The sequence below is a fragment of the Hibiscus syriacus genome, unplaced genomic scaffold (assembly GCF_006381635.1).
Source record: "Hibiscus syriacus cultivar Baekdansim isolate YM2019G1 unplaced genomic scaffold, ASM638163v2 tig00110580_pilon, whole genome shotgun sequence".
Taxonomy (NCBI): Eukaryota; Viridiplantae; Streptophyta; class Magnoliopsida; order Malvales; family Malvaceae; genus Hibiscus; species Hibiscus syriacus.
The window spans coordinates 224,803-368,981 of NW_024062791.1; the positions used below are offsets into that span (position 1 = coordinate 224,803).

Sequence of the window (144,179 nt, forward strand, 5' to 3'; positions counted from 1 at the left end):
TCGTTGAGCTTTCGACTTTCGTAAGTAACCGGATGTCCTTCTTGTATTAGAACCCCACCAATAGCAACGTCGGATGCATCGGTGAATACTTCGAAGAGCTTGGTGTGATCTGGCAACACCAAGACTGGCTCGCTTATCATAGCAAGCTTGAGTTCTTCAAAGGCACTTTGACACTTTGGGCTCCAATCCCACCCCTTGTCTTTCTTCAATAACTCGGTCAAGGGGGTGGCGATTTTAGAGTAACCTTTGACAAAACGTCGGTAATAGTTGGCCAAACCTAGGAATAACCTCAGCTCCGTCACCTTGGTTGGCATCTTCCATTCTTCAATGGCTTGAATCTTATCCCAATCCATCCAGATCTTGCCACCTCCAACAATGTGGCCAAGGAAAGGAACTTTCGTCTGGGAAAATGAGCACTTCTCTTCTTTAACATAGAGCTCATTGTCTCGCAATACTAAGAACGATTGCCTCAAGTGTTCGACATGTTCCTCCAACGTCTTGCTATAGATGACGATGTCGTCGAGGTAGACTACAACGAATCGATCCAAAAATGGTTGCAACACCTTGTTCATCAAGGTGCAGAAAGTGGCTGGAGCATTCGTGAGGCCAAAGGTCATCACAAGGTATTCATAAGAACTGTACCTGGTCACACAGACTGTCTTCCGTTCATCTCCCTCGGCTATCCTTACTTGGTAATAGCCTGATCGCAAGTCCAACTTGGTGAACCACCTTACACCACCAAGCTTATCGAACAAATCCGCAATGAGAGGGATCGGGTACTTGTTCTTCACCGTGAGCTTATTCAAAGCCAGGTAGTCGATGCACATCCGTAAAGAACCATCGTGTTTCTTTTGAAACAACACTGGGCACCATAGGGGGGCTTCGATGGTCGGATGTAACCAGCATCGAGGAGATCCTTCAATTGTCTGTGCATCTCCTCTAACTCGGGCAGAGCCATTCGGTAAGGGGCTCGAGCGGGTGGCTCCGTATTTGGCACAAGCTCAATCTTGTGATCAATATCCCTCTTTGGAGGCAACTCGGTAGGCATCACGTCTTTGAATTCTGCCAAAATGTGGCTCACCACGTCGGGAACATCCTTGGTTGTGGCTGGCTCGTCACACACCAAGACAGCAAGGAAGGTCAATTCCTCCTTGCGCACCGCCTTCGAAAATTGAATCGCGGACAAAACTTTGGCCCCGACTCCTGACCCTCAGCTTACTGGAACTATGCATTGTTGCTTTGGATCCATGATGCACAAGCAATCGGCAAAGGGTACCGGGAAAGCATTGATCCTGTCCAAGAAACTTAAGCCAAGAACAAAATCAAAATCATCAAGAGGAATTACCTTAATAGTTTCTCTTCCGGACCATCCCCCAACGGTTAGCTCAATTTCTTTTGCAACCCCCGCAATCGGAACTTCCTCGGCATTCACGGTCTTGATGGAACCATTCGCCTTCTCCACATGAAGGCCAAGTTTCTTGGCAATTGGTTCGGACATCTGAGGCATCGGTATCCACTAGTGCACCCAATTTTTGGCCAACAACGTTGACGTCCACGAACATCAACCCCTTCTTCTTTCGACCCTTCTTGACCTCCATGGTGCTTAGAATGGAGCCAAGCTTAAGAGTCTCACTCTCCTCCCCATCTTTCTCCTTGATGGCCGAGAGTTTGTTCTTCTGCGGACAGTCCCTCGCCAAGTGTCCTTGGCCCTTGCAGTTGTAACATTGGATAATCAGCTTATCTTTCTTATCCAAGTGCTTGCTATTCGATGGCCTTCCACTACCACTCGAATCTCTGTCGGATCTGGATGCCCTGTCCCTATCGCCACTGTTGCCTCAGAACTTTGGCTTTGGTTTGGAGTCCACACTCTTAACGCCAAGCTCAATGACTGACTCGGTTGTCATCAAGGAAGTCGAGAGATCCTTGACCCCTCGTCGCCTTAGCTCGTTCTTCGCCCATGGTTTTAGCCCATCAATGAAGGTGAAAACCCCGTCCTCTTCACTTAAACTTGGGACTTGGAGACTTACTTCGACGAACTTTCGAACATGCTCCATCAATGACCCTTCTCAGAATCGGAACCCTCGCTCTTGAGTTCCTCGACTTCCTTCCTTAAAGCCACGACCATGGCTTCTAAGGAATCACCACGATCGGTTGTTCTTGCATCCAACTCGTTGAGTGAATCCTGAACCTCCTCCTTGATAGAATCCAAGAAATCTAGCTTGTCGAGATTTATTGATCCCAACCTTTCAAGGTCTACGGACTACAGCATATCCAGCACTACCCTGGCTTCCGTCATGGAACCTTTGAGCTTGATAACCTTCTCCTGGAGGGATGCAAGAACATCTCTGGACTCATTCCCCTCGGAACCTCCCACATCACCATGTTGTGGTGCCATCTCAGTTAGCAAATTAAATTGAACAAGTTGTGAGTAAATAGAACTTACCCGGTTTTGTACCTTCCACCAAACTCGGTCGAAACGATCGTTGATTACCCACAACGACACGCTCTGATACCACTTATCACGGGGCTAGACTGCTACTAGTAAGCTCGTGCAGCCTTAGACGTTTTCAAGGTCGAAAATTGACTAAATGACCTGAACCTTCACTAAGCTAGAATGCTTAGAACGTTGGAAATCCCAAAGGAAATGGGGAAGCAAAGAGATAGGTGCACAAAGGAAGAAGAGAGATTTGGGAGTGAATACTAGTTTGTATTTCTCAACTTGAGGTATGTAAATGAAGGGGGTAAGCCTCCTTTTATAGTTGGAGTCCCCTATAATGAACGGTTGGGATTAAAATACATCAATGGATAAAATGAGAGCTCTACACTATTTACAACAAGTGGGGAATGAGTTGGCATCATTATCTTCTAAAATAATGCTAAACAATTATCATGTCTCCAAGATGGATTGGGTCAGCTCACTTGGGTCTTCTAGAAGGCCCAGAATATGGCAAAGATAGTCCCTGGCAGCCTGGAATGAGTTTAGCTCGGTCATGGGCTGGCGGTCCGTGACAATTACATGATAATATTATTAAGAAAGATGTTGGTTCACGAAGTGGTCATTAGAGTAGAAGGCGGTCATAAAATGGACAAGAGTTTTCATAACAAGGAAATAAAGAATGAAGGAGTGAGATTATGGTCTGAAGAAATTTAGAGAAATAAGGGGGATAGTTTGATTGAAGACTACATATTTGTGCTACCAGAGGTCGCTCCAGTCAGTCTTAAGCAAAATGATCTGCAAGGGCTACGTGAAATCTAAGAGAGTTGGGTACCTGATACGAAGCATGCATTCTGGCAAAAGTATGATGACATAGCTCTCTTGTTGTACTTGGAGGTAAACGAGTCATTTATCAAGGCTCTAATCCAGATTTGGAATCCAACATATAATTGTTTCACTTTCAATAAAGAGGACATGGCTCTCACTCTGGAAGAGTACACCTCCCTATTTCATTTCGAAACGATACACTTGGATAAAATCCATTCAAGAGCGACAAGAGTACAACCCTTCAAAAGCAAGCTCGCAAATATCACTGGAATGGGAGAAAAATGGGTAACTAACTGCATTCAAAAGAATGGGGAGTCCGACTGCTTTCCTTGGCTATGTATTAAAGGATTGACTGTCAAACACAGTGATATTGAGGAGAGCATGGAAATGTTCGCTTTGGGAATTTATGACTTAGTGATTTTCCCAAAAGTTCTTTGCCATATAAACTCTGTCGTGGTTGATCTATTTGAGCGGTTGGAAAAGAAGGTAAATCTCGTCCCTGCAGTCTTAGCTGAGACATTCAGGTCTCTTAACAGTTGTAAAAGAGCAAAAAGTAGTCGTTTCACTGGATGTGTTCAGTTGCTTACTGTGTGGATCCATAACCACTTCTAGAAGATTGAACGTGAGTACAATCGTCGATTCTCAAGTGCTTACTCATCATTAAAGGATTTCCTCACCAAAGAATGGCCAGAGCATTTGACGAGAAAATATTGGGTTTCGCTTTTTAGGAATTTACAAGATCAATATTTTTTTAGGTATTCGACCTACTTAACACAAAGGTCGATGGCGACTTTAAGTTTATTTATTTAAAAAAACTAATTTTTTCCAAAATTAAGTTGAATTGCTCCCCGCCATAGCCCAAAAAGCTTAAGGACCATTCAGACAATGACACTTGTAGAATCAGAAACAGATAGGGCACCTTGGGTCATTGAATATGATCTGGAAGTGGCACTTAATTGGGTACTGAGTTATAAGGAACATCCATAGTTAATCTGAGACATTGTTGATCCAATGGATGCTATATTTCAAGAATTTCAAAGTGTCTTTGTCCATTAAAAAATATTTTATATATTTTAAATTTTTATATTATAATTTTGATTTTCTTTATTTATATATATGTATTAAAATAAAAGATGTGGCGAAGAGGAACATACTAAACCTACTTCCGACCCACTCTAGCTTGTTCATGTTCATTCGTTAAAATGATAAATGAACACAAACGAACGAATGTAAACAAACATAAACGAACGAACATAGAATTAATTTTGATTTATATTTGAGATGAAGTTTTTAAAGTAATTTTAGGGTTTATATTTTCTTTAATTGATTTAGATATTTGTTTATTTGGTTTTAAAATTACTGAATTTTAAAATATTAATGAGTTTATGGTTTAAATTTATTAGGTCTTAATATTTTAAACGAGTCTGGAAATTGGGTTGAATATAAATGAATGGACATAAACAAACGAAATACCGAACGTTCATGAACGTAGATGAATGAACGAACCCTCTATTCATATTATTTTATTTAATTAAATGAATATAAAATATTTTTCATGTCCGTTCGTTTAATAAATAACGAACAAACTTTTGATTCATTTACGGGCCTACTCAAGTTCATCCCCAAAGCAGAAAGTGTTATTTTTATTTTGGAGTTCATCCCCAAAACAGAAAGTGTTATTTTGGTGATGCAGACTCTGATTAATTAATCATATTATCATTTGATCTTAATTGACTTAATAATAATGGAATATGCTATAATTGTAAAGTTTGAGAAATAAGTTGAATCCCTCCGCTTTTTCTTTCTTCCTTCTCACGAGGCCAACATCCTTTCTAGACCCAGAATATTGCTTCATTGAATCTCTACATTCAATACCCTAACCGTGTATGAAAATATTTTAATTCATAATGAATTAAATATAAGAGTTAGGTGAAACATATTTGTACGAAAATTATAAAGATTCACCATTTTTCACTATTAAAATAATATCCATAGTCTCCGGTGTTTTAATAATGAAATGACGGGTTGTTTTCCTTCTACCGTTATTCAGTACTACGGTACTATATACAAAAATGATTGGTCAATTGTGAAAAAGAAGGAAGAAATAGTGTATTTATACGTATTAATTTGAAGTTATTTACGTGAGCACAACTGATTAATGTATTTATTTATCCAGCAGAGTGGGAAAAAATTGTAAACTTTTGATGCAATACCTGAAGACTTTAAATAGTGTCTAATATTTTATTATTTTTTTTATAAAATTAATATAATCTTTACACTACTTGTAAAACATGTTATCATAAATTATTAAACATCTCCCAACTTCCCTTAAGGATGAATCATTTGACTTGAAATAGATAAGTAAGAACTATATATTGCCCGTTTTCCTCTCTTTCATGAGAAAGGACAGTGACGGGAAAAGATTAACTACTGTCCGCATCACGGAAATTAATTCCCAATCAAGCTCATTAGCTAAATTTACGAACATGACCAACAAAATAATAAATAAAAACATTCAATTTACCCTATAGTATAAATATATTTTAAAAAAATTAACATTCAAAATTTGAAATAGAAAGGAATTAAAAAAAATCTTATTTCAATTTTAGATTAGGTTGAATTGCGATTAAGTTTCATCCTTTTAGGTTGTTTTATTCAACAGCAACATTAAATATACATTGCTTTCAGTATCTGAATATGTTTAAATAATTTAAGGAGCAAGTAAAGAGAGAGCGCACTTTTCTTTCTTGTGTAGGCCTCATCTGCCTACACAACTGCAGGTAAATTAATGATAGACCCTAACTAGCTAGGGTAAATATGATTATCTAAGGGTGCGTTTGGTTCACGTAAGATTACCAGGGAATAGGATTACTGGGAATGTTGTATTTTGTGTTTGGTTGACTTAACAGGAATGTAAAATTACCGTGTTTGGTTAAAAGAATAAAATATTATTGGAATGTATATTTTACCAAATTATCCTTATTATATATTTGTATAATATTACAAGTTGGAAAATATTTATATATTTTCTTTAAAAATTTAAATTCATAATATTTATATATATATATATATTTTTATAAAATTAAAAATATAAAAAAATGTTTAATGAAAGGGTAAAATTTTATTTTAACTCTTGAACTTCATATAAAATTTTAATTATAGACTTTTTTTTGTAAATCTATAATAATTTAAGGATAAATTTATAATTTAACCTTCGTAGAATTTTTATTATTCAATGACAGAAGAATGATATTTTTGAAAAAAAATAAAAATTTAAGGGCATTTCAGTCCAAAACACCGGTAATCCAATAATACTTAAGGAAAGGGAGGTAATGACATTCCCGGTAATATACCCCAAAAAATTTACTATTGGTAATCTTACATTACCAGGAATGGAATTCCCCGACTAACCAAACGTGAGAATGTGGATTCCATTCCCATGGAAATCCAACATTCTCCCATCCAAACACGTCCTAAAAACAATTAAACTTACAATAGAATAAACAAATTAACAACCCTAAATCTTTAGAAGCATGCATACGTGAGATAAGTACAATCTTTGATTTTAAACATTTGTTTCCCTTCAGGTTCTTTACTATGTTGGGTATAGTGTTTATATTAGTACAATTTAGTTACTGTTTAAGGATCCTATAATAGTAGGTAAATAACTTGTTACTTATAAAGCTCGAGTCAAATTCAATTAACATTCAGAGTTAAAGGGGATAGTGCAAGTTATATGTAGGTCTTTTACTGATTTATATCAATTTAAAATATTTCAAATTATTTTGATTTATATTTAAGTAAGTTTAAATTATCAATTTCATCACACTTTTAAATTATCGATTGTTTGTTGTTGTCTTATTTTAACTAATTATAATAATTATATAAACTTAAATCATGATTAACTTGATTTAATTTTTTAACCAAACTTCAACTATTTCTTGACCATGAATAATGGGAATATTATTTTATTAAAAGCGTAAGTGGCAGATGTAAGTAGAGTTTAAGGTGAGTATTGAAATCTAATTTTTTTTTAGTTAATTATGTATTTTATTAATTGTGCTCGCCTTAAAAATTTATTAGTGTACATACACAAACTAAAATATTAAGTTGTTGATATATGAACGTCTACTTTAAAAAATTATTTCGAATCCATTGTAAAAAAATAATCACAAAGAAACAAAAGAATCTATATTTAATTAAAGACATTGTTAATATACGTTTCAAATATCTTAGATAATATAATAAAATAATGATTAAGGTTTGCACCCAAAAAATGCCATTGTCATTGTCAATATGTGCATAGGCATGGTGTACAAGTGGAACAAAAAGCTAATATTTATATAAGAGATTAGGGTCCAGTAAGACACATCAATACAACGTTGGATCTGTCAAGACCACGTGCCAAAAAGCATGTTATTTTTCCTTAAAAACATAATAAAGTACACAAACAGTCACTGAACTATGTCAAATAGTTATTTGGTCATTGAATTTTCAAAAGTTACAAGGTGATCATTATATGTCAAATTATTACAAAATAATCACTGAAATGTTATAATAATTTAAAATTTGATAAAGTTTAATTATCATTTTTATGATAATTTAATAAAATTTAATGATCATCTTGTGATTATTCTAAAAATTCAATGAACATCTTGTAAATTTAAAAGTTTAGTGACTAAAAGGATTATTTAAGTATAATTCAGTAATTAGTGTACTTTACCCTTTGTATTTGACAGGGAAAAGAAATAGAGGATGGAAACCGAAGATATGATATCATTGGTTAAGAGTGTGGCTCAAAAACCCCTAATATTATTACTTTGTTTGGGCTTGGGTTTTGCGTTGTCTAAATCATATTGGACCCCAAACCTCCTGTATTTGGTTAATCTTATCTGCAAATTGAAATGGGGATCCTTGTAAATACTTCGTGAAGCAAACAATATACAGCATGAGAGATGCGATATCTCATCTTTATTTCACTTGTTCCCATATCAAACTCTAATATACACTTTGACTATACTGTTGTGCAAATATATGATTGATACATGCATAAGAGTTATATCCAGAAGCCAATGTGTGAACATAATTATGAAACTGAGTATTGACCCCTTCCGTAATCTGCAAATTACCTCCTGAAGCTCCTCAAATTTGATGGCTTTTCACCATCTTCCTCGGGCAGCTTGACTGCAGTATAGGTTCCTGCACCGCAAAGGGCTCCCAGTATGGGTGCACTGAAGTACACCCATATACCTTTGTAGTTTTTTGCTGTTATGGCTGGTCCTAGTGTTCTTACTGGATTCATCGAAGCACCTGTAAATGGCCTGTTTCCACACCACAAAAACAAAAGAGTGATTGCATTGACTACAAAATCATGACCATCTTAAAAACCAGTATAAAGCTGATCTGATCTTAAAAAATGGGTCTAAAATATCTTTAAAAAATACTTGCCTCTGTTATATATTTTAATTTCTTGATCTATGAAGCTGGCGGTCTTGAATAACCAAACATGTGATCATTGTCTCCTTCCACTTCCACTACTTATGGATGACTCGGATACTTTTTTATATTTCTAAATGGCGGCCTTCTTTCATGACTTTGCTTGTTTTACAACTTATCTCTGTGTTATGTCTTTGCTTTTCTGTTTATAAAGTAATCTTGTCGACTAATAATAAAATATAAAAACAATAATAATATTAGAAAAATGTTAACATACCCGGCTATGAGTATATTAAGCATGACTGTGGCTCCAACCGCGATTCCCGCCAACTCACCCACCTGCACACATTTCATCTCTCAGTAACTCACTCACACTACAATATTCCCACAACATCAATTTTAGTGTTCTAAATCTCTACTTATATTAGCTTATGGACCGATCACTTGAGCGAATATATGATCTGATGTAGTATTTTATTGGTAAAACTTTCGAGATAATGTTCTGGAAAAAATTAATTCACGGGATAAAACACTCTCAAGATTAATTGCTTAAATAAGGTGAAATCCACAGTGTTGGTCGTAGCTCGCCATGCCTTCCGAGCGACCTACTAGGTCGCCATGTCTTCCCGGCGAGCTACAAGAGATTGCATGTGCCATGCACGTCCCAACACGCTGGGCATCCGAGGTCATCCGACCGAGGCCATCCGAGAGCATCCGAGATCATCCGAATGAGCTATGCGAGGGCATCCGAAGGCAACCGAGCGAGCTATGCGAGAGAATCCGAGGGAAGCCGAGCGAGGGTAGGTCATCCGGAGTGCATGGCGACCTACAAGGTCGCCCGGAGGGCATGGCGACCTATGTGTTGGGACGTGCATGTGCCATACAACACGTTCATTCTCTCTGTTTGAGCAAGGGTAGGTCGCCCGGAGTGCATGGCGACCTACGACCAACACTGTGAATTTCACCGTATTTAAGCAATTAATCTTGAGAGTGCATTAACTCGTGAATTAATTTATTTCAGAACATTATTTCGAAAATTTTACCGTCTTTTATCATTATCATTTAGCTTTATTTTTATTTTATTTCCATGCATTGGAGATTGTGCTTGCCATTTGCCAATCATTTTCATTGACTCTTGATTCTAGAAAATTTGATTTTTTAATTGAATTGTCTTTTTTTAAGGCTGAAAAAGATGAAGAAGGGGGCTTACAGCTCTGGTGTCGGTGGCGACAGCAGTGATGACAAACATGAGATTGAAGCTAATAATAAACTCCATAGCAAAAGCTTGAACGAATCCCCCTGAAGGAACTGTCACTCCCCCTCCCATTATCGGATGAAACACTCCTTTCAGTGCAAATGCAGCACACAGTGACGCCATTACTTGTGCTCCAATGTACACCGGTACCTTCCCAGAAATATGTTATTTTAAAAGACATACACAAAAAGGGAAACTGGAAAGGTGTAGGTTTTAACCGTGTACATGTTTCCAAGGAAAGTGTTTGAGTGCAGAAAATGCAATGGTGACGGCTGGATTGAGATGTGCTCCCGAGATGTGACCGGTGGAGAGTATAACAATCATGACAGCAAGGCCAGTGGAGGCGGCGAGGCCGATCAGAGTTTCCGATCCTTGCGTCTTTTGGTTCACAATGGCAGGCTGTACCTGCAAAGATCAGTATGAAAGTGCCTATGAACTCAGCTCCCACCTGCAGGTTTTTTTTTTCAAACAAAAACGACAACCGGTGTCAGTTGAATTCTCAAATCATCTCTCGTGTGTTATTGATGTCTACCTTTCTTGCGAGTGAGACCGGAGGAGGTGTCAATGAGCAAGAGACGGGGGGTAATCTCCTCTTTGATCTCCCCTAACACCCCCAAAGAGTGGAGCACCAGGAGTCCCTGGTGTTGCAGGGGTTGAAGGAGATGACGGAACATCCTCATTCTCCATTTTTTTTTTATCACTTATATTCAAAACAAACTATAAAGAACAAACAACTTTAGAGTAATAATAAATGTACTATTGCTGAGGAGAGGAGGGTAAAGCTTCTGTACTCGTTTGTCCCAAATGATTTGGATGTTACCGATGAGCTTAACGAGTGGTATTTATAATACAAAGAAAGAGTTGACTTGGAGAATCCCAAGAGATAAAGAGAGGACAAAGAATAGCTAGCGGTTGAAACGAAGGAAATAATGGAGAGGAAGGACATTGAAGGAGTCTGGCTGAAATAGTTGAAAAAAGGGGTTTTATTTTTGAGAAAATAATCTCAGTGATCAAAAATGCCTTATAATGTACGATTTTAATCAATTTTTTTTGGATTTGTAAAAATGACCAACAAAATCGCAATGCGAAATAAAAATCGCAACGCGATCTCCAGAATCGCAAATCAGTTCCCAGAATCGCAACGCGATTATGAAGAATCGCAATGCGATAGTATAAATTAGCATTGCGATTTTCTAGAATCGCAACGCAAATATGAAAATCGCAACGCGAACATATAAATCGCAACGCGATTCTGACTATCGCAACGAGTATCCGTAAAATCGCAACGCGTATCCGTAAATCGCAATGCGAATACGTATTCGCATTGCGATTTACGTAATCGCGTTGCGATTTAGTAAATCGCAACGAGATTCTGACTATTGCAATACTGAATTTCAAATTCGCAACTCGATTTCTGAATTCGCAACAGGTTTTAATTTTGCAACACAAATATTTTGGGTATATAACTACGCAGCAGCAACAACTCATAACCTAAATCCCTAAATCGCAACTCATTCCATCTCCATCTACCACTCTCTCTGGCGACATCCGTTCCTATATCCAACGACATCCTTCCCCATCCGGCAACAGGTTTTAGTTTCGCAGCTTGTTTGTTTAGTAAATTAATTTACAATAATGAAATCATCTAATGTTGATCATGTTTGGATAGATTTGTGTTTTGGAGGGTCATGGGAGAATGTTCATGGTGTTTTACAATATATGCCTTTACCCATGAATCTTCAACTAAAACTGTCATTAAAAAAGTTAACTTATGAAACTCTAATGTTACGTGTTGCAAATAAATTGAATTTAGAGTCCCTAAGTGGATTTAAGTTATCTTATAAGAGAAATGGTAAAGTTTATTTGTTAACCGACAATGAAGATGTTGAACGATTCATTGCTTACATTAGTGTTTCAAGTGATGATGTTACATTGTATGTTGTTAAACCTAGAAGTAGTGAAGTTGGGTCAGTAGCGGGTAGTAATCAACTAAGTTTTTCAACCCCAGTTTATGGTGCTCAAAATTTAATGGTTCCACCACAATTTCATCACCAAGCAAATATTGTTTCACCACATTTCCAATACCAAACACAATCTCAAAACCCACAACCTTTCCCTAATCCAAATCCCAATCAACTTTCAACACCAAATTCCGGTTTTCGTATTGACCAGTTAGACGATGATGAGCCAACAGAAAAAATTATGAGTACTAGTCAGTATTCGAAATTTGATCTTGGTCAATACCCGGACTTTGATCTTGGTTAATACTCGGATTTTGATGATTTTTCAGAAGAAGAAACAGACCCTGCGTGTAATGATTTGATATTGGTCAATACCCGAATTTTGATGATGAAACAGCCGTTGCCGAGGAAGATGTTGTTGATGATAATGAAGAGGAAGTTACGACTGTAAATGAACATGTTGAACATCCATTCTGTAATTCATATAACACTGAAGAAGAAAAAGAAGAAGAAGAAATCCCCAAAGAAAAGTCCCCGAAGAAAATGCCACCGGAGTATAACTGGAATATGCCAGAATTACTTCAGATACTAGAAGAAGAGTTGGTAAAGATAGCAGTTGATTGTTACACAAAAATTATTCGTATCAAGAAAGATGATTGTTTTGATTCAAAGGAAGACTTGAAGATAACTTTGTATACGAAATGTGTGGAAGATGGCTATCAACTAAAAGTTAACAAATCAAGCAAAGATCGTTTCGAAACAAGGTGTATGATTGACAAAAACTGTATGTGGCGTATGATTGCAAAGAGGATAAAAGATTGCGAAATGTTTCAAGTTAGGACTTTTATTGATAAACATACATGTTCAAGAACCCAAGTTTTTCCTCACCATAGACAGGCAAACAAAAAGGTGTTGGGTGGTTTTCTGGCTGAGTTAATGTTTTTGAATGGTATGGTATATCGGGGACATGAAATTATGACTGACATGAATGCTCGGTTCAAGATTAGTATCTCATATTCTCAAGCTTGGAGAGCCAAATGTTATGCATTGGAATTGTTGAGGGGGTCGCCAGAAGCATCGTTTGCCCAACTGCCGGCTTATTGTCACAATTTAAAGTTGAAAAATCCTGGGTCGGTAACTCATATCAAAACAGATAGAGATGGACGCTTTGAGTTGCTGTTTATCGCCATTGGTGCTGCGGTTAGTAAATCAATATAATTGTGTTGACTCATTTTTGTTAGTTACATGCATTTCACATTTAAATGATTATATTTCTTGTGTATATGTTTTTGTAGATTCGTTCGTTTATTAATTGCATGCGCCCAGTTATTATAGTTGACGGAGCACATTTAAAAGGTCGATACCTTGGAGTAAACTTATTAGCAGTAGCCATGGATGCTAACAATGGGATACTGTCAATAGCTTACGGGGTTGGCAAATCTGAAACCTCTGATTCATGACATGGTTTATGGGGCATCTTAGGGATTGCATAGGTCCTATTAGCAATCTGACAATCATATCCGATAGGGCAAACTCAATTGACAACGCTGTTAGAATGTGTTTCCCAGATGTTTTTCATGGACTTTGTGGTGTTCATTTGTATAGAAATCTAAAATCAAGGTCTGCTGGTATAAAAAATCACAAATGGACATACTGGAAGGCTGTAAAAGCTTATCGGGAAGTGGATTTTAATAAGCATATAAACTGTTTAAGACGTGTTTTGCCTCAGTGTGCTCAAACACTAGAAGATGTCGGGTTTGAAAGATGGTCAAGAGTACATCAACTTGGAGCAAGATATGGTTTCATGACGTCTAATAGTGCAGAATCAATCAACGCTCTAAGTCGTCATTCCCAGAAATTACCCATTACTATGTTAATGGAGTTTTTTCGAGCCTCTATTCAACAGTGGTACTACAAGAAAAGAAACCATGCAGGTATTATTTCTTTAAATTCGTAACTTATCATATATTTTACTAAGTATTATTTATTTAAATTTACAGGAATATTGGAACATCGTGTTACACCATGGACAGAAAAAAAGATAACGAAACGTGTTGTGAAGTCAACGTCATGGAGAGTTGAACCATGTTCAAACACTTTGTTTGAAGTACTGGATAATAACTTAAATGGGCTTGTCGATCTAAATGCAAAGACGTGTAGTTGTATGAAATGGCAAACATCTGGTTATCCGTGTGGCCATGTTATAAAAGTTTCTCTTCATCTAAACCAAGATGATTCAAGCGCATACGCTATGGATTGCTACACTACAGAAGTATATCGACAGACTTATGGCGAGATTGTCTACCCTATTCCACATCCTTCTGAGTGGGACATATCAGATGACTTACAAACAGTTTTGCCACCAACCATGGACAGAAGGCTACCTGGCCGACCAAAAAGTCACGATCGTATACCGTCTAAGGGTGAAGAGAAAAAGAGATCGACATATAGTCGGTGCAAGGAAAGTGGTCATACAAGGTTGACATGTGGATCACCAGTGCCATCACAATCATCTTTTCCTCTACCAAAATATGGATCCTCATCAAAACCCAAAGCTCATATGGTGTCAAGCAAAAGGCAATCAAAATCGCAATCATCTTTAAAATCCCAATCACAATCAGCTTCACCTTTTGGGACTGTTAACTTAGGTGATTTTTAAATGCAAACGTTGTATTATGTAGATTTTATGTGTGAACTTTTAACATTTTCAGTTAGGCATGTATTAGTAACTTGAGTTTGAAAATTACTATGATCTGTTCAGTTCTTATCACTTATTAGGCATTCATTTGACTATCGCAACACGGAAATGACGTTCGCAATCATCTTAATGTCTATCGCAATGCGAAATGAAAATCGCAATGCGAAATGAAAATCGCAACGTGAAAATCGCAACGCGAATATGAATATCGCAATGCGGAAATGACTATCGCAATGCGAAATGAAAATCGCAACGAGAGAATCGCAAAGCGAAATGAAAATCGCAACGCGAATTTAGTTTCGCGTTGCGATTTTAGTTTCGCGTTACGATTTTGTCATTGCGATTTTCATTTCGCATTGCGATTCTCTCGTTGTGATTTTCATTTCGTATTGCGATAGTCATTTTTGCCTTCAACATAATGCAGATTGAAATCAACAAAATCAACCATTACATTTCAATCAATTAAACAAGCACAAATAAGAATTATGTTCACATCAATTAAACAAATCAACATTTACAAATCATCTTTTACAAATCAATTAAACAATCAAAAAATAAGCAATAATTCTTATTTCCTCATCTACTATTGAATCAACTTTTGCAGCCATACATCTTTTTCACGCAGGTCACTTCTGAGATTAACCTGCAGAAACCAAACATTTGCTTAAACAACACTTTCTACACATCTAAAACCTACAAACAGCAAATTATTGAATTCTAGGTACTTAACCAAACATTTTCAAACCAAAAGCCTATAAACTTACCAATTGTTTATGGATATTTTTATAACGTGGATGCAGGTAGGCAGCGTCTCGTATATATCGATCTAGCCATATAATACCGAAACCACAAGCCTACTGCAGCTCTATCTCTATCGGTGGGACGTAGATACTTTATACTTCCTGTGATCAAACGCTCCAACGCCAAGCATACGAGAGGACCGCAATCCCCTCTGGCTCCTTCCGTTTGTTGTGGTGCGGTCTCGTCTCTGCTAACTGTAATATTGAGCTTCTTTGGCTTCTTGTTTCCAGAACGAGTCCAATAATTTATCGCATCCAAGAATTTAGCCAAATGAGAGCTCCATACCTTAATAATATCTCTTAAATCAGCCAATGATATGTAATTTATCATGCTGTCATATATTATTGCCTTAAGGGATGGGAGCTGAAGCTCGACGAGAAGCTAATGTTTACATTCCAAAACAGGGATAAACACCTGCAATCATAAGTAATAATTCATTCATTTGCGCACTTATTTATGAATACCTTTAAACTCAATCTAAAATAAATACTAACCTTATCGACCTCCCACCATGCAGGATAAAGTTTAGCTTGTCCATTGCCCAACGCAAATGATTCATCTCGTTGATTCTTCAAGTGAACGACGTTAAAAGACGTCGGCATAATTGTATATCGTGTATTTCTTTTATTTTTCTTAAGTTTCCTAATTATTAGAAGACGTGACACCCACGCATCAATATACTGTTTTACAAAAAAAGACATATATTAGTGACTTACATAAATTTAAAAAAAAAATAATCAAATTGAAATATAAGAAAATATAAGACTTACCCCTCCATCGAAATAGCCATTGTCTTCGACCCCTAATAATACGCCCCACCAAGACCGATCAAGCAACAAATAGATATCATCGTTGAGCTTGCATATGTCAGTGAAACACCCTTGGCTCCGCTCATGTAGATAAAAATCAACTGCGATCTTAGCCCAAAGGGTGTTATCCAAAATTGTGTCCGGTAGTTGTCTCCTCTCCACTTCAGATATCGGAATGGTACTGGTCGGTAACTCATATGAGAGCCAACTCTCATCCATCATGTCCGGCACGTCAGAGGGTTTCTCAAGAATCTTACATATGACGCCATCATGTCCGGCACGATAGGAGTGGACTCTTGAGGGATGACAGACGAGTCGGGCTTCTTCTTGCGGTGTCTTCGCACTATTGGGGTGTACGGAGACTTAATAGCACGTGCATGCCATCTGATGCGTGAACTCCGTCGTGCAAGAAAAACCCGACGTAAAGCATCCGCCTTATCGGGCCGCTAAATAATTAAATACAAAAATCAGTAAATAAACATACATGATATTTAAACAGTGAAAACAAAGACAAATATGTTTCAAACTTGCATTGTATTCACCCAAGTCATTATTCTATCATAGTTCACAAAATGCATCAGATAACAAAGACAAATATGTTTCAAACTTGCAACACTGTCAAGTTAGTATTTGTCTTTGTCTATTGGTTGAAGTAATGCAATTCATTCAAGTTTCAATTTGCAGAAGAAGAATAGTTTCTGGAACTTAAAATCGCAACGTGAAAAATGATTATCGCAACGCGAAATGAAAATCGTAACGAGAGAATCGCAAAGCGAAATGAAAATCGCAATGCGAAATGAAAATCGCAACGAGAGAATCGTAATGCGAAATGAAAATCGCAACGCGATTATAGTTTCGCGTTGCGATTCTCTCGTTGCGATTTTCATTTCGTGTTGCGATAGTCATTTTTCACGTTGCGATTTTAAGTTTTGTGTTGCGAAAGTAAACTATTTTTCTTCTGCAAATTGAAACTTGAATGGATTGCATTACTTCAACCAAAAGACAAAACAAAGACAAATACTAACTTCAGAGTATTAAAGAATACACAGTTTAGCAGAATTGGCAGCAACCGAACAAATTTAATTTCAACCAAAAGACAAAACAAAGACAAATACTAACTTCACAGTGTTAAAGAATACACAGTTTAGCAGAATTGGCAACAACCGAACAAATTTACTTTCAACCAAAAGACAAAATAAAGACAAATACTAACTTCACAGTGTTAAAAAATACACAGTTTAGCAGAATTGGCAGCAACCGAATAAATTTACTTCAACAAAAAGACAAAACAAAAGACAAATACTAACTTCACAGTGTTAAAGAATAAACAGTTTAGCAGTATTGGCAGCAACCGAATAAATTTACTAAGCAATCTAAGTGAAATGGTTAATCTAAGTGAAATTACGAGTAAATTTATCATCAAATTAAATATGGAAAATCTTAAACTTACCTCGTTGCGTAGAGTATGAACCTCATTCTACAACGATACTACCATCTCACGTAGAGCGGCAACCTCAACACATAAAGTAGACACCTCCACACGCCATGCACCATCGTTATCGCGTAGAGTACCGATCTCCTCACGCAAGGCATTGACCTCATCACGTAACTCCCTTGACTCATCCCGTGGAGGTGGAGGTGGAGAACAGGGAGATAGAAGTCGTGGCATCTTTGCCGGTCGCCTATCATGAGGTGATGGTGGAGAAGAGGCTCGATAATATGACGGGATAGGTGATGGCTCTCATTGTAGAGGTGTATAGTCGGGTCGATCAGGTAATGGCACTGGGTGAGGTGATGACTCTCGAAGTGAAGGAAGTGGAGGCTGCTCATCATTCGTGCCATCAAAAAAACGCTGACTAGCTTGCCACCAATCAGTGGCAAGCTCAGCCTCCGTGGGTGTCAGTCTCTGTAATGGAGTGTTGGCCTCCTAAAAATATAAAAACTCAAACAAAGTTAAACGTCTACTATTAATAACTTGTTTATATATGATAGTATTTGTATTAACTTACATTATTTATTGTCACATATGGTATTAAGTCTTCCCATTCCAACAGACGTTTCCTCTTCCAGGAAATAGCCCTAGGAATATCATTTGAAGTTTTTAATGCATATGTCCGCATGCTGGGGAAAGCCTCGAATATCCAAATCTACAAACAATATAATAACAAACATTAGTAATTGTTAAATAATTAATTATAAATTTTGAAAACATTATATAAAAATTCTTACCTTAAAGGCCCAAACAAAGCCTGACAAAGTGTATTTCGACCCATCGCCACGCAAACTTTTGCGGTCATCAAAGGCACACGACAACTTAGTCCAGGTAGCTTTCCATATATACGAACCCCACGGAAACAGATTCCATGCATTTAGGTCCTCTACCAATAATATTAGCTCATGAGGAATAGGTTGTTTGGCCTCTCTGTCTAAAAAGTCGGCATACAAAAGTACTAGAAGGCATACTCGGACAACATCAATGTCATTCATCCGAGTAAAACCATCTTTCTTATTAAACAATTTCTTCAGGTCGTCGACGAGTAAGTTCGGCTTCTCTATTGAATCATTAGGAAAAACCCGGGATAACCATGATGGGCGGGTGATATGACGAGTGTACCGGCCTACATCATCGTGTCCGAATCGTAGACCAGTGATTAAGCAGAACTCCTTCCGCCCAAAACAAGTATACGCCGGTGGAAAATGAAACCATATCTCTTCCTCACCACGTTGTATATTGTCGGGTAGATCGCTAGTCATGGTCTGAAGCCACAAATGGGTCAAATTAACATCTCCACCCGGATGCTGTACTCTCAGCCATGGCCCGAAGCAGGTTTCCTCAAACAATTTTCTTTGTGCAGGTGAAAGCTTTGAAGCAATTGTAGTGGCTAGGCTAACTATATTCCTTAATGTCAATGAAGCCGAAAAAAATTTCTACAAAAACAATAAACATACCAAGTTAGATATACCAAAAACTACACTGTGAAGATATACCAAAAACAATAAACATAAAGAGTAGTAGTTTATTCTTGAAACTAAAATTTGCAACACTGTTTTGTCTTTTGGTTGAAATGAAAATCGCAACGAGAGAATGACTATCGCAACACGGAAATGACTATCGCAACGCGAAATTAAAATCTCTACGAGAGAATCGCAACGTGAAATGAAAATCGCAATGCGATTTTGGTTTCAATGCGATTTTGGTTTCGCGTTGCGATTTTCATTTCGCGTTGCGATTTTCATTTCGCGTTGCGATTTTCATTTCTCTCGTTGCGATAGTCATTTTCGTGTTGCGATTTTCATTTTCATGTTGCGATTTTCATTTTCATGTTGCGATTTTAAGTTTAGAAACTATTCTTCTTCTGCAAACACTTTAATGGATTGCATTACTTCAACCAAAAGACAAAACAAAGACAAATACTAACTTCACATGGTTAAAGACTAAACAGTTTAGCAGTATTGGCAGCAATCGAATGAATTTAATAAGAAATCTAAGTGAAATGGTTAATCTATTATTGAAATTACCAGTAAACTTATCATCAATTTCAATATGAAAAACCTAAAATAATGCAAAAATTTCAAAATAAAAATAATTAAAAAAACTAACCCTCGGAGGTTGATTTTCCATTTCTGAATGATTGTGAGGGATTTCTGATCGTGAATGGTTGTGAGGGATTTCGCCGGAGATGGAGACGGAAATCTTCGGAGATGGGGACGGATTTCGCCGTAGAGAGTGAGAGATGGAGATGGGACTGAGTTGTGATTTTAGGTTTTAGTTTATGAGTTGCGATTACGGGATATACTGTGGACGGTTCAGTGTTCCGATAATTAATATTCGTGTTTGGAATTTGAAAATAAAATACGCGTAGCGATTCTAATGGCGCTTTAAAAATCGCGTTGTGATTTTACGTATTGTCGTTGCGATTTACGGATACGCGTTGCGATTTACGGATACGCATTGCGATTTACGTATTCTCGTTGCGATTTATAGATACGCGTTGCGATTTACGTATTCTCGTTGCGATTTACGGATACGCGTTACGATTTTACGTATTGTCGTATCGATTTACGGATACGCGTTGCGATTTTACGGATACTCGTTGCGATAGTCAGAATCGCGTTGCAATTTATATGTTCGTGTTGCGATTTTCATATTCGCGTTGCGATTCTGGAAAATAGCAATGCTAATTTGTACTATCGCATTGCGATTCTTCATAATCGCGTTGCGATTATGGGAACTGATTTGCGATTCTGGAGATCGCGTTGCGATTTTTATTTCGCATTGCGATTTTGTTGGTCATTTTGGCAAATCCAAAAAAAAATTGGTTAAAATCGTATATTATAAGACATTTTTTGTCACTGAGGTTATTTTCTCTTTATTTTTTAGATACACTCATCCGTACGTAATTTATTGATAGATTAATTTTAATTGAATTTTACAGAAATTCATTATAAAAATAATATTTTTAATTTAATTTGTTTTGTTCACAAATACAGATCCTTAACATAAATGAAAAAGAGCCTTTTTAACATAGACATGAATAATGAACTGTGCGTCTGCTTTTTTCACCTTTAATGTGATCAAAAATATCTTATAATATACGATTTTAACTAATTTTTTTTGAATTTGTAAAAATAACCAACGAATTCGCAACGCGATTTCAAATTCGTAACACAAAAGTAAAATTCGCAACTCGAATTTGACAATTTCGCAACACGAATTTCTTTTTCGAAACGCGATTTTTAAATTCGCAACACAAGAGTCCTTTTCGCAACAAGATTTTATAATTCCCAAAGCGCGTTTCAATTTTGCAACGCATTTTCGAATTCGAAACACGAATATTAATTTCGTAACACAAATGTAAATAGTATATCCCGTAAATCGTAACTCATAACCTAAACCCCTAAATAGCAACTCAGTTTCATCCTCATCTCTCACTTTATGCGACGAAATCCATCCCCATCTCCGACGACATCCGTCCCCATATCCGGCGACCCCCCTCCATCTCCATCTCTCACAGCTACCTCTCACAACCATTCACGACCACAAATGAAAAATCAATCACCGAGGGATTTAAGTTATGAGTTAGTGCTGCTGTGTAGTTTATATACCCAAAACATTTATGCTGAGAAAATAAAAGCTGTTTTACGAAATTAAAATTCGTGTTGCGAATTCAGAAATCGAGTTGCGAAAATAAAATTCGCGTTACGAATTAGAAAATCTTGTTGCGAAAAGGAAATTTATGTTGCGAATTTAAAAATCGTGTTACGAAAAAGAAATTCGTCTTGCGAAATCGTCAAATTCGAGTTGTGAATTTTACTTATGTGTTGCGAATTCCAAATTCGTGTTGAGAATTTGAAAACTGTGTTGCGAAATTGGAGTTTGTGTTACGAATTAATTGGTTATTTTTGCAAATCCAAAAAAAAGTTGGTTAAAATCGTATATTATAAGTCATTTTCGGTCACTCAAGTTATTTTCTCTTTCAATTATGGTATGGGAATTAGGGATGGCAACGGGCCGAGTATTGGTCCCCCATCCTCGTTTAAAAAATCCGTACACGTCCCCGCTTAAAAAACCGCGGGAATTTAAACGGGGATCCCCATCGGGTAATTGGAAAAAACCGCGGTGAAACGAGTATCCCCGTTTAGCATAAACGGTTATTTAAATGGGTATCGGGCCGGGTATATATATATTTAAATTAAATATATAAATATTATATATATTTTTAATTTAAATTAAATTTATTAATATTATATATATAATAATTATTTTTTAATATTTATCGGGCCGAGTATCGGGTCGGGTAATCGGGGCGGGGATTACTAAACCCGTCCCCGTCCCCATTTAGCATAAACAATTTGTTCCCGTCCCTGTTTATCATCCCTAAACCCGACCCGTTTAATTCGGTTCTCGATTTTTCCCGTCGGATTCAGATTTTTTTGCCATCCTAATGGGAATGGAGTAGGCAACTATAGTTAACCACTCACTTTGGCATTAGAACCAGATTTAGAACCCAACGCCTCTCTAGATCTTCCCCCCAATAGAACTTGGGTTTTAATCATTAACAACATAATAGTGGGGACTATTATAGTATTATAGGTAAAATGCATCCTAGGCCAGTCAATTATATGTTTGATAACAAATGAATTACATTATTAAAAAAGTACATTTTAATCACTCTATTAAAAGATTATTAAAACTGAAACACATGTTTATATGACTTGGTATTATAATAGTTTGTCTAAAAAAGTATAAATTTTTTATCAACTTGGTCCAAATTCAAAACTTTGAATTTAACTCTTCATATTTAAAAATTCAATCAATTCAATTGTTTTTTATGATACTTTCCAACCAAATAAATTCGTCATATCAAAGCAGCAGTTGAATAACTGTATGCTGCCATAAAACAACAAATTATTGTTAAACTGTTATTATACCATGACAGAAACATGAAATTAATACAACATTTCGGGGAGAAGTGTAATGACTAAATTGATATAATTTTTAAATATAAAGAATTAAATCATGAAATTATTTTTGAATTAGAATCAAATTATTTGCGTGTACAAGTTTTTGGACTAAAATGGGTAATATACTAGGCCATGTCACTATTCCGCCTAATTTGTTTGTAACATTATCTTAATTGACTAAATGTTTAAAATAAAAGTGATTTTATGTTACCAAATACATAATTGAGTGACTTATGATGTATTTTTATACTAATATTTTTAAGTCAATAATATTCAACACCGTTTGGATTCATTGGTGGACTACTTTATATTTCTTTAATTACATGACCGTCACCATCAAAACTATATCAAATTATGAAGCATGGGCAATACTTCCAGGTCGGTTTCGAAGATAAATATGTATAGACAATAACCAATTTTAGATCAAGATGCATGCATTTTGATAAAAACAAAGGAGCAATCTCCTACTGTTGTTTATTATTAATATTTTTGTTGGATTGTTCTGATGGATACCGTGCATGGCAGCTTTGAGAAATGTAAAAGGCTGTTTTTTGTTTCTTCTTTTCAGAAAATAAGAAGAATAAAATGCAGAGAATTGAAAGGCGGTTTTAAGCATATTCATGATAATATGGTATTGGAATATGTTCTTCGCTGTAAAGGATAAGCCTCAGGCTCTGAGCTGACCAGCCGAAATGCATATATATATGTCTGGGTGCGCTGATATTTATACCGATTTTTATTTCTAAGAATGAGAAGAAAATGTTTGGAAATGCAATGAAAAGGAAGAAGCATTAGCACCATTCTTTTGGCACGCCATTGTGTTCCAGTTTGGATGCGGATGTGACCGTAATCCGTTTTTATTCTCTTTCACTTGTTATGGACGCTTCATACTTCATTGATCTGAAACAAAGCGCGTCGAAACACAAGTGGTGGATGAGGGGGTGGCAAAAACAACAATTATGGTTTAATATTATAATAGAGAAAGCGGAACATCAAATCTTAGGTGGAACCATAAGAAAAGACCCTAAAAACTAGAGAGTTTCAAGGAAGAATAATAGTTGGTGGCATAAATTATTTCTTCTTGTGGATGTCAATGGCTGTCTTAGCCCGGCCTTTAATTTCAGATTTGTTCTCCGCAGGGATGGACCAAGGGAGAAACGAATGGAATGATCACTCCAAACCATGGTTTTCATAACCGGACCGGTTAGCGAACCGGCCATGTTACCGTTTTACTGGTTCAATCGGACGACGTCATAATTATTTAAAAATTAAATAAAAATACTAAAAATATTTAATAAAAAATATTTTTTTTATATCACAATTAATATTCAAAGCAATTCATAACATATATATAAGTTAAAAACCATAAAATCAAGTGAAACAAAATTATTCAAATTAACTGCAACATAATATTTAAGGTAAAACATATTAAATAATAAATATAATTATATAACTATAATTAAAAAATAAATTTGGGGCTAAAAAAATCATAACAAAATGATATTGTTTGGTTTAATTTTTTTTAAACAATCCCACATGGCTAAGAAACATAGAAGATCAACCCAACAAACTTCTATAAATAATAGAGGTAATTTGACATTCAAAATCATGGAGCATTTTGGTGAGCATTGAATGAACTACTCTTTCACTTCAATCAAGCTCAAATTTTAGGCTTCAATCGAGCTTCTAAATTTTTTTTGAGTTCAAGTTTTAATATTATATTTCGAGTTTGAGTTGAACTTAATAATTTTTAGCTCGTGAGTTTGAGTCGAGTTGAGCTTACTTTTAAATTTTTCAAGTTCGAGTCGAGCTCAACAATACTCGAGTTCGACTTGGCTCGTTTAACAAACGACGTCGTTTGATTTAATTTTTAAAAAAAAAAAACAAAATTGGTGGTTTTTCTGTTTTTTTTTGTTTTCAGCCGGTCTGGTTTGAACGGTTCAGTGGTTCCGACCGGTTCACTAGTAGCGGTTCAACCGGTCTAGATTGAACCAGACTAGGCAACGGTTCCTGATTGAACCGGCCGATCCGGTCCGATTTTTAAAACACTGCTACAAACACTTTTAAATTCTCTCATGTTTTAATTTTTTTTCTTCATATTTTCTATCGACAATCTTTTTAAATTTCCTAAAATTTTATAAATTTAGTCACTTTCATGTCTGATTACATTTACTTGCCTCAGAGGTTTTGCATCTTTATTTATAAAACTTGTTTGTACATAAGATAGAATAAAAAAGGGAAAGCCCTTTAGCTTCATTTTCATTTTATTTGTAAAGCCAATATGTGTATATAGTTAGCAAAAGCAATGTGGGAACTTAATTGACGAAGATGAATGCCGGAGATTCTATTATGAAAATGAGGGAAACAAAAGCCAAAATGTTCAAACCATTGCCTATAAAGAAATCTCTATTTTTAGAAAGGCCCATAGTGATTCAATCAAAGTGATCGTGTACTAAAAGGGGTTTTTTAGTTTGTCATTTTCAGATATTGACATTTAACAATTTACAGTTTGATTTTTTTTCTCTTCAGAATTATATGTTTATAAACAAAATAAATAATTACACACTACTAATTAAGTATAGATTAAAGAATAGTTAGATATATATATGATAAGGTGTATTTTTCTTATTTTTATAAAAATAATAAAAATATATATTTTTTGAAAAATTTTATAGTCCATATTTATATAATATAAGAAGTTTTTATTGAACTAGTGGAAGGTTGTGGTGGGTGACAAGAAACTAATCAATTTAGTGGGCAATGTTCATCATTTTGTTTCGCACGCTCTGAAAATATATATAGTGATGCTTGGGCACAACACGCGAAGGGTCAACTTCATGGTGACCCTTTGATGAAAATTTTGCCATTTTATTTAATAAAAAACAAATTATATAAATGATCAAATGTGCTTTATTTTCTAAGTTGGTTGTGTAAAATATGGACATACAATAAATGATAAAACGTTTTAAAATTTTAAATATAAATATCATATTTGTATAACCATTTTGTATTAATCATGTTAATGTATTTAAAAATATTGAATTTATTAAATCATCTTTGTGTTTATGAAGTGTATGTTTGTGTTGTGCCAAAACTTATTAAATGTAATTTATTTTTGTATAAAATTGTATTTAATATGAAAGTATTTTTAAGGGTTATGTATGAGTTAAAGCATGATAAGCCCACTTAACAACAAATAAAGTGCATTTGTATAATCCTTTTTATAAAATAAGATCCATTGAAACACGTATTTGCTTTGTAAGTTAAGTGAATGGGTGTAGGTGGGAGGCATCACCAAAATCTAAGCATTGCCTCTTTATATAGGCTATTACTACACATGGGAAAAGAAGAAGAGTAAGGAAGAAGAAGAACAAAGGGGAACTTCTGTTGTGCGGCGCCTAAAAAAACGGTTAAAAAACGACGTGATCGGTTAAACAAGTGACCAGTTAAAATTTAGACCGGTTATGTTATATCATTTAACCAGAAATATTATCAAGCACAATAACATATTAGGTAGCGCTTAGATAATGTAATAGGTAGCGCTTATATAATAAAATAGGCATTTAACCGGAAATATTATCAAGTACAATAACAAATTAGGTAGCGCTTATATAATGTAATAGGTAGCGCTTATATTGACCTATTTTCTCATAAAAACGGTAAATTTAAACCGGTTACATTATAAATTGACCTATTACATTATAAATATCGGTTTCGATGTTTTCAGGATCGATACAATTTTAAATGTATCGACACTTTATGCGTGCAACTCGTTTGTGTTTTATTTTGGAAAAAAGTATCGACACATATTTAAAGAGTGTCGATACATAATGTAGACATATTTACTAATTAACCGGTATATTTTAAGCGGTTACATTGTAAATTTACCTGTTAAATAATAATTATCGATTTCGATGTTTCGAGGATCGATACTTTTTAAAAAATGTATCGACACTTTATGCGTAGACCTCATTTGCCATTCATTTTGAAAAAATGTATCGACACAAATTAAACAAAGTGTCGATACTTTATGTTGACCTATTCTCTCATGATCCCGATATATTTCTACCGGTTACATTGAAAATTTACCTATTACATTATATTTATCGACACAAAATCTAATAGTGTCGATACTTTATGTTAACCTGCTTTATAATTAAACGGTATATGTGTACTGGTTACATTGTCAATTTAACTATTACATTATATCATTTGTCATTAAAATAGTCTAATTTTACCACATACATTGTAATTTTACCTATTACTTTAAAGTTATTGAATTATGTAGTTATTGTATATACATGAATATGTCCTGCAAATTTAATGTTGTACCCACCCTTCAACTACCACCACTACCAATACCATATCCTATTGAAAGCACCACTGAAACATGTTGTTCAATGAACCTTTACTTACATACATCTCCATCAACTCCTGTTGGGACCATTGAAATTGCACAACAAAATTTTTGCCATGGATCATACTGATGCAGACAATGTTAAGCCAACCGAGGAATGCAATAAAGTACATAATGTTGATGAATCTGACATATTGGTTGGTAAGCTCTTCTCTTCATGTGATCAAGCTTGGTACTTTTACAAGGAATTCGCACGGGAACATGGGTTTAGTGCACGTCGGGGAACAACACGGCTTGACATGGAAGGGAATGTGAAGACATAAGAATTTTGTTGTTCCAAAGAAGGGTTTCGAGTATCAAAAGTCAATATCGTTGATCATCAACGTGCTCATACGCCAATCACAAGAACAGGATGCAAGGCTAGAATCGTAGTTACAGCAACAAATACAAACGATCAGTGGGTTATAAGTAAGTCTTATCAGAAACATAATCATGCATTGTGCACACCTGCTATGACACCATTTATGCGTTCTGATAGAGCTGTAAGTAAGGCTGATATCGATGAGGCAAAAACATTGAAAGAGGTCGGTGTTGGCATGTCACAAGTAATGAACTATTTAACGCAGCATGCATGGAGCTATCATAATGTTGGATTTACACATAAAGACCTCTACAATGCACTTTAAAGAAGCAAAGCAAAGGAAATCGTCAATGGGGATGTGAATGCGCTTATTGCTTACTTTGATTATAAGAAACATGATGATCCCGGGTTTTTTGTGACATACTCGGTAGACGAATCAGTGGCGTTGCATAATCTTATTTGGTCGGATTCTACATCGAGATCAGATTACATATGCTTCGGTGATGTAATTGCGTTCGACACAACGTACAAAGATAATTTGTATGGTCGACCAATTATGCCTATTGTCGGTGTCAATTATCACCATAACACAATTGTGTTTGCTACTTCCATAATCGCTGACGAGACATCCCAATCTTTCGAGTGGGTGCTACAGAATTTTTTAGAAGCCATGATGAACAAATCGCCTATTTCAGTTGTCACCGATGGGGATAGGGCAATGCAGAGGGCTATCAAATCTGTTATCCCTAATGCTAAGCACATATTATGTTCTTGGCATATTTCTCGCAATGCACAAGCTAACATTGGTGACCCAAAATTTACAGCATCATTCTCAAAATGCATGGTTTCTTGGTGGACAACCGACGAATTTGATATTCAATGGCGTTCAGTTATTTCAGAGTTCAACGTTGAAAAGCATCCATGGGTGATTGAGAAGGGAAATACTCGGCACTTATGGGCACAAGCATATCTAACCGATCATTTCTTTGCTAATATTCGCTCAACACAAAGGTGCGAGTCTATGAATGCTTCACTCGCAATTGCATTGAAACACAAGAAGACATATTTAGATGTTGTTCATGCAATTGAAGATGGAATTAGTAGAATGCGTCTGAACGAGTTGAAAGCGGATTACTTAAGTTCCCAGACGAAGCCCTTCCTGATCACAAAACTGGTTGAATTTGAAAGTCATGCTTCTGAGATTTATACGCGCGAATCTTTTCGTGTGTTCCAAGAAGAACTTCAACGGGAGACATTGTACCGGATTCATGAAGAGATTGAGTCATTATCAGATGAATGTCAATATTTTTATTTGAAAAAGTACAAAGAAAAAAATAGGACATTTGAAATTAGTTTTGATTCTCGTACGAAAACCCTAAATTGCTCATGCAAAAAATTTGAGACAGTTGGACTTCCATGTCGCCATCAACTTCACGTTTTGAAGAACTTGGATTACACATATTTGCCAGGGTCTTTGATTCAAATTAGGTAGACTAAGGATGCGAAGGCTTCTGCACCCAGTTTTGTTGATTTTAATGTGCCTCCAGAAATAATGCAAATGGCAAGGTTTGCTTCTCTACGTGCAACAACAAGTATGTTATGCTATGTTGCATCAAAGACAGACGCGTCTTTCAAAACCGCAAGAGATGAGATGAAAAGATTAACAGAAGAATTTGAGAACTCATTTGGTTTGAATGATTCAGTCAATCGGAGCAGTGTATTAAACAACGTTCGCGACCCTCAACGAAAACAACGCAAGCGAAAATAAGTAACAAAGAACAAGGTCGAGAAGAAAATTAGGCGATGCGGGTTCTGCAACGGTGAGGGACATAACAAACTAACATGTCCTCAAGTCAAGTTGGGTTTGAATACAAGCACGCAACCTACTTCAACTGATGTTTTTGAAGACGAAATAGACTGGTCATTCAGTCCCGCACATAATGTTAGAGACATTTGGAATAATGCAGACAACGATCTCCATATATCCTAAGTATCAACATGACTCCTACTGTGTATAGGAAACATGTACAACAACCTATTGTTATTGCAAATTAACCACATCATTCAATCATGTTTGAACATTACAACTATATTCGTATAAAATTAAAAACAATTCTTCAACAACTGAATACAACTATTATATGTAATGTTCAATCATATACTCCTTATGTTGTATGGATTCAGTCCCTAAACCCTCAAAAGAAAGCTTGTCTTACCAATTCATAGCTTACCATTTGGACCCTGAAAGGGTGTTTTATTGGCTATACAGTCAACATGATTATGAGCTTCCTTTATCATTTTGCATTCAGTCAGACTGTAGAGATTTGAAATTTGTAATGAATTAAAAGATCTTAAACACTTGAATCCAATTACCATTTCAAGAACAATTACATGAATACATTGATACTTACTGGTCGCTTTCGATTTTCTTCAATGTTGATACGCTGGGGCTCCATTTGAAGGTCATCACCGTCGGAGTGGAAGAGTTCTCTGCCTTTAGGGTTTTTCGTTTTGGGTTTTGTATATATAAGAAAAAAACACGCGTAATTTTCAAAAGTATCGACACTAATTTAAAAAGTGTCGATACATTCTGTAGACCTATTTTCTCATAAAACCGGTAAATTTAAATTGGTTACATTGTAAAGTGACCTATTACATTATAATTACGGGTTTCGATGTTTTTGTGATCGACACTTGATATAAATGTGTCGACACTTATTTGTGAACTTGTTTTGTTTGGAAAACACATTATGGACATTTTTGCCTTTGTTTTGTACCCCCAAGACTGCTGCAGCAGTCGATACCCCCAGAGGGAATGAATAATCGCCATATTTAGCAATACATTGTTTGACATCAAATTGCTCCATCAAGGATCGATACAATTCCCTCCGAATTGGTCGATCCTTTACTCCTATCAATGATCCAAACCTCATTTCACTCAGCACATTCAACTGATCATTCTTTTTAAGGTGTTCAATTAATGAATACACCCTTTTTATGCTGCACCTTGTCGACACATCCTACATTTTTTAACAATATATAATGTTATTGTTCTTATATATCTTGTATCAACGTATTTACAAGTTTAATGAATACCTTCTTTTCATGTGCTTTCCTCTGTTCTTTGTATTCTTTACTATCATTCCTTGACAGTTTGATGTAAGGTTCCTTTTGAGCATCACTCATCGAATTTCATTTCGACCTCACATCTTTTTTCACCTAATATTAAGCATAAACGTTTCTTAATCAATACATTAACGCTAAATAATACTCAATGTCAATTTCATTTTACATACCGAACCGCTGTGTGTGTCATCTTCCTTCATCCTTTTGCATTCGTCCATACTGTCAACATTTAAAATTTGTAATCAATTTAAAGTTCCTAAATACTTTAATACAATTACCATTTCAACAATAATAACAAAAAGAAATTGATACTTACTACAAGTACATATATCCACACTTTGGTTGCTTTCCACCCATTGACTTTATTTTTCCTTCATATATCAGTTTACGCAAATCAAATCAAATACTTGTATACAAAAATCGATAACCACTATTGTGGTAAAACGGTTGGTCTTCAATAAAATTTGAATGGACACTACAACAAGTGTCGGCACATTTATACAAACCTCAAATATCATTTTCTACCTATAATATTATATACAGGTATCCATATTTATTTTCTACCTATAATATTATATAATAATCGGTCCCAAAACCTCCCTATTTCCTTCAAACGAATGTGAACACTCAATACTCAAAGTATCGGCACATTTATACAACATATAATATCATTTTCTACCTATAATATTAAATAAAAGTATCGATATTTATCATCTACCTAGAAGATCACTTTCTACATGTAATCGGTCCCAAATACTTATTTACTGTAATAATAAAAAACTAAGGTTTCAACAACGTACCTTTCGATTTGAAATGCAGCAACAAACAAAACAAACTTCAACATAGAAATGCCTTCTGAAATACAACAACAATCACACTTCAATTTCAAAAACTCTATATATTTTCAGAGGAAATTTAGCTATGCCTTTATATTTACACCGGATATGTTATTTATATTTAATCGATACAATTACATAAGTGTCGATACTTTTATGTGAAGTGTCGATACTTTCGAGAGGATATTTACCTATTTCTCTTAAAGTGTCGATACTTGTTTACGCGTACTTATTAAAGTACCGACACTTTCAACATAACTGGTAGCGCTTTACCGGTTTTGTCGTTTCGATACCGGTTTTATCATATTTTTACCTATTATATTGTTATGGATCGATACATTTTCTTAAAGTATCGACACTTTTTAGGCGCTATAATTTATTCTCTTTTAAATTACGAAAGTGTCGATACTTATATTAATTTATCGACACTTTCAATATATCCGGTATCTTTTTACCGGTTTTATCATTTCGAGACCTCTTTTGTCATATTATTACCGGATATATTACTATGGATCGATACATTTGTATAAAGTATCGACACTTTTCAGGCGCTATAACTTCTTCTCTTTTAAATTACAAAAGTGTCGATACTTATATTAATTTATCGACACTTTCAATATATCTGATAGCTTTTTACCGGTTTTATCATTTCGAGATCTGTTTTGTCATATTATTATCTGTTATATTGCTATAGATCGACACATTTTTATAAAGTATCGACACCTTTTAGACGCTATAACTTCTTCTCTTTTAAATTACAAAAGTGTCGACACTTATATTAATTTATCGACACTTTCAATATATCTGGTAGCGCTTTACCGGTTTTATCATATTTTTACCTGTTATATTGCTATGGATCGATACATTTTTAATTTGTATCGACACAAACCGATAAGCTAAGTTTGCTGGTTGCCAAAATTTTTAATATTTTCTTCATGATTTCCACCTACAACATTGTTATTACTTGATATTTCAGGTAGCGCTAAACCAAATTTATTAAATATATTATAATGTATCCGATAACATCGTATATTAATTGTATATTAGTCCACCTTTCCTGACAATCCCAGAACAAAGAGTCAGCTTTGTTGTACGCAAATGAAAATATTAGCTGTACCTGCTTTACTTTAATTTTAATTTCTTTGGGATAATTTCTACGGGGGAGAGAGAATAAAAATTTTGGTCCTAATAGATGTTTGATCACAACCTATAACTAAGAGAAATAAGATGTATCAACTAAGAGCTTTTAACCACTTGTTCTATAGATTGTTGACTATTTTATTTTTAATTATAACTTTAGATTATCAAATGTTAAATTTTTATTTTTATTTTGTTAAATTGACTCGATAAAAAAATAACATACATTAAAGTTCGAAGAAAATATATCATTAAGACTGTATTAATTTATAATTAATCTATCATTAATTTAAAATTAGTTACTATGATATCTATGATAAAAAAAGTAACATACATTATTCTATTTTCATGCCACTTTTTTCATTTATATAAATTAAGATCATTATTTTAATACAATTAAGTCCAAATATTGAATGATGGGCTGTCTTGTATATCTTCACTTATAGAAGTATGAAAGAATGGATCGTAACAATTCTTTCAGATACTCAATTAAAATATCAAAAAAACATTAAGGTAAATATTTGTTTGGGTCCATTCGTTTTTTCCCCATAAAAGTTCTTTAATTTATTTATTTTATTTATAACTTTTTAAACAAAGTGTAAGTATTTGGGGGTATTTTTCCTTTTCTATTATTTTTAGTTCAATTTTACTGACTTTTTAGTTTAATTAAATTAATTAATAGTATAAATTTAAGTTGGTTGGGTTGAGTATGGTCATGAGATATTTGGGTTTTGATCTAGTTTAAATGATTTGGGCTTATGTTGGGATATTTGAGTTTAGCATCCTTTCTAACAAGGGTACATTACAAGTTTAGTATCATAACTATCATTTTTATTTTGTTTTGCTCACTCAGTTATTTTCTTTTTAAAATCACATTTAACATTTAATTTTAGTTTTTATTTTAGCCACCCACTATTAAAAGATTAACGACGATGCTCATGTGTCATCATAAGATAATGTCACTTCATCGTTGAAAAAAATAAAAATATTACGTCAATAGTTCTATTAGTTTTAACGATTAGTAACCAATATAAAATCAAAACATAACGTTATGTATGATTTAAAAAAAATAGTTGAGTGACCAAAATAAAATAAAAGTGATAATTGAGGCATTAAACGTGTAGTTTACCCCTCTAACAATTTAATGGAATCACTTAGAGTGCGTTTGGTTCATGGAATATAGCATTACCTCCGGGAATAAGATTACTAGAATGTAACTTTACCTAACACATTACTGGGAATGTTGTTGTAACATCCCAAACTATGGGTTAGTGACTAAATTGTAAAACTTCAGAATGTGGTGATTAAAGTAAGATATTTGAATAGTTCAATGAGTTATTCAGAAATATTTCCTGAAGGTTTTGGTAATTATTAAAGGAATCAAAGGGCAAAATTGGTCATTTAGCATGAAAGATATTTTTCCCTCTTATAAGATAAGGGAACCACGTGGGGAAAGGAGAGATTTCTCCAGAATTTTCTTCTTACTTCTCTCAGCCGTGGACTCCAACTTGCAAAGGTAAGATTTCTTAATAGTTGATTATTAGCTGAAACTTAAGTTGGGTTTCGATCATTAGATGATAACTAAACTTAAGGAAAGCTTAAGTTATCTTAAAATCAAAAGATGATGGAATTAGGAGAGATTAAAGATTATGAGTTCTTGAATGAAATCTTGATATAGAGTTGAAAATTATAATTGGAAGTTGCATTTGACTTGTCATCAATCTAAATAAGGAATATGAAGTGTTAGAATGAGATTTGGAATATGTTGATATTTGTGTATGATTCTTGAATGCCATATAAATGATATGATTGAGAGGTTAAAGAAGTGATTATTGAGTAGAAATAAGTGTATGAAAGTTAGGAATATTAAAGAATGTGAAATATGAAATGTTGAGAGGAAAATGAAGGGATTTTCGTGTTCAAAATGACATTTATGGGTTGTGTGCATCGGTACATCTTCAATGGGTATCGATGCACTCTCAAATAAATAAACATCAAATGCAATTAGTGCATCGATGCATAATGAGTGCATCGATGCACCCCCTTTAAGAAGAAAACATCGAATGTAACTGGTGTACCGATGCACATATAGTGCATCGATGCACGCGTTAAGGAATGCATCGATACACTGTAGAGTGCATCGATGCATACCTTCATTAAAAGATGAAAATAATATTTCTTTTAGCCCAAGAAGTGATAGTTTAAAATATATTAATTAGTATAATGATACGTATCAATGTATTACTATATAGGTTTAGAGCGTAATCATATTCCAGAACAATCGAAGAATTAGGATCGAACCAAAGCAAGGCTAAAGTGAGTGCATAGTGTATTGTATATGGTGATTCATGGAAATAAAACTTGTGTTAAGTTTATTTCCTATATTAAAATGCATGAATTAATGAATATAAGCATATAGTTTGTATAAGTGTAGACATCCGTTTTTGTCCTGGTCAAAAAATATTATTAAATATTATTATTATAAATATTAAATAAATATTTTACATTTTGTTGCAGGCTTTGGAGCCCAATTACAAGCCCAAATATTCCCCCAAGACCAATTACAAATCAAATACAGTCTCAGCAGATTACAACCCCATCTGTAACCCGGTTCAAGCACATGGTCGGATCTAGTAACCAAACCCAATCATGCCTATTTGATTCATAACCCATTAGGGTTTCCAGGCACCACCGCTTCTTGAGCCACACGATCTGGACCCATCCAATGGTCCAGATCAGTGGCCATTTAGGGTTTAACCCTAATTATCGAGCCAGCCGCCGAACGTTCCAGCTTCCAGCCACGCTAGCCGTCGCCGAACCATTCCAAAGCCATCCAGAAGCCATTATCGAGACATCGAGCCGAGACATCCCGGGCCACCACCATCGACAAGCATGCAAAATCAACACCCAACGTCAAAAACATGTTAACCTAATCCCAAAAATCACGGGAATCTAAACCTAATCCACCACCGATTTTCAACATTCAACAGACCCATATGCAATGATAAATGGAGGATTCGATGAAAAATGAGAAGGGGATTCGAACTAAAATAAAGAAAAAAAGAGATTCGGTGTAGGGGCTTTCGAATAAAAGAACGAAGAGAAAACACCGAACAAATAAGAAAAATAACAAGAGAAGAGAGAGTGCATACCTTGAGGAACTCCGGTGAAGGCTTAGGTCGCCGGAGATGAAGAAACCGAGAGGTTTCTTCTTAGATTTGCGACGGTCGGGCTACTTTTAGGCCAAAAGGACCTCAAATCCTTACTCTAGGCCACGAGAGGCTTCGAGTGATACCCACTTCTCTCCCCCGACGACGGCGTACGGCGGTGGCCGCTGGTCAGTGGCGGCCGGCACGGAGGAGGCTCGTCGGCCTTCGAGAGTTCTTTGGAACTCTCTCAAATTCTCTCTCACTCACGCTGAAGGAAAGAAAAATGAGAGTTGGGGTTAATTTTGAGGTGTTTAACAGCTCTTATAGTAGACCCCAAACGGCATCGTTTCGAAGGGGACCAGTGCAACATTTTCGTGCGTGGGTAAAATCCTTTAGGGGCCCTTATGTTTTTGTATTATGCTATTTTAGTCATCAATGAAATTTTTAATTTATGTTGTTTTGGTTTCCTATGTTGTTTATATTGCAATCTCTTCCATATTTGCTTTTAAACACTTGTATGTCTAAATTTTGACTGGGGTCATTATACTTACTTATTTTTACTTATTCAATACAAGTTTATACTAGTACATTTTAGTCCTTTTGCTTAGTTTATACTAGTACATTTTAGTCCTTTTTATTATATTTTATTTTCTTTAAATCCAGTCCTTGTATGTTTTCTTAATATATTAGGTTTAATATCTGTCCTATGCCATTAGTTTTGAATAATATTTATTTTAACCCCTCGTATATACTAATATATATAAAATTGTGGATTTTATGATTTGGTTCTTATGTTTGACTTAGTATTCATTTTATTTACTGTATTTAAAACTTTAGTGTTTGGGGTTTATTTCCCATTAGGTCCTTACCTGTCATGTAAATATATTTGCTTGGTATTTCATAATTCTTGAATATTTGTATATCGATTATCCTCATGTATTATGCTCATATTAATTAATCTTATTTTGGTCTTTTAAATATTATTGATCTGCTTTTATTTCTTATGAACTTGCATATTTAACATGTTGCATATTTGTCATTTTACATCATTTTATAAATATATTTGTAGAATGGGCGTAGAAAGCACCACATGATCAAAGTGATGTAATCCAATATGACATTCAAATCAAATACAAACTTGAAATAAATTAATTATATTTTGCTAATTATTAATTCATTTCATTTTAAGTACGAACAATACCATGAATATTTCTATATAACTATCTATTTTATTTTGTACAAATTATTGATTTTTATTTATATTCAATTCGTATATTTATTAATGAGAAAATATTCTTTTACTGATAAGAAGTAGTCGAATTAGCTTTCCCGATGAAGGATTGTTAATTTCGAGATTTCCTTTCGAGTTAAAGAATTTTATGTAATGAATTAATTCGAAGCAAATTAAACAATGTCCAGTAAACGAATCATATTTTAATTTCTTATTCGATTTATAAATTTCACTATTACGACAACATGTAAGCAACACAGTACCCATTTTGGGTGTTATGGGGTGTTAATCCTTCCCCACACGTAACCAACTCCCGAACCCGTTTTAATCAAATATTCGGTAAACGCATACCAGTTTTTGTCTTAAAAACGATTTTTCTTAAAATTGTTTTTAAAAAGACATTTTTAGGTATTCGACCTACCTAACCCAAAGGTCGATGGCGACTCCTATTTATTTTCATCCAAATTAATTCCAATTCAGCAAATTTTCTAAATTAAAGTCGTAACCGTTTTGAAAACAATAAATTATTGTTCTACCCTAAAAAAATGGTTATGACAGCTTAGCGACTCCGTTGGGGACCTTTTTTAGAGAGTTAAGCTGTAGGACACTTACACATTGTCGTTTTAGTAGAAATTATGAGTTCGAGTCTTTAGTTAACTTATGATCAGTTTATGGAAGTTTTTAATTGCTTCATTTTAATTGTCATACTAACATAAGAAGCAGAAAAGGATAATGAATTCAAAATAATTCTATCATGCATTAATTACATTTTTTCATGTGAATAAAATTAATCTTGAAAATCTATCCCCTGGGGATACCTCTTTTCAAGGACTTCTGTGTATGAGATGATGAACGGCTTTGTTTCATTTATCCATATATGTATATATATATATATATATATATATATATATATCCATTATTGTCCCCTTTTGATCCTATAATATTTTTTTCTTCTGATTCAACTCTAACCAAATATCACCCTCCACATTAGGGGACAAGGTGAAAGAAATCTGCTCACATGAGTTAAGACATCAATTTAGAGTAAATACCGAAAGGTGAAACAAATATCAAGTTCGAATGTGTGTAGACTATTGCAATATCTTCCATATTTGCTTTTAAACACTTGTATGTCTAAATTTTGACTGGGGTCATTATACTTACTTATTTTTACTTAAGCAATACAAGTTTATACTAGTACATTTTAGTCCTTTTGCTTAGTTATTGTATTGTTGGTTATGTTTCTATTATTGTTATTATATTTTATTTTCTTTAAATCCAGTCCTTGTATGTTTTCTTAATATATTAGGTTTAATATCTGTCCTAGGCCATTAGTTTTGAATAATATTTATTTTAACCCCTCGTATATACTAATATATATAAAATTGTGGATTTTATGCTTTGGTTCTTATGTTTGACTTAGTATTCATTTTATTTACTGTATTTAAAACTTTAGTGTTTGGGGTTTATTTCCCATTAGGTCCTTACCTGTCATGTAAATATATTTGCTTGGTATTTCATAATTCTTGAATATTTGTATATCGATCATCCTCATGTATTATGCTCATATTAATTAATCTTATTTTGGTCTTTTAAATATTATTGATCTGCTTTAATTTCTTATGAACTTACATATTTAACATGTTGCATATTTTTAGGTATAACATTAAATAAATTTATTATTATTTTATGTTATAAATATTTTATTTTTCATTTTACATCATATTTGTTCTATTATATTTCCTTAAATATTAATATTATTCGAATAGTTTCGAGAATGATATTTGTAGAATGGGCGTGGAAAGCACCACTTGATCGAAGTGATGTAATCCAATATGACATTCGAATCAAATACGAACTTGAAATAAATTAATTATATTTTGCTAATTATTAATTCATTTCATTTTAAGTATGAACAATACCATGAATGTTTCTAAATAACTATCTATTTTATTTTGTACAAATTATTGATTTTCATTTATATTCGATTCGTATATTTATTAATGAGGAAATATTCTTTTACTGATAAGAAGTAGTCGAATTAGCTTTCCCGATGGAGGATTGTTAATTTCGAGATTTCCTTTCGAGTTAAAGAATTTTCTGTAATGATTTAATTCGAAGCAAATTAAACAATGTCCAGTAAACTAATCATATTTTAATTTCTTATTCGATTTATAAATTTCACTATTACGACAACGTGTAAGCAACACAGTACCCATTTTGGGCGTTGTGGGGGTGCTAATCATTCCCCACACGTAACCGACTCCCGAACCCGTTTTAATCAAATCTTCGGTAAACGCATACCAACTTTTGTCTTAAAAATGATTTTTCTTAAAATTATTTTTAAAAATATATTTTTAGGTATTCGACCTACCTAATTCAAAGGTCGATGGCGAATCCTATCTATTTCCATCCAAATTAATTCCAATTCACCAAATTTTCTAAATTAAAGTCATAACCGTTTTGAAAACAATAAATTATTGTTCCACCCTAAAAAAATGGTTATGGCAATAAGTATATGGGTTATATGTTATGATATGTATGGATATATGTTAGAGTAATAAATCATACGAATATATATAAATATATATCTAATTCATGTGATTAGATAAGAAGATGATATAGGTTATATGATCATGAACTATGTAGATAATAAAGATTTAAGTAATAACAAGAGAAAGTGGTATACACATGGTGGTATAAATACCCAGAATTATATGGACATGTAATATAGGTTAGGTAATGAGGAATTATGGGTCTATATGACTAGGAGAAGATATAAGAACCATGGGTGAAATATATAATAAGTGTACACAAACTCTAGGGAATGTTATAAGTGGAAGGGAACTATATGACATATAGTATATTGTAAGGCAATGATTTATGTGAAATATGCTAACCAAGTATAAGTTATGTAAGTTTGATTCTATGTAACTAATATGATGGACTCATGTGATTAAATGGAGACTGAAATAAGTTGAGTAACATTGTGTATATATATGATAGAAAATGAGAATCAGATGTAACTAAGAAACACTGGCATAAGTTATTATACTAACATTTAATAGTAGTTATATAAGAATTATATAGGAAATCATAAGTGAATATAGGTTTAGATAATAAAATATGTGAGGTTGAATTAATTAAATATATGGAATTAGTATAAATTTTTTATGTTGTAAGAGATTATGCAAATCGGTAAGATAAGTTATATGGTATTGATATAAGGGTATATGTATAAAATTATATGAGATGAGTTGTGAAACTATGTGATATGCTATGAGAAATGACCCATGTGAATACATGAGCTTATTTGAATTAGTGATGTGAATGTATATGTGAATATAAGTAATATGAGCTACGTGCTTATGAGATATGAATATGGAACATGAGCTATGTGAAAATAAGTTAAGTAATTACATGGGCAAATGGAAATGTTATGTGAAAAGCTATGTGGCTATGTGAAGATGTGTAATGGTATAAAAGATAATGTCCATGTTATGTGATATGAGAGCTAGGGGTATAGTTGGCATGCCAAGAGTCGAGGGATAAACAATGGTCCTTCGGGACATAGTGGTTCTTCGGAACAATCAGTGGTCCTTCGGGACAAATATTCAGTGCCCCTTGAGGGAATTATACGAGCTGTGGTGATAGCATAGTGTACAACCTCTATGTACTCACATATATTTAGTTCTCACATGTGTACGTGAGCTAATAAAGAGATAATGTAAATAAACTTGATATGATGATATGTTTGTTTCCTTGTGAAATGTTATGTGTGATATATGATTGTACAAATGGTAATTATAAGATCATATGATAAAAGGAATCTATGATAGTGATAAAAATGAAGATGATGATATAGTTGCTTGATTGTATATGTTACATGATATAAGTGAGTACATGTTAAGATATATGATATGAACATGAGAGATTATATGAACAAGAGAATAAGAGATATGAATGATAATGACGTGTATGTATGTATGTATGTATGTATGTATGTATGTATGTATGTATGTATGTATGTATGTATGTATGTATGTATGTATGTATGTATGTATGTATGTATGTATGTATGTATGTATGTATGTATGTATGTATGTATGTATGTATGTATGTATGTATGTATGTGTATGTATGTATGTATGTATGTATGTATGTGTATGTATGTATGTGTATGTATGTATGTATGTATGTATGTATGTATGTATGTATGTATGTATGTATGTATGTATGTATGTATGTATGTATGTATGTATGTATGTATGTATGTATGTATATGTATGTATGTATGTATGTATGTATGTATGTATGTATGTATGTATGTATGTATGTATGTATGTATGTATGTATGTATGTATGTATGTATGTATGTATGTATGTATGTATGTATGTGTATGTATGTATGTGTATGTATGTATGTATGTATGTATGTATGTATGTATGTATGTATGTATGTATGTATGTATGTATGTATGTATGTATGTATGTATGTATGTATGTATGTATGTATGTATGTATGTATGTATGTATGTATGTATGTATGTATGTATGTATGTATGTATGTATGTATGTATGTATGTATATATGTAGTGTATTTGTTGCATGAATAAGGATATGAGTGGTATGATATAATAGTAGTAATTATTCATGCATGATTACAAGTTATAGTTTACATTATATTTTATTTGCCTCACTAAGTCATTGAATTAGCGTGTGAGTGTTTCACATGTAGGTTCTGAAAAGCGAGAGGAGAAGTGAAGAGGAGCAAGACAGGTCAGACTCTCATTTCCACAGATCAGATCAGAATTGTAGTTAAGTGTAGATATTTGGTTGTATATAGTGTGTTGGCATGTAACGAAATTGTGAATTATTAATGCTCTGATTGATTTTATTTATTTTGGTCCAACTTGTGTGAATTAACATCTTTTATTTAAATGAAAGTTTTAAATTTTCATGATTTTCTTTAAGAGTCAAAGTTTGAAAAGTTAATGTGACATCTCGGACTCGGATCCGGGTCGGATACGGGTTGGGGGTGTTACAGTTGCATTGTTGTGTTTGGTTTGTCTAGCAGGAATGTATATTTTACCAAATTGTCTTTGTTATATATTTGTTTTTTAAAACAAGTTGAATTCTAAATATTCAAATAAAAATATTTGTATAAAAGATCATAGAAAATATATTATTTGTATTATTTTTAATTTATATATTTTCTTTAAAAAAATTAAATTCATAAAATTTATATATATATATATATATATATTTACAAAATTTAGAAGATAAATTAGTTTAATGAAAGGGTTTAATTTTATTTTAACCCTTGAACTTCATATAAACTTATAATTTACCCTTCATAGAATTTTTTTATTTAATGGTTAGGATAAGGATATTTTTGAAAAAAAATTGTTTTAAGGGCAATTTAGTCCAAAGTCATGGGAAAATATTAATACCTAAGGGATTGGGAGAATGACTTCCTAGTAATAAGCCCCCAAAATACCAATGTTGAGAATGACTTATTACTCTTATTGGGAATCTTTGCAATCCAAACATGGATATCACATTCCGAAAAAAACTTTTTCCCCGATAATCTTCTTTTGCCCCCTTCCAAACGCACCCTTATATATTAAAATGTCCAAGAAAAAGATAGTCGAAATGATTTTATTTCATTGTTTAATTTTTTTTTTAAAAAATCGCAATGATTTAATGTTGCTTAACGAGTAGAGTTGGCTGTTAAAAGAAGACTTGAGAGATATTACTTTCTTTTAAGTCCAAGTTTATTTTTAATCTAACTTTTGATTGCTACTCTTCCAATTATTATATCCTCAAGTTTGATTCCGTATTGTGGACATAAGATGGTTCCTGAAAACTTTAATCCTGTCATTGACCTTTTGTCTATTACACAATAAAGAGTTCAACTCAAAAAAATTTAAACATGCGTTTCAAATCAAGACCTAGAGATAACAATTATTTTTTAACCATTCAGATTGTTTGACTCATATATGATAATTGATTTATTAAAACAGAACTTTCCAAGTTGAAACAGTCCAAAATTCTGAACCACACACATTCCTTCAGATATCGCTCTAATTTATCGTCGTTGTTGTTTCAAGAGTTTGCATCTTACAAAACTTCAAACAATTCAATTAACTTTATTTCTATGGCAATTTCAAGATTAATTTCATTTTCCATAAAGAGATTACAAGTTTTTCAATTATATTTGGCCACTCAATTTTTTTTTTCAAAATTAAATCTAACATTACATTTTGATTTCATTTTAGACATCTACCTTTAAAAAAATAAATAGTGATACTGACGTATCATCAGAAGGAAATGACACATCATCATTGAAAAATAAAAAATGTCACATTAATAATTCTGTTAATTTTCTAACGACGGGTGATTAAAATGAAACCGAAACTAACGTTAGGTATGCTTTTGAAGAAAAAATAGTTATATGACTAAAACAAGACCACAATAATAATTGAGTAACTAAATACATAGTTTATCCTAAATAATAATATGTTTATATGATTATAACTAAAATCAATTATTAAAGTACATAAACAGATGAACCAATAATCAATATATATTGAAACTTAACCAAAATAACATATTATTTTCATGTGATAAATTAAAATGTGAATGCTTATTGATCCAAGACTCCAGTCTTTACCAATTCTACCAAATCTCATTATCATTTATGCACTTATCTCTATACTTAAACAATATTAAAATAGTCAAATGATTCCTATTATATAAAATAATTTTAAAAATAATATAACCACTTCTTATTTCGGCTGGAGAAAAGAATAATCCCTTTTAAGATGTTGGTTCATTAAATTGAAGCAATAAATTTAGTTTAAATTTCCCCATTTGAGTAATTTGCAAGAAAATTAGAAATGATATTGAAAAATATATACCTATTTTATACCTTAAAAATAATACCTACCTCCCAAGTTAGAAGTTAGGATTTGTGGTGCCAATTGTGGCACTTTAAATGGATCAACAAATAAATATGATAATGAAATTTCAACTTATTTGGAAAAAAAATTAATGTCTTGGTTATATAAGTCGTTATTTCCTTTGATTTTATTATGAGTAAACTATAATATTTTTAAGAATGATAATATTTGATGTATCGTCAATAAACTATAATACATCACTTCATTAAAAATGAACAAAAAATTGTAAAAAAATATATTAAAATATTTGTACATCTATATTATTATTAATTTTTAATTGAGTAAATTAATGCTACATGATGATATTTTTATCTTTTAATAATTTTATAGTCTTTAAATAAAACAATTAAAAATCGATTCATCAAAAGATTAAGTTTATATTTAATATGGTTATATTAATAATTTTTTAATATTTAATTTATGAGATTGGTTGGAAAGATTGACTTCGTAATGAACCTATACAATACTTAATATGAATTAATTAATTCATAAATTTAAAACCAATAATTATAAAAAAAGTCTAATCATCTAATTTTTGCAAAAAATATATTAATTATAAACAAAATAGCCGAAATAATGTATGTGGAGTTTAGGGTTTAGGGACTTGTAGAAATTTATAAGTATATTTTTTTTTAGTTTTAACTTTTACCTTTGGTAGGTGAGAAGTTACAAAATATTTTTGGGTTATAAATACCAACCCCATTGCCATTTGGCATCCCAGACAAAACCCAACAAAGCAAAGCACCAAAATCCCACAGCACAAGGGCCAAGCTGCGCCTACAAATTCCCAGACAAAAATCAAACATGCCAACTGACAGCTCTTCTTCTAATGGCACCACCGTCTGTGTCACCGGTGCCGGTGGCTTCATCGCTTCTTGGATTGTCAAGCTTCTTCTTCAAAAAGGTTACACCGTCAAAGGCACTGTAAGGAATCCAGGTTGGTTGCATTCCATTCTCTCTCTTTTTAATGCAGTTTAAAGTCGTTAATATTTGATTATGTTATATGCGTTTTTATTTATCTTTTTGGACGTTGGCTTTTTTTGTTTTAGATGATCACAAGAATTCTCATTTGAGAGAGCTTGAAGGTGCAAATGAGAGGCTATCTCTTCACAAAGCTGATCTTCTTGATTACCAGTCTCTTAAGGAAACCATTAATGGTTGTGATGGAGTTTTCCATACTGCTTCACCTGTGACTGATGATCCTGTAAGTTGGTTTTTCCTTTCATCTCTCTCTCTCTCTTTTTTTTGGGTTGAATGTTGAAATTCGTGTTTGGTTGCAGAGGAAGTTTGGTGAGAAAAATATAAAGATGAACCAACTTTACTTCCTTTTATAAAAAAAAAAAATTTGAAAGACGCTGCTCAACTAAGACAACGTTGAAAATGTACAATGATATTGCTTTCTTAACCAACTATTTTCGCCAACTTTATCCGCGAACGCGGTGGGCCACCATCCTCATAGCTAAAATTACTTAGATTCTTCAACGGAGAATTCCATTTACTTAAATATGTTTCTGATTATTTTCCTCAGATCCTTTTGTTCATAAATTTCCCGTCAGATTGTTTAAAGAGAGTTTTGAAATCTGAATAATGTTTTCCAGGAAAGAATAATTAATTGACTAGTATTAACACCTAAGGATTTTGAAGATCGGTAGTTGAGGTATCTATCTTTTTCGTATTAATTGAAAGGAACAAATGGTGGAGCCGGCCGTGATCGGCACAAAGAATGTGATAATGGCAGCGGCGGAGGCCAAAGTTCGACGTGTGGTGTTCACGTCGTCAATTGGAGCAGTGCACATGGACCCCAACAGGGGCCCTGATGTAGTTGTGGATGAGTCTTGCTGGAGTGATCTCGAGTTCTGCAAAAATACTAAGGTGATTTTTCTTTCCTACCAAACACATTTACAATTTATTTTGTTTCTATTTTTCCATCCAATCAAACAAAATCAAGGCACATGTTAAATTCTCCCCATATATAACAACCTGATTAATGGTCCATTTGGATTATTGATACTCTCGATTTCAAAAAGGAAAACAACATTGAAAATTGGGTTATTTTTGCTAATCTAATTTGGGATTGATTTGGATTACTTTTTTTGGGAGATTTTTTTTATAATTGGCATTCCAGAGGAGTTAAACATTTCGGATTAGTTCATTAAAAGATTTAGGTTCAATGGTCATAAAATGTAGAAAAGGAAATTTTGGAGATGAACTAAATGATTGGTTCATGCAATTGCAGAATTGGTATTGTTATGGGAAGGCAGTGGCGGAAAAGGCAGCCTGGGAAACAGCCAAGGAAAAAGGGGTGGACATTGTGGTGGTAATCCCAGTTTTGGTGCTGGGTCCATTGCTGCAATCAACTGTGAATGCCAGCACCGTTCACATCCTCAAGTACTTAACCGGCTCCGCAAAGACCTATGTCAATTCGGTCCAAGCCTATGTTCACGTCAGAGATGTTGCGTTAGCACACATTCTTGTCTTTGAGAATGCCTCTGCCTCCGGCCGATACCTGTGCGCCGAGAGCGTCCTCCACCGTGGAGAGGTGGTGGAGACTCTAGCCAAGTTCTTCCCCGAGTATCCCATCCCTACCAAGTATGTCTTTGACTGTTAATTACTCACCCAAATTATTCCTTTTTTCTTCATATAAACTTTGACAAAATTTTGGTTGTTAAGAAACTTTATTTAAAAAAGGAGTTTAAATTTAGGAAGTGGGGCAACCCCTCTCTGATGTTTGAGAATCGGCAAATTGGGACACAATCAAGAGTTGTTTTTCTAATATAAAGAGGGTCATATTTTAAAATCCAATGAATTATGTCAAAGATTATGTTCATAAAGCAGTGAAATTATAAGGCTCACCTTTAGATGTTTTAGTTTAACTAATGTTTTAGTCAGAGATGTTTTAGTTGTTAATTTCCTGTCAGTTTGTGCCACTTTATATCTAGAATTATGGATATTGTCTATTTCCACATTCTCCAACCTACTGAACTACTCCTAGGTGTTTTATTTGTACTTGCCTTCAACAAATCCGCATAGCAGAATTTGAATGCTATATGGGTAGGAGGATTATTATTATTTGATACATTAATTTTTACAAGTGATCTTATAATATATCTTATTTAAATATTAGTTGTGATAAGTTTTGGAAATTAGATAGCATATATTTTAATCATTGTTTAATTGGCTAATTGAAAAATGTCAAATCTTACCTAACATTGGAGAATTGAAGAAAAAACACGAGCTTAACCCTAGCCCGCGCTTCAAAGAGAGCTTTATCCACAACTTGTTGACTGGTAAACTTGGATAGTGACAGTAAGAAATTCATGCCTCCTTCAAAAGATTAATCATATTCCAGGAAAATTGGAAGGGATTCAGATTTTAAATTAAAAGGTTGAAGATTATGTTATTCAAACATATGAATGAAAACAGTCGAAATACGAATATGTGTCTAATATATATCTATTGAGAAAAATAAAGAGTTGGATCAGTAGATATATGCATGGATTAGGTAAACCATGATTCATTCTCAAGTGCAAGAGGGTGGGAGTGGTGTGGGGTAATCGGTGCACGAGCTTTGTCAAAATGACAAATCTTGCCTAATTCTCCTAGAAAAAGTGAATGGTGTTTTTTTTATTAAAAAAAAATAGGTAAATGGAAATGGTAGTTGAAAAGGATCTTCACCAACTGCAAAATGTCCTTGTCAGCTTATCACAAGAAAATGAATATTTTATTGTACCCACTACCTACTCAACTTCAATCATGGACAGGGAGGTTTCCCATTCAAAGGAAATTGATTTATTTATTCTCATTCTTTTGAATATTCAATATCTTCTCCTGCAGGTGGGAATCCAGGGGACCTTTCAATTTTGGTTAAATGAAGAAAAAAAGTTGCAATTTTTGTGTCCCTTACCAATTAATTATTCGCAGATGCTCAGATGAGAGTAATCCGAGGAAAAAGCCGTACAAATTCTCGAACCAGAAGCTGAGGGAGTCGGGACTGGAGTTCACCTCGGTGAAGCAATGCTTATACGAAACGGTGAAGAGCTTGCAAGAGAAAGGACACGTGACAATACCACCTCAATCCCAGGAAGATTCAGTGCTTCGTATCCAATCTTGAAAGGTTTTGATCACACAATGAGTACTTGTGCTTAAGCTAGAGACGTGCAATTTGCATTACTGGATGTATGGACCAACTGTCCTTTCTACCTATTTTTATGGGGTGCTTATTATATCATTGCTGCTTCTAAATCCTCTCTTCATCGATAAACCACATTTGATTTGGGCACGCAATGTAAAGGTTATAATAATAACAATAATATTCCTACATATTATGCTTTCCAATCTTACCCTGTGGACTGGATACGATTGTTCGGCTTAAATAAAAAAAATTATATATTCTTGTGTCTAAATCAATAATCAAGTTGATCAGATGATTATCATTTTTATTTAGTTAATTTGATCTATTGACTCATAGATTCAACAACAATTAAAAAATAAATTCAAAAAATAATTAGAAAAATATAAAAGAGAGCATAGCTCAATTCAACCCAAGGATTTTGGTAAAAATGCCCAGGCCCAAGAGCAAAAAAAAAAAAAAACTCAGTTGACAGTCTCGGGGCACAGATCAGCCCACAGACCGTGATACAAACACCACCTCGTCAAAGGTCAAACAAATGATTCTTGCATTGCTAGTTTCTTACCTTAAAAAATTGTAAATTTCTTCTCGGTGATCAGCACAGTCCTAACAGCGTCTTAACATTGTGCTAAGTAGTTATCCTTTTCTAGGTCAATTGCACCACAATTTAATGGTGTTAAAACTACGGGTGTGCAAAATAGTCTGATCCGTTGTTTGATTTGAAAATTTGAAAATCTGATTTTTATTTTTAGATATTTGAAAAAAAATCAGATAATCGGATCAGATACATATTGATTAAATTTTAATTTCGAATTATCAATAAAAATAAGCTTTTAATATATATATATATATAACCTCTAATCTCAATAAATAATTAACCCACTAGCCTAACAGGCGAACCCTAACATAACTAAAATACCTTAACCTTAAATTTGAATTTCTCCAAAATCTGAAAGTTTTGCAGACCAACCTCACGTACGACAGGAAATAGGAAGATGGATACTCATCTCTCTATTACGGTTCATAAATAATTAATAATAATTAAAAAGAAAAAGAAGAAAGAGATGTTGATTTTGTATGTAGCAGATTTTGATTAAATAAGAAAAAAATTAAAATTTATTGTTTACTCATTGTTTACAGATTTACAGTATTTTATTTCTCCAATGGTATTAAGTAACAACAAAGTATTTTAAAAGTAAAATAAAAAATAAATGGCAGTGGGGCATCCAATAGCATAATTTATGTTAAATAAACAGTATGCAATTGGAAAACAAGAACATATCAATATATTTATTTTTTGATAAATTAATTTTAATGTGCGGATTCGGATATTCGATCCGAAAACTTAAGATATCCCAATTAAATAAATATTTAAAATGAATAAAAATTTAAGTCATCTAGGGATAGTCGACCAACACACAACTCATTAACACTTGATTTTGATACAAAATTTCTTTTTATCTTATTTCTCATATTTTTATTTTGTTCAATTTGATCTTACATGTTTTCTTTAATTCTCTTTTGATCTTACATAATTTTATTTTAATCTAAATTATCAATAATTAGTAACAACTTTTAAAAATAAAAACTCGAATTCGTACAAAATTGTTATCGGTTATTAACAATTTTATGGGTATTAAAAAATTCAATGTTATCAAAACCGGACAGGACCAGTAGGTTCGACCGGTTGAACCGGGAACCAATTGCCTGTCTGGTCCAGTCAGCCTCCAAAACCAATTTTGCAATGAACCGATTGGAAACCGGTAAAACCGGATTTTTTTTTAAATTAAATCAAACGACGTCATTTGTTATGATTTTTTCAGCCCCAAATTTATTTTAATTATATAATTATCATGAAAAAAATGAAGGTTAATCTTTGCTTGTTTATTTTAGTTATATACTTATATTTATTATTTAATATGTTTTACACTTTTACTTTTAATTGTTAAGTATTTTTTGGGAATTTAAATTTAACTTTGTATTTATTTATCATATTGCTAGGTGAGTGATGTTGTGGACTTTCAAGTTCAAAGTGATGTTATGGAGTTTCAAGTTCAAAGTGGTGATGGCGGTGATAGTTCAACTAATGAAAAAGTTTTTCCTAATATTTTGAAATTTGAGGGAATCAATTTCAATGAATATTATGATGATTGATACTTGTATCAATTATGTACTTTTTTTATTATTTAGTTGTTGATGAATTTCATTAGGTATTGACCTTAAATATTATGTTGTAGTTGATTTAAATCATTTTGTTTCACTTGATATTATTGTATTTAACTTATATATGTTATGACTTTGATATTTTTATACATTTTAATATTGTAAACTTAAAAAGAGTATTATATATATATATATATATATATATTAATATTGCTTTGAATATTATGTAAAATTTTAAAAAATATTATTTTTTATAAACCGATTCAACCGCGGTTTAACCCCATTGAACCAGTATCTTCATCGGTTTAAGGTCCAGTCCGATTTTAAAAATATTGAAAAAATTAATTAATTTATTAAATATTTATAATTTAAAATAAATCACTTTTTACACAGTTTTCTTGTTGAAATATTATAGGTCCATTGAAATGATCAAACGCGAAATATACACTCTTTTCAAACTAGGAAAAGTCGATTGCTTTTTGGGTGAGAAACAAGTTCAATGGTTCACGGTTGAGTCTTTTGGTGTACGTTCTTTTTCTTCTTAAGTAGTAGAAGAAAGGTTCTTTTTAGTAAATTACACGAGTAATACTAAATTATTATTATTTATTTTGATCATGAAATTGAATGAATTTAAAGTACACGAGTAATACTAAATTACTATTATTTATTTTGATCATGAAATTGAATGAGTTTAAAGTGTACGCTGCATACCGAAATACATTATTAATGTGATACACCGATGTACACTACTAGTTAAATTATTCTTATTAAATAAATATTTAAAAATATAATGATGTATCCACAATTAATCATTTATTATTATTTAATTTAAATTTTAATAAGAATATAATTAATTTATAGTTTTTTTATTAAAAGTTATAATTATTTTAGAATTTTTTATTTGTTTAGGATTGGAACACTTAATTTATATAAGTTTGCATATTCATCCCAATAACAACCATCAAACTAATCGTCGACGATCCAATTCATCGCTAAAAGATTGTGTTACTTACAGGTGGTTGTGTAATGTCATCCTCACTAGGCTCTTCCCAAGATAATGTAAATCTTTTCATAGCAGCATATTAGTTTATTCAGTCTCTTAAGGAATTATTGATAATTTTCGATTATATGTAATTGGAGCTCATGTTTTAAACAATGTTACATACTTATAGATTCATCTTATACAAAGACACAGTCTTCAGCTCCTTTCATTGGTACTAGTTTCGGAAGTGATTTTGTGCATTCACCAGCAATGATGGCAGAACCCAGCGGTTAAGGTAATTTGAGTTATTGTTTACATATGAAGAATTAATCGAGACTAAGAAATTTTTTAGACCGTAATCTTTCGGGTGAAGATGAATTTGGAGTTGTTTATAAAGGTTGCTTACAAGACGGAAGAGGGGTCGTTGTAAAGCAGCTAAAAATCAGTGGGGATTGGGTGAATGAGAATTTAAAGTTGAGGCTGAACATGATCTCCCGGCGATGAAGAAGATCGTCGACGGTTGATTCTGATAATTGTTGTTGGGATGAATATGCAAATTTATATAAATTAAGTGTTCCAGTCATAAACAAATAAAATTTTCAAAATAATTATATTTTTTTAATAAAAAATGCAATTTAATTATATTCATATTAAAATTTAAACTAAATAATAATAAAAGATTAATTATGGATAAATCATTATATATATTTTTATATTTATGTAATAAAGACAGTTTAATTAGTAGTGTGTATCAGTATATTACATTAGTAATGTGTTTTGGTGTACGATGTGCATTCTAGAATTTTTCCATGAAATTAGTTTCTTAATGAAATCATTATTATCGTAAACTTTTATTTTTTTTAAAAAATTTAATAGTTTTTGAATTATAATTTTTTTATTTTTTAATATCACGTTTGCTTTTACCATAAATAGAATAAATATTATTTTTAATAATTTTATTTAATTAATCAGATAATGATATATTTCATTATCTAGTTGATTAAATAAAATAAAAATTATTTTATTTGATGTTAGAAAGAAGAGAAGAATTGAAACTTGAATCCCTGTATAATGTTGAGCCACTAAGTTAGACAATAAGCTTATTATAATTTTATCAAAATTTACATTCAAATTTGTTTTGTTAAAATCAAGAAAAGAAGTTGGCATTACAAGTAGCGGGCATTTTCAATCTATTGCTGATAATGAAATAAAAATGATATATATATATATATATATGTATCCGTATTACTAATAGATTTTTAATGGTCAATAATTAAAATAAAAAAAATACTTTTTAATAATACAGTTTACTTTTTCTTTGCCTATAGGAGTCAGAGGTTAGGTGATTGACTCTTGAAATCCTTTTTATTTATTTATTTTTGTCTCCACCGTCCTCTATTAAGTACAAACAGTTAACAACATGTGTTTGTCAACTAAACTACCTTATGCGTGTTAATACAAATTTTATTTTTTATTATGTTAATATTAGATAATAATTTAACTGATCAAATTGAAAATTGAAAGTTAGATCGATTTAATTGTCGGTCTAATTTTTATATCATGTACAAAATGATCTAAAACAATATTTTTAATTTATCTAGAATAATTCAAAAATAATATTTGAGTTATTCCTTTATGATATAAAAATAATGGATTGTTTAGATATAAAATTATTGAAGATAAGATTTATATATATATGTATTATTATTATCGTTCAGCTTCTGCTCCTATTTATACAAAACACATATTATATACGTTTTTTTCTTTTCACACAAAACTCCTATATTTTCTCATATTTTATTACTCTATTTTTTTTATTTTGGCTCAAAATAAACATAAACGACAAGCTATATAATATAAAAGAATATTGATTTAAAAATAATTTAAATTTTTTTATTTAAAAATAATTTAAAATAATTTTTAATTAAATAATATTTTTAAAAATTTTAATGATTATAAGATAATATATATTAAAATAATTAATTACTTTAAGTATACAAAAAGTACTTTATAAGTACAACTGCTAAAATTTAAAGCAGGTAAAGAGATCAATATTTAGGGTAAACTATACACACTAATATTTGAGTATGTTTTTATTTTTCCTCTTGAAGTTTCAAAAGAAAAAAATGTTAACTAATATTATCAATTTGTAACAAAATGATCGCTTCACCGTCATTTCTATTAAATTGATGATGTGACAACATTAATAAAAAGACTAATATATAGTTTTACTCTTAAACTACTGTTGAAACATCAAATAAGTTATTAAACACAGATTTTATATCGAATTTACTCTAAAAGCTTTCTAATTTTAAGTTTTTCCCAAACACCCAACCACCCAAAAGCAATAATTTAGACATTGAAAAATTGCAGAACTATTGTAGGCAAAACCCTTTTATGTTTTTCATCTTTAGGAGACAACATTGGTATATAGAAAGAAGTTGGAATCATTTTGCCCAAGGGTTGCAGATCAGCTCTACATTTAAAGACTTTTAATTTTTCAATTTGATGGAAAAGGAAACTTGATATTCTCTATGTGATGCAGTTTCCAAATCCACTGCTAGTTGTCTTTTGACGATTTACTGGATTGAAAAGATTCTAATAGATTAAATATTTTGAATTCTTCAACAACAAATTCTCTAAGCGAATACCCATTTCAATCATTGGGTTACAGTTATCGTTGAAGTGTTTGCTGTTCTTTCGAAGTAACTAGCAGTAATGTCTGTCCCATGTTTGCTAGTTATTGTGTTTATATTCATCTTGGGTTTACAGAAGCGGTTCAAACCTGGCGTCACGAGAAACTGAAAGAAGCCGAAAAGTTGGTGATGGAGGAAAGAGATATTTTTAGATAATTAAATATTTTATTACCCAAATGAACAGTATTCTACTACAAACAATCATCAATGGAAAATCAACCTAAAATCATCAATAACCTATTCACAAAACAGAGTAGGTTATTCAATACTTCAATTCTTACAAAGAGTAATATTAACACTATCAAGCCTATTAATATTCCGACCTCTTATGTAACACCCTCAACCCGTACTCGACCCGGATACGAGTCCGAGGTGTCACATTGACTTTTCAAACTTTGACTATTGACGAAAAATCAAGGAAATTTAAAATTTTCATTAAAATAACATTGTTACTTTACACAAGTTAACCAAAACAAGACAAAACTTATCAGAACATTTGTAACAGACACTTTTCTTACATGCCAACCATATACACGACAAAAGATATACTTTATCCGTTACTTCTGATCTGATCTGATCCTCTAGCAGTGCTGCTGTTCTTGCAACCCTATTTCCACTCTTCCTGATTCTTGATACCTACGTGTAAATCACTTATCTCTTTCAATTGATTTTTAATTTGAAAACTAATGCGATTTAAAAACCTCTCGTTTCGAAAATTTTGAAATTCTCTTTACGTTAAAAACATATTGTTCAAAGAGTCGCCATCAATCTTTGATTAGGGTGTGATTGGGCACCCAGAAATGTTTTGTTATTTTAAATAAAAATTAATTTTAATTAAAACAACAAATTAAGGTCTGCATTACCAAAATCCAAGTTCGGGAGTCGGTTACGTGCGGGGAAGGATTAGCGCCCCCACAACGCCCTAAAACGGTACCTAATAGATTAATTAATGTCTTTGCATTGAACTTTTCAAATTCGAACTTAATTTGATTTTTGATCCCATAAAACAAAGATGTAAATTTAAAAACATTCAAAAGCACTCAAATAAATTAAATTAAAATTACCAAGTCGTTTTAGAAAGTTAAAGAATGTTCGATTATTTATAAATATCGAGATCAGATCTTAAAAGCTATAACAACCTTTTCTCGATAAATTTAAATAAACGAACATTTCCTTTTCTTTCGTTCCCAAATTTTAGGTGACGAATCAATTTTTTTGGTTTCACTTTCGAGATACACTTTTATTTTAAAATCATTAAAAGCATACCTCAAATCAGTTATGACTGCCCACTTAAAATAATTTTAAATTAAAAGTATATTACCCTTAATCCAATTATGTAATATGTCGAGTTATGCAAATGAGGCTATCATGCAAATTATGCAAAAATGATGTCATGTAAAAATTAATTAAACATGTGATTAAAATAAATGAGTAAATAAATCTAAAGCTAAAATTACTATTAAACAAAGACCACAAAAAAACCTATCAATGCATTACATATACCAAGATCAACATAAAACTGAGACCACCTGTAAAACTAAAATGAAAACCGAGAAAATGTTATGCCAAATATGCAACATCACATAAACTTAAAATAACATACCCACATGACTAAAATGTGACATGCAAAAACCTTAAAGTCTAATATCTAAACAACATAAATTAAACAAATCAATATTTAGGACGAAAATTAAATGAACATAAAATAAATAGACATAATTAGATACATGCAAACTTCTACCTAGGGACTAAAATGTAACATGCAAAAATTAACAGTTTAATGTCTAAAACAGCAAAGATTAAATACAAGAATACTTAGGGCTAAAATTAGATGCGGGTAAAATAAAGAGACAAAACTATAAACATGCAAATGTTGATTTATGGACTAAAACGAACATGCAACAATTCAGAAGTTAAATGTCTAAAATAACAAAAACTAAATAACATAATATTTGGGACTGAAAATTAAAACGCATAAAATAAAGATGCAAAATTGGAAACATGAAAACATTCAGTTTGGGGACCAAAATGAAAATAAACACAAAAACTATAGGTATTAAACGACAGTTTTACTCTAAGGACTCGATGGCTAAAAGCTAATTAACCCTAAATTTTTAATATATATCCAACCTAAATAACAAACCTAACCTAACTCTAAACTAAACAACCCAACCGTTCATCTCATCTTCTCTACCCTTCCTCTATATTCTCTTTTTCATCTCCCCCATTCACAAGTCACGACCGAGACTCCAAATCCCAAATCCGGCCACCATGCACAACGCCTCGATGACTCAACGTAAAGGTAAACGATCTTCACCCTACCTCCCTTTATTCTCACTCTATTTTGAAATCACGATCTAAAAGCTAAACCTCATACCCATGTGCCAGGTCTCTCGGACAAACCTCAACGCTCGAACACCAACCCCTGTTACGCACGACTCGGGTAAACAATCTTCTCCTGATTCTATTTCATATTTACCTTGGTTTGAAAACAATACCAGTACACACAAAGAAAACGGGAAAATGGAAACAAACCAAAAGAGAGTACCTCAAACCCAAAAAGTGTTTTCTATTGCTTTCCCGATTTTTGAATACAATGATAGATTGCACTTTATTTTCTCTTTTACATTGATTTTCTGCTGTAAATTCGAAGGAAAAGACTGAGACCACCCTTTTTTTTACTGTTATCGTCCCCTGTTTGAGAGCCCTCTTCGAATGGTTATTGGGAAACCTTCTCGTTAATTCCTGGTTGTCGACCTGAGAGACTCCCCTTGTTCTGTGTTTTTTCTCTCGTTTCATTCTCTCTTTTTTTGTGCTCGGGTTCCCCCCTGTATTTTGAATGGTTCCCCCTGTTTACAATGCTTTTCCCTATTTTAATTTCCAGCGGTTAATTCCCCCTCAAAACTGACTCTTTACAGTTTTTTTTGAGTGCTCAATATCATTCCCACGATCAAACACTACTTTCCCCTTATTTTCGCTTGCTAACTGTTCTTGTTGTGCAGGACTTCACGTGGACTGAAGTCTCCAATCAACACTGTTGTTTTGGGCTGATTTGGGCTCCTACTGGTCCAAATTTGTATCGTTTGCTGGATACAAAGCCTCCGATAAAGCCCTCGGATGAAATCGAGCATCTACAGCTGCCCCTCTTTGCTCATTGTCATATAACGAGAATAAAGCAAAGATCAAAAGATGATCGAGTTTGTCCGGTCCTGAGAACTTCAAAAGATTAAAGATCTCTATTGTTACTTCGGGATAAATGAAACTTGAAAAATCTTCAAATGGCGGGTCCGCTCCCTATTCTTTCAAGGAGTATAAGACTCGAACAATCTTTGGAAAATGTGTCTGCTCCCTATTCATTCAGGGAGTATAAGACTCGAATAATCTTCAATAAACGGGTCCGCTACCTAGTCATCCAGGGAGTATAGAACTCGAACAATCTTCATAAAACGGATCCGCTCTCTATTCCTTCAGAGAGTATAGAACTCGAAGAATCTTCATAAAACGGGTCCGCTCTCTATTCCTTCAGAGAGTATAGAACTCGAACAATCTTCATAAAATGAGTCCGCTCTCTATTCCTTTAGAGAGTATAGAACTCGATCTTCATAAAATGAGTTTGCTTCACTACTCTTCCGTGAAGGCTTATGATGATTGCTTCACTGCTCTTTCGTGAAGGCTTAAGATTGACTTGTTTCAAAGGTCAACCTGAAAATCAAACATTACCAATCATTAATGTATGTTTAAAAAATATTATACTCAAAAATTTAGAATTTGAGAACATTTCTGAAAATCCATCTCCATCGCAAAAACTTATCTAGAAACCATTGGATACGTGAATCTGCTTTGGCTTAGTTTTCATATAAACATCATTCTTTTCAAAATCTCCAAACCAGTTATGTTCATCTCGATGCTTTAATATCTTCAACTATCCATGGAAAACCTGTAACTGCTTAAGTCATCATGCAATTATGAATGTTATGATCCTAATCATGCCTAAAATGTATGCAATTATGCAATTCAGTGTGTTTTCTTATTCGAAGGAACTCTATCTCCTTTTGATCTTGATAGAACTCGATTTCATCTTGGGTACAGAACATTTGTCCAATTCACCCCAGTTAACAATCTCAATTCCGTATCTCTCGGCTTAACAGAACCTTGACTCTTTCCTTTCTTGAAACCCGCCAGTACCCATGACCAACTTCTTGACCAATGACAATCTTTTTGGGTCTTCTTATCATGGCTGAGATTTTCTATGAATTCCAAGGTTTTAGCTTCCCGTAGCCACACAAGCTTACATGTTTAATCCATTGTCAACTTCAGAATACCTGCATTTTCCAAAAATTTTTGCACAATAATACAAAATGATCTCATGTACTTCAAGTTAAGCTATATGTTTTAACTTTTCAAAATAAGATGCTTACAAAAGGGAAACGAACAAGGAAAGACATCTCTTTATTTATATAAATACAGAGAATTTTAGGCAACTAAATGACAAACTTTTAACTGGAAAAAGTAAAAGAACAAAAGAGTAGGCGTCTTCAAATATCAATAATGCAAATGCTTTTGAACTGACACGCCGTTAGAATGTCTCGAGTGTAGCTTATGTCCAAAATATCTCTAAAATTGTGATGCTTAAGAGTATGAAGCTACTTCTAAACTCCCAAATCTCTATCATTGGATGCCCTAAACCAGTATTGAATCTCATGTGCATTCAATTTCTCTTGGTTATTTCAATCGAGACTCATTAATCTTTGGTCTCATCCCTGATCACCAACTGTCATTGTTACTATCCATATCAGGAGCTCTTTCCACTTCCAAAATTGATTCAGAACCTCCACCATGCACGAATTCTGAATTTAAACAAAACTCAAGTCGCCCTTCGCGAGTTTTCAACTTGAGACCTCCTTTGGTTTCAAGACGCCCTTTTCGGGTTTTCATCTTGAACCCTCCTTTTATTTCTTTTTCTTTTCCTTTTTTCTTCTTTCTTCTTTTTTCATTTTTCATTTTTTTATTTTTCATTTATTTTTCATTTTTCTTCAAGCGAAATATCTCTTAACAGCGTCAGAATTCACTGGATAGGGTAATTCTGATCCATCCATTTTAGTTAAGACTAGAGCTCCCCCAGAAAATGCTTTCTTGACAACATAAGGTCCTTCCCAATTGGGCATCCATTTTCCTCTAAAATCCTTCTGAACAAGCAAAATCCTTTTAAGCATCAAATCTCCCTCATGGAATTCTTGAAGGCGAACTTTCTTACCATGTGCCCGTATCATACGTTTTTGGTACATCTGACCATGACAAATAGCTTTCAATCTCTTTTCTTCAATTAAATTCAATTGGTTGTATCTAGCATGTACCCATTCTGCCTCATTAAGCTTTACCTCTGACAAAATCCGAAGTGAGGGAATTTCCACCTCAATAGGTAAGACAACTTCCATCCCATAAACCAAAGAAAACGGAGTTGCCCCAGTTGAAGTCCGTACTGAAGTTCGATAAGAAAACAGAGCAAAGGGCAACTTCTCATGCCAATCCTTATAGGTCTCAGTCATTTTCTCTATGAGCCTTTTAATGTTTTTATTAGCCGCCTCTACTGCCCCATTCATATTTGGGCGATAAGTGGTGGAATTAAGATGTTTTATTTTGAACTGCTTACAGACCGAGACCATCATCTTATTGTTTAAATTCAACGCATTATCGGAGATAATCCTCTCTGGTAAACCATATCTACAAATGATCTCCTTCTTTAAGAATTTGCATATTGTAGACTGGTAACATTTGCGTAAGAAGCTACTTCTACCCACTTGGTGAAGTAATCTATGGCTACCAGAATGAAGCGATGACCATTTGAAGCTTTGGGCGAAATTTGTCCAATAACATCCATGCCCCCACAATGAGAATGGCCACGGCGCTGTCATTACATGCAATGGATGAGGAGGAGTATGTATCTTATCTCCATAAATCTGACATTTGTGACATTTTCGGGCATAATTAATACAGTCTGTTTCCATAGTTGACCAATAATACCCAAATTTCATAATCTGCCTAGCCATAGCATGCCCATTAGCATGAGTACCACATATTCCCTCATGCACTTCTTCAAGAATCAATTTGGCTTCTTTCGCGTCCACACACCTTAATAAGACCTGATCCATACTTTTATTATATAGAGTCTCACCATCAAGCACATACCCTGATGCCATTCTTCTAATGGTTCTCTTATCATTCTCAGTCGTATGTTCTGGATAACTCTGATACCTTATATATTGCAAGATATCATAATACCAAGGGTTTCCATTTTCTTCTTCTTCAATATTAAAACAATGGGCTGGATACTCATAAGCCTTCATTTCAATGGGCATCATATTTGAATGCTCGTTCATCTTAAACGATGCTGCCAGTGTGGCTAAGGCATCTTCCATTTGATTCTCTTCTATGGGGAGGTAATTGAAAGTTACTTCTTCAAATTCTTCAACAAGTTCCATAACCAACTTACGATATTCTACAAGCTTGGGATCTTTTGTCTCCCATTCTCCCATGATCTGGTAAATTACCAAAGTTGAATCCCTATATACCTTGAGCATTTTTACTTTACGTTCAACAGCAGCTCTAAGACCTAGAACACAAGCTTCATACTCGGCCATATTGTTAGTACAATCAAAATTAAGCCGACTGGTGAAAGGATAATGCTCTCCCTCTTGGGAGACCAAAATTGCCCCGATTCCATGTCCCATGGCATTTGAAGCACCATCGAAGTTCAACTTCCAATATTTACTAGTGGACGCCACTGCTTCTTTCATCGAAATAGACATTAAATCCTCATCTGGGAAATCAAAGCTCAAAGACTCATATTCTTCCGAAGCCCTGCTTGCAATGAATTCCGCTATAGCACTTCCTTTAATTGCCGTCTGGTTTACATACTGGATGTCAAACTCGGTCAATAAGATCTGCCAACGAGCTAATCTTCCAGATAATGCAGGCACACCCATTAAATATTTCAAGAGATCAAACTTCGATATAAGCCAAGTAGTATGATACAACATATATTGCCTAAGCCTTCGGGTAGCCCATACTAAAGCGCAACACAACTTTTCAATGGGTGAGTATCTTGTCTCACATTCAGAGAACTTCTTACTGAGATAATAGATAGCCCTTTTTTTCTTCTCAGTTTGGTCACATTTCCCCAGCACATACCCCATTGAATTTTCATAAACTGACAAATACAAAATCAATGGTTTGCCTGGGATTGGTGGCGCCAAGATTGGAGTACTCGACAAATATCTTTTCACTGCTTCAACAGCTCTTTGACAATCCTCATTCCATTCCCCTGAGTTATTCTTGCGAAGAAGGCGGAATATGGGATCATACTTTTCAGTCAACTGCGAAATAAACCGAGCTATGTAATTCAATCTCCCCAAAAATCCTCTGACTTCTTTTTGTGTTCGTGGGGATGGTAAGTCTTGAATAGCTTTTAATTTATATGGGTCTATTTCAATTCCTTTTTGGCTCACTACGAATCCCAACAACTTCCCAGATGTCACCCCAAAAGTACATTTATTTGGGTTGAGTTTTAACTGACATCTTCTTAGTCTTTTAAAGATTTTTCTCAAATTCCCAATATGTTCTTCCTCTGTATTGGCTTTGACAATCATATCATCGACATAAACTTCTATCTCTTTATGCATCATGTCGTGAAATAATGTCACCATGGCCCTTTGATATGTTGCCCCGGCGTTCTTCAATCCAAACGGCATTACTTTATAACAAAACATTCCCCACATGGTAACGAACATCGTTTTTTCCATATCTTCAGGGTTCATCTTAATTTGATTGTAGCCAGAGAAACCATCCATAAAAGAGAACAAAGAATTTCCAGCAGTATTATCCACTAGTGTGTCTATATGTGGCAAAGGAAAATTATCTTTTGGACTAGCTCGGTTGAGATCCCTGTAGTCAACACACATTTGAACTTTCCCATCCTTCTTCGGTACTGGGACAATATTCGCCACCCACTCGGGATATTTAGCCACTTTAAGAAACCCAGCATCAAATTTTTTTCACTTCCTCTTTAATCTTGAGCAGCATCTCGGGTCTCATTCTTCTCAGTTTTTGTTGTACCGGTTTACATTCAGGCTTTATTGGCAGTTTGTGAACAACCAGTTATATATCTAAACCCGGCATATCTTCGTATGACCATGCAAATACATCCTTGTATTCTTGAAGCAATTCTATCAAATCATGTCGACCTCCAACTAACAGAGTGGTACCAATCTTTATTTCTCTCTTATCCTCATCCGTCCCCAAATTCAAAATCTCAGTAGACTCTTTATGAGGTAGAATCTGCTTATCTTCATTCTCCACCATTTTCAGCAATTCAGAAGGTAGTTCACATCCTTCATTATCATCACAATCTTCTATTTCCCCTTGACATATAGGCTTCTCGAAATCAATCTCCGGGTCAGAGTCATTGGCATTCATATTATTAATATCTGAGCTCCTGAAAAAATAATGAAAGAGAAGATATATATACATATATACATATGGGAGGATCTTTTCCCATATAAATAAATAGAAATAAATACATACATACATATATACAACAAATAATGAATGAATGAATGAAATGCATGGGATAATGTTTGCCATTTGGAACTAACAGAATGCATCTTTTATTAAAAGCAAGAAAAAACAAACAGCTTAACCCTTTACATAAAATCACCTATTGCCCCAGGGTATGAACAACATGGAGAAAGTTCCAGTGGATTACTCTGTAAAAGATTTGTAAACTACAGATAGTTCTTCCGCGATCCAATTGTTCAACACGAAGCCCGGTGGTGCAGGATAAATGCCCATAGCTCTCATTTCCTCAAACTCATCATCAGTTATAATGTTAATGCCTAAATATCCCAAGGCATTCTCAACCATCATCTCGGTGTTCCTTGAATTCCCTTGAAACATATGTCCCCCAGATATGAAAATGCTGCTCAACGGCGGGAAGATCATGGGTTCCCAGCTAAGGTCTTCACCAGCTAGTCTGGCCTTTCTCATTTCCTGACCCTTCTTAATTCCCCTCAGCTTATCCCTCGGAGTTGGTTGATACCCCAAACCAAATCGATCTCTTTTAGTAACAGGGCATATTGGATTCACTGGTCCTTGTAACTGACTTCCTAACCCTTTCCCAACTTTTTCTCCTCTTCCAAGAGTCAATTTGAGCCCCATCTTGGTACAGTTTGACAATCGAGGCTTTGGTATCTTCCTGCCTTCGGCCACAAACGTAGCATTGACAAACTCCAACGATCTGAAAGAACACTCGATGGCTTGCTAATCAACTTCAATATACGGAGCAGTAGTAGAAACAGAAGCAATAATGTCCTCTTCAGCATGAATACATACCAACCTTCCATTGATCACAAATTTCAGTCTCTGGTGCAATGTGGACGGAACTGAACCGGCCTGATGAATCCAAGGCCTTACCAACAAACAATTGTACGTAGGCATAATGTCCATTACGAGAAATTCCACTTCATAAGTTGCTGGACCAATATTCAGAGGAACATCAATCTTGCCCAACACTTCTCTTTTAGTCTCATCGAAAGCTCAAACCACACTTTGACAGGTTCTCATAAGTGTACTATCTAATAGAAGCTTCTTTAGAGTCACTAAGGGCATCACATTCAAAGCTGAACCATTATCAACCAAGACCCGGGACAACACATGCCCTTTACATTTAACTATAATGTGCAAAGCCTTCTGACTACCAATCATCCCAGAATGGATCTTATCCTCAGAAAAAGATAAAAAATTATCAGCTTGTATATTGGAAACTAACTGGTCCAACCTTTCAATGGGCAACTCTTTCGGAATAAAAGTCTGGTTCAAAACCTTTAACAGAGCATTCCTATGGGCCTCTGAACTCAAAAGTAATGATAAAACAGAAATACGGGCAGACAACTTGTGTAACTGTTCAACAACACTGTACTCACTGTGTTTCAGAAACTTCAAAAATTCTACCGCTTCACTCTCGCTTACTGGTTCATTTATAACAGGCTTATCTTCTTCTATCTGAATATCAACCTTTTTCCCCTTATCAACTGCAACCTTCTTCTCAGACTCTTTGGGTGGATTAAGAGAATAACACCTACCGCTTCTAGTAAAGTGTCCCACCTCATCTACTTCCTCGTTCTCTTTTGTTACATCTCCCATCTGGCAATCATATCTCCAAGGCACTTGTTTATTATCCCGATATAGGAATGGAGATGGAGGTGTAATAACAACTTTTGGAGTTACCTTTTCAGTCAATCGATCCTTGGGAGTAATGATTAGGGGACAATTAGCATTGTAAACCCCTTTAGATGATCCTTCTGAAGCGCAAACTTTCGCTTCCTCTTCTTCAGCAATCTCTTTAAAGAACTCAATTTCTTTACTGTCCATCATATCTTGTACCAAAGATAGGAAGTCAGGACATTGCTGAATACTGTGTCCTTCACTGTTATGATACTGACATACATCTCCACTGTTAAACTGTTCACCCACCAAATTGGGCTTCAACCATCCTACCTTAACCATCTGGCACCACACCCAACTCATGGGTGATACCACCTCACTAACATTCCTTACAATTCTTTTTCCTCTCTCTTCAGTAATCGCGTTAACTCCTGCCCCTGCATGGCTTGACAACGGATTCTGAGCTATATTCGGCTGCTCACTGTCACCAAAGTTGATGATATTCCTCGTTCTCAAAGCTTGGACAACCTTCTTAAAAGTAGTACAATTCTCAATGGAATGCCCAGGGTTCCCTGTATGGTACTCACACTGAGCACTAGAATCATACCATTTGGGAAAAAGAGGTTGCATTGGTGTCACGTTATACGGAAAAACCACATACCGATCATATAAAATCTGAAACAATTCCTTATAAGTCATCGGGATGGGGTCAAATTGAGGCATCTCTCTCCTCTGGTCCCTTGCCCCTTGTCTATTATCATTTTGTGTTGATGACTCTGCTCCTTGAGGACGGGAAACAGTGATGTTATTAGAATCGTATTGCCTTACATTACTGACTTCGTTTTCCTTTTTCCTCGTTGGTGGCCTCTTACTAGACTCTCCTCCCTCGAGCTTTCCACTCTTAACTGCCATTTCAATCATTTTTCCTGCTGTAACCACATCAGCAAAACTTCGATAAGGATTACCGATAAGATGCGAGAAAAAAGGAGCCTTTAAGGTGTTGACAAAAAGCATATTTGTTTCCTCCTCTTCCAATGGTGGGTGGACTTACACTGCTACATCTCTCCATCTTTGAGCATATTGTCTAAAACTCTCGTTAGACTTCTTTTCCATTCCTTTCAACATCATCCTGTTGGGCCTAACATCTTCTACATGTTTGTATTGCTCAAGAAAGGACTTAGCCAAGTCTTTCCACGATTTAATATTAGCTCTACTCAGCTGGTTATACCACCGGATTGCCGAGCCAGTTAAGCTTTCCTGAAAGCAGTGTATCAACAATTGATCGTCCCCTATGTATCCGGTCATCTTCCTATAAAACATCATGATATGCGCAGAGGGGCACCTGATACCATCAAACTTCTCAAAGTCAGAAACCTTGAACTTTGGAGGCAAGACTAGATCATGAACTAGACTTAACTCCTTTGCGTCAAATCCATAGACACTGGTATCTTCCTTCATGGCTCTGACCTCTCTTTCTAACTGCTTCCATTTCTCTTCCAACGGATTGTTTTGGTCCTTCTTGGCTTCTTCATCAAGGTCTGGAACTTGATGATATTGATGTTCTTCCTGATATGAACTAGATCCAGGCTGTACGTTAATAGAAGCACCGACTGGATTAATGTACACCTTCCCGACATGTGCAGGGGTCACTTGAACGTTCTGAGATTGTTCTGGGGTTAACCCTGGAGGATGAAGTGGGTCCTCAATTATATCTTCTGGCATAGGGCTTTTCCCATGTTCTGGATTTCTTCCTTCCAACATACTCGCAAACTTGACAAACATCTCCTTTTGGGCATTCATCATATCTTCTTGCTTTTTCTTGATATTATCTTGTAACTCCAACTGAGCCTTCTCAATTTGGGCAAGTTTATCCTCCATAACTTTCTTCCTGGTTCTGTAGATATGCTTGGGATTTTCCAGTATTACTCTGTCACAGAGTCATTTTGTTATCGCTGATATTTATTAATGAATATGAAACATATGATTATGAATGAAAAAAATACGATGCAAAAATTTAAATGTATTAAAAATTCATATACAAAATGTAGGGTGTTGATCCTGAAACGACTCCTTAGAACAACTCTTTATATTAGAACAACGTTCAATTACAAAGTTGAAACATATCACAAATAAATCTGCACCATCTCTCCGATTTGCTGTACATGTGCTAGCAACTCCACGATCTTCTGGTTTTCTTCAGCCTCGGGATCTAGTTCTTCAGTCACATCAGCAGCTTCCTCAGATAAAATGACCAAATATTGAGCTATTCTCCGAGCGTGTCCTAGGTAACAAGCAATAAGATCCTCTATTTGCTTAACTCTCGCCTGAGCTCGCTCCCATCGAAAACGCCACTGTATATCCCCCTCATAAGGAACTATCGATAGCTCACTTGCTTGCCTCTGAAAATCTTGAACCATGGCTTCAAGCTCACTCACTTGTTTTTTCAGACTTTCAACTTCCCCATGGCTTGAGCTACCTTCCCTGCTTCGGTATCGTCGTAATGCAGTCTCTAAACTTGAAATCTTCCCCTTTAACTTCTCATTCTGAGCTTGACTCTCTTGTAACTGCTGCTCTAAAGAATCATTTTCTTTCGATAAAATCTTCACTTGGTGCCTGCTTTGCTTGAGCTCTTCTTGACTCTCTCCGGTTACTCTTTTTGAGGCTCGCCACCTCTTGCCTCCATTCGACAGATGACTTACTCGAGCTAGAACCTGTCTGAGCTTTTACCATTCGTTGATAAGTTGACCGAAGATCGTCAAAGTCTAGCCGAAGTTGTTTCTCTACTTTTATAATTCGATCTACTCTACTCTTCTGAATGTCAATCTCCAATCCCTTTTGATACACTTCATCTTCTAGCTTCTGTAAAGTCATTCTCCATTGTCTCTGTTCTGCTTCGAAATCGCGCTTGGCTAACTCTAATGGAGATGGCACCACTCTCAACTGTTCATCCATCGGCTGAATATTTTCAGGATTCACTATCGGGATATTGTCATTTACTCGACCGCTTCTCCACTGCTCGTACTCTTGAGATAACTCGAGATCATAGGTGAACAAATTCACGCGATGAGTTTGTTTCCAGGCCTCAGCAACCCCTTTAACTTTACCCTTATACTGATCTCCTTTGAATGCAAAATCCGATCCTACCAAGTCTCACGTGGCTGGAATGAACTGCCTCGATCCATACTGTCTGGAAACTAGTAGAGGTGCATACCCAACAGAACCCCATATACCTGGCAAAAGAACCCAATCTCACTCTTCACATCGGTAAAGTATATCCGAAGAGGTATTCTACGAAGCTCGACACAAAATATCTCCATCTCTGATATCCTTGAAGATGCCCATCCATTTTTCTTCAGTGAAGCCCCCAGACCATTCTTTAGAAAGAAAATCCTTCAAAGGCGAAAACCCCTCTAGAAACACTCGTCCTGGTGCTCTTTCAACATGTTTGAAATGACTCAGAATCCACACTAGCAGCAAAGGCGCACATCCTATAAAGCGTCTTTCTCCCTCGCGCCTACAAGAACTCAAAGACCGGAACATCTCAGCTAAAATAGCTGGAACAGGATCCACGTGCTTGTCTAATCTTTCAAACAGGTCAACGACTGATACGTCTACATATCCTAGCACTTTTGGAAAAATAACGAGCCCATAAATCCCTAAAGCAAACAAGTCAAGCTTCTTTCTCCTATCAGGGTGATGAGCAATTACTTCTTTCAAAGCAGCCCAAGAGATGCACTCACTGTCTCCATTCTTCTTAATATTTTTGACTACCCAATCTTCACTCATTCCGGTCATCAATAATAATTTCTTCTTAAACGAAGGAGTGACTGACAGCTTGGTATATATTCTATCTATCTGGGACCTCGGACAACGGACCAAAGCTTGATACTCCTCTATTGTTGGTGTCAGATCCACTCTACCAAATGTGAAACAGCTATAAGCCGAATTCCAGAACTGCGCCAACGCTCTAAATAGATTTCGGTCAATAGGAACATCCAGAAGATAAGGAATATCGCTGTACAACTGATAAAACATCTCCTTATCGGCTACTGTCCATCTTCCCCATATCTCCTTTAGCTCACTTAGATCATTATGACGCACGTTGATGTAAGTATAACCAAATAACTCTGACACGTATCCAGGCATCATGTTGTCCCCATTGGTCAATTGGGACTGTTCCGACCACCTCAGAACATCGGCATTGTCTTCAACCTCTTTCTGAATCGTTCGTTCCATATTACTGGCCTTCTATATGGACATCAATCCCAAATCAACACCATGTAATGGATATTACAATGCAAAACAGAAAAAGAAATAAAGCAAAGACAACAAAAGATCAGTTAGTAAACATAAAGCAATTAAATCGGGATAATAATTTGTTCAAGAATCCTACCCACATGCTGGCTACCCAATCATGCTTTATCAGATCCTACCCAACATGATATCTACCCCCATGCTTTGTTATTCACAAAAATAAATCCTAACCGCATGATATCTAATTCGCATGCTTATTCAAAAAATAAACCTAACCGCATGATATCTAGTTCGCATGCATTTATTCGAAAAATGAAAATAAATAACTCAAAAAAAAAGCTTTTCCTTGTGTACCCTCCTCACGGGATTCTTAAGGTTCGGGTTTGGTTCAACCTAAGTTCAGGCTCTACGTTCACTATATGTCAGGTTAGGTTCTAAAGTAATAGGTTCTCGAATTGTCCTTGCTGGTGCCCCCTTGGGCTGCCGAACCCTTAATCTTGGTCCATCACAGGCTTTAGGGGATCGAGTTCAATTTCAAGGGAACACACCTCCCTATGTCTATGCGGAGGTGATTACCATCACGAGGACCATAAGGCGTGAGCTCCAGGAGCGATCCACTATCCCATGCGGAGGTGAAAACCACACGAGGGCATAGTCTCTCACTCCTACTTAATTAGGACGGAGCGGGGTTTTATCTCATGTCATGAAAATGCAACTGTGCAGTGTGTGAGGAAAAGCGAAAAAGCACAATAAAAACACTCAAAATTTCCTAAATTCATACAATTAATCTGAAATCATTAGCAAACAAACTAGTACAACTATTTAATTGTTAATCGAATTAAATTAAAAAAAATCAAAAATACAAACAAAACTTATTAAAAACCAAACAAGGGATCAAAAACCAAATTAAAACGAATTTGTAATTTTCAATTGCAAAGACAATTAATTAATCGACTATCGGCCTGACTCTCTAAAAAAAGTCCCCAGCAGAGTCGCCAAGCTGTCGAAACGATTTTTCCTTAAAAGTGAAAAGGTGAGATTTTGAAAACCACATCAATTTTTAACTTATCTCTTCCAATTGATTTTTAATTTAAAAACAAATGCGATTTAAAAACCTCTCGCTTCAAAAATTTTGAAATTCTCTTTACGTTAAAAACATATTGTTCAAAGAGTCGCCACCAATCTTTGATTAGGGTGTAATTGGGCACCCATAAATGTTTTGTTATTTTAAATAAAAATTAATTTTAATTAAAACAACAAATTAAGGTTTGCATTACCAAAATCCAAGTTCGAGAGTCGGTTACGTGCAGGGAAGGATTAGCGCCCCCACAACGCCATAAAACGGTACCTAATCGATTAATTAATGTATTTGGATTGAACTTTACAAATTCGAACTTAATTTGATTTTTGATCCCATAAAACAAAGATGTAAATTTAAAAACATTCAAAAGCACTCAAATAAATTAAATTTAAATTACCAAGTCGTTTTAGAAAGTTAAAGAATGTTCCATTATTTATAAATATCGAGATCAGATCTTAAAAGCTATAACAACCTTTTCTCGATAAATATAAATAAACGAACATTTCCTTTTCTTTCGTTCCCAAATTTTAGGTGACGAATCAAATTTTTTGGTGTCACTTTCGAGATACACTTTTATTTTAAAATCATTAAAAGCATACCTCAAATCAGTTATGACTGCCCACTTAAAACAATTTTAAATTAAAAGTATATTACCCTTAATTCAATTATGTAATATGTCGAGTTATGCAAATGAGGCTATCATGCAAATTATGCAAAAATAATGTCATGTAAAAATTAATTAAACATGCAATTAAAATAAATGAGTAAATAAATCTAAAGCTAAAATTACTATTAAACAAAGACCACAAAAAAACCTATCAATGCATTACATATACCAAGATCAACATAAAACTGAGACCACCTGTAAAACTAAAATGAAAACCGATAAAATGTTATGCCAAATATGCAACATCACATAAACTTAAAATAACATACCCACATGACTAAAATGTGACATGCAAAAACCTTAAAGTCTAATATCTAAACAACATAAACTAAACAAATCAATATTTAGGACGAAAATTAAATGAACATAAAATAAATATACATAATTAGATACATGCAAACTTTTACCTAGGGACTAAAATGTAACATGCGAAAATTAACAGTTTAATGTCTAAAACAGCAAAGATTAAATACAAGAATACTTAGGGCTAAAATTAGATGCGGGTAAAATAAAGAGACAAAACTATAAACATGCAAATGTTGATTTATGGACTAAAACGAACATGCAACAATTCAGAAGTTAAATGTCTAAAATAACAAAAACTAAATAACATAACATTTGGGACTGAAAATTAAAACGCATAAAATAAAGATGCAAAATTGGAAACAGGAAAACATTCGGTTTGGGGACCAAAATGAAATTAAACACAAAAACTATAGGTATTAAACGACAGTTTTACTCTAAGGACTCGGTGGCTAAAAGCTAATTAACTCTAAATTTTTAATATATATCCAACCTAAATAACAAACCTAACCTAACTCTAAACTAAACAACCCAGCCGTTCCTCTCATCTTCTCTACCCTCCCTCTATATTCTCTTTTTCATCTCCCCCATTCACAAGTCACGACCGAGACTCCAAATCCCAAATCCGGCCACCATGCACAACGCCCCAGTGACTCAACGTAAAGGTAAATGATCTTCACCCTACCTCCCTTTATTCTCACTCTATTTTGAAATCACGATCTAAAAGATAAACCTCATACCATGTGCCAGGTCTCTCGGACAAACCTCAACGCTCGAACACCAACCTCTGTTACGCACGACTCGGGTAAACAATCTTCTCATGATTCTATTTCATATTTACCTTGGTTTGAAAACAATACCAGTACACACAAACAAAACGGGAAAATGGAAACAAACCAAAAGAAAGTACCTCAAACCCAAAACGTGTTTTCTATTGCTTTCCTGATTTTTTAATACAATGATGGATTGCCCTTTCTTTTCTCTTTTACATTGATTTTCTGCTGTAAATTCGAAGGAAAAGATTGAGACCACCCTCTTTTTTACTGTTTGTCCCCTGTCTGAGAGCCCCCTTCGAATGGTTATTGGGAAACCTTCTCGTTAATTCCTGGTTGCCGACCTGAGAGACTCCCCTTGTTCTGTGTTTTTCTCTCGTTTCTTTCTCTCTTTTTTTCTGCTCGGGTTCCCCCTTTTATTTCGAATGGTTCCCCCTGTTTACAATGCTTTTCCCTATTTTAATTTCCAGCGGTTAATTCCCCCTCAAAACTGACTCTTTACAGTTTTTTTTAGTGCTCAATATAATTCCCACGATCAAACACTACTTTCCCCTTATTTTCGCTTGCTAACTGTTCTTGTTGTGCAGGACTTCACGTGGACTGAAGTCTCCAATCAACACTGCTGTTTTGGGCTCCTATTGGTCCAAATTTGTATCGTTTGCTGGATACGAAGCCTCCGATAAAGCCCTCGGACGAAATCGAGCATCTACAAGTGAGACATATAAATATAACAATAATGCATTCATTATTAATACGAACATGAAATCTATCCATTCAATCATGTCGTATACAATTCAATGTAAACAATAATAATATGATAACATATAACTATAATAATGTAATTACCTTTGATAACCTTTTATAGGCCCACGTATATTTTTGAGAACTCAAGGTATTCGAGTACATTGAGGTTGTGCACTATGCTATCACCACAGCTTGTATGGGTCCCACTAGGGTCTATGAAATTTGTCCCGAAGAACCTATGACTGTATTTGTCCCAAAGGACCACTCCTTAAGAACCATATACATATTCTAGTGGATCAGATCTGTCTCAAAAGACACTGTAAATGTTCCAAATGATACATATACGTCCCGAAAGACCACGTAGAACCCTCGACTCTTGGCATGCCAACTATACCTATAGCTCCCATATCGTATACCATGGGCATTATTCTTATGTTTCATGTGTTCATGTCATTTCTCTTGTGATCACATAGCTCATATCACTTATCATATCACATGTACATTTGGGTCTTTTCACATATATCGTTTATCAAATCATATGAACATATATACTTTATGCATTTATCATAATAATCATCATGTATGCATGTTCATAACTATTGTGCTATGAAAATCAACATAGGAATTAGACTTATCACAAGTCTTATTCCCTTGTACCATACTTCTAATATGTACTCACCTTAGCCTTGCTTGACTCGATTCTAATCCTTCAATTGTTCTGAAATAAGATCACGTTCTAAATCTACATATTAATACATTGATACATATCAGTATACTAATTGATATATTCTAAACTATCATTCCTTAGGCTAATAAGAAAGCTAATTTTATCTTTTAATGAAGGCATGCATCGATGCACTACACCATGCATCGATACATCCCTTGACAAGTGCATCGATGCACTATTCATGCATCGGTACATAAATCCTATTCGATGTTTGTATTTTAAGCAGGTGCATCGATGCACTGATTGTAACACCCCCCAACCCGTATCCAACCCGGATACGAGTCCGAAGTGTCACATTGACTGTTCAAACATTTATTCGTATAAAATAGTGAGTAATTTAAAACTTTGATAACATTTAAATTACTCACTATTTTATACGAATAAATGTTTGAACAGTCAATGTGACACTTCGGACTCGTATCCGGGTCGGATACGGGTTGGGGGTGTTACATTTAATGGTATCAGAGCTATGGTTTAGCCGATTCTCGGCATAAACCGAAGTCAAAAGTGCTTTAAAAAGTATACATGCCAACATAAAGTGAAAAAAAAATTCTGATCTGATAGTGTAAGGAGTATAATGTCTTGTAAATAGAGTTAAATTGTTATGTTATATAAGATAAGTGAATACATGATGATGATTTATGAGATATATATATGTTTATATGATAGATGATCTGTGAACATATGCAAATGGCATATGTTAAATTATATGAATTGGATGATCATATGCACATGTTATATGTGATAGAAGAAATGATATTAGTACATGAATATATGAGAGCTTCTAAAGTGAAGCACAAGGCAATAGACTGCAGGTAATAGTATTCACCTGCCCTGGCCAGGCAGGGAGAAGAGCGAAAAACCTCAGGGCGTGCCTATAAAAGATTAGAGAATGTTTCATGATGTGGAATGATATTATGATATATTCTAATTTTATACTTCGATAATTCATAGAATGAATGTATTGAAAAGAGTTGAGAACACCCGAGTTCAAGGGTGAATTTGAGAAATGTTCCATTGTTGTGGAAAATTGATTAAATGGTAGGAAGATAATGTTAGAAGATTTTCATTTCTCCAAAGTGGAGAAGTTAAATTGAGTAGTTCCGTTAATATGTGGGCAAGCTAAAGTATAGTGAACAAATGTCACCATAAGAATGTTAAAAGATCAAGTGATGTGGTTATCATTTGTAGAAGAGTTCAAGAAAAAGTACATGAATGATCAGTTCATAAAACAAATAAGCTCGAATATATGAGCTTGAAGCAAGAGAATTATACGTGCATGTGTATGAGTATAAGTTTAATAAGTTAAGCAGATTTATTACTTAGATGATTCTGATTAAAAAGGATAGGAATGATACATGTAATTGGTTATTTAGGGCTTGCGCATTAAATTAAAAGAGTGTTATTGGTTTCGAATTTATTCTAATTTCACGAAATGGTTAATTGCGTTAAAGCTTTAGAGAGAGCTCGGAATGAAAGGATTGGAGAATAAATCTCTCAGATGATTAAGAGAATTAATGCTTTATAGAGTTAAGAACCATCAAAAAATGGTAGAGATTCTGGTTTTCAACTGTAAACAAGATATGAATTAGTTGTATTCTCCGTCAGAGAATCGAATTAGATGAGAGTCAGTCAAACTAAAGCAGTAGGGTATGATATTGGAAGATTAATCAATGAGTTAATTGATAATAAGTCAGGGTTAAAGACAACCTTTGTGAATTGGGTTAAAAGCCCTATTAGGAGTTATGTAAATCGAAGCAGAAAAAGTATTTGAAATGGATTAGATGAGTATTGAAATCTGGTGATTGTTGAAACAAGTGGGGAAAACATAAGTATAAGAATGATAAAGAATAAGGTTTTGTGCAAGTAAAGTTGATCATCAAAGTTATGAAAAGATATAGTTTAGTTATGTTATAAGAAGATTTTGATAATGAAAGGCTTAAAAATGATAAAGGATTATAAGGAAGTGAAGATTATAAGTTTGATTAGAAGTAAGAAAAGTAAGTAATGTTATATAAAGAGATTATGTGTATCGTAATACAGACAAGGATGAAAGAATGAGTAAAAGTTTGGATTGCGGTGAATTAATTAGGAAATGAGGAAAGAAATCAATTGATGAATTTTTGATGTTGAGTGATAAGAATTGATGTTACTGTCTACAGGATAAGTAACATTATATGAATGAAATCAGAGTTATGAATTTGAAACAAAGGGATATTATTGTGTATAAGAAAAAGTGTGGAGATGATAAGGATTTGTACTTTAGAATGAAAGAGTTAGCGTTGACTAACAAGATTTTGTGATGAAATTGTATTGGATATAGTTGTATATTTTGATTTCGTAAATGTGATATAGTGAATGAAGTGAGGATTCGTATGGAAGTGTAAATGATAAGTTCGATATAGAAACACGAAAAGTGTGCAAGGTGATGTGAAAAATATTGTTTGACTCCTTAAAGTATATGTTTAATCACAATTGAAGAAGATTTAAAGTTGTGTTTTGGTCAAATGATGACGAAATACAAGTTTGGTATGGTTATAAGGTAATTAGAGAGTTATGAAGAAATAGATGGATTTATGATATAGAGTGATGAGATGGATGTTACTGTCAACGTGATGAGTGACATTATATGGAATTTTAGAAAGGTCAAAGGAAAAATGCATAATCGAATGAGAGAAAAGACAACAATGGATTGGTATTACTGGTTATTGTTTATATGATAAGCAACAGAAGATGAATGTATAAACGAAAAAGATAGTTGGAAAACTAAAGGATTGAAAAGTAAGTTTCTGATGATGACAAGAAAGAATAAGTCAGGGAAGCAACATAAGAACATTAGAAGATATGTTCCTATTAAGATGTGCAGTGAAAATTCGAGGACGAATTTTCTTATAAGGAGGGGAGATTTGTAACATCCCAAACTACGGGTTAGTGACCAAATTGTAAAATTTCAGAATTTGATGATAAAAGTAGAATACTTGAATAGTTCAATGATTTATTTGAGGATATTTCCTGAAAGTTTTAGTAATTATCCAATGAATTAAAGGGCAAAATGGTCAATTGACATTAAAGATATTTTTATCCCCTTTAATAGGAGATAAAAACGTGGGAGATGAATGCATTTTATCTTCTTCTTCATTTCTTCTTCTTCTCCAACCATGGAAGACTAAGCAAAGGTGAGTTTTCTCTTGAGCTGATTATGTGCTGAAATTTAAGTTTAGTTTTGATTATTAGATGCTAAGTAAGATTAAGGAAAGATTTATTTGCTTTAAAACAACAAAATGAAGAGTTTATGAGGATTTAAAGATTGGAAGTTTTTGAATGAAATATCGAAATAAAGTTTATATTGAGAATTAGAAGTTGAATTTGACTTGTCATCAAGTCAATTAAGGGATAGGAAGTGTTAGAATAGGAATTTGAACATGTTGCAAAACTAGTATAATTTTTGCAATTGCATAGGAATGACTAGATTTGAAGTTAAAGAAGTGATTAGTGAATAGAAATAAGTTTAAGTATGTGTATTAAAGTTAGGAGTATTAAAAGAAGTGAAATAGGAAGGTTTAAGCTAAAATAAGGTGATTTTCGAGCTCAAAATGGGATTTCTGGGCTAGGGGAATCGGTACCCATTCAAGGGGAATCGATTCCCCCTCAAACGAATATGAATTCCAGAATGCTAGAGGGGAATCGATACCCCCAGGGGGGAACCGATTCCCCCATAATGAAAAAAAAAGAAGAAAGAAGAGAGACTAAACTATTAATCCCTTAAATTGGTAGGATATTAGAGGTTAATTTCAAGACTTGGGCATCTGATAATCATCTTGAAAATTATGTTTATGTAGATATTAAACGTGACTTTGCTTCAAAGTAATCGACGGGTTAGAATTGATTCAATTCAAACAAGGCTAAGGTGAGTGTATATTAGTATTATATGATGTTAAATGGAAATAAGACTTGCGACAAGTCTATTTCCATAGTAAAATACATGAATTCATAAATAGAAGTATTTATGTGTATGATTTATATGTGTTGACATGTTATTGTATATATGTATTATATGGTTGATTTGAATATGTGATTATGAATAGGTGGAAAGGAAACAAATGATGATATAAGAATCTATTATAAAATATATGATATGAAAACATGATAGTGAGCTATGTGAAAGCACTATGAGATATATGAGTTATATGGAAAATATATGCGAACAAGATATGACATCTATGTTTATATGGAACAATGCAAGGTGATATAAGCTATGTGAGATATGAATATAAAATCATATGAGAAGTGAAAAGGATTACATGAAAATAGACTAAGTGATTACATGTATATGTGAAAGAAGCTATGAGCTTATATGAATATGTGATATGAATGAAGCTATATGATATGATCTATGCGATTACATGCACATATGATATATATTATATGAAATGACATATTAATAGACAATACGTGATACATGTGGTATGTGACAGAAGAGAAATGACAAGTAATGTGAACTGTTAAATGATAATGCCCATGTTATGTGATATGAGAGCTAGGGGTATAGTTGGCATGCCAAGAGTCGAGGGTTTACCTATGTTCTACGGAACATATGGACAGTTTTACCTATGTCTTTCGAGACATATGGACAGTATACCTATGTTCTAAGGAACATATGGACAGTTTACCGAGGATCTTTATGACCTCTGGACAGTTACCGATGATCTTTATGACCTCTGGATAGTTACCGGGGTCTGTGTGACCTCTGGATAGGTCCTTCGGGACATTTATATGAGCTGTGGTGACAGCATAGTGGTGTACAACCTCAATAGACTCACATATCTACAGTTCTCACAGGTGCACATGGGCTAATAAGAGATAACATGGAATGTAATGTATAAGATATATGTGATGTATATACTTAGGGTGATATGTCATGTGTTGCTTGAATTATAATGATGTTGATAAAGATAATAATATACATGGGCAATGCAATTGGAAGACAAACGAAAAGTGAAAGTAATACAAGAAGATATGTTGCGTGTGTGTATGACATGATTATATATATTGTTATCATGCAATAGATACATGCATATTGAGATGTCATGATTCAATGGTATGAATGCACGTTCATGAATTTATTGTTATATGTTTAATTATTGCCTCACTAAGTCAACGACTTAGCGTGTGATTGTTTCACACGTAGGTTTCGAGAAGAATAAAGAGTAATGCAGAGCAAGACAGGTCAGTTCTCCTTACCAAATGTCAGATCAGAAAATGTATGTACTGTTTACAGAGTGTAGTTGGCATGTAGTCTAAAGATATAAATGGTATGAACTCTGATATCTATTGTAAACGTTTTGAAGTAATTTAAATGTTATCAAAGTTTTAAATTACTCACTATTTTATACGAATAAATGTTTGAACAGTCAATGTGACACTTCGGACTCGTATCCGGGTCGGATACGGGTTGGGGGTGTTACACTGATTGCATTCGATGTTCATTTATTTGAGAGTGCATCGATGCACATTGAAGATGCATCGATGCACACAACCCATAATTTACATTTTAAGCACGAATTCATTCTCTTTCAGCTTAATTCTTCATCTTTCACCTCCTTTAATATTCCTAACTTTCATATACATACTTAAACTCACTTCTACTCCATAATCACTTCTTTAAACTCAAAATTCTATCTTCCATATGAAATCCAAGAATCATACTAAATTTTCTACTTGTTCTAAATTCAATTCCATCACTTCATATCCCTTAATTAAGTGGATGACAAGTCAAATTTGTCTTCCAATATGAGTAATGAACTCTATTCCAAGATTTCATTCAAGAACTCAAAATCTTTTATCTCTTATATATCTTTCATCTTGTTGTTTAAGAACAAATTAAACTTTCCTTAAGCTTAATTATCATCTAGTGATCATAACCCAACCTTTAAATCAACAAATAATCAAGAAATCACAAACTTACCTTTGAGTTTAGAGATACGGGAGGAAGAAGAAGAAGAAGAGAGTTTCCCAGATAACTCTTTCTTTTCCTCAAGTGATTCATTCTTATAAAAGGGGAAAAATATCTTTCTTATCAAATAACCAATTTGCCCTTTAATTCATTCAATAATTACCAAACAACCTTCAACTATAATCCAATAAGTCATTAAACTATTAAACTATTTTACTTTTATCACCAAATTTCAAATATTCTTATTTTAGTCACTGACCCGGATTTCGGGATGTTACAAATCTCCCATCCTTTAAAGAAAATTCGTCCTCGAATTTTCACTGAACATATTAATAAGAATATATCTTTTAATGTTCTCGTGCTGCTGTCTCCACTTTATTCCTTACGCAATTGCAACTAATGATTTGCCTTCAATTTCCAAGTAACTCAATCCATTTCGATCTTTTATCTTCTTTGGTTATACACATTCTTTTGACCAAAGCACAACCTCAACTCTTCTTCAAATTTGATTAAACATACATTTTACATAATCAAACAATCTTTTCATAACACCGTCTACCATTTCCTTACTTTTATATCCACTTATAATTCACACTTTACACCCTTTTCATTTAATTTCTCTATCTATTACTCCTTTATACATCACTATCATATCACTTTATTATTCAACTCCTTTCTTCCAATAAAACATGCCTCACCATCAAACCATTCATATATTATACATTCTTCCCAATCAAAAATAATTCGTCCTCCATTTCCTTAACTTATCAAACCTTCATTCTCACTTATCCATAATACAATTTCCTTGGTTTGCATTCAAACATTCCATTTACCTTTGTTTTATAAACTGATTACTGATGCACATATTTTCCAATTTTCCCAAAATAATAGTATCCATCACTTATTCTTTTAATATTCCCCTAATAATACCCATTCCTTCTACCTTATCTTGTCACTGAAGTAAAGAAACTACTTTATTTCAGAATGATAAAGATCCTCTAATTCTACAGTTTCCAATCTTACTTCAAATTATTTGAATAGTAATTCCATCAATTTAACAGGGAATTCAATTCTCTAAATTCTAATGGAACATTCTCAACATATCTTATTTATCCCAACACTGTACCCTAATAAATTTGTCACTTCCACATCACTATAAATAACTTCTAATTGAATTCTCCATTCTCACATCAATTCACTACTAATATATAAATATGCAAGTCCAGATCAATCAATATCATAACATATCTATTACATAATAAAAAGTACATGTTATAATCTATGGATCATCAAAATCTTCATTAGTATTCATATTATACACTCGAGCAGTGGAGCGTATTTCCTGTTGAGTAGAGGATTCAGGTTGACTTCTACCTCTTCCTCTACCTCTTATCATTTGAGACATCGAAGCAGATCACTCTGACTGTACTGGTTCTCCTATCCCCAATAAACAATCACTCATGAAATGTCCCACTTCACCACATCAGAAACAAGCTCTAGTAACTACTCTAAACGTTCCACTATGATTTCTTCCACAAATTTCACATTGTCTAATTTGACTCTGCTGTGCTCGTCCATCACCAGACCCTACAGATTGAGTTTGTCTAGCTCTCATCTGATTTGATTCTCTTGAAATTGATGCCATCGACTCTGATTGTGCTTGATATCGGAAATCAAAATATCTACTTCTCTTAGGTGGTGCAAAACTTGATGAATCCGCAGTTCTTTTAGATGGTTGGGTTCTTTGATTCCCAAACCTTTCATTTTGAGCTCTCTCTAAGGCTTTAGTACGATTTACTACCTCTTGAAACGATGATAAGTTCAACACTATCAGCATCTCTTTTAAACTTGGGCGTAAGCCCTCAACAAACCACTCGCAAGCATCTTTCTCTGAAGGCACTAACTTTGCTGCAAAGTGACTTAATTTATTAAATTTGCACTCATACTCATATACAGTGCGGTCCAATTGCTTCAAGTTCAAAAATTCTTGTTTCATAATCCTAATAAACTGGTCTCCTATATATTTGTTTTTGAACTCTTTTAAGAACAAGGACCAGGTCACTTCATCACTTGTCATTCTCAGAGTGACGTTTATCTACCAGACTCTCGCTTGCCCACGAAGCAAGGAGATCACTCCATCTAACTTCTCTACATTAGAACAGTGGAGACCATCAAACATAATTTTTACATCAATAAGCCAAATGTCCGCAATAACAGGACCTTCTTCAGCTTCGCCTTTAAACTCTTCAACTCCTTTGCAACATTCATTCTCGGAGTTGAAGTAGCAGGAGGTTGGAAACGTGTCAATACCGTATCTAATGTTCTAAAGAACACATCTTGATCAATTACAGGCACTCCAGAAGGTGCTTGTTCTTCATCTTGCCTGGTCAGGGCAGGTGAATTACTACTTTCAGCGGGCCTATCATCTCCCGCTTCACTTCTAGAGCTACCATGTACGTACATCTATAAGAACATAACCATATTGTTCTATTAGCAAAACAACATACTTACTATTAAATCAGATCAAAAGTTTTCATTATTTTGTTGGCATGATTACTTTATAAGACACTCTAGACTCCGATTTATACCGAGAATCAACTAAACCGTAGCTCTGATACCATTAAATGTAACACCCTCAACCCGTACCCGACCCAGATACGAGTCCGAGGTGTCACATTGACTTTTCAAACTTTGACTATTGATGAAAAATCAAAGAAATTTAAAACTTTCATTAAAATAACATTGTTACTTTACACAAGTTAACCAAAACAAGACAAAACTGATTAGAGCATTTGTAACAGACATTTTTCTTACATGCCAACCATATACACGACAAAAGACATACTTTATCCGTTACTTCTGATCTGATCTTCTAGCAGTGTTGCTGTTCTTGCAACCCTATTTCCACTCTTCCTGATTCTTAGTACCTACGTGTAATCACTTACACGCTAAGTCATAGACTTAGTGAGACATATAAATATAACAATAATGCATTCATTATGAATACGAACATGCAATCTATTCATTCAATCCTGTCGTATACAATTCAATGTAAACAATAATAATGTGATAACATATAACTATAACAATGTAATTACCTTTGATAACCTTTTATAGGCCCATATACATTTTTTAGAACTCAAGGTATTCGAGTACATTGAGGTTGTGCACTATGCTATCACCACAGCTCGTATGGATCCCACTAGGGGCTATGAAATTTGTCCCGAAGGACCTATGAGTGTATTTGTCCCGAAGGACCACTCCTTAAGAACCATATACATATTCAGTGGATCAGATCTGTCTCAAAAGACATTGTAAATGTTCCAAAGGATACATATACGTCCCGAAGGCCCACATAAAACCCTCGACTCTTGGCATGCCAACTATACCTATAGCTCTCATATCGTATACCATGGGCATTATTCTTATGTTTCATGTGTTCATGTCATTTCTCTTGTGATCACATAGCTCATATCACTTACCATATCACATGTGCATTTGGGTCTTTTCACATATATCGTTTATCAAATCATATGAACATATATACGTTATGCATTTATCATAATAATTATCATGTATGCATGTTCATAACTATTGTGCTATGAAAATTAACATAGGAATTAGACTTATCACAAGTCTTATTCCCTTGTACCATACTTCTAATATGTACTCACCTTAGCCTTGCTTGACTCGATTCTAATCTTTAATTGTTCCGGAATGAGATCACGTTCTAAATCTACATATTAATATATTGATACATATCAGTATACTAATTGATATATTCTAAACTATCATTCCTTAGGCTAATAAGAAAACTATTTTTATCTTTTAATGAAGGCATGCATCGATACATCCCTTGACAAGTGCATCGATGCAATATTCATGCATCGGTGCATAAATCCTATTCGATGTTTGTATTTTAAGCATGTGCATCGATGCACTCCTTATGCATCGATGCACTGATTGCATTCGATTTTCATTTATTTGAGAGTGCATCGATGCACATTGAAGATGCATCGATGCACACAGCCCATAATTTACATTTTAAGCACGAATTCATTCTCTTTCAGCTTAATTCTTCATCTTTCACCTCCTTTAATATTCCTAACTTTCATATACATACTTAAACTCACTTCTACTCCATAATCACTTCTTTAAACTCAAAATTCTAACTTCTATATGAAATCCAAGAATCATACTAAATTTTCTACTTGTTCTAAATTCAATTTCATCACTTCATATCCCTTAATTAAGTGGATGACAAGTCAAATTTGTCTTCCAATATGAGTAATGAACTCTATTCTAAGATTTCATTCAAGAACTCAAAATCTTTTATCTCTTATATATCTTTCATCTTGTTGTTTAAGAACAAATTAAACTTTCCTTAAGCTTAATTATCATCTAGTGATCATAACTCAACCTTTAAATCAACAAATAATCAAGAAATCACAAACTTACCTTTGAGTTTAGAGATACGGGAGGAAGAAGAAGAAGAAGAGAGTTTCCTAGATAACTCTTTCTTTTCCCCCACGTGATTCATTCTTATAAAAGGGAAAAAATATATTTCTTATCAAATAACCAATTTGCCCTTTAATTCATTCAATAATTACCAAACAACCTTCAACTATATTCTAATAAGTCATTAAGCTATTAAACTATTTTATTTTTATCACCAAATTTCAAAAATTCTCATTTTAGTCACTGACTCGGATTTCGGGATGTTACATCTTAGTTGAATTCCGACAGTCTCCTTGATAGCTTTGAGAATTTCAACTGTATTTCTAGAGTTTCCTTTGAACAACCTTCTGTTTCGTTCCTCCCATAGATAATAGAGAAATGCACACCATGCAAGTTTCAAAATATTGATAAGTAGGGATTTACATTTCCAAGCATGAGAAGCCGATGCTAACAAGTTGTTCCATGACAAAGTATGTGACCTTAATCCGGAGAGATGCAGAATGGCCTTCTAAAGGGAATCCACTAGTGGACATTCTAGGAACAGATGGTCTCTTGTCTAACGATCCTCATTGTGCAGAACACATAAGCCATCGGTTATAATGCCCATTTGTTGAAGCCTATTCCTGGTGGGTAGTCTGTCCAAGATAGCCATCCAAGCAATCATGTTGTGCTTTGGTATGTGTAGAGGAAACCAGATTAGATTATGCCAAATAACTTTGTCCATCTCTACTCTGTTCTCATCCCATATTGCGCGAGTTGTCATTGCTCCTGTAGAAAAAATAGTTTGTGCTTCTCTTTTAAGGTTTAGCAGTTTTCTGAAGCTCCAACTAGCATTAGTTCCACATTCTGAGTGCCAGAAGTCTTTATCTCTTAACACATAGGATTCGACCCAAGCAACCCATAGTGAGCCCTCTCCCGCTAGGATGTTTCTAATGAGCTGAATCATACACGCTTTGTTCCATGTTTTTAAGTCCTTTAAGCCAAGCCCTCCTTCAGATTTCGAGTGACATATCATTTTCCAGCTTACTCTAGCTCCAGTAGCAGCCGTGTCAGAACCTTTCCAGAGAAAACGAGAACATAGTTGCTTAATCCTATTTATAATAGACTGTGGTAAAAATAACTGTCTGCACCAGTAATTAGCAACACTAAATATGACAGCTCTGATAAGTTCGAGTCTTCCTGCATAAGTCAAGTGTTTTCTAGACCAGTGATGGAGCTTGGATTTGATTTTTTCAATGAGGACTACACAGTCCTTTTCAGAGAGTTTTCTCGTTACTAGAGGTACCCCTAAGTATCTCACAGGCAAGCATCCATGTGTGAAGCCCGTGATTCTGTGTATAACCTCTATATTATTAATTGGGATACCCGCAACATAAAATTCACACTTAGCCGCATTAAGCTGTACTCCAAACATTTCATAGAATTTATCTAGGACAATGTAGTCCTCAAACATTAAGTGGGTTAGACCAATCTTCTTGCATTTAGGGTGGAAGCTAAACATACCTCGTGCCGCGGCTAAATTAAGAAGTCTAGAGAGCACAATCATTGAGATGTCAAATAAGAAAGGAGAAAGGGGGTCACCTTGCCTTATACCCCTTGCACCCTTAAAGTAGCCAATCAGACTGCCATTGAAAGAGATGGAGTATCTAGCTTCTGAGTAACAAGCTTCAATCCAAGAGATTAAATTACGTCCAAATTATTGCTTTTGAGGTAGTGTGGTGTTCGAAGAAAAATTAGAAATTAGAAAGTTTTTAGGAATAATTAGATATAAAATCATTGTTCAAAGACCTATATGATATTTTAACAGTGTTTAAGAGTAAAACTAAATATTAACCTTTTTATTAACGTTGTCACATCATTACTTTAACAGAGATGATGAAATGATCATTTTATAACAAATCAATAAAGTTAGTAACTAATTTATTACTTTTGAAAATTCGGTGGAGAAAACAAAAATTTTCTCAAACATCAGTGGCCATTTATATAGTTCATCCTAATATTTACCACCCCAATCAATAAGCAAAATACATTAGTAAAATAAAGAGTTTTTCAAGTATGATGTAACGTGGAAAAAAGCAATGAGCTCGTCCTTTAATTTCAATATATTATTTAAAAAAATATTTTTTTTATAAATATAATATTAATCCATAGCAGCCAAAGACAATATTGTTGGGAGAGATTGGTCAACAACCAACTTGTCTCTTCAAAAACATTTTATTTATTATTAAAGTATAAAAGACACAGAAGTGGTGCTTGACTTTGACAAAAAAACCTAACCGACAAATAATCCAATCTAATTTTCTTCTTGGAAATTAATTTTGTTTTGCTATGAGCACATTCTTCATGTTTCTACTACTCTGTAAATATATAAATAAACCCCCTCCATCTTTTAGGACATGCGACCCTCTTTCATGCCAGCTTCTTCTTCTTAACTGGTCAATTTGAGGCAATTTCCAGTGTTTTTGTGTGTGGATAAACTCAATCTGGGTCTCTGTTAAAAGATTGAAAAGAACAAGTATTGTTGGGAGAAAAAAAGCCATGGATGCTTCTTCTTGGGTGGATACTTCATTGGATCTCAGTCTTTCTTCAGCTAGGCCCATACGACTTGAAGAAACTCTGGTACATCCAAATTTGTTCTGGAAAATTGTTTGATGATTTCTTGTGATTTTCCATGTGTTTTAGCCGAGTTTCCTAATCTGGAAATCTGTTATCATATGTTTCAGAAGAAGGAACCAAATGACAACTTAATTGTGTTTGGAAAGAAACTTTCCGTGAAAGAAGAGGTACGTTTTATGTATACTTAATGGTAATTCTCATCTCCGAAATGAATCCAAGAGATTTGACTTGATTTTCTGAGAATCTGTAAATTTATAAGCCAATTTAATGCTGTTCTTATTTTGCAGACTGGTGCTTTAGTGGACGAATTGAACCGTGTAAATGCAGAAAACAAGAAGCTAACAGAAACGTTAACAGCCATGTGTGAGAATTACAATGCTTTGAAAAGTCAGGTGATGGATTTAATGAGCAAAAGTCCAGAAAAAGAGATTAGCCCTTCAAAGAAAAGAAAATCTGGAAACAGCGACAACAATGATAATAATAATTGTAACTTTGGCATCATTGGAAACTCAGAGAGCAGCTCAACTGATGAAGATGCATGCAAGAAACCCAGAGAAGAAACTATAAAGACCAAAGTCTCCAGAGTTTATGTCAGGACTGAATCATCTGACACTGGCCTCGTAAGATACTCACATGGAATATAAACTTCATTGGATTATAAGTGGTTCAAATTTATTTAATTTCTTATGCAATTTGGTTAAATAAATTCAGATTGTAAAGGATGGATATCAATGGAGGAAATATGGGCAGAAAGTCACCAGGGATAATCCTTCCCCGAGAGCTTACTTCAAGTGTTCTTTTGCTCCAAGTTGCCCTGTTAAAAAGAAGGTAAGCCTTGTTTCATTTCATTACAGTTTGCTCTTGAAATTCCCAGTCAAAATTCATTTAACATTTGGAGCAGAAGATGACTTTTTTTGTCTTTGGTGTTTTTAGGTGCAAAGAAGTGCTGATGATCAATCAGTTATGGTTGCAACATATGAAGGTGAACACAACCATCTTCCCCATTCTCAAATGGAGCCAACATCCGGTCCAAGCCACTATCCGAGCCATGGTTCATCCTCATTGAACCCATCTGGACCAACCATGAGTCTAGGCCTCACTAAACCTAAGCCCAGTGGTGGTGGTGAAGCTAGGAACTGCAGTTCCAGTAAGCCAGAAATGGATTCACCACAAGTCAGACAATATTTGGTGGAACAGATGGCAACTTCTTTGAGTAAAGACCCCAATTTCACATCAGCATTGGCAGCAGCCATTTCAGGAAGAATGTTATCAGCGAAGTCCAATTGAGAATAAAAAATGAATGGAATGTCTCAAAATATAGGGCCAAATTAGAGTTTTTCTCCTTTTATCTTTTATTAGGATTCACATATATACCTTGCTGGGAAAACTATACCGGCCGACAAACAGTTCCTTTCTATGATTTTGTGAAGTATAAGTAATTGTTTTGAACTTAGAACGTTGTAAATACATCATTGCAAAAGAAGAGTGAAATTGAAAACAGAATATGGAATCTGTTCAAGCATCATCGGCTTATTGTAAATATTCTTTTCATTCGAGTAAAAACATAGTCTTGTAAATACAGTTGTAGAGTTTTAAAAAATTGTATTAATAAATTTGTTAATTTTATTAGTATTTTTAAAGTGATTCTAAAAGAACAAATTAAAGGCGTGTAATTAATTGACAATGAAGAAAAAAAAAGCATTCAAAGCTGCTTTGTAAAAAGACAAAATAAATAAGAAAATAAGAACAGGCATGGGCACGACACCTGGAAGAGGTAGGCTATAAGTCCCGTTCCAAGCGTGTAGAGGCAGTCCATATTCTATAAACCACGTTTCGTTTACCAGATTCCATTGCCAATGTTTTCCAGCTGAAAATTCTCTCTGATATTCGTCAAAGAAGTTGTGGAATTTCTACTGAATAAATAATTATAAAAATGCAATACAACAAAACCCCATATCATTATACTCTTGAAAACCTTTCAAGTAAGGACTGCAACTCCACAGAATTGAACTCAGCCTTAAGCTTCATGTAAAAATAGCTACAGAAATTCTTTTCCTTATGTTAAGTTGCTGGAGTTTGTAAAAAGGAATGCAGCTCGACATAATTGAACTCAGCCTTAAGATTCATGTAAAATAGCTACAGAAATCCTTCTCTCTATTTTACCCTTTCAGTGAGTGTCGGTTATGGTATGCGTCTCACGCGGGCATCTTCAATTTTTCTTGAGTTTTTCCAAGCATTCGGAAGGTCATATCCCCATATCTATGTACCAAAATGTGTCTGACACAGATAATTTTAGAAAAATAAAGAATCAAAGCAACATAGATATGATTTGTTATTCATGGACATTAAATACAAGTCATAGTTTACAACTTAGGAATCATCAGACAGACACCTCCACACCACTATTACTGTAAAACTAGTGTTTTTATTACTCCAACCTTAGGAATCATCCGAATTTGGGTAGGAGGGTAAATCAAACAAATAACAAAGACTAGCTGATAAACTAAATCTGAAAGAACATGATTGCAGAACCTGTGCGAAAACATTGGCTAAAACTAATGACAAAGGAGCTCTTTTTAACATACAACTTGTGGATCGGAAATGAGGTTGGGCCAATTGCTTAGGTCATGGATTGGATCCTTGAACCCAATGCTTACCCAAATCAAGTCATGTTTCGGGTCAAATGAGAAGTGTCCGAAATATATGTAGATAACGACGGTGTACGCATGAACCATAAATTATTGCATGGCTAATGGTTACGTGGTTTTGGTCCTTATCCAGTAAGACTCACTTTCTCATTTCCCATCTCTCATTAATGCTTCAAATGACTGTCTCTTATTCCCATATGTAATGGGGTAAGGGGAGGTAAGATAGTAGGTTGCCCCCAACACTAGGTTGAGAGCAACTTCCGTAGAAGATCTCCAAATTATGAAATGCCCTTCATGGGACTCGATCTCACGACCTCAAAATTAAAAACCTTGTGCTCTACCAACTGAGCTGGATGATCATTTCATTAATGCTTCAATTTCTCAAATCAATGAAACGATTGAAGCTATTTATCAACTAATTTCATCTAATTGTTCAATTAACATTGAAATAATTGTGAGATCAATAAAATACTTTATTTTATGAAGAAAAAGGACTTGTAGTTAAAGGCGACTGACTCATTGCAAGTGATGTTTAACGTTTTGTGCTCATTTCCTGATATTTAGCGTAACGCTAAAAGTCTACTTCATAATGTAGCTTAGCTAATTAAGACGGATGTGAATCGAATAAAAATTAGGTTTAATTGCACTCTAAATGATGAATTCTTTTAAAACCATCAATCAATGAAGGATCAATTTTTCCAAAACTGAAGAAGTTCCCTTCCCACCTCTCTTTATTCCACATTTCATCTCTTTTGACTATTGTAATTTGCATTAATAATGGGATAAATTACATATTTAGTCACCTAATTATTTGTGTGATTATGTTTTGATCATTTATTTTTTTTCAAAATCATACTTAACTTTACGTTTTAGTTTCATTTTGATCATCCACCATAAAAAAATTAACAGAGCTGTTGACGAAACATTTTTATTTCTTTAAATAGTGAGATGACATAATCTTATGCTGACGCATCAATATCATCATTAATTTTTTAATGGTGGGTGACCAAAATGAAAGTAAGATGTAACATTAGATATGATTTTGAAAAAATAGTTTTAATGCATTCTAAATTATTAAATTATATTTTGAATTATTAATGTGATTTTCTAGATTTGATCATAATTTTTAGAATGAGTTTATGTTGTTATACACAATATATATATGTAATTAGTTGAATGGCTATAATTCCATGGTCTTTTCTTTTGTTAAGCACCTTTTAATTAGTTTATAGCTTCCTTTACTTATTATACCAAACGGTAACCCACCAAGTTGTAGCAAACTTGATAATATCTAAATCTTTTAGCCTGTGATTTGAAGTCAGATTCTTATTCCTTAATCAACATGTTTGATATATATATATATATATATATATATATATATATATATATATATATAAGCCAAATTAATTACTATTCAAATAGTTTGAACGAATTGCACTTTAATAGTCTATTAATACTAATTAATTACTATTCAAATAGTTTATTGACATATATAGTTGTTTGAATTTATAACTTTCAAAAGATACTTCCTTTTATCTTTAAAGTTATCAATAAGTTCTTATGCTAAGTAATTACGTAATGTTGTAGATTACAGAAATGATTATTACAGATAATTAATTTGATTCATATTTAATTAACTAAAGTAATACGCAGGCATATTATTACACGGGAGTTTAAAATTCTTTAGGTTAAGGACCACACCCCCGCACAAACCTCCATGTGGTGCCAGGTGCCAAGAAGAGAAAAAGACATTTGCTTTTTCTATAATCATTAATCTTTTATTTAATTTTGTCACATAAATTAACAAAAAGGGGGGCTAGAGTCTGCATGTTTATCTCTATGTTTCAGCGCAATCTATGTTGCTTTTTAGAGAGAGCCGCCGCAACATGCACAGCTCCTTCCACAGTTCTTATTTGTCATCGCCTTCTATTATTGTCTGGAATAATATAAAAATAAGAGATGAATCGAAATGTTATATAAAAATATAGTATAACATACATTATATTAAAATATACATAAAATATTATATTAATCTATATGATACTTCAAAATATAAAATTTTCGTTTATTCTGTCCTTCTCTCCCATTACTTTACAATGATAGTTATTGATTTCTTGTTTGTTTAGAAAGATCTAGTTGCTTCAAATAAACTATAGCTCGATCAGATATCGATATCATTCATGATTATGAAAAGGTTGCATAAATTTATTTGTTTCACGCCTTGGGTCGATCTATATATTTGATGTTATTAAAATAACTAATGCATTTGGATTTTGCTTCTTTTCCCTTTTGTTGTTATTATATTTATAGAGAAATTGTATGACGCATAGATGGTAAATTATGTAAATTTTAGTTTTTATAAGTTTATTTATTTTAATGATTTTTTTATTTTTGATTTAGGGTATAAATTTTAAGTTTGTATTCGTACATATCTTAAAAGGATATAAATTTTATACTAGATTAACGGATCTTACCTTATCTAGAGAGTGGATAGAATTCATTTATTTTACACGCTTAACAAAAGATAATACTAATGCATAAATTTTTTACATCAATTATCAAAGTAGATTCATCAAATAATCATATTTTTCATATAAAACAAATGAATTTTACATTATATAAATAAATATTATCAGTACTATATGTATATCTTTTAAACCGACTCATTTGAGCTCGCCCATCCCATGTTAACTAGAGCAAGTATATTATTTCCAATCAAAAGGTATAAAAACATTGACTAACATAGTTGCATGTAGACAAAGCAAAAGAAACATGTCAGATGACAATTTGGTCGATACATAAAGACAATAAAAGAGACGGGAACATTCGACATACAATGAATGCCAAGTGATTCATTGTACCACTTGGAATTTGTTTTGATATATCTTTGAGAGAGAAAAAAATGAGACCTTAAACTATAATGGATTTGTCTAATGTAAAGCAGTGTGCTAAAGGTAAATTGCATCAATTCCTTTACACTGACCCCCCTCCCTTTTTTCTCTGCTTCAAAGCCATGCTTATCAAACTCTATCGGGAATGTCCCATCTTACTCTCAAAGGAATAATTAAGCTCAGATTCCATTATTTCTTAATCATCTCCTTGATAATGTTTTCATGGATGAGACTGTTTGATTCTTGAGAAAAGCAGAATATTTACTTGGGTACTGTAATCAAAATTACACCAAAGGGATTAGATATGGTAGTTTTTTTTTTTTTGGAGAACGTTGCATTAAAACGTTCACTTTTTGTGATTTGAATGGACAATTGGGTTGATAACAACCACAGGCAAAAGGGTCTGTTTGAATTTAGTATCCTTCAGAAAGTGGAAAAGGAAAGATTTTAAGAGAAAATCTTCAAAGGGAATTGAAAAGAAAGATACAATGGAGCCGTAATTTTCTTTATACCAAAGACTACTATTTCACCACACAAATGTGGTGTTTGAACTAAAATATTCTTTAATCTTTTATATATTTAAAGATGATCGATCATACAAGAACTTGTATTGATGATGTTAAAACCTTAGTTCTGAATTAATTAATTAAACTATTATGATTTCATTCTTTTAATAACGTCAAACATTCTAGGCGGTATTGAATTACACCAAGTGGACCATAAAGATAAAACATTAATATGGAACTAGACCAGCCTACTGCCCTAAATATGTAGTATTTTATGGTTAAAGTAACAAACAGTAAATTAAGCAAGGTGTGGAGATGCCCAGAGATTGTTCTGGATAAAGGGCTTGTAGTTTTCTTTTGATATTTTGAAAACTTTCCAAAGGAACATGGTGGTGGAAAAATTGGCTGATTGCCATGGCAGAATTGAGCAAATGTTGAGTGGAAGGAACATGAGTGTGGTGTAGTCTGATACTTTTAAGGTCCCCAAATCTGGAGAATCTTCCAGCAATATATGTTGTACAAATTTTCACCAAATAACAAGGTTTACAAAGGACAGGCCATGAAATTATGTTGTAAGCATGTATGTGATCTATTTGAAGTTTGTCCTCAAACTGATCATCTGTTTCCACAAGTGCAAACACTTGTACGAGTATTTTAATATACTTTCATATCATTTCATGCATTGCATTTTGCAAGGAAAGAAGTCTAAAACATCCTTAGAAATTAGATTATATCACACTCACAACATAAGTAAAAATAAGGATTTATACAAATCTATATTAGTCTTGTGTTTGATCTTTAAACGTTTAATTTATTTTAATAAAAATTATCTGGAATTTAATTCGAGATCTATAAATAATATCAATTAAAACAAAAACAATTTTTTATCAATATGTCATAGATTTAATTGATAACTATAATTTAAATTATTAAAAGTATATAAGAATACGGTAATAATATATTAAACTTGAGACCCAAATACCTAAACAAGAGGACTTTCCCTCCCATTCTCCCCTTCTTGGCTTCCAAAATTGTTAAGGTGATATTGAGAATTAATTAATATTTGTAATCCCTTATGTTTAAATGAATCAGAATCACCAAAATTCTCCCACCCATACTCTCAGCGATAGTTCTAGATATGATTTAGGGGGCGCATGTTCAACCTTTCTTCGGATAATTACTTATTTTATCGAATATATTTATTTTAAAATTTTATTTGTATTCGTCCCGTAGAAAATTGATATATTGTTGATATATATGTGTTCATCCTCAAAAAAATTTTTGAATCCGCAACTGCCTACCTTATTATAATATGTCACATCAAATTTAGATATAAAACTAAACACAAACGAAGTTAGGATTAAACATTAAAAGGGGCCAACTTATTTAATTTTAAAAGAACAAATATCCAACCCAATAAGATATCCCTTTAATGTAACTAGACAAAGAAAAATTATATATGGTACCCCTTTTCCAATATCTGCAACTTGGATGATGAACACAATAAGATTATTATGTCGACCAAAGAAATATATATATATATTGTACAATTCAATTATCACAAATTTAAGGAATGTGTAAAGTATTCATTCCTTGTTTGGAAATGTGGGCAATCTTTAGAGTGCAACAAATGTCCCACTCCTGGTATATCCTATCCGTGCCACAACATCAAAGCACACACATCCACTTGTATTTAAGGTTAATTTCCCTTTAATAGGGGGGGGGGGGGCTTGCTTTACTACTATTTGGGCACTTTTCTTTTGCACCATCATGTTTAAAATTCAAGTGGGAAAATATAATATTTTTGCAATTTTAACACAATTGGGGAAGGTTCCATGCATTTCACTAATCTTACACCTGTCTCAAGATTATATGCTAAATAAGCACCTTTAAACATTACTAAAAAAATATTATAATTATACTCTTGCGTTGGGTGAAATTAATGTTATCCATAATGATGATTAGACCACGTCATACGGTACTAAGCCTAAGCTCCATTATCTCTAATCATCCATGCTATCATTATTGTAGACATTCGTTTTTGTCCGGGTCTTATTTTTATTATTTAATAATAATATTATTATTTATTTTACTATTATTATTATTAATTAATTTGTTACATATTTGTAGGCTTGCTGAAACCCCAAATTACAAGCAATACAAGCCAATCTTCAAGCCCAACTACAACAGACCAACCAATGGCCCAGTACCCTGAACCAGCCCGACCCGTTTACAAGATCAAGCCCCAACCCGAGGCCCAGTTCCAGACCCGTTCAGTGACCCAGATTGGAATTAGGGTTTCTAAACCCTAAATGCAGTAGACCCTTTAGCTTCTACCGCCGCCGTCCTTTGCTGCTCCCCTCTCCGACAGTCTCTGATGTCGGCCGCCTGAACCAAGAGTGATAACATCCATCAAACAGTGACCCAGATCCTATCCAAGTCAGAAAATCAAAAGATTATTATCCTAGAAATATAGGATATTATTACCTATTTGGAGGACTTAAATCCATCTGCGGGAATCATATATCAAGAGATGCATCAATAAATAAAAAAACGGGGAAGAAAGGGGGAGAACCATTCGGGTTTTGGGAACAAAAACAAAAAAAGCAGAGAACAAAAGGGGAATCATATTTGGTGAGAAACCTATTCGAACAAAACAAGAAAAATAAAGAAAAAGAGAGGAAAGGGTTTTTACCTTCGTTGGAGGAGTGTCGGGAAGCCCACGGGTCGTCGGAGTTGCATTTTTCGAAAGGTAAATGGTTCGATCTAGGTCCCTAGAGTTTGTTTTAGGTGAAACTAGGTGTGGAACGGGGAAGAGTGAGAGAAGGAGATAATTGTAGGGAACTTTGGGCCACTCCGATGGCCGGGCGGCGCCGCCTGCGCCGTAGTAGGAACCTCTGACCACCATGTTTTTTTCTTCTCTGTTGAGGGGGCTGAAAGAGTTTGAGACTCTCTCTCCCTCTGATTTCTGAAAGAGAGAACAAATGAGAAGTGAGGGGAGAAAGGCTTGGTTTTGGGGCTTATATTGCCCAGCCAAAACGACGTCGTTTGAAGGGGAGGGTTTCCGTGTTTTCTATTTAGGGGCAAATATCACTTTTAATCCCTGTGGCTTTGAAAACTCAGCTCGTGTTTCTCATATTTTAGGGTAAATATCACGTTTGGTTCCATGTATTTTGTAATCTGTTTATTTAATCATTAAATGAAATTTCATAATATTTTATTCTGGGCATTTATATTTTCCTTTTTATATTTTAGTCCTTACTTCTTTGTATTTTACCATTTCCGTGAATTTTCTAATTCGGTTGTGATATTTATATTTATTTCATTTTAGTCATTGTTTCAGTTTATTGTGCATTTTTATTTGATATTCGGATTTGGTCATGAAATTTGTAAATTTATAATTTTAGTCACTGTTTTAATTTTAGTTTAATTACCGTTTGATCCTTTAAGTTTCTGTTTATTTCATTTTAGTCTTTTATAAGATTTATAAGTTATTTTCATTTTTTAGTGCTTGTAATGTTATATATATTTGTTTTTGGGTCTGTTTTTTATATCTTTGTGGTTTAGTCTTTTAAATATCTGTTTTATTATTTTAGTCCCTGTTATGTGTTTTATTTATTTTTTATGTTTGACTTTGGGAATAACAATTGGAAATTTATTATTTTAGTCACTGTCCATGTTCTGTATCATTTTTGTCTATATTTGTTTCTGGATTTAATATTTTCAAATATTTTATTTTAATCACTTGTTTCCATTGTTATTGAAAGTTGATATGTTTCATTTTCAGACCCTCAAAATTTTGTTTGCATGCAACTTGACCACTATCTTATGATTGAAAATTTAGATCACTGTCGGATTATATTCATGTATTTTTGATCCCGATTGTTTGTTTGTCGTATATTAGTTTTCAACTCAACTTTATATTACTATGTATGTAGTGTCATATTAAATATTGATACGTGTATGTCTACACATTTATAGATTATTGTCTATTTATGTTTTTATGCTTATTTATTTAAGAATTTGTTGAGTGTTATTTATCTGAATATTTCAAGAACTCGTATTTGTAGAATGGGCGAAGAAAGTATCACTTGATTGAAGTGGTACAATCTAATACGACGGTCGAACGAAATGAACTTGAAATAAATCAATTTTAGTTTGTTAATTGTTAATTCATTTTTTATTTTACACCGAACAATGCAAATTATGTATTTTATTTTTTATAATTATTAATTTGCAATTTATATTCGATATGCATCTTTTATATATTCGATGATAGAATATTCTTTAATAATAAAAAATAGTTGAAATAACTTTCCCAACGGAGGATTGTTAATTTTAAGATTTGCTAATTTTAAGATTTTTTATCGAGTTAATTTTTTTTTAAATAATTGATTCGAAGCAAGTTAATTAACTTTAATAAATGGATCGTATTTTAACTTTATATTCGACTCATAAATTTCACTATTTACGACAGTGTGTAAGTGATACAGTACCAATTTTGGGTGTTGTGGGGGTGTTAATCCTTCCCCACGTGTAATAGACTCTCGGACCTGTTTTAATTGAATCTTTGGTAAAACGCAGACCATTTTTGTATTAAAAAATGTTTTTTCTTAAAAATTATTTCTAAAAGATTTTTTTAGGTATTCGACCTACCTAACCCAAAGGTCGATGGCGACTCTCTTTCCATTTAATCCAAATCAATTCGAAGTCACATGATTTTTCAAATTAAAGTCATAATCGTTTTTAAATTAAGATTTTATTGTTTTTAAAAAAATTGTTATGATAGCTTGGCGATTTCACTGGGGAATTTTTTTGGAGAGTCAAGCTGTAGGTCGCTTACACATTGTAGTTGTGGTCGAAATTATGAGTTCAGGTCTTTAGTTAACTCCTGATTCATTTATTGAATATTTTAATTGCTTCATTTTTATCTGTCATACTAATAATTTAATTTATGTTTTCAGATTCGTCAAGGTTTTATCATGTTTTTCCTTGTTTCGTTTTACTTTTGAGTCAAAGGTAGGTATGTTCCTCCTCACACACATCACGTGCATTTGCATAACATGAGCTCTAGACACGAGCTTCGATCCAAATTAGTTCGGGTGATTGCTTTACTCTCGTAAGAATTTATTCTTCGCATGAGTTTTAGCAATTAACCCATGGGATACATACCTTATACCTTCGTAGAGATTTATTCCTCGTATAGGTATAAGGAAATGAATTCCCTCGAATTGAACTCGTTCCGTTCGAAACCTGTAATAGGTGACGATCGAGGGTCTGGCAGCCCAAGGGGGCACAGGCATCAAGGACAATTCGGGTACCCTTTTCTTATTAGAGCCTAAACCATGCATATAGTGAACCGTAGAACAGTCACCCTAGGTATAGTCATACCGAACCTCTGTCCGTAGAACAGTCACCCAAGCGTTTCGAAAACCTTATTTTTTGCTTTAAGTTCGTAGAATTTGTTTTCTTTTTGAATAAAAGCATGCGAACTAGATATCATGCGGTTAGGATTATCTTATTGAAATTAATCATTTTGGGTAGATAGCATGTCTGGGTAGGAATGCTATTTAATTAAAGCATGTTCGGGTAGATATCATGACAGGGTAGGTGTTATATTCATCTTTGAATAACATTTTTATCTGTATCGATTATCTTACATGTACTAACTAATTTCTTTTCTTTTGTTTGTGTACACTAACTTATTTTTTTTGTTTGTGACATTTTTCATCATTTTGCATTGCATTGCATCATAATAACATAATGTGAAATATTGATATGCAAGGGAATATTCATAAGAAAATTTTCACAAGGGGTGGAAGTTTTCAATCAAGCAGTCACATATACAAACATGCATCGAGGGTTGAAAGAAGTTCATAGTACAAGAAGGAGACTTGCTCGAGGATCGTGCAATATTCAAGACTGAAATGATGATCCATTGATTCGAGGAGTAATCCAGCAGTGGATTCTTATCTGCAATCATGTCATCGCTAGTCATCAAAGAGCAACACAATGGCTTCAGCACCTTCGAGGCATTAATAATTTAGTTTATAGAGTATTGAGGGGCATCAGTTCCAAATACAAAGATCCGAGATGAAACAGTGAGCTCGAAAATCGTGCAACATTTAAGACTGAAGTCCGAGGATTAATCCAGCAGTAAATTCTTACCTACTATCGTTCTCACGTTATTCATCGAAGTGTGATGCACTGATTTCAGCATCGTCGGGGCATTAACAGAGTCAGTTTACAAAACGTTTGAGGGACATCATTTTTAAGGACGAAGATCCAAGATGAAGCAACGGCCCATTTCAGATTCAACATCTAAGCAAAGGCATGTATGTGAAGTGGACTGTCTTGTAATGTGAAAGCTTTTATGGCTGGTGAAAATTATTCTACGATATTCATCGTTGGGATCAATATTTTTGCATTTGCATTTGCATCATTGCATTCTGCATAACATTCATTTAAGCATTTTTACATGCATTAATCATACCTTGCGGGAAACTTTGAGGAAGCACTTCTAACTGTGAAACTGCATTCACACAGTACTGAGAATAGATGCAAAATTCGAGCAACTGAAGAAAGAGTTGGAAGAGAGTTTGAAAAAGATGCAAGCATAGTGGGAAGTTAAAATGGAGCAGGTACAAAAGGCCACCATGAACCGTATCTTGCAAAATCAAAGCGACCTAATGGATCAAATGGTAGAAAAATTGGCTGGGCTCAACCAAGAAAGAGGCAAAGAGAAGATTTCCTTGACTGGAGGAACCTCTGAATGTGTGATAACCCATGCTAGTCCCTAAATAATTATTTCGCCCCACAAGCTTTCTAGCCATCAAGCACACTTCTCCGCCACTAAAACTCATGTAACTGTGCTAAATCCTCGGGATCACTATACTAATCATAGTATGTCAAATTTTGATAAGATAAAGAGAGCCAACAATGAGATCCTGGAGAATCTGAAACAGTGGTGCAGAGAGACATTCCAGGGAATAAGCGGACAGAGCTCTCACTACGGAATGGATGCAACATAATTAGTACTAGTTCCTAACTTGGTGCTTCCGCCCAAATTCAAGATGCTCGACTTTGAAAAATACAGTGGAACCAGTTGCCCTAATACCCATCTCACGTGTTTATTCAAAGAATGACTGGGTACACAAACAATGATAAGATGTTGATTCACTGCTTCTAAGCCAGTTTAATTGGACCCGCTTCAAGGTGGTACAATCAACTGAGTCGTACTCAAATCCGCTCTTGGAAAGATTTGGCCAGTGTCTTTCTGAGTCAATACAAGCACATGATCGATATGGCCCCTAATCGAATAACACTGTAGAATATGGAGATGAAGAATGGTGAGAACTTTCGATAATATGCTCAACGATAGAGGGATGTCGCATCTCAAGTACATCCACCAATGACCGAAAGAGAATTCATCACTCTATTAATTGATACGTTGAAGTCTCCATATATCGACTACATGATAGGAGCTGCCACCAAGAGTTTCTCTAACATCGTCATGTATGGAGAAATGATCGAAAGAGCAATCAAGAATGGCTAGATATGAGGCATTAGTCGTACCAACAATGAGGAAAGAGCTGAGATTAACATTGAGGGATTTTATCTAGCTAGTATGGGGACCAAACCTCATAAAGCATTCCGTGAAGAGACTCGCATAAATCCAATTCCCAGTGCTAGTTGAGATGAATCTGGTGACTCTATTTCGGTCTAAACCAAGAGAAGTCCCATATCCTGAAGGCCATGATATTAACGCCATATGCAGCTATCACATTGGGAGCTCAGGGCACACCACTGAGAATTGTAGGACATTGAAGCGCAAGGTCCAAGATCTGATCGATTCAGGGGCATTAACGTTCAATGTGTGATGGGGCATTCTGATCAGAAGTCGGCCGGGGCATCCATCAGGAGATTTTGTTACATTCTCATGAATGACATCTTGTTTGAATTTGTTTTTCTTTTTTTCTTTTTGTGTTTAAATGTTTGTAAATCACTTGACTTTTGAACATTTTCAATAAAATGCTTCCTTATTAGGAAATAAACAATGAGCAAATTTTAATCTTGAATTCTTTGAATATCATTTTAATTAAAAGATTTTAATAATTGAGGTTGTAAATCTTTGACAAATTACAAGATTGAACCTTGCAAAACAAAGACCTCTTGATCCTAATCCTACACCAGAATTCATACCCTTCTCTTAAAGAGACCATGCTAGCTTTTTTATTGCTTGAACAAACAATCATCTTGGCATTCAGGTATGTGTTAGGAGCAGACAAAATATGGTAACTAGCACATAAGATTGCAAAACTAATTAGTTTCTACTTCTGTTAATGATGTTCAATGATGATCATGATCTTCTCATATGGAATGGTCAAGTTGATGAATCTAGTTTAGGTCAGTTGCTTGGAAATTGAACTCTAACGAGGAGATTTTTTGACATTCAACAAACACTAAGACTATAACAGGTTCTCCTTAGCAAGCGTAAGAAATGGAATCCGTATACCCAAATATATATAAATATGTATACAATAAAGCTGAGCTATTCCGCAAAAGCAATTGGTTATAGAGGAAACTCGAAAGCCCTGGCTTTATAAATAGATTGCGTTCAAACCATGACATTGATTGGGTACTTGGCAATCTGGTGTTTGCTCCACTGTGGTTTTCAAGTCAAAGACTTTGTGATGACATAAATCCTTCAGCTAGCCGAACAAAGGCAATTATAAAATATATGTACAATAAAGCTGAATCCAGCTAGCCAAGAAATGGCAAATTAAATCAAAATTACTAAATAAGAAGTTTCGGTGAATATGAACTAAGGGAGTTGAGGAACACCTGTTATAGTCGACTTCACACGAGCACTCAGAAATCTTATTTTTAGAGCGATATTTCTACACTACCTTGACTAGGTAAGTCTACGAAGCTTGAACAAATGGAAGATTTCAGAGAACTAAAATAGAAGTGTTCTAAAGAGTCTAGTAATTAACTATGCTAGTTGTGCCATTTTGTTTGCCTCCGATCAAAATGCCAAACTCATAAAGGGGGGCATGCTATGATCTTCACGAGGACCAATCGATGAAACAAACCTTAGAATTTAGGTAGCCGACCTCAAAACCAACCTTTCGATCTTGATATTTGTCAAAGATTTGCATCTATTAAATATTAAAGAGCAGTTGATTTTTTTAAATCCAATGAACTCCTGTTTATGATTTGTTTTAATTGTGAAACTTAGAAGAAAAACATTTTCAAATGAAGAAAAGCATTTTCAAACAAGATAATTTCTCTGGAGGCATATCTTAGAATTCAACGAAGATCCCTCTGAAGCTCAAGATTGAAGCTGGGCAAGAGAAGACAAAATTTTGGGGCAAAATTTGATGGACAAATAAAATAAATTGTCTCAGGTCAAGGTTTGCAAGAGTACACTCTGGTGGAAATAAAGACAAGTTAAATCAATGATAGAGTGAAGACTGCTCTCGCAACTATTCTCCTTCCAGATCAAAAAAACATACATACATACAGATACCTACATGATACATAAATTTTGCATCAACCCTTTATCATCGTGTATATTAAAGACAATTTTCTCCTCTCTCGAGGACAAATTCAATAAAACTTCAAATAAATTTCATCTTGACAGCCATCATAATATCAAAGATGCATCTATAAATACATCATTTTGATCTTTCAGGAAATCAAAGCTTGGAAATGACCAGATGTCTCTAACTTGAAGAAGCAATGATTTGGATTCCTGAAGTCAACAATCAAGACATTTCCTCAACATGCAGGAACAAACAGACTTTTTATCACCTTTGAGGGTGTTTTTCTTGAAACAAAATTTTGTCTCGCTTGAGACAGTTTTCTAAAAACAAATTTTGTCTCGCTTGAGACAATTTCTTTCAAAACAAACTTCGTCTCACTTGAGACATTTTTCCTTTAAGATACAAAATTTGAATTTGTTTCACATTAAACAAAGTTGATCTCATTTGAGATCGCTTTCTCAAAAAACAAACTTCGTCTCGCTTGAGACATTTTTTCTATGAAATAAAATTTTAAATTTGTTGTACTTGAAACAAAATTAATCTCACTTGAGATTTTTAAAATTGATTCATCTTGTGTGAGACAATTTCCCCTTTAAACACAAACACCTTTGAAATTGTTTCCCTATAAACAAAATCGAAAATCTTTGAATCTTTTTCTCTTGAAACGAATTTTGTTTCTCTTGAGACAATTTTCCAAATTATGAATTTGTTTCACTGGAAACAAACCGTCGTCTTTGAGTTGTTTCTTTTGAAACAAAGGATTTTTGAGTCTATTTCTTTTGAAACAAAACTTTGTCTCTCTTGAGATAGATTTTACTGAAAAATCTGAGTTTGTTTCACCTAAAACAAAATGAAAAAAATCTTTGAGTATGTTTATTTGATAACAAAATTTTGTCTCGTTTGAGAAAGTTTCTTTTGAAAGAATCTTTGAGTATGTTTCTTTGGAAACAAAATTGTCTCTTTTAAGACAATTTCTCTTAAAACAAACATCTTTGAGATTGTTTCCCTTAAAACAAAACCTATCTTTGAGTTTGTTTCTCTTGAAACAAAAGTCTGTGAGTTGTTTCTTTTGAAATAAAAATCTGTGAGTTGTTTCTTTTGAAATAAAAATCTTTGAGTTGTTTCTTTTGAAAAAAATTCTTTGAGTCTGTTTCTTTTGAACCAAAGTTTTGTTTCTCTTAAGACAATTTCGTGAAAAAATCTTTGAGTCATTTCTTTTGAAACCAAAATCTTTGAGTTTGTTTCTTTTGAAACAAAGTTTTGTCTCTCTTGAGACAGCTTTTTCTTGAGAAAAATCTTTGAGTCTGTTCCTTTTGAAAAATCTTTGAGTCTGTTCCTTTTGAAAAAACCAACCTTTGAGATTGTTTCTTTTGAGAAAAATCCTTGAGTCTGTTTCTTTGGAAACAAAATTTACAATCTTGGAGTCTGTTTCTTTTGAAACATCATCTTTGAGTCGATTTCTTTTGAAATTATTATCCCTAAAGATGGTCAGAACTCTTCATCACGTATGAGTCATGTCATCTCTTGACCAGATCTCTCCATCACGTAGGAGCTGTGTCACCCCTAGATAACCAGATGCCCTCATCACGTAGGAACCGTGTTTTCTCCCTTCCTATAGATGACCAGATCTCCTCATCACGTAGGATCCGTGTCAACCATAGATAACCAGTCGTCCTCATCAAGTAGGAACCGAGTTATCACCACTCCTAAAGATGACCAGAACTCTTCATCACGTATGAGCCGTGTCATCCCCCGACCAGATCTCCTCATCGCGTAGGAGCCGTGTCACCCCTAGACGACCAGATTTCCTCATCACGTAGAACCGTGTCACCCTTAGACGACCCGAACTCTTCATCATGTATGAGAAGTGTCGTTCCCAACAACCAACATTATCCAATTTCTAAGTTTAAAAGGGAGAGAACCAGAAAAAAAATGTCTAGTCTTGTATTCTTTGCCCTATCCTTATTAACACAAGAATGTGCAAAGAGGGGCAGTTGTAGACACTCGTTTTTGTCCGGGTCTTCTTTTTATTATTTAATAATATTATTATTATTTATTTTACTATTATTATTATTAATTATTTTGTTACATATTTGTAGGCTTGCTAGAACCCCAAATTACAAGCCAATCTTCAAGCCCAACTATAACATACCAGCCAATGGCCCAGTACCCTGAACTAGCCCGACCCGTTTACAAGATCAAGCCCCGACCCGAGGCCCAGCTCCAGACCCGTTTAGTGACCCAGATTGGAATTAGGGTTTCTAAACCCTAAATGCAATACACCCTTTAGCTTCTGCCACCGCCGTCCTTTGTTACTCCCCTCTCCGATAGTCTCTGACATCGGTCGCCTGAACCAAGAGTGATAACATCCATCAAACAGTGACCCAGATCCTATCCAAGTCAGAAAATAAAAAGATTATTATCCTAGAAATATAGGATATTATTACCTATTTGGAGGACTTAAATCCATCAGCAGGAATCATATATCAAGAGATGTATCAATAAAAAAACGGGGAAGAAAGGGGGAGAACCATTCGGGTTTTGGGAACAAAAACAAAAAAAGCAGAGAACAAAAGGGGAATCATATTTGGTGAGAAACCTATTCGAACAAAACAAGAAAAATAAAGAAAAAGAGAGGAAAGGGCTTTTACCTTCGTTGGAGGAGCGTCGGGAAGCCCACGGGTCGTCGGAATTGCGTTTTTCGAAAGGTAAATGGTTCGATCTAGGTCCCTAGGGTTTGTTTTAGGTGAAACTAGGTGTGGATCGGGGTAGAGTGAGAGAAGGAGATGATTGTAGGGAACTTTGGGCCACTCCGATAGTAGGGTGCCGCCGCCTGCGCCGCCGTAGGAACCTCCGGCCATCATGTTTTTTTCTTCTCTGTTGAGGGGGTTGAGAGAGTTTGAGACTCTCTCTCTCTCCCTTTGATTTCTGAAAGAGAGAACAAATGAGAAGTGAGGGGAGAAAGGCTCGGTTTTGGGGCTTATATTGCCCAGCCAAAACGACGTCGTTTGAAGTGAGGGTTTCCGTGTTTTCTATTTAGGGGTAATTATCACTTTTAATCCCTGTGGCTTTGTAAACTCAGCCCGTGTTTCTCATACTTTAGGGTAAATATCACGTTTGGTCCCATGTATTTTGTAATCTGTTTATTTAATCATTAAATGAAATTTCATAATATTTTATTCTGGGCATTTATATTTTCCTTTTTATATTTTAGTCCTTACTTCTTTGTATTTTATCATTTGTGTGAATTTTCTAATTTGGTTGTGATATTTATATTTATTTCATTTTAGTCATTGTTTCAGTTTATTGTGCATTTTTCTTTGATATTCGGATTTGGTCATGAAATTTGTAAATTTATAATTTTAGTCACTGTTTTAATTTTAGTTTAATTACCGTTTGATCCTTTAAGTTTCTGTTTATTTCATTTTAGTCTTTTATAAGATTTATAAGTTATTTTCATTTTTTAGTGCTTGTAATGTTATATATATTTGTTTTTGGGTTCTGTTTTTTATATCTTTGTGGTTTAGTCTTTTAAATATCTGTTTTATTATTTTAGTCCCTGTTATGTGTTTTATTTTTTTTATGTTTGACTTTGGGAATAACATTTGTAAATTTATTATTTTAGTCACTGTCCATGTTCTATATCATTTTTGTCTATATTTGATTCTGGATTTAATATTTTCAAATATTTTATTTTAATCACATGTTTCCATTGTTATTGAAAGTTGATATGTTTCATTTTCAAACCCTCAAAATTTTGTTTGCATGCAACTTGACCACTATCTTATGATTGAAAATTTAGATCACTGTCGGATTATATTCATGTATTTTTGTGTTCACTTGTTTTGATCCCGATTGTTTGTTTGTCGTATATTAGTTTTCAACTTAACTTTATATTACTATGTATGTAGTGTCATATTAAATATTGATACGTGTATGTCTACACATTTATAGATTATTGTCTATTTATGTTTTTATGCTTATTTATTTAAGAATTTGTTGAGTGTTATTTATCTGAATATTTCAAGAACTCGTATTTGTAGAATGGGCGAAGAAAGTATCACTTGATTGAAGTGGTACAATCTAATACGACGGTCGAACGAAATGAACTTGAAATAAATCAATTTTAGTTTGTTAATTGTTAATTCATTTTTTATTTTACACCGAACAATGCAAATTATGTATTTTATTTTTTATAACTATTAATTTGCAATTTATATTCGATATGCATCTTTTATATATTCGATGATAGAATATTCTTTAATAATAAAAAATAGTTGAAATAGCTTTCCCAACGGAGGATTGCTAATTTTAAGATTTTTTATCGAGTTAATTTTTTTTTAAATAATTGATTCGAAGCAAGTTAATTAACTTTAATAAATGGATCGCATTTTAACTTTATATTCGACTCATAAATTCCACTATTTACGACAGTGTGTAAGCGATATAGTACCAATTTTGGGCGCTGTGGGGGTGCTAATCCTTCCCCACGTGTAATAGACTCCAGACCCGTTTTAATTGAATCTTTGGTAAAACGCAGATCATTTTTGTCTTAAAAAATGATTTTTCTTAAAAATTGTTTCTAAAAGACTTTTTTAGGTATTCAACCCACCTAACCCAAAGGTCGATGGTGACTCTCTTTCCATTTAATCCAAATCAATTCGAAGTCACATGATTTTCTAAATTAAAGTCATAAATGTTTTTAAAATAAGATTTTATTATTTTTAAAAAAATGGTTATGACAATTATTTCATGCAATCTCCATTGGGTGCTTATTAACACATTAATTATATTGTTGTCATGATTTTCTTCAGCATATAGTCATGATAGTCACCTAATGGAAAATCCTTGATCATAAACAATTTTGTAAAGTTTACAAAGCAATAATTGTAACCATATGAGCATATCTACTAATTTATCGGTTTATAATCGATACGTTTATATCGTGTTTGGTACTTTCTTTTATATACTATTAGGTTTTATCATAATATACATTATTTTTAAAATACAAATATATCAATATATTTAAATGTACTGTGTTTACTTTTTTATTTTCACATTTATTAACATATATTAATACTTTTCTATTAATTGATCAAGACAATTACTTCTAGCAAAAGTAAAAAAAAAAATAAGTCTAATTTAAGATTAAAAAATGGTGGAAATGATCGCGACTGAAAATGTTATAAAAAAACATAACATTTTAAGTTGGTTCAATCAAAAATGCTATGAAGAAATATATAACATTTTAGGTTGCGTCCAACCTAAAATGTTATGTTTTTTTAATAACATTTTCGGACAAGCTCATTTATTCCATTTTTTAACCTTAAATTATTAGGTTGCACCACAAAAATGTCCATAATTTTATTTAATAAAAAAATTATAATCTAAAAAATTATAAAATTATCAAAGAACACAAACTAACCATTAAATAATGAAAATGTGATTATACAAATCAAAGTTATAAATTTAATCAAACATCCCAAAAAAAAATAATAGAAAATAAAGAAAACATAACAAAAATTATAATAAGAGAAAATCGCATCAGTGACCAAAAATACCTTATAATATACGATTTTAACCAACTTTTTTTGGATTTGCCAAAATGATTTATAGAATCGCAACGCGATTTAGAAAATCGGTCAAAAGAAAATGTGAGAAAGAATGATTCATCGTGTCATCCCTAAGAAATGGAATAAACTCCGTTAAAGCTGCTAAAGTACTTTGCCACATCAGACAATACACTCCTTATATATGGAGAGAGATTGAACCAAGGAAAAACAAATCCAACTCCCAAGAGAAATACTTGCCTACTGCCACTTTATCAGTACTGCTCTACTCCCATCACTTTAGAATATAACTTTTTTTTTCTTTCTTTCAAATATGTCACTGAAAATAGCTGCTGTGAATTTACGCATGGCGGCTGCGCCAGGGAACGAGAAGTTAGTGGTGGTGAGAGAGTACGATGAAGAGAAAGACAAGGCGGATGTGGAGGAGATGGAGAGACGATGCGAAATCGGGCAAGGAGGAAAGCCTTCACTTGTGGCTGACCTTTTAGGGGACCCCATTTGTAGAGTCCGCCATTTCCCTACTCACATCATGCTGGTATACCATATATAATCATCACACCCCCACCATTGCAACTGTTGCATGGTTATTCGAATTTGATTTTATTACTGTGAATATATATTATATATAGTAATGAAAAATGATGAATTATTATTGGGTTGAACCACAGGTAGCAGAATATGGAGATGAAAGAGAGATAGTAGGAGTTATAAGAGGCTGTATAAAGACAGTGACAAGAGGCCATTCAGTATATGTAAAGTTAGCTTATATTCTGGGTCTAAGGGTTGCTCCTTCCCACAGGTATATACATATATATTTGTGTTCTTCATTCATATCCTTTTGTTGTGATCAAATAAGTATTTGTTTGATTTATGTTAGGATATAAATTCCCTCACTGTTCCGTCTTTACATGCTTTGTTCAACTCCAGTTTGGCTGTTTTAATTAATCAATTACAGTTTTCTTAATATAATTAAGAAAAGAAAACATAAGGTTCCTGGTATCATAGAATGGAAAGGAGCAAATGCCAGCTAGCCTTGCACTGACACTTGTTTAGAATCCACTTCATTATAAACGAGTTATTCCCATAAAAGAAGACGATATTATAAATGCTTCTTTCTTCCTAATGGTCCACTAAACTGTCTGCTGAATTCTTTTGATGCTGCCGCCATTTCTTATGTCATTCTTTATGAATTACTACTCTCCAGTCTTTTATTACATTTTTTTATTGCTTAATAATTCTTATCATTGTGTTTTGGAATGTTACTTTGTTATGCACTCCACAATGCCTTTGTTGCCATTTGTTTTTTTTTTTTCCTGTTTAATCGTCATGAATGTTGTTTTTTCCAACGAAATTATATTTATAATGCAGGAGGCTAGGCATTGGGAAAAAACTGGTTCAGAAATTAGAAGAATGGTGTAAGCAGAATGGAGCAGAGTATGTATATATGGCCACAGATTGCACCAATGAAGCATCCATCAATTTGTTCACCAGAAAATTTGAATACACCAAATTCCGCACCCCAACAATGCTGGTGCAGCCGGTTCATGCTCATTCCAAGCCGTTAGGCTCCGGCATAGCCATCGTCCGACTCGACCCGAAGCTGGCCGAGGCCGTTTACCGTCGGCTATTCGCAAACTCGGAATTCTTCCCCGAAGACATAGATAAGATTTTGTACAACAGGTTGAACTTGGGGACGTTCATGGCCTTACCGAAGAAGAGTCTGCCAAAATGGGATCCCAAAACAGGGATTCTTCCATTGAGTTTCGCCATTACGAGTGTTTGGAGCACCAAGCAGTTGTTCAGGTTGCAAGTTAAAGGGATGTCGACGTTGAAGTACGCTTGTTGCATGGCTTCAAGGGTGGTTGATGGTTGGATGCCACGGCTGATGCTGCCTTCGTTTCCCGATGTTTTCAGGAAGTTTTGGGTTTATTTTTTGTACGGTTTACACATGGAAGGCAAGAATGGACCACGGCTCATGAAATCTCTCTGTGCCTTTGCCCATAACATGGGTCGTGACGATGATGGGTGCGGGGTGGTGGTGACGGAGGTGGGGCAGAGGGACCCTGTTCGAGAGGTTATCCCACATTGGACCAAGTTTTATATGTCCGAGGATTTATGGTGCATGAAAAAATTTCATGATGGGTCCGATGACTTATGTGGGTCCTCTGATTGGTTAAAATCTCGACCTCCTCCACCGTTGATTTTTGTTGACCCACGAGATATTTGACTTCTTTTGTGACGATTATCTTAAAAAATCGTAGGTTCATTAATATAATAGTTTATTACTAGATCAAGGGAATTACTTGAATGGTAGTTATTGATCATAGTTTTCAACTCTTATATTTAAAGATGATTATCTTAATTTTTGGAAAAATATTTGTTAAACGGGTAAAAATAATGAAATTTCTTGAACTCGTGGGCTAAATTAACCAAATGATTGATACACTTTTTATAAGTAGCAGTAAATAAATAATGGTACAAGTATTTGTTATTATAGTATAAAGGATAGACCCTTCTGGCCGAGAATCAAATCCAATAAAGGAAACTAAAATTAAAATCGAAATAACTTTTATTTTATATATTACCTTAATAAAACTAAAAAGAAAAAAAATACTGTTCATTAGAAAGGGAAAAAAACCATCTCCAGCCATTTGTCAAGTTGTGAATTTCACTGTTTGGGGACCAATGCCCAATGCTCTCACTGGCTAACACGTGTCTTGATTTAGAAGGCCGAGGATTGTGGGGCCAAAGCAGCCCAAGTTGGCACACTTGGCGAAACACTTTCGTTTCCAAGACGGAAGGAATCAGGAGCCGTCCTTGGTTATTTTGTTTTTAGGTATGGCGAGTTACTCAAATTTCTAAAATTAAATGTACTCTATTCGACTTTGAAATTGACTTGAATTTTAATAAATTGAAGCAAATTATTTTAAATCATATTTTAAAAATTCACAAGCAACTCAATAAAATAATAGATTAATTTTTAAATTAAAATATCAATAATATTAACATTTATACGTTGTTATTTTTAAAAAAAATATAATATAATTTTTCATATATTTCGGGTCAAGGTTTGAACTTTAATCGAGTTAAGCCTGAGAACATTTCAAGTAATCTTTTTTGAGTTCGAGTCAAACTTTAATTTTTTTATTTCAAGTTCGAATCAAGCTCAATTCAATACTTTTCAAATCAAATCGAGCTTAACAATATTTGATCTTGACTTGGCTCGTTTACATCCCGGTTGATTTGGATGTTTTGTTTTAGGGGTTGTTTATTAAATCGGGATTTTAGACGAGGTGAGTGAGTGTATATATATATATATATATTAAAAAAAATTAAGATTAAGGTTATGTTAGGATTTGGTTCGTTTTGTTTATGAATATATTTTATTTAATATATTTATTGAAACATGATAATATTCATTAATATAATGTAATTTTTAAAAATTTCAATATTTTATGCACTATATTTTTAATTTAAAAACTTTAGATTTAAGTTTCATATATCCATAGAAGTTTTCAAATTTTCAACAAATGTTTGAATTTTTTTATTGCATATAATTTAGCTGTTCATTTAAAAGAAAAAAATATTTATGGGAGTTTTGAATTTGTTCAAAATATTTGTTATTTTTTAAGTATTTTATTATTTATAATTTTAATTGATTTTCTTATTTACCAAAATCAACCCCCGTATATATAAGTTTAGATTCTTCATTTTGCTTTATTCTCATCTTGTTTCTTCTCTCTTTTCTTCAATCATAATATATTGAAACAAATTTGGATTGAAGTGAAGTTTTAAAAGAAATTCAGAGCTGGATTCAAGAAGAGTTCATTAATATTTTATTTAAGATTGAATTAAGAGTCGAAGTGCACAAAAATACGACTCATCACAACACATTGACATCCGTATTCGTTCCAGATTTGAGATAATTTTAGTGAACCAAAATACATATAAAAAAATACAAGCATCTCAATAAACAGCAAATGTAATATCCACTGAAAACCGAGCAAAGAATCAATCTTCTCCTGTTATAGAATTCCAGAGGGAAAAAAGTAGTATAGACGTCAAAAAGAAAACCCTTGACTTCATTTCAAGAACTCATATTGACTAAAACTAGATGCAAAAGTACGAAAAAAAGAAAAAAAAATAGCTGATGATCAGAACTCATGCTTCATTACTACTTCTATGATGCAAAGAAGTCCTGATGATCAGAATCTTTAAGCTGATATCTTATCTCCTGTTATTTGACTCTCTGTTCAGTACCATACCTTTCTTGTTGTTCATACTAGCGTTTCTTTTACAACTGATGGTGATATGCTGCTTTATTTTGAGTTAGTTTTGCCACTCTTTCAGTAGGCTATCCTGCTTGATTTTGGAGAAATGAAATTTCAATCATAAGAATGAAAATCAAAGGAAGTAGTGATAAGAAAACAGTGTTGATATTTTTGTTATCCCAGTGGTGCAGTCAAATAATCATCTTCTTGACACATATAAATCAGGAAGAGTCCGTATAAATCAATTATCTAAACATTCTCTCGACTTTCTGGGTTATCTTTCAAGTGTGCCATTAAAGTGCTTCTAATGAATTCAAACAAGAAAAAGAGAGGGATCATATATTTACCCCTAAGCTCCTTCGTGGTTCATCTGCTCTTTCTTCTCTAACTTCTTAGTTTTTCCAGCAGCCTTCACATATCAGGTTTAGATATAACATAAAGCCAAATGATTAAATCATTAAGCTAACAAAATACATAAATAAGAGGTGGAATTCTCAAAAAACAATACGATAAGCCGTAGCTAAATCAGCATTCTAAACCTTTTAAATTACTGTATACCAGATGAATGGCAAAGAATAAATGTAGCAGATACCTGGGAAGAAAGAACCTGATATCATTGGAAAATAATTCATTTTGCTTTAGTAATTTGGGTGCTCACCTACATCATTCAAATAGAACTAACTCTCAACTTATACAAACATAAAGTTCAGATTAAATTTTTCCAAAAAATATATAAAAGAGAGGAGTATGCTTACAGTGGGAGGTGGAGTTCTCTGAAATCAATGATAGCAGGTAACATCTGTATTTGAAGACTTTTGATTACTTTATACCATACACATACCCAAAAAAGAAAAAAGAAAAAAAAACACCAAGTAGCAGAGATCTGTGAGAGAATGAAACAGTTGTCCTTGGAAGTAATTCATTCTACTTTTACTAATTTAGGTACTCAACAATTCTAGGACTGGAGAAACTCCCAGCTCACAAAATAAAACGCAGATGACATTTCCAAAAGTGTACGCTAAATAGGGTAAGAGACTCAGAAATACTTCAATAATGTTCAGTACAAGGATCCTAATTACTAACAACATGAACATATAATATTGATGCAGTTCTCATCTGGTCCAAAGTTTCTCTTAGCTATCAAAAATAGACCATATTGGAGAAAAGATGCCAAGACTATTTATCTTTGGCTATACTAGTTGTCAACAAAGGAAGCATGGACAACTAGCACAAGGAAATATGATTTAAGCAGTTCAGTTGCTTTTATGATTAGGATAGTAAATAGCTCAACCATCCATGTATTTGAAGAGGAAGATCATATCCTCCTATTTTTATCTAGATAAACATTGGACATTGGTATCAGGCACGGATGCTCTAAGGAAAATAAAGACTTTAGCTCAGTGTAATGGAAAACAAGGAATATGGATTTCTATCATATAATAAAACTTCAAAGCATAAGCATCATATGGTATAAGCTCATAAACAATTAATGATCACACCATTTTAACTCTTTCTTTCTTCTTTATAGATATAGATGATATATATATAGTATTTCACTTAAACAAAATACTATGGCTTAAACAAAGTTTGAATATCCCACTATTTCAATTTGACTGCTGTCAAGTCACTTTTACCGCATGATGAATAAAGCTCTTTTCGAGTTATTCATCATATTGGAACACACAGATCCCTAAATAAACCCAGAAGAAACTTGGTTGGGGAAACTAAGGGCGGCATCATTGTCCGACTGTTGTAGCAGCAAATTGTTGAAATCTTGTTCAGCTTGTTGGGCTTCAGGGTTTTGGCCCTGGGATTTCATAACTGCAATCTCGGCTTGAGTCTTAACTAGCTGACTCTCCGCAGCATGTATCTGTTGCTGCAACATAAATATGAGCCCAACACAGCCATAGACAGGGTCTTCAAGCCGACATTGTGCCTCGAAGTATAAGGAATCCGCTGCTTCAGCTCGCAAATGGGTCGGGAGTTGCTGATTAGTGATTACCCAGTGAAAAATAAGTTAAACCATGTGTTAAAAAAAACTAATAATTCTATGCATAAAACAACTATCTCCCGTTGATTGTCCAAGGATACTTGATATCCAAAATCTTTATGAAAACCAATGTAAATAAATAAACATCAAGCAATGCCACCCTTATTAATTGACAAGAAATCTTGTGTTATCTTGAGAATCGTTACTAAAACATCTTTAAATCTAACAACAAATCTAATCATAAATCCAAAACCCAAAATGAGAAAAGGGATACCAGAAGTAATTTTGTGACGTTACTGGCACCATAGATTCTATGAACAGAAACAAATCTTTGGGGATTATTAGACGGAAAATAAGGCGAGAGAATGCAGTCTTCCGTACATCTTCTCCTCAAATATCTGCAAGCCGCACATCGACCAGAACTCATTGCTCAAAAATCTACTGAAACACAACAAAAAGATTTTCTAAATCTATGTTGTTGGAAAGTAAATCTATCGATATATAAGGGAAATGAAAAAAGAAAAGGGAATTGAAGTAGAAAAAGAGGAACGGCTAGTTTTTTCAAAAACTGGGAATTGAAAGGGAAAGTGTGTAATGGGAGGGGGATTGCCATATTTGCAGAGAGGTTGGACCTGGGAAGAAGAAAGTATGGCAACTTTTTCTTATGTCATCTATATATATACTAGGCAAACCCCCCATAAATGTTTTGGAGATTTCCAACGGTTATTTAAATTAGCTGGGCTGGAAACCCGTAAGAAGCTGGGCCTTGTTGCATTTATATTAGTATATATTCTCAATAAAATTAGGATAAAGTATACACGTGCCATTAAATTATTAATTTAATTATAAATAAATAATATTTTTTTTTTAAAAAAATTATAATATAATCATTTAATTAAATTATTATTATAAGTATGTTTTGTAATCTGTTATAATAATAATTTTAATTTCTTAAATTTATATATTCTATTTATTCACTCTCAATTTAAAATAATTTAATAAATTTAACTCTTCATATTTAAATTTTTTTATAAATGATCTATATTATTATTGTGCAATGACGAATCTAAAAAATTTCATTGACTGAACCTGTTTAAACAGACAAAAAATTTATCTAATACAATTATTATTATTATATATTTAATTTAAAAATATAACAATAATTAAAATTAATATGATTATATGTTTTTCTTTAAGAAAAGCTTCACATACATGTAAAAAAATACATCACCTAAACCACATCACAAGTTCATAAGACTAAAGAAATTTTCTCTCTCATTTGAATTGGGTCCTTAATAATGATTTTTTATTGTAATATTCAAAGACAAAATAGATTTTAAATTAAGAGTGAAAATATATAATAATAAAAAATATCATTATTTATTTTTTAATTACGCCATAAAACGATTTATCTAAGAAAATTAAAGAATATAATTTAAATTAAAAATAAAAACTTAAAAAACACGGTAGAAAAAAAATAACAAATACCGGATTTTTTTTTACTATTATGTCTCTCTATATTTTAATTATCATTCTTCCGATCTTCTCTCGCGTTTGTAAAGAAGAAGCCCTTGAACTTTGTGATTCCAAAATATGTGTGTTTGAATTGCTTATTTAATTTAATGTTTATAATAATTTATTTGATTTTAAATAAAATTGTGTGAGTTAAAAAACGGGTAAACTACACGTTTAGTATATAATTTATTATTTTTCCTTCTATTTTGATAGTCAAATTTTATTTTTTTTAAAAAATCATACATAATTTTTAATTTAGGTTTCAATTTGATACACCGCTGTTAAAGACTTAACAACACCGATCGATGATGTGGAATTATTCTCTTTTCCAAAATTCCACGCCTGTTTCAGTTGTCCATATCACCATTACACGTGGAAATATAAAATATTAAGCGGTCAGACCCTTTGCTTCAGGTTTAGAGACCATCAGGTCAATCGCATGGGATATTAAACATCGGGTTGACGTTGAACGATAGCTCAAAGAGGAGTATGCCGCTGTATCTTCAAATGGGGTCATCGACGATTAGGTACAAGCGTTTAATGTGCGAAGAAGAGTACTCAGTTTCCAGCACGACAATGAGAACCATAGTCCTTTCCTGGTTCATTTGGTAAACCGAAGCTCCAACGAACAAAGAGCGATTCAAGTTCAGTTTTACTTTCCGATTTGCAGCCTAAGATACCCACGAAGGGTTCATACAACATCATAGCAAAAAACATGCACCATAACAGATTCGATGATTGTTAGAGTTCCATATTATGGTGGAGTTTAGATGACGAAAATATCAAATGGCTTTGATCAAAGCTGGAATAGAGTAGAACTGAACTGATGTCGATTCACAATTGGAGCAACGACGGTTCTAGTTACTGGTCTGGGTCTAACATTGTGATCTTCGAAAGAAGACATGCTAGATGTTGAAAGAGCTCAACAACCGTGAGAAAGAGGATAAAGCTGGTGACAGGTAATACTCTCTTATATTTATTCTTTCAATCTTACATGACTTATATAGCTAGCAAATTACAAAGTTCAACAAGAATGTAGAGACTAACTAAACTACAACTGCTCTAACAAAATTCTAACTGCTTAACAGCAATAACCGACTGTTGTAACTACACAGACAGTGATCTGTTGCACACTGGACCAGAACGTTCCACAAACGTTAGGAGAAGCTGCTATGAACAAGTGGACCAGCGAATGCTAGTCACCATACTTCAACATTCTTCCTGCTTTCTCTCCTCTCCTTCTTCTCAACACAGCTTTACACATAACTTCGCATGAAATTCTTCAAAGGCATTACGTGCTAGAGGCTTTGTTAATCCATCAGCAATCTGATGAGCAGCTGGAACATAATTGACCTTCATCAGTTTGGCAGCAACCTTCTCGCGAACAAAATGTATATCCAGGTCAACGTGTTTGGTGTGAGCATGGTAGACTGGATTGGCGCTGAGAGCTGTTGCACTGGTGTTGTCACACCATATGACAGGCTCCTCTTTCTGACATATACCAAGTTCAGACAACAGGGCTCCAACCCATACCACATCAGCGGCTGTATCAGCAACACTCTTGTACTCTGCCTCCATGGTGGATCTCGACACAGACTTTTGTTTCTTTGAGCTCCATGCAACTAGATTGTTTCCAACAAACACACTGTGCCCAGAAACTGACCTCCTGTCATCGAGGTTGCCTCCCCCAGTCGGCATCAGCAAAGGCAGCCACCTTCATACCAGTTCCAGCAGCAGTGAAAGTTAGGCCAAAATCCAATGTGCCAGCCAAGTACCGCAGGATTCGCTTAACTGCAGCCAAGTGGGATTGACGTGGAGCGTGCATGAATTGGGCGACTTTGTTAACACATAAAGCAATGTCAGGTCTTGTATGACACACGTACAACAGCCCTCCAACAATGCTGCGATAGAACTGAGCATCGGGGATGAGTTCTCCATCGTCACAACGTAGTTTGGTAGATGCCACCATCGGAGTTGGTGTTGAGGATGCTTTCAGCATATCAGCTTTCTCAATGAGCTCCAAGATGAACTTCTTTTGTGAGAGTGCAAGGTAGCCATTAGCTCGTTTGACTTCAATTCCCAGAAAGTATGCGAGCTGTCCCAAGTCTTTTAGGGAGAATTTGTCACTCAGTAACCGAACTACTTCATTGACTTGGTCACTCGAGTGGCCTGTGATAATGATATCATCAACATAAACTAGTAGGTACACATAGTGTTGGTCATCCTTCTTAATGAACAAAGACACGTCTGCTTTCGATTCTTTGAACCCAATGCTCAGCAAGCTATCTCGAAGCTTAGTATGCCAGCTCCTTGGTGCTTGCCTTAACCCATACAACGTCTTCTTCAGGCAGCACACCAGTTTGCTTCCATCGGGGGCATTTTGTTCGAACCCAAGCGGCTGCTGCATGAAGACCACCTCTTGTAGGTCACCGTTCAAAAAGGCATTATTCACGTCGACCTACCTTAGGGTCCAATTGTTGGTTACAGCCAATGATAGTATGACATTCAGTGTGTTGAACCTGACTACAGGGCTGAATGTGTCCTGAAAATCATAGCCAGGAATCTGAGAAAACCCCTTCGCCACACTAGTCGTGCCTTGTAGCGATGGACAGTGCCATCAGGATTTTTCTTGACCTTAAAGAGCCACTTACAACCTATCAACTTCCTTCCTTCATGTGGCTTGGTTAGTTCCCAAGTCTCATTGCGTTGTAACACACTGTATTCTTCAAGAATAGTAGCCTTCCATTCTGGAGACTTAAGTGCCTCATGTACACTGCATGGAACATCATCAACAACAGTTTCTAGGTAAGTTTTGGGTTTATACACACCGTATTTACTTCGAGTCATCATTGGGTGGTTATTGGCCCGAGCAACCTCATTTTCAGTGCCATCATTTACTACTGGATTTTGTACTTCATCTTCAGTGTCATCGAGAGAGTTATGCACATTTTGTTCAGAACATAACTCATCTTGATAACCTTCATGAGTATCATCAGCAGGAACCGCAGGGGCAATCACAGCTTCCAACTCATCTTGACTGGTAATTGGGCTTTGTGGACTGCTTACTGAGCTGCTCCTGGTAGCACTTAAAGACAGTCTGTTATGATCAGCTCGTGGAGGCTCTAATCTGGTGACATTAGTGACCAGTTTGAGCGACCGAGAGGTGTTCCCAATTGGAGTGGTAAGCGAGGCTCCATCAGAGTTTCCTGTTAAAGGAAAAACACTTTCATTAAAGACAACATGTCTGGAAATATAGATTCGCCCATTGCTTGCCATACACTGAAAACCTTTGTGTTGCGTGTTGTATCCCAAGAATGTACATGGCTGGGATCGAAACTCTAACTTGTGTTGCAGAAACGGTCTTAAGTGTGGGAAGCACCTGCACCCAAACACTCGCAGGCTACTGTAGTCTGGTGGCTTGCCATATAGCATCTCAAACGGTGACTTGTGCATAAGCACTTTTGAAGGAAGCCTGTTTACAAGATGTGCAGTGGTTTGAATGGTATAGGACCAGTACTTGATAGGCATGGATGCTTGTGCAAGTAACACCAAGGCCATCTCGACAAGATGTATGTGCTTTCGTTCCACTACTCCGTTCTGCTCGGACGTGTGGGGACAGGTGACGCGATGAACCACACCCGCTTTGCTCAGCTCATTGGTCAAGAGTCGAAATTCACCTCCCCAGTCAGTTTGGAGAGCTTTGACTGACGCACCAAATTGTGTGGCAATCAACTTTTGAAACAGATTGAATGCAGTTAAGGCTTCATCCTTTGTCCTCAGAAGATACATCCACGTGAACCGTGTGGCAGCATCAACAAATGACATATAGAATCTAAAGCCATTGGATGAGACATGTGGAGGTCCTCACAAATCTGAATAAACGAATTCAAACGGTTTGTCATAAACACTGTCCGAGCAAGGAAATGGTAACTTGTGGCTTTTACCAAGATGGCAAGCAATGCAGTTTTTATTAATATCATCTAATGCTTTTATATTGAATTGTTTACAAACTTTAGCAAGTGTGTCATGAGTTGGATGGCCCAGTCTTCTGTGCCATATTTCTGAGATTGTAGAGGAAGCTATCACAGTTTGTGCTTCAACTATACTGTTTTGGCATTGATGTCTACTTGCTTTGAACGTATATAATCCATTGCACTCTTCTCCTTGCAGCAAAACTATCTTGGAGGCCTCATCTCGAACATAACATGTCTTGGCATGAAATTCGAGGAACACACTATTTTCCTTAGCAAGCTTAGAAACAGAAAGTAAGTTTTTCGTTATTGATGGAACATGCAAAATGTTGCTTAAGGCCAAAGTTCTAGAAGAAGTATTCAACTCAGCCTTACCAACCAAGTGAACTGGTAGGTAGTCTCCACTTCCTACCATCAACTTACCAGGATTAGCATAGCTCGAGTGAGGCGTTAAGGAGGCTTCGTTGGGCGTGACATGGTGTGTAGCACCAGAATCAATTATCCACTGATCATGGCCAGCAGATACTGCATGAGCTTGGCTTTTCGTAGTACTCCTGTTGTCACCACGATGTGTGCTGTTATGATTACAACAAGCACAAGTGCTTTCATTGTTACTAGTTACAACATAGTATGCTCTAGAGTCTAGAGGAGTCAGAGCCAGCCGTGTGATCGTCAATCGAAATACCAAAAAAGTCTTCATCGAACCTGTGCCAACATTGGCTTACTAGATGACCAATTTTGCCACACAGTTGGCATTGAACTCTCGATCGTGTCCTGCCTCTGCCACGAGACCTACCACGCGAGTAGGACGAGTGATTCGACCGAGACTGCTGCTTTTCTTGGTTTTTGTATGATTCAACCTCGCCTTTTCCTTGTGCAAGATTGGCACTAACAGGTAAGGAGTCAGGTTGATAATCAAAGCCTTCAAGCTGAGTTTCAGCGTCAATAAGCATTGTGCATATATTGTCGAGTGACAGAGTGTCACGCATAGCAGATATAACCGCGATAAATGGTTGGTACTCCCTTGTAAGGCCCTTGAGAATACTCGCAATGTGCTCAGATGCTGCCACTGGGCTTCCACAAGAGTACAAGGCATCAGTGACTTCTTTCACTTTTGTGAGATAAGATCGCATGCTATCTCCTCCTTTCTTGAGGGACTGGAGCTTGTAGTGTAGGCTCATGACTGCAGTGGTAGAGCGATTGGCAAAGAATTGAAAGGCCTTGTTCCATACTTGGGCAGACGTTTCGGCACCAACAAACTGTGGAAGAAGATGAGGGCTAATTGTTGAAAGCAGCAAGAAACTAATGCACTATCTTGAGCCAAGAATTCTTCATGTTCTTCATTGGCGGTTACAACTCCATCTTTACCAACCACTGTTTCTGGAGGTGGGAGCATCGTACCACTAAGCATTCTTTCATGGCGATGGCTTCTTGCAGTGAGCAGAATCTGTTGTTTCCACAACAGAAAATTAGTTTCATCAAGCACGACGTTCACTCTTTTATTGGTGAAGACTTTAGTGTTCCTTGACGAGAACTCCATTGAAGTGGCTGTAGTCGAGGTACTGTGATCCATGGAAAAGGAACAGTGGAAGCACACCCTAGGATATATCAGCGAATGATACCATGTTGAAAGAGCTCAACAACCGTGAGAAAGAGGATAAAGCTGGTGACAGGTAACACTCTCTTATATTTATTCTTTCAATCTTACATGACTTATATAGCTAGCAAATTACAAAGTTCAACAAGAATGTAGAGACTAACTGAACTACAACTGCTCTAACAAAATTCTAACTGCTTAACAACAATAACCGACTGTTGTAACTACACAGACAGTGATCTGTTGCACACTGGACCAGAACGTTCCACAAACGTTAGGAGAAGCTGCTATGAACAAGTGGACCAGCGAATGCTAGTCACCATACTTCAACACTAGAAGACACTCCGACAGTGGCAAATCGTTTGCATGCTTTGGCAACATTTATGGCTACTAGATATCCATTACTTGCGACAACGACGAGCAAGCCAACAATAATAGAAGAAAGATTAGATGCAGATGAATTTGATGGTCGACCCTTTAATTTCCACATTTCCACATGTAATGGTGATATGTATAATGGAAACATGAGTGAAATTTCAAAGAAAAATAATTCCACATCATTAGTGCCATTATGTTTTAACGGTGGATACTAAATTAAAACTTAAACTAAACGTTAGGTATGATTTTGAAAAAAAATAAAATTTAAGTACTAAAACAGAACAAAAGTAATAATTTAGTTATTAAACGTATAGTTTACCCTAAAAATATTGAAACATGTGCTAGTTGCTGTCAAGTTTCCAACTGATTAAAAGTTACAGTTGGAGTGTTCCTACCTGTGCCTTGTTAATTATTATGCGTACAGAAACAACAAAATGATTGATTCTACCATATCTACATTACAGACGCTTTAGCGAAGCCTGAAAATATGGAGGATTCATCTTGTAGAAGAGCATTTGGGTTACCTTCCTCAACCTGTACGAGTGCAAGATTGAATGAGTTGAAACCTAAAGTAGAAGCCAGATTATTCTTTAAAGCACTGGATATCATCATTGCGACGGACAAGCAAGAGCGAGAAAATTTTATATAATATAACAACCAAGAAAGAAATTAAGAAAACGCACCAGGGTTCCTTGATTGAGAACCAATACATTGTCCATATTCAAAACTGTCCAAATACGGTGTGCGATTGTGATCACTGTCATTCCTCGGCATTCCGTGGATATAGTTTTTTGTAAAATTGAAGCTGTCTGCATATCAACACTTGCCGTGCATTCATCCAAGCAAAGAACCTAAAAAAATTCAGTACAGTTAGTGCCTTTCTTCATTCGCCAACCAAGGTTTAATTTTCCATGCAAAAGAATGTGAGAGCATATGGATTGTTTAATTTTATTTAGTATCAAAGCGCCATCTCTTAATTTACCTTAGAAGACTTGAGAAGAGCACGTGCAAGGCACAGGAGTTGCCTTTGCCCAACAGAAAATGATGTCCCAGCTTCCTTTACCTGAGCTTCAAGCCCTCCTGCCGCTTCCACTTCCCCCTTTACATGACATTTCTCTAAAATATCCCATATTTCTGTGTCGTTGCTCATCCGGAGAGGATCCAGGTTGTCCCTAAAAATAATTAGGAAGACACAAACAGAAAGCTAACTAAATTGTAACCAAGTCCAAGCTGATTATTTTTTATTATGGTGCCCCAAGAAGAAAGCCAGAGAGAATAACATCAAATGACTTCCTCACATTTTATATGAGCTATGATTTGCGTATCGACTAAGATCTTACGATTATATATTACTATTGACTATCACAAGCCAGAAAATCATGATAATATGATGATCCAGATGTGCCTTGAAATTATCACCATATATGTCAGGCAAATGATAAAAAAACCCATTAGATTGTAGATGAGTACCTTAATGATGCTTCAAACAAAAATGGGCTCTGGGGAACCACAGCCAAGTGTGCACGGAGATCTCTAACAGGAATATCAACTATGTTCAAGCCATCCACCAAAATCCACCCTCCGCATATTGGGGTTAGGCGAAAAAGGGCATTCAAAACACTAGATTTTCCAGCACCAGTTCTTCCAACAATTCCAACCTGAGAATATATATATATTAAAAACAAAAACAAAAAACCATCAGGGAAATCTGCATCCCATCTGAGGACTTTGAGTCATAGATTGATCAAGTTGCAACTTGCAACTAACAAAACTGCAAATCTATTTAACCTGTGTCCCTCCTGCTATTGTAAAGGTGATATTATTTAGTGCTGCTGGCAAAGATGGCATATATTTCATGGTAACATTTTGAAACTCGATTACTCCTTGAGAAGGCCAACTCGAACATAAATACTGAAATCCATGGAGTTCTTCTTGAGGCACATCCATATACTAGACAAAAGAGTATCAGAGCATATAATCAGCAGGAAGAATATATATGAATGAATAAAGAAAAGATCTATCTCTACACCTGAAGAGCTCTCTCCATTGAAACCATTTCTTTTTCCGTTTCAGTAAAACTTGTCAAGAAGCTTCCCAACAAGGAAACAATTGGAGCTGCATATGAAAGAGCTAATCCTACCTGTAGAAGAACAAAGGACACAGATTATCCATTTGGTTCCCAAATATAAGGAAATACTAAAGAGCTCCAACCATTTCCTTTTATTCCTAAAATGAGAAACCTAAAGTTCAACTTCGAAGAAATTCAGGAATATACCAGTCCTGGGGTGCCGAAACTAATTGGTAAACTGCCATGGGATCCAATAACAGCCATCACAGCAATAAATGAGATTATGGAAGCGGCTAATAACTGTAGAAGAAGAAAACAAAGTACTAATTACAAGTATAACTTCCAAGTATTACTTCCACCGCATAAAGTTTTGGAATAACTAGCTAACTCTTGAACAGATGCCAATATACCTGAAGGTGCAGGGAAAGCCACAAACTCGCAATTAACTCTGAATATGAAGTTCTCTGATACTGTTCTACAAGCTCAGTGAATCTAGCCAAGAAATAATCCTGTTTAGACCAAGTCACAACAATCACTAAGGCTCTTTTCCTCTAAAATTATATCAGTCTTTCTACGCAGCTTCCATTAATAAATAACAGAACAACTATGAGTTCTCTAGCTTCTTTTTAAACAAAAAATAATGTTTACATCTGCACTTTATCTTTCACAATTTCAACATGGAAAATTCAACCCATAAAGCAGTTCCAGGTATAGGGTGAATAGCGTTCATTTTTAAGACGAGCACTCTTACAAAACTTTCTGAAGAACTTACAAGGTTTTATAGACTCTCACGTTATTTAGAACGGATTCGCTTTATTCCTTTGACCTACAAACATCTAAAAGAACTAATCAAAAGGGGTTATTAAGATCCAAAATCTACCTTAGAATTGAAAGCTCGTATAGTTGATGAACCATCAAGTGTCTCTGTGAAAGATGCATAAATTGGAGAGCGTGAGACACTGTCCAATCTTCGCAGTTCCCTAGATGTTGACCTGTAGAAGAACTACAGAACTTTTGACTGAGTAAAGAGTACTTAACTAAACTGCTGCAAACATAAAATAAGTTTCATTGTTAATCAGGAGGATCCATTGAACTCTACCTTGTTTCAAAGTCGTTTTTTTTTCTTTCTTTTTTCATTAGTCTTATATCAATCATAATAGATATACTGAGTTCTGCACTGAGGGTATCACATCCACCTTAATACTTACAATTGTCCGATAATTTATATATCTTCAGCTTCATTTCTTCAGGTCACCAACCATTTTGTTTCTTGAAATTGAAAATTTCATTTATTCCTCACTATTCTCATTTCAAACAAGTTTTCATTTATGCAGGTACTCATATATACAGAAACCTCCTTAAGTTCCGTAAGAACGTATAAACGATAAATGTATTTCAAGGAATGGAAATGATAAAGTCAATCAAATACCTGTAGCTTGCTATAGATGTACCAAAATGGCAATAGTAGAAGCAAGAAAAAGACCTACAGATTTCAAGTAAATCATTTCCATCAGAAGTTCATCTATAGGGTTATTTAATTTATTGAAATCCGGAAGATCATAGAATCAAAGTAATGGATGTCCACAATACCTGAACATAAGACAAAACTACTGCTATTCCCAACAGGCCCACAAAATTAGCCAGAAGAATGTTGAGGATGAATGGGAGAGAATCGTCAATTGTATAGAGATCTGATGAGAACCTATATGAAAAAAAAAAAGTTTTATATGTGCTAATTAATCATAAATTTTCACGGTGTCCAATAAGGTATCTCAGTCTAACCTGTTAAGTATTCGTCCACCTGGTGTTTGATCAAAGAACTGGACAGGAGCATTGATAACCTTATTAAGCAGTGTATTATGTACCTGAACTGCAGCTTTTAAACCACCAAATGCAAACGAGAACGCCCTCACCAAGGTCAGAGAAGAATTAATGATGCAGAAGATGCAAAGTACCAGCTGCAACACCATTTGATAACTAGATCAGAAAACAGAAGATGCCTACACATGATACCCTTTTCTCTATTTCTCCTCACGCCCCTCTTCTCTCCTTTCCTTTCCAATTGCTTTAAATTCTCCCTAACGCAGCACTAACATAGCATGAGAATATCAGAGCACTGGTAGTCAGACAAGAGGGATTCCGAAGCAGTTCGATCCATAGAAGAGTTTCAATCAAATATCAGAACATGAAAAGATTTTGAGACTAAACTTTCTGATTTTTAAGCTATTTTCTTTTCATGTCAACTCAAATTGGTTTAGGTCAAGTTACAAGAAATTTAAGTCAGGTTGCTGGAGTTCAAGATCAACATGTGTCACTTTTACTCTGCCAAAGGTGACATTTAGTGTGAGCTTGGATTGCATAAAGTTTTGGTCAGCGCTGGTTGAAATGGGTTGTCAGGTCTTTAGATAAGTTATACAAGCACGCTCCTGGCGATAATATTCCGGGATTTTATTTAATGAATACATAACGTATGTGTTAATTTTTGGAGAATCCACCTCTAAAAGTTTAAATTAAATGGAATAACTGAATTATTTCTATGGCATGAGAAAGTATTCAAGACGTGAGGGAGAGAGACTCGATTACCAGGTTAAAGATAATGAAATGTTCTAAAATTAAGCCCTAAAGGAAAAAAAATGCAATATAGGATATAACAGTTTCACGGAAATTGAGCTCAAAATGATTACTCCTTGTATGATAGCACAAAATGTAAAGAACCCATCAAGTAAACTACTGATAATGGAAATTGTGTAAGATTTTACTCGCAATTGCATATCCAATGGTGGGAGCTACCAGAAAAAAGGATGTTGAGTATTTGGCTTGACTGATCCCTGTCGTATCAACCCAATATGATAGCCACAGATCATTTCCATTTCGAGAAGCTTGCATTAAAATTGCTGAAAGCAATATCACAACTGAAATGAACCAACCAGAAAATCCAGCATATTTTCTGCGAAGTTAAACAAATTATGAATTATAAAAATCTAACAATAAAAGACAAAATAGAACCTAGATGAAGATACTTCTGAGAAATTCAAGTACAAAGTATCATAAATGATGAACACAAAATACAAATAACTTACTTGTAAACAATAAGTTCAACTTTACCCTCTTTCCTCTGCTCAGCTTCAATAATCTCTTGTGCTTCCAATGGGACATCCAAAGTATCTTTCTCTGAAATGGGACTTTGTTTGTCCATGTTGGAAGTATTTGTGATGTACAGTTTACTATGAATATATGATGCATCAAATTCATTAACTGATGCAAACCCTGAATAAGCTGAAACTGCTAAGTCAGCCGAGTTTCCTACCCACGTAATGTGCCCTCTTTCCATTACAACAATCATGTCAGCAGAAGATATTGCCTGATAAGGTTGAAAGGCTATTATCAGATAGAAAAAAAAAATACTGGAATTATTTCAAATCAATTATGTTCATTACCACTATGAGCTAATTTTATTATTAACCACTAGTAAACATTTAACTTTTTTCTGAGCACCAAACTCAGTGAAGGATAGTCTAAAACTAGATGAAAACTACAATACAGCAACAGACAACTCATGCTCCATTTCCCGCTTATTTAAAGGATCTCTGCATGGAGATTTATCTTAAGTTCAAAAATAAGTTTGTACAGCTAACAATTCTGTAGTAACTTACGAACCAACTTACAATCTGTATACAAGAGACTTTCAGGGTAACTATTGCCTATCTGAAGTGTTCCAAAAAAGCTTGGGTTGTGCACAATCAAACCTTATGTTGCTGTCCAAGTAAATATATGGCTAATAATAGAGCAAAACCAATAAAAATCACAGAATAACCTGGACATTATGAGTGCAGAGAATACGAGTCTTGTGCTCCACAAGAGGACCAAGAATAGCTTTTTGAAAAATCCATTTAGCAACATGTGCATCAACTGCACTAAGGATGTCATCAAGCAAATAAACATCGGAATCCTGATAAATGGCCCTGCTTCGTACACAGAGAGCAACAATTATTCTGTAGTGTAACTAACAATATTTCATGCTAATCTATCCAGAAGCTAACATCAACAAGTACAAGAAGAATATGAACCTTGCCAAAGCAAGACGAGCTCTCTGTCCACCTGATAAGTTGGTTCCTTTCTCTCCAATATAAGCCAAATCATGTCCAGCCATCAATGAAACATCAACATCTAGAGCACATGCCTGTAAAGTATCTGCGTACCTGATCAATGAATAAAAGAAGATAGAGATAGTCTACATTAGACAAATATCTGGTTCTACATGTGCTCAAACTTTTCTATTCCATCATAGAATTATAACCGTTACACATGCACGCGCATATCACTTATGCCATTTTCTAAAATTTGATATGTGTGGTTGTTAGAAAGTTTGAATGATTCAGTTGATTGTTGAGGCATTTCAATTGTTTTAATTTTATTTTTTTGTATTCATCATGTATTTATCTCATAGTCTTGGTCTATCTAAATACTTATTATTTATTTATGAAAAAACTTAATTTATTATAAATTTGTATATACTCATCACATTTTACCTGTAAATAATTGATGAATATAGCATAATGGTGAGCTTCTGAAGAAAAGCTATCTTATCAATTTTCATGGTATCAAAGCTAGTTAAATTTCATTACCATCATTGTTTTTGTTTCTGCCTATACTTGATTTCTCTTCTAGCCAAAATATAGTATTTCCTACAAGCTTTTATTGCTTAAAAAGTTTTTTCTTCTTTACAAAAATGATCATGGACTGATTCCTTAATATCATCTAATCACTGACAACCTTTGTCTACCTGCAACTTTTTTGGCAGTTTTTTAATCATGCCCTATATTTCATTAGAATCCCCCCTCCTATTTCTACCTCAGGAAACACAAAAATCCAGTTTACTAACTCCAATCCTGTCAAAAGTTCTGATAATCCAGTTAATTAGATTGAATCATTAAAGGGAGACTGAAATATTAGAAAGACACACAGATCTATTTAGGGGGGGTTCGATAGAAACTCTACTTAAGTTTTACTATTCAATACTTTCTTTTAATTGAGGAACAATCTTATTACATAAATTGGAAACCTATTCCAGAAAGGATTAAACCTACCAAAATAAAATCACAACCTAAGCCTTAATTAGAGAATCAAAATTAATGGCCTTCCCTATCATAGGTTCGACCTATAACAATTTATTTTTTTATTTTAATAAGTGGAGGAGAAAGGGTTGTCCGGGACTTAATATAAACTAGGACTAAAGTGATGTATATCTATCACTTTTTACCTAATGGTTAATGAATTATATTAAAAAATAGATTATCAGATTGAATGAAAAAGTTGCTAGTTCTTGCACTAGTGTAATAAGATCCTAACCCACCCTACACCACACATGCATACAATGAAAGAAAATAATTCTCTCAATAGGATGATACCTTTGTGAGTCTAAATTCTTCCCAAACAATATATTGTCACGTATTGTTCCAGATAAGATCCATGGAATCTAAAATATAAACAAATGCAAAAATAAGATCACGTTATAAAGAAAAAAGTTAAAAGAAACCTGAAGAATCTAGTATGAATATGCAGACCTGTGGTGCGTATGCGACAGAGCCACTTGAATATATTGATCCAAGAACAAGCCTCATTTCTCCCAATATTGAATTTAACAAAGATGATTTGCCTGAACCAACCTGAAGATAAGATAGTAGTAGTGAAATGGATGTAAAAAATGCTGGATCTTCTTATAATAGTGTAGATCTATAATTTTATCAACTGCTAGGTTCCATTTCATTCTTCTCCCATGAAAGCAGCAAGTAAAAAGAAAAAACTCTTTTGTATTGCAACCAATTCACTTCATTTTTATTGTTCTCACTTTTTATCAGAATGAATAATGTGGTTGAAGCTGTAAGTGATAACTTTTACTGATACAATAAAAATTACTCCATTTATAAACAGTAGGTTGTTATACCACATAAATTAATACATACCTCTATTGGAAATTTATTCACAAACTTTTGAATTAATGTTCCCTAACATCCATGTTAAGCAGGCACAAGCACCTCTTTTGTAGAAAATTATGTTTTCTAATTTTTCCATATGATTACTATGTCATGCAAACACTCAGCAAGATAAGATAGCAAATTAGAGATAAAGTGGAATGCTAAAATAGCTTAATAAATTGCACCTCTCCAACTACTGCAACCAGCAGACCCTTTGGGAGATTTAGTGTGACATGATTCAAAATCAAATTCTGATCTTCGTTACTGCTTGACCAAGTACAAGATACATCATGCATAACTACTGCCATATCATTGGAGGCAAGATCATATTTTTCATTTGAGAAAATTTGTTGAAATTTAACTTTCTGTTCCACTTCGGGTTTTTGTTCAGAACAACATAGGAACCTGCTCAACCTTCTGCTAGATATAAAAGCCTGCAGAGAAGCAAGGAAAAATGAGGCATTTTCATTCTCAATAATAACTGCTACTAAGTATGAGAAGCTGTTCTAAGGTCATGGTACAAGGAGACTCACATCAATAAGCCCATTGATAACCCATGGGAATGAATTGAGAGGAGATATCAGATTATTAAAAAGTGCAAGACATGTGAAGACCTGAAACAGTGATGAGCTTCATGTTATTCCTTAGATACACAGAATATTTGAAACCAAAATTGAAATCATCAAGTTTTTATGCGCTGAAATATAGCCTAAATACCATTGCAGCATCAAGCTGATGTCCCATCAATGTAAAGAGTCCAAATGTGAATAAAGAGAAAAGAGTTGGTGTTGTAGCCCAAAAGAATACACACCAGGCATCCAAGTACTTCCGTGTCTAAAATTCAAAGATTAATTAAGAATCAAAATATCCAGCTACAGTAAGAGAACAGAACGAGTCATGTTAATTATTATGCTAAAAAGTCCAAGAATAAAAAGCATGGCATCATACAGCTAAGTGTTTCACTTCCAAAGATCTCGTATCCTTCAACCAACTAGAAAAAAGGATCTCCCAGCTATACATCTTTAACGTGCGAATGTGGGCCAAAAGTTCTCCTGTCCTCCTAATCCTGCCAAAGAACATTTGGACATAAATAGTTTGTACAATAATTTCTATACATAACTTTATGACGTCACTGTGATTGCTACTCATCATCAACATAATAATGATAGTCCTTTCTTTCTGAGAAATTAATGTCTTTCCAAACCATGGAAGGGACACACTGTTAAGCACCATGTTGCACACTGTTAAGCTTCATTTTCACATCATTGCATATTCTAAAGTTGCTGCAATCTCTCACCATAACATTTTAACTTTTCCACAAACTCTATAAAAACACATGGAGTGCCTCAGATCACCCAGACAAAAGTTATTCGACATCTATCTAGTCCCATAGTTCAAATCTTGAGCAATTCTGCAACATTTACTATTGGAAGCACTACTTCACAATCACAAACCATTGTAGAAAAACCACAGGAAACAGTAAGAAATGTGAGATGCTTTTGTCACTAGAACCCTGTGTCTCACACGATGAAGGAATATGACTATCTCAATGCACTAGTCAATAGCTTGTTAACAATTTCCTTTTTCCAACCACAGAACGAAGTTCTCCGCAGAGAAGTCATGCTTAAACCAGACAAGATTAAACCATGTCATCTTGCTAACCTGCTCTTAAACAATCAAACAAGCAGTTTTGGTTGTAAACTCATCTTTACCACGAAGAATATGTACACCAGTAACATTAGCCTTGTTTGCTAAAAAATTTCAACAATTGCATTTGCTTCTCTGCCCATTTGATCAACTAAGGCACCACCTGACTGTCAGCAGTCAGACCTGAAGGTATTTCTGAATTCACCCAGTTCATACCTTTTGCTTTTAAGATTTTTCTCAAAACCAATTAGCATGATTTGAGGACTTACCCCCCACCCACACCCACACACAATATATATATATATACATATATAATATATATAAACAAACTTCTTGGTTTTATCTTAATGAGTAATGGTTTAGGCAGGTTCAATGTTTTGGCAAACTTTATCGCGCTATAAAAAAATTATGTGAAAAGAGTGAACATACCTCTCATCCTTTTGCTTCATCATTTTCTCAGTGGCACTTGCAATCAATTCAGAAATCCATTTATTGACTGCATATATGAAATTTAAACAATAAGAACTATACAGCAAATTGTTTGAAAACATTTCAAGGAATGTACAGTAACAAGGCAGCTCCACAGTTTGAAAATTCTAAGCTGATCTAAGAGTAATTATCTGCGCCATATTATACTGCAATGAAGAATCTTGAGAGATTTTCAACTAAAATCATGACCACATAACTGAGTGCAAAGTTTTACAATAACATTTATTACAAACGTAGATAACATCATATTTCACATCATACACAAACTAAACCTATTTAAGAAATAAATTATCATAATTTATTCCAATTAATCGCCTCTTCTGAAAAGAAGAAATTTACCATAGCAATTTTTATTTTAGTTTTAAAAATTAGGATCAGAAAATGAAAATTTTAAGAGTATTTCTTCAGAGAGTACTACATTACAATCTCCTCCATTGCTACTTCCTTTTATGGCAATCAAAAAATTTACCAATTCTCTCAAAGAGAGTGTGGCTTCAAATTGATATGCATCAACTATTTTGCCTCACATCCATGAATTCAGTTGTGATAACTATTATTTTCATAGACCAGAAACATGTTTTTGAGATTTAGCAATTTTAGGTTACTTATTCTAACTCTTAATTGAAAATATGTTTTTAGCAGAAAGTTACCTAAGTCTCTTTTGTGCAGGAAGTATGAGCTTTTGAGGTTTTGATTGTATACATGTATGCTTGTCTTTTAAACCTTCTGCATTTTTTTTTCTTTTTGCAGATTTTATTTTGACAAAAAAAAGTTCATGAAAAGAACAGGTAAATACCAAGTAAAATATCCATAAAAATGCTCTACCTGTCAAGATTAGAATCTAGATATACCAAATATGGCAGAAAGCATCCCAACTCTTTGAAACAAGCTAGGCATGGCTTTGGCAGCAAGTTTTTATGCTAGTTTCTTAGCCCTTGGAGGAGGTGGATGGATACACCTTAAACTTAGTAGCATACGAGAAGGTCAATCTAGACATTTAGGAATAGTGAAAGCAACCACAATAACATAGAGATTTCACCGTCAAGAAGTATAAAAGCCATAAGATGCCAAAAGATGCCAAAAGGCTGTAGTTTTTCTTGGTTACCAAACCTCAAACAAACAGAAAGTTTGAATTGACCAAATGCTCCTACATGGAGGATGGATGGACAAGTATGTTTAAATGGTAAGAGTAATAACTACAGAACCAAATGAAAGAAAATTGCATACTTAAGATTAAGATTTATTTTATACCCAAAAGGAAAATCAAGTCATAATTTGTAGCAGTACCTGGTATTAGTAAGATGGTTATTGCAAGTCCAGCCATGAAAGCTAATTTCACTTGTGTATATAGAAGATACAGTGCAATTCCAATCTGTAAAGGTAGGCTGAAAAAAAATGTAAGCAAGGGGTAAGTGTTCTGATTTCAATTCAACCTAGACATTACAACACATGCAATGGACCTTTTTTTATTCATGAAAAGAAAAAATAATTATATTTCTAGTAAAAATGGTATGACTATTCATAGTTTGGGTTTAATGATTCTCAGTTCATGATTTCAGAACTTTGTGTTAATGAAGTTTCTGGAACAGAATGAACTAGGCGATATGTGTGATTTAAGAATTACGTTCGCATGTCATGGAAGCTGTTGCATAAATTGACAGTTTGGTTACCACTTTCCACAAAGATATATCTTACTCTCACTATTCAATTTCTAGAACAGTATGCTTTATGCATTATGTGTGATTAAGGGATTACCTCCACATGTCATGGAAACTGTTGCATAAATTGACAGTTCGATCTGCATCTATAGACATAAATGTTTGAATTTCTCCCTCGGAAAACTTTGACCGTTCTGCTATGCTGACTGATAAACACTGAGATGAGAGTTTGCAAATGTAAAATTGATGATAAAGCATCAGATGCTCAAATATATAAAGGAATGAATAGCCAAAATAAATGTAAAATAGTATTTTCAATTATAAACAAGGCATATCAAACTCAACAACAATCGACATGTAAGGTTAGTGAGTAGAAGCAAGAAAGAGGATTGACCGATAATGGCATCCAGCAGAAAGTGTCTTACAACAACTGTCAAAGTAAATTTTAAAATTGAAGGTTTCAGAACTTTGTGTTAATGAAGTTTCTGGAACAGAATGAACTAGGCGATATGTGTGATTTAAGAATTACGTTCGCATGTCATGGAAGCTGTTGCATAAATTGACAGTTTGGTTACCACTTTCCACAAAGATATATCTTACTCTCACTATTCTATTTCTAGAACAGTATGCTTTATACATTATGTGTGATTAAGGGATTACCTCCACATGTCATGGAAACTGTTGCATAAATTGACAGTTCGATCTGCATCTATAGACATAAATGTTTGAATTTCTCCCTCGGAAAACTTTGACCGCATTATTAGAAAAATGGTTTTGGAAGTTTGCCAATGGTAGGGATTCAGTTTGGAAGAAGATGATTTGCTCCAAATACAATTTGAACACTAATCTGATTTTTTTTAACAGCAAAGTACCTAATAATGCTTCTTGGTTGTGGAAGTCGGTGGTTAATAATCATTATAAAGATGATCAGTTTGGCGAGAAGGTTCGAAGTTTGTTTCAAATTAAAGTGTGTAATGGGATGAGCATAAGGTTTTGGTTTGATATTTGGGCTCTTGATCGTCCTTTGAAGACTGCTTTTCCAAGGATATTTGCTCTTTCCCTGAATAAGGTTGGGAAGTTAAATGAGTTCGGTGAGTTCAATTCTTCAGGATGGATTTGGTTTGTGCAATTGAGAAGGAACCTGTGTGATTGGGAGCTGGAACAGTTCCCAAATTTTCAAACCATCATTCATAATTATAGTCTTTTCCAAGAGTCCAAAGATGGTTTGATTTGGAAAGGGAATGGGGAAGGAATTTTTTCTGTCAACTCTTGTTTGAAGACCTGTTTTCTTGGTCCGGCAAAAGACAATTTCTGGGATAATTGTATTTGGAGGGGGCTAGTCCCTCCAAAAATAGAGACTTTTATGTGGCAATTAGCGCACCAAAAAGTGGCGGTTAAGTTGGAATTACAGAAAAGAGGAGTTTCGGGGATTGTTGATGTTTCTTGTCCTATGTGCAATAAAGAGTTGGAATCTGTTAATCATCTTTTCTTCTCCTGCACGGTTGCATGGTCCCTCTGGAATAAGTTTCTGAAGATTTGGAAATTTAGTTCGGTTCTTCATGTTAATGTCCATGGTTTTTTAATTGCTTGGTTTGATATGGTGCCTGCTTCTTCGGTTTGGTCCTTAATTCCGGGAGTAGTGCTTTGGACTATTTGGAAATTCAGAAACGAAGTGGTGTTTGAAGGAAGGTCTTTAGATCAGATTGAGTTATTCTTCATGGCCAGGATGAGACTAGCTTCTTGGTTCTTAGCTAAGTTCCAAGAGGTTCCCATCTCTAAAGAATCTATTATTAATGATCCATCTATTGCAGATTCTTGCTTTTCTACATCACATTCAGTCCATAAAGTAATCTCCTGGATCCCCCCTCCTAAGGGCTTTTTAAAGTTAAATGTAGATGCAGCAGTTTGTAAGGATTGGTGTAAGAGCGGTGTAGGTGGTCTCTTAAGAGATGAGTTTGGCGATATCAAGGGTTCCTTCAAGGAAAAAACTGGTCCAGGTTCTCCTACTCTGCTGGAAATTATAGCCATTAAAAGGGGTCAAATTATCTTTGATTCTATTCTTCAGTTTTTTAAGAATAAGTGGATTGTTGAATCTGGCAGCAAATCTGTTGTGGATTGGATTAAGAACTTGGAGAATTGTCCTGCAGGTTTCCGGGATTTAGTCAAAGAAGTTGCTGATATGATTAAGGTTTTGCAGGGTAAAATTAAATGGGTAGACAGAACTGCTAATATTGAAGCAGATTCATTAGCTAAGGCTGGTATTGGATAGTTTTCTTATGTTTGTTGGGTTTTGTTGTTTCTCCTTTATGTCAGATGTGTGTCAAGGTGGGTTGAGGATTGTTTTTGTAAGGGGATTGTTTGTTCTTAAACATTATGTAATCTTTCAGTTATTAATAAAATTTGAGGCACTCTTTTCCTCCTTCCACTGATTAAGGAAAACCGAGCGGTGTTCCTTTAATCTAGAAGGGGTTTTTTAATGAGGCCTCCACCTCCTATCAAAAAAAAATTGAAGGTTTAATATGGGAAGAGGAAAAGGTCGTCTTAATTCCATCTAAAAAAATCATAATAGCACAAAGAAACCATTTCCTCCCAACCAATCTAGAAGGACAATATTGCAGTCCAAAAGCTGAAGCAGAAAAAAATAATTAAATAAATAATAACTAAACAAAACATAAACATAAAAACAAAAGCCAAAAAATGAAATCACTAATTCACTACTGAAACTGTAAAGTAACTTAAGGTTCACATTTGTTTAGTATGAATTTGAAACGTAAACTACAGTCCTACTCTCACTCACCGAATCTGCTACATCCTAACTAATCCTACCTTCATTCTCTATATCAAGAAAAATGGCTAGTTATAGTCATTTCCTCGCATCCATACTCAATAAATCACCCTCAGTATTTCTAAAGAAAGCAATCAAGTGAAACAGATACTTATAGCTGATCTCTCCATTCCAATCATTCACTTGTTTTCACCTTATAATACATGATATGGATTATCATAAAAGATAATTTTCTTGAGAATTGTAACAGCCAAGAAAGACTTGATTTTGTTGGTGAAGAAAATAAGCATGTCTTCCACTTCGATATATGTGCAAAAGTAACTACACTTGATACAAAAAATGTTCCATTCCTTTTATTTTGTTACATAATATTGCATGACACCTTGTAAGCATGCTAAAGTACCAGAGTGATAATTTTTTTTCATTTTGTTGGAAATGATAGTGAAAATAAATTCCCAAATTTGTTATCAATGGAATCATTGATACAAGCAAAGGACAAAATTCTTGTTTTCATTCCAGATATATCTAACACAAGATCAGCAAATTTGAAAGAATATACAAACAAAATATATATTTGAAATTCAAAATTGGAAAATTAAAAAAAAAAACTATCACATACCTTACGATAGATAACAGTCATGATACTAGACCGTAACTTTAGCTTCAGCTTTGTGAGATGAAACGTATACTGTGTATCAGAAAAGGATCTGCAAAATTGGGGTAAGCATTTCTTAATTATTTGTTTAAACATGAAAAAAGTAGCCTGGAATCATTCTTCGAGACAAAGAAATGTTTTTGGAAGACAAAAAGAAAAGAAAAGGTGTTATATGAAATGTAATATTAATAGAAATAAGAAGAAAAGAAAGCATATTCTTAATTCATGGATTTATTAGAAATCTGAATATCATTGTAAACACGCACATTAAACTATATGGTATTTTACTACATTTCAATTATTGTTTTGGAATTTATCTTTCAAGTCTAAAACTTTCTACATTAACATGCCAGTGTAGCAGGCTAGGAACCCATTAATGGTTTGCAGTGAACTTTCCATTTGTATTATGTTTTTAAAAGTATGTAGATAAGAACATAAGAATAAGGTTTAAGAGAAAGCAAACTATTGCAACAACAAAATCAATCCTCATGTTATCTGTTTACTAGTGGTCTGGAAGGAATACAAGAACAAGAATCCAGCACATGTAAAATTATAACCTTATTTAAATATTGATCTCAACTAAATATATGCCCGATGCTATGTTAAACATATCTTTTCTTGACGAACTTGACTTTAGCACACTTCTTTGTTGCAAAATCTGACAGACCAATACAAGGAGACACAAACATAGACAAAATAATAGAGAAATGTAAATTCATATTGATTATTTAGAAAGAAAAAAAAAACTCACTTGAGAACTGATACTAGGCCTAATGATATTGCGAGAACATAGCCATCCAAATTTCCAGAACCTGACAAAAGAGAAAAAGTTGAAATAGCAAGGTCAACCATAAGTATTCCAACTAAAACTTCATTGTAATTATTTATTACAGACCCTAGTTAGTTACAATCATATTACAAGGAAAAGTCAAGATGTCATGTTCATAGGAAAACTGTAAAACTTGACAGAATGAGCAAAACTCAGGTTAACTGAATTCATAAATTTTGCAAGATATATTCAAATCACCAAATATGCATATAACATGAACGCCGACTTGTGATAAAAAACAATATGCGTTTTACAGAACATGGGTATCATGGATGTATGACACAATGAGCATGGCGTTAAATAGATTAACTTCCATAATGTTGGTATAAAGGCTAGCTTTGTATACAGTCAAAAAAAAATTAACAATAAAGTATCATTTTCCCTCCTTCCCTTCCCTTACCCTTCACTCCCCTCGGTCCAATCAAATTCTGCTAATGAAAAGGATGCTTTTTCTTGAGAGGCAATCAGGGACACCAGTTCTTCCTTTAGAAACTGGTAGGAACCTAAAATCCAGTATGCTAAGAAACCTTTTGTTGAAATCTCTTTATCATCTAATATGGGTCAGAAGCAGGAACCAGCAAAAGACCAAAACGATAACATGACCCAACTCATCGAAGACTTGAGTTACAAGCACAAAACTATGAATCTTATTAAGTAAAAACCAAAAGCAATACCTGGTAATTAGTCACAGATTACAAAGTAAGTTCTATAAGGTAATAAGAGTAGTATAGTATCACATTCGGTAGTATAGTATTTGGTTTAATTGTATCAAAGTGAAGTGCAGAAAAAGAAAAAATTCATTTTGAAGCATGGAGAGATATTACAGAATGAAAAGAGTGCTACAACAAAACTAGAGATGGGGTGGCCACTGCTATCTTTTCAAGAAGAATTAGATTTAGAGCTATGCAAACCTTGTTGAAGAAACCGAATTAGCTTATTCAGAAGCAGTGGTCCAGCAAAACCAATGAGATCATTAAAAACCTGCAAAAAAACAAAACTGTATTTGTAGTAGGAAAAACTAAAATTCATATATAGCAACTTGGAAACTTCTGTCAAGGATCTTTTACTTTTCTGCAAGGTGAATCCACGAATTACCCATAAACAAGTACACCTCAATTTCTCAAAATGTTTTTAATGCATTAGGGAACACATATATTTTCAACAAACAAGCTTGTGTTTTCATTTTTTTCCAATGAAGCATAAAGAAACTTCCAGATGTCATCTCAAGCAATCTTAAAAAGTAAGAATACCTTTAATAAACCTAGACGAAGATATGGCCATCCATATGCATAGAAGATTGCTCTAAATAATGATGCATTTGAGCAAGAATTATTTTGCTGATCTTGCCAGCAGCTTAATAATTTTTTCATGACATGTAGAAGGATCCATATCAGCTGGAAGCAAAAGCAAATCATCAAAGTCAAGCTGCTTTAGCAAACCAGAATTCATTATGGAAGTGATCGATTTGAACACCATATGATCCCAAAAGCCCTGCATGCTTCTCTTTGACAACCGAGCAAACATGAAAAATAATCATATCAGTTTATTTAATTTCGAAAACAAAAAAAAGGGAAAACAAGACACATTTGTACCGGAATACAAAAAAAAAATTTAAAAACAATAGGATTTGGCATGGAAGTTTCTGGGATGGTTGTAATGAATATTAAGCTTATGGACAGCTGCTAAAAGTGATACAAAAGTCAAGAAGGGCCTTGTTGAAGCAGACATGTCAAACAGATTCACGTTATTCAAACCAAGTAATTTTAAGACGAGCATTCCGGTGTAAGACAGAGATACGTCAGTTATTAGAATCTCTTTCTAACTGCACATTCAATCTTCACGCCAAGAAGAGAATTATTTTCAGAATATAGACTAGGTATGCATTCATCAAAGGTAATGACTTAAAAAATGAAAAATAATATCAGAAAATTGAATTCCATGAAAACGTCAGAGTTCAGACTTTAATTAGCTTCCGTGAAACTCAAGAAAATCTTAAATCACCAAATGGAAAAGATAGGACTTTAAGAGTACGTAATAATCCCCAAGTATCCTATTTATTCTTGGTGCTTCCTAGCAATTTTAGACAGTCATACTTCCAAATACAACAGATGACTAATGGTAGAGAGGCTCCACATGAATATCAACCTAGTGCAAAATAATTTTGCATTTATCATATCGACTAAGTTCTCTAGAAGCAATTTGCTATGGTGTTACCCCAAATTGATTGGTTGGGAAAAATTGACACTGAAAATAAAAGGTGCTGGATCCAAACTCTTTCAATGTAAGAAAAAAAAAAGGAATAACGCTACTAATAGCACAGCTTTTTAAATTATTCCTATAAAAATACAAATCATATAAACAATAAATAGGCTAGAAGCATGCATTAGAAAAGTTGAGATGAAAAAATTACTTACAAAGTCTGTATGATGGCATTCCTCAATGTCCATCTCAACATAAAGTGAATCTTCCAGTGGGCTACAAGTTCAGCATGAAAAAGGTTTAGCCAATAAGCCTCAATAACATTAGAGCAGCAGTTACATTGCACAAAGCTCCCACAGCATCAGATTCAGCTATCATGATAGACTTTGATATAAACAAGTTTATCAAACCTTTCTCAAAATGTTGATTATGGAAGATGGGAAATCTAATGAATAAGAACATTTGGCAAACTGCTCCATGGAAAATAAGTTTTGGCCTACATACCTATTTCTTCAAGCAGAAAATGAATAAAGAACTTTATAACTTACAAGAGATCCAAAGTCATAGAGACTGGATCCATGCAATGATGAGAAACCTTTTCAATTTGATTACCATTATACAAGTTACAAACATAAGCTAATAATTACTAATTACAATGGGAGAATAAAATCTATAAAAATATGTAATTAACATGTTGAGTCACTAACATGTAATATGGAATAAAAAAATGTAATTAACATCCATGCAATGACAAGAAACCTTTTCAATTTGATTACACAAGTTACAAACATAAGCTATGAATTACTAATTACAATGGAAGAATGAAAGCTATACAAATATCTAATTAACATGTTGAGTCACTAACATGTAATCTGAAAAAAAAGGATGAATAAACTAATGCATGAATATGCATGATAAAGTGACTGAGCCAAGTCATTGTCAGATATATTGCACAACATGATCTTTTCAACAACTTTATATAAGTTGTAATTAAAATAAACAGTTTCCCACATGAAGCATGATAATTTAAACATTTCACACATCATATGTCCTCACAATTCCTCAATAATAGTTTTTATTTTTATTTATCTTTTTATATACCGATTCTCTCCCATTATTTTCTAGGTTAGCTATGATTGAAAAAAGCATGGCAAGAAAGTTTTTAAGTACAAATATTAGACTATTCCTAGAACTTCTATCATATTTAGTTATGGATCCAATCATGATAGAAAAAGGTCCAAAGACAAGCTAGCTTAATTGGTAAAACCCCAAGGAATTGTACAAAGGACCTCATACACCTTCATTTGGATGGGGATGGGTTTTATGAGATTCAACCATTCTCTCCTTTAGCCTTTTCGGAAAACAATTACTAAGGAAGAAACATAAAAAGAACACAAGATCACAGTCAATAGAAAAACCTATTAGTGGTTGAATGACATTCCTGTTGGCTAGCCTCGTACAACACATAACATAGAATCATAACAAGAATAAGAGAAACATTAGTGTATTGAAGAAGCTTTTTTCTGTTTTACATTCTTTTTGTCAGAAAGACATAATGGCATCATGTCAAGTGTCAACCAACATATCCAAGTAATTTATTAATCTAAACTTAAGATACACCACAGAAAACAGTAAAATGTAACCTGTGGTACAACCTAAATACTTGAAAATCATACCTGCTATTGATAGGTGCTTGTTTTATCCGGATATAGTTAATGGATATACAGAACATGATATCCAAAAATAAAACAGAGCTTGCTTTAAGACACTCTAAAACCTGCCAAAAAGGATAAATAATTAATTAAGAGTTGGTTCGCTGAAAATGCATTACCAAGTTCCTAAAATTGTTAATGCCTCTGTTAAGTGATTAATTCTATTCATGAACTACACAAAGAGACAACATAAGAAAGTTATAATATTACCTCAAAAGCAACAATACAAAGCCTTAGCTTGTAGTTGCCTTTTCTTTCTTCCTTTTTCAAGAAGAAGAATAAGAATGGAAAAAACTACTGTGACAGATCAGCATTATGTAATTACAAGATGCATTCCACATACGAAAAGATGATTTCATATGGAAGAAGAAAAGGCTTTACTTAAAGATTGCTTTCACAATATCATTGACTACACAGTTTACACAAATTTTAAACTGCATGTTGAACTGGAAACTAAAACCAAATGGCTTAAATATTGCTTTCCAATAATATATGCAAAATACATATACATGAACACTTGTACGGACATGCACCAATGATATTTGTGAAGAACAATAATTGACCACTCAGAAGATAAGACAATGGAGGCAAATATAACAAAAAGAAATTGCGGGAAGTAAGATATACTGAAATGGTTTTGGCATCTCAACATTTTGAAAGAAATGAATATTTCTTTTAGCCCTCAACAATATGTAGCATCTTTCCTCCAACTATTTAGATGGAGATGGCCTTGTACCATAAAAGCATCCATAGTATCTTCTTCTTTTAACTATTCCTTTATTACCAGGACAAGATGGCGTACTATCTTATCATAGGGTTAAAATTTTATATTAGCATGATATGAAAAATCAAGCCTGCAAACCTAGCTGTATGCATTACATGGTCCACAGAGCAAACAGAAACAAAACATAAGCATGTTTAGCACATAAATTGGAATGTTAACACACCATTAAAGACTTAAAGACGAGCAAGATCAACAGCACAATAAATTATTTAGAAGCACTTGATAAATTGGAAGATATCTCTAAAAGGAAAAACAAAGTACCTCCCTTGAAGAGAATGCCTTTTGCAAATGGGGGATTCCAAACATAGTTTTTATAATCCACCATATACAGAGGACTGTATCGCAAAATATGTGTTGAAAACATGCACACCTCAAAGAGAACATGATAGTTGCCTGAATATATTTTCAATATTTAAGAAACAAACGATATTAAGATACAAGAATAAAGTTCATAAAAGCAAAGAAAACTGCTTAAAGTTCTCTGCAAAAGGTCAATGACTTAAACATAGGAAAGCTTACCCAGACCATGAAATGTGAAAATTTGAAAAGCCACTCATGGTATAAGAGAAAATCCCCATGAATCTTTTTCTTCGTAAGCAATATGACATCCACGCATGATAAACATGCTCCAATGACTGCTATAAGATGTAGAAGAACATTCTCTGAAAATTTTACCTAGAATTTACATATATACATAATTCTTGATACGTTAGTAAATTCCTCATGTTAAAGGAGAAAAACTATCTTTTTGCTACTCCAGTAAAAAAAGAAAAACAAAAAGAGAGAGAATTGAAGGAAATGGGGAAGGGGAGATATGAAGAATATTACTTGCTTAGTTTGATGCATGATAATAAATAAGAAGAATTGGAAATTCGAACCAGAGAAACAGCTGGTGCATAAACCATATATTTCCAAAAAAGAAAAAAAGTAGATATATTTCCATTCCAAGAGGCATGAAATCATGAAAAATTGGAATTTCTCATTAGACATTATACAAGGAAATGAAAGGACAGTAGTCTTATATAAAGAATAATTTACCGTCCAGTTTGTTCGGGCACTTCTTTTCATAATTCCAACTACGCAAATCATGGCAATAGTTGCAGCATTTACACCAAAGCCTAAGACCGTAAACACGAATAAGGAAAGCCAAACTCAATAGAAACATGTGTTTTACTTTTGTGTTAAGATAAGCCTAAAAATGAATTAAAATAATTTTTTTAATAAGAAAAGGATATAAGTCATCAAAACATTGGGAGAAGCCATTTCCATCCCAAACCTGGAAAAAGAAAAAGAAACGAAGGTTATCTTTAAAGTTTAAAGATTTAAACTATCAAAGATAGAAAGAAGCAAAATTAACTAAAATTGAAACAGAAGTACAGAAAGAAACTAATAGCTAAGAATTTTAAAATCCATCTCAGTTTCCCGGCAAACAAACAGAGGCGCTTAACACAATGTATACAGTGCTTTAAAAACACACACGTCATTTTTCGATTCCAGAGAAAATAGTCTCTCAGGAAACAAACAGAATTTAGAAGTTACGGCCAACATTAAACAACAACAAAGCTGAAACGCTCTTTCTTCGCCGTAAGGCCAAGAAAAATTAGTCTGCTGACCCAAAAATAATAAAAATTCTTCTGACTTAATTTTGTTACACAAGAAAAATGAACTTACCGAAGGAGAATTGGGGCAAAGGAGAAATTTGAATTGCTTCATTGTCGCTGGAAGGTTTTGATCGAGGAGTCACCGCTGAAAAATAGAACCGTTTATAAGAGAGACAGAGATGTCTAGGGGAAGGTTACTTGGGAGTTATAAAGGGCTACACCCGTGGAGCTTACTCCCATGCAGGTTAGTGGGGAATTAATCCGGAGGTTTTGTATAGTGGAGTCACTCACATTTTTTCCTAGAAAAAAAAATATGCCTAGTGCTTGACTAAACAATATTAAACTATTTTCTCACCCTAAAGAAACACATTAAACTATTCAGCTTTTTTAAGGAATTCGGACCAGAAAATTAAGATTTAATTACTAAAAAAAAAAGAAAACTCGATATCAAATTTTGAATATTGTAAAATAAAATCCAGTAATTTTTTTATTTAACTAAAAGACAAATACAAAGTAGTATATGTTTTATTTATTTTTAATTATTTAATAATAAACATCTAATCACCATTTTAGTCGTTAGTAGGGTGTGTGTAAAACTACTCGATCCGATTAACCTGATCCGTCGATTCAGACCTAAAAAAATTGGGTAATTTTTTTAAAAAAATTACCCGGTCAGGTAGGGTACCCGACCTGACATTTCCCGGGTCGGGCTCGGGTCACAAAATTAAAGTTTTCCGGGTATCCGGTTACTCTAGTACCCGATTAGTTTATATATATATATATATATATATATGATGGATTATTTATATTATGGATTATTAGATTTTATATTTCGAACTTTTAAATTTTATGTTCGGATGTTGGAGAATGTAATTCGAAGTTTCGAACATTTAAATTTGTGTATATATTTTAAATTAATAATTTGAAATTGAAAAAAAAAATATGGATACCTGGTACCCGCAACATCCGGATCGGTCACCGACCCAGATCCCGAATTTGCACACCCCTAGTTACTGGTGCTCAAACCCGTAACTACTAAAAACAACTATGATTCTTTTAACCATTAAGATAAGTTAATTCGTGTAAATTTAATAAATAAGTTAATTCGTGCAAATTTAATAAATTGAATTTATATATATATATATGTTTCATTTTATAATATACATAAACATAAGAAATATACATATTCACTTTTATAACAATAGAAAAATATAAATTTAAAATTTAAAATAAACTGACGTTCAGGTCAAGTGAATGATCTCGCATCCTGCTGAAAATAAAA

General features: G+C 34.0%; 5 protein-coding genes and 1 pseudogene across 5 annotated transcripts; 3 read left to right on the top strand and 3 right to left on the bottom strand.

Annotated features, from left to right (window-relative positions):
* Nucleotides 1–8,210: 8,210 nt before the first annotated feature.
* On the bottom strand, nt 8,211–13,838 carry LOC120133445 (annotated as a pseudogene).
* A 14,716-nt stretch (nt 13,839–28,554) lies between these two features.
* On the top strand, nt 28,555–71,382 carry LOC120133511 (cinnamoyl-CoA reductase 1-like). Its single transcript, XM_039150081.1, has 9 exons — nt 28,555–28,560; nt 39,315–39,333; nt 44,621–44,783; nt 44,896–45,050; nt 45,533–45,718; nt 46,083–46,435; nt 47,768–47,960; nt 56,639–56,644; nt 71,369–71,382. Exons 3-7 carry the CDS (start codon nt 44,651–44,653, stop codon nt 47,955–47,957), a joined length of 1,017 nt encoding a protein of 338 aa, XP_039006012.1. The 5' UTR covers nt 28,555–28,560; nt 39,315–39,333; nt 44,621–44,650; the 3' UTR covers nt 47,958–47,960; nt 56,639–56,644; nt 71,369–71,382.
* A 14,076-nt stretch (nt 71,383–85,458) lies between these two features.
* Nucleotides 85,459–86,934, top strand: LOC120133457 (probable WRKY transcription factor 40). The gene is made up of 5 exons (XM_039150034.1): nt 85,459–85,613; nt 85,718–85,777; nt 85,898–86,230; nt 86,322–86,438; nt 86,544–86,934. Exons 1-5 carry the CDS (start codon nt 85,533–85,535, stop codon nt 86,895–86,897), a joined length of 945 nt encoding a protein of 314 aa, XP_039005965.1. The 5' UTR covers nt 85,459–85,532; the 3' UTR covers nt 86,898–86,934.
* Nucleotides 86,935–107,076: 20,142 nt separating this feature from the next.
* On the top strand, nt 107,077–109,034 carry LOC120133492 (probable N-acetyltransferase HLS1). The gene is made up of 3 exons (XM_039150065.1): nt 107,077–107,308; nt 107,442–107,572; nt 108,142–109,034. The coding sequence occupies exons 1-3, from the start codon at nt 107,087–107,089 to the stop codon at nt 108,998–109,000; spliced, it is 1,212 nt and encodes a 403-aa protein (XP_039005996.1). The 5' UTR covers nt 107,077–107,086; the 3' UTR covers nt 109,001–109,034.
* Nucleotides 109,035–112,734: 3,700 nt separating this feature from the next.
* On the bottom strand, nt 112,735–113,461 carry LOC120133489 (LOB domain-containing protein 24-like). The gene is made up of 2 exons (XM_039150060.1): nt 113,309–113,461; nt 112,735–113,031 (listed from the first exon to the last, which is right to left on the bottom strand). Exons 1-2 carry the CDS (start codon nt 113,459–113,461, stop codon nt 112,735–112,737), a joined length of 450 nt encoding a protein of 149 aa, XP_039005991.1.
* Nucleotides 113,462–120,824: 7,363 nt separating this feature from the next.
* Nucleotides 120,825–143,094, bottom strand: LOC120133469 (ABC transporter C family member 13-like). Its single transcript, XM_039150046.1, is given in 37 exon segments — nt 120,825–121,029; nt 121,179–121,346; nt 121,478–121,667; nt 121,966–122,153; nt 122,284–122,445; nt 122,525–122,635; nt 122,771–122,863; nt 122,974–123,072; nt 123,444–123,566; nt 123,993–124,046; nt 124,154–124,265; nt 124,346–124,521; nt 125,354–125,510; nt 125,644–125,924; nt 126,378–126,525; nt 126,631–126,762; nt 127,972–128,039; nt 128,128–128,229; nt 128,724–128,972; nt 129,072–129,152; nt 129,256–129,372; nt 129,487–129,604; nt 130,615–130,681; nt 131,962–132,059; nt 132,430–132,548; nt 135,737–135,824; nt 136,524–136,584; nt 137,513–137,582; nt 137,852–137,965; nt 137,967–138,104; nt 139,016–139,076; nt 140,477–140,577; nt 141,558–141,689; nt 141,816–141,971; nt 142,335–142,422; nt 142,532–142,572; nt 142,968–143,094. Coding segments are annotated over 37 exon segments (4,386 nt in total). The 5' UTR covers nt 143,010–143,094; the 3' UTR covers nt 120,825–120,948.
* Nucleotides 143,095–144,179: the final 1,085 nt, after the last annotated feature.

What these genes read in the sequence shown, in the direction of transcription:
- LOC120133511 (XM_039150081.1), top strand. Translation starts at nt 44,651, where the DNA reads ATGCCAACTGACAGCTCTTCTTCTAATGGCACCACCGTCTGTGTCACC. An exon ending in CACCTGTGACTGATGATCCT is followed by an intron (nt 45,051 to 45,532) that starts GTAAGTTGGTTT and finishes ATTAATTGAAAG; the next exon opens with GAACAAATGGTGGAGCCGGC. An exon ending in AGTTCTGCAAAAATACTAAG is followed by an intron (nt 45,719 to 46,082) that starts GTGATTTTTCTT and finishes ATGCAATTGCAG; the next exon opens with AATTGGTATTGTTATGGGAA.
- LOC120133457 (XM_039150034.1), top strand. Translation starts at nt 85,533, where the DNA reads ATGGATGCTTCTTCTTGGGTGGATACTTCATTGGATCTCAGTCTTTCT. An exon ending in TACGACTTGAAGAAACTCTG is followed by an intron (nt 85,614 to 85,717) that starts GTACATCCAAAT and finishes CATATGTTTCAG; the next exon opens with AAGAAGGAACCAAATGACAA. An exon ending in AATCATCTGACACTGGCCTC is followed by an intron (nt 86,231 to 86,321) that starts GTAAGATACTCA and finishes AAATAAATTCAG; the next exon opens with ATTGTAAAGGATGGATATCA.
- LOC120133492 (XM_039150065.1), top strand. Translation starts at nt 107,087, where the DNA reads ATGTCACTGAAAATAGCTGCTGTGAATTTACGCATGGCGGCTGCGCCA. An exon ending in TCCCTACTCACATCATGCTG is followed by an intron (nt 107,309 to 107,441) that starts GTATACCATATA and finishes GTTGAACCACAG; the next exon opens with GTAGCAGAATATGGAGATGA. An exon ending in AGGGTTGCTCCTTCCCACAG is followed by an intron (nt 107,573 to 108,141) that starts GTATATACATAT and finishes TTTATAATGCAG; the next exon opens with GAGGCTAGGCATTGGGAAAA.
- LOC120133489 (XM_039150060.1), bottom strand. Translation starts at nt 113,461, where the DNA reads ATGAGTTCTGGTCGATGTGCGGCTTGCAGATATTTGAGGAGAAGATGT. An exon ending in ACGTCACAAAATTACTTCTG is followed by an intron (nt 113,032 to 113,308) that starts GTATCCCTTTTC and finishes ATCACTAATCAG; the next exon opens with CAACTCCCGACCCATTTGCG.